This window comes from Anastrepha ludens, chromosome 3, assembly GCF_028408465.1.
Source record: "Anastrepha ludens isolate Willacy chromosome 3, idAnaLude1.1, whole genome shotgun sequence".
NCBI lineage: Eukaryota > Metazoa > Arthropoda > Insecta > Diptera > Tephritidae > Anastrepha > Anastrepha ludens.
The window spans coordinates 54293081-54437259 of record NC_071499.1 but is presented as its reverse complement, the minus strand read 5'-3'; the positions used below and the strand labels follow the sequence as shown (position 1 = coordinate 54437259).

The 144179-nt window shown below is 38.5% G+C and overlaps 2 protein-coding genes across 2 annotated transcripts; one reads left to right on the top strand and one right to left on the bottom strand.

Moving 5' to 3' along the window:
• Positions 1–32997: 32997 nt before the first annotated feature.
• Positions 32998–123105, top strand: LOC128857959 (uncharacterized). The gene is made up of 8 exons (XM_054093820.1): positions 32998–33704; positions 45956–46046; positions 94628–94730; positions 105455–105608; positions 105676–105803; positions 110430–110577; positions 110737–110859; positions 120817–123105. The coding sequence occupies exons 3-8, from the start codon at positions 94656–94658 to the stop codon at positions 122160–122162; spliced, it is 1974 nt and encodes a 657-aa protein (XP_053949795.1). The 5' UTR covers positions 32998–33704; positions 45956–46046; positions 94628–94655; the 3' UTR covers positions 122163–123105.
• An 8536-nt stretch (positions 123106–131641) lies between these two features.
• On the bottom strand, positions 131642–134810 carry LOC128857512 (uncharacterized; the record flags this gene model as incomplete). The annotated part of the gene is made up of 2 exons (XM_054093262.1): positions 131642–134558; positions 134630–134810. Coding segments are annotated over 2 exons (1725 nt in total), but the record flags the coding sequence as incomplete, so codon positions are not given.
• Positions 134811–144179: the final 9369 nt, after the last annotated feature.

Genomic DNA, 144179 nt, shown 5'->3' with positions numbered 1-144179 from the left:
AATGTTGGGAGCTTTTACAATAATTTGTTGCTCTCTTAGGTTAGATTAGATCACTGTGGATGGTGTTCTTTTTGAGATTGTAGAGTAGCCCACTATCTAATTCCCAATGTGGGGACCTTTGTCTCCTTGATAAAACATGAAATATTGTGAATCTCTGCGGATCCTATGTAGGTCTGCCAGACATCCAAAGGAGTAAGAGTTTAAGGGTTTCAATAATTTTTTTCGTAGTCAATCGCTTGATTTTACAAAAATAAAAACATAGCAATAATACGTCATGGTTCGGTTTGACTTTAGCAAAGTTTCAAAAACAAAAAATTAATAATTGTAAAAGATATTGCTGTTTGTGTGGACTCCGTTTCTCCAGAAGTCCCTTGCGGTGATCATCACAACTCCTTGGAGATTCATCTAAAATCAATCGGACAAAAGAAATTAGTGTTATTAATAGATAATCTTGTGCCTGATCGAAGCTTTTTTTACAAAATTAACAATAATGTGGCCTCAGGAAATATTTTTCAGATTTTCGAGAAAAAACCGAGTTTTTATGTTTTTCAAAAGCAGTATAAATTTGATTGGAATCTACCAAGCGGGTTTAAAGTTGCAGTGATCACAATTTCAAAAAACATAGTTTTCAGAAAAACGTATTTAAAGCTAGCTACCTGCTCTCGAACGCTCCGGAGCCCCCAAGCGCCCATTGTTAATTGTTGAATAACTCGAAAAGTATTTGTCGAATTCACTTCAAAGTTTCACAAAATATTTTTAATATAAGAAAATGCCAAAAAACAAAATCCAATTTTTTGAAAATTCTGACTACCCTTAACCCCTTAAATAGCGATTATTTGCTAGACTTAACATTAAATTTTCGCAAAATCACTGATGCATACTTCTTCCACAGTAATGTTAGCATAGCTAGTTATTCAATAGTCACACCTCGTACGTGTAGATTGGTATTCAGAAATTGCTTAGCCACTTAATGGCAAATATTTTGCAATAACTCTATGTTGGGGCGCATGATGCTTATTTTATATTTTTCGTCTTCTTTCTTGTTTTGGTTTTGAGGTGTGACGAATCGCTTGCGGCTGCAGGTGATGTTTAAGCGAGAGAGTAGGTTAAGATCTATCAATGTCTTCTATTTTATTTTCGTTCTATGCTTATGTATGAAACTAAAATATATGCAAAGGCGCATTCTTTGGGGGGCCTGCTTTTATGGGGGTCTGAGCGCAAGAGGAATATGCATTAAAGAAAAATTGAACAAGAACCAAGTTTTTCTTTTCTGCTACAAAATTGTAGTTTATGTAGCCGCATGAAGAAATATATCTCTGAATGTATGTTTGTAATTTTTTTAGAATTTTGTGAGCGGTTAAAAAAACTTGTAAAATATTTCTTATTTTATTAATTGCCTAAAATATTATTTATTATTTTAAAATAACAAAATAAATTTTATTAATTTTTTTTTCATCTTTTTCTCAGATCAGATTAAAAATGCATACAATATCACAGATATAACAAATATAATAAATATCTATACTATATTAAAATCATGTATCGGTTGAGCTTGTAGTCCAACATTCTCGTCATATCTTTGGAGATACAATTTTATTGATTTATATGCTACTAATTTTACGTTTTATATCGCTTGTCACTTTTTTTATAAATCTTTAAAATTATTAATTTTTTTAAATTTTGCTATTTGTTTGATATTGGGAGAAAGGTAATTTATTTTATTTTAGTGTTTAAGTTTTTAATTTTATTGTTTATTTGCTTGGAATTTCGGAAATTGTTTAAAATTACATAAATTAAGTTTACTAAGCTACAATTACACTGTGCAACAAATTCAGGTTAGCAAAAATTAGGTCCATTCTGAGAGTGGCGGATGAAAATAGAGGCGAAATTAGAAGACCCGTATCGCGCCGTTTTTTTAAGTTAGTTCGAATTTTTTTTTAATCGGTCTTCGAAGTTCGAAATCGGAGCCGATTTTCGGTATATTGTTTCATAAGTACCACAAAAATTTTCGAAATCAATTTTTTCAAAAAATGTGATTATTGCACAGGTCTCTAGCAATAATTTGGCTTTTACAGATTGAAAAAATATCAATTAGTCGACGAGTTATAGCCAAAAAACCATATAAACAATTTTGCTCCGATTTCGAACCTCGAATGCCGATTAAAAAAAAAATTCGAACCAACATAAAAAAACGGCGCGATACGGATCTTCTAATTTCGCCTTTATTTTCACCCGCCACTCTCAGAATGGACCTAATTTTTGCTAACCTGAATTTGTTCCACAGTGTTATGTTAATTTTTAATTTTATTAATATTTACTAATTTTTAGTTATTTTATTAATTTATTTATTAATTTGAGGTATAACTAATTTTGTATATTTAATTTTAAATGTTATTAACCGCTTACAATTTTATGACTTCTTTTTTTCCATTAACTTTTTTACTAATATAATTTTCACCAACTTTATTAACAAACATTTTTTTTAATATTGTCTAGAATTACTAAGTAAATTTTATTATTTGAAATATTATTAATTTATTATATAAAATTGTACAATATTTTAATATTAATAATTTATTTTATTTTATTAATTTTTAGTTGCGTTAACTTTTCATGTGTTTTTTTGTTTTTGGTTTTGTTTTGTTGTCCAAGCTAGTGCAGCACTCAGACATTAATTAAGTTCATTGTACTACACTTGGATTCCCTTTAAATTTGTCAGTGCTTTGGATGTCTTTATTTCAACGTGTGATTTGCAGAGGAGCTTACTATCGAGCATTACTCCCAGATATTTAATTTCCTTGGATAGCTGCATTGTTAATCCTTTTAGCCTTGGCAGGACGAGTCCATCAAGCTTCTTCCTGAGGGTGAAGAAGACAATACCAGTCTTGGTGGTATTTGCCGATAGCCCATTCGCACAGCACCAAGTGTCAATCAGATCCAGAGTTTTCTGCACTTTTCTGCAAATGTTCATAAGCAAAGGGCCTTTTACCAAATAGACAACGTCGCCCACATATGCTTGTGCGTAGACTCCCAAGCCATTTAAGGTGGTGAGGATAACACCAGCAGCTCTTCTTCTGCTCGCGCCGAGACGATTCTTTGGGGCAGCATCGAACGAATACAATTCCCTAGCATTCGGTCTACGCCGTGCCTGCTAGCAGAGCTACACATACTGTCAAAAGTGGCATTATCAAAAGTCCCCTCTATATCTAAAAAGATGCCCATAGCGTAGTCGATGGCCAGCTCTACCCTAGCAACAAGGTTTTGCAGTTCGACTCGCAGGATTTTCCACTTTGATAGACATGCTGAAACGGAGACAGAGGGCGAGCCTTCAGCGACTTTTGACGTATGCGCAATTCCACCAGTCCTACGAGACTTTTGCTGAGGGGTATAAAGCTTTTGGGGCTGGTGTAGTCGTCTTTTCCAACCTTTGGGATGAAGGCAGCTCTCACCATCCTCCAAGAGCGTGGTATATAGGCCAGTGCCAGGCATGCAGAGAAGATTTTCTTCAAGGCTGCTGTCACGGACTCTGCGCCCTCCTTCAGCATGACAGGATATATGCCATCTGGTCCGGGCGACTTGTAGCCTCCAAAAGCGGCCTCATTCAGCACAGATCTGGCAACATACCAGTCATGCCGAGAAGGTGTAGCAGCTCTGACAAAAACTTCTATCAATAAGGGCTGTTGCCTGCTGACGCTTATCTGATTACCAGGAAAGTGAGATACCATCGGCAAGCTGAGTGTTTCACTTTGCCGCTCCGCGAAGGAGCCATCAGATTTCCTAAGTGACCCCAGCTTTGCAGTTGGGCCCCTTTTCAGAATCCTAACCAATCTCGCCGTGTCACTCAGAGATTAAATACCGCCGCAGAATTCCCTATATGAGGCTCTTTTCGATTCCCGAATAAGTATCTTGTAGTACTTCTGAACATCACGGTATCAGCAAGCTTAGTATTGAGGGCACGGTTTAGAAGCTTTCTCGACTCACGCCTGAACATCTGGAGCTCTCGATTCCACCAAGGGACGGGAGTTCGGATAGGGAGAGGTCGAATTGGACAGGCTGACTCAAAACATTCAGTTAGGGCAGCGTTGAGTTTCTCAACAGCCGCCTTAATGGCCTGTTCTTTTCGAAGGCTTGGTGGCGTCACGTCAAGGTCGCGCAACGCTCCCCTAAACTTCTGCCAGTCTGTTTCCTCGCCACACTGAAACTCAATGTACCTGTGGTATTCATCTATTACTCTTTTAACTTTAGCTCTTTATTTTTTTAGTTTTTCAGTTTTTAACTTTTTAATTTTATTAGTTCATTAAATTTTGTAAATCACTTAGAATTAATTTTTAATTGCACTAGCTTCTAGCAAAGCATACATTTTCAAAATTTTTCTACCGCCAAAAACCCAATGAAAAGAAATTTGAGATTAAAAAAAATTTAAGAAATTAAAAAATATCTACAACTAGAAAAAATTGCGTCTAAAGCAACCCTCTCTATCATCCTTCTGGGTCTGTCTCTGTGTTCATTTATGAATTTGTCACCTGTCTTAATTGTTTGCCATTGTTCAATAAACCATTATTTTTTGTTAGGTTGACAAATTTTCGCGTTTTATTAATTTGCTGTTGACTTCTGATGCTATCGGCTTTTACTCATAAACATAGGAAAACATGAGCTGCCATATATCTAAGTGTGAGCAAGCAATAAACTTGCATTAATGGCATACATATTGAAGTGAAAGCAAAGAAATGTAAAATGACCCCTCTGCTGCCCCAAAGCATTTTTGTAAAATCTCTTTTCCTATTCCTTTACAATTAAAATAAAAGGTCGGGCTAAGAGTTTTATTTACAGGAACTCATTACCATTTTTTCTATCACTAACTTAAAGTAAACCCATTAAGCTAAGAAAATGAGTAATTAAAAGTGTGAGTTACTCAACTGTGAGTTGTAGAGAATTCATTTTAAAAATCGGCCGTATGACACGCGCCAAAGACTTCATTTCATGAATAGCAGGAAGAACGAAAATCATAAAATCCGTCGATGTTAATTAAAGCATTGCACGAATTTATCAGCAACAAACCGCATGGCAGCAATGTAACACAGTTGGTATGGGGTTAAACCGCAAAATGAAATGAAAATATAAATTCTTTAAGCAAAAACAATGGGAGAAATAGAAACGAAAACCAACTGCAACAACAACAGCAAATAATTTATTTTTCTTTCATGCAGGTGAACTATTTGGGTTGTGGTGCGGCTGCTTAAGCCCATAAACGCGTGTACGTGCCTCAAAATTCATTGGCAGCAGCCGCCGCAATAACACAATAAAAGCGAACAGCAGCACCAAAAACAACAACACCAGCAGCAGCGCCATAAATATGTTACAGTTAGCGTGGCAATCGTAAAAAGCAAAGCGTCTCAAAAATGGCAATCAGAACAAGCGTATTTGCAGATGCAGAGGCGCTGTTGGCAAATGTGATTGCTACTTATCGGGCACATATGTAAGTACATGAACGAGTATTTATGTATGTAGTTTTTGTTTTTGTTCTACACTTTTTTTAGTTTCTTCTCGTTTTTTCTTTTTTATGGCTGAACGAGTGGTGTTTGCGTTGCCAGGTAATAAATGAATTTAGTGGTAAATCGCCGACAAGGAATCAGTAAAAAAGACTCTAAAATGTTGCACGGCAATTGGCGAGGTGTTGAAAAACTAAAGACTCAGGAAACGAACTTGGGCGCTGAGAGTTGTGCATGTGAAACAAGTTCATAAAATGCAATATAAGTACTGGTATATGTGTGAGCAAATAGTATGGATTCGAGCGAGTAAATGAGTGAGTGATTAAAGGCGCGTTAGTGAGTGAGTGTTGTGTCGAGTGATAATGAATGTTAATGAAGGATTTGGAAGTGAGCGTCAAAAGCTAGATTTTGTCCCAAAGCAGGTAAGTCGAAGGGGATTATATACAATAAAATTTACAAAACGGTTATTCAATTTTATGTTTTTTTTTGTATTATGAATATAAATAGCCACTATTTTAGTGAGAGAGAGGTGGTCGTTACTGGCAATATTCGCACATTGTCGAGAAATAATCAGAAATCTGATACGCAGAGAAAAAATAGATGTGCATCGATATATTTGAGCTTAAACCAAAAATTGTATACCTGTTGTCACTTTTCTGTTATGTGTGAATAGTGATGCTTCCTCATAGAGAATTACAGAGATGGCTAACGTATAGAAATTGTGAAAATTCAATGCCGAATTGGTGGGAGTTTTGCCACATTACACCTATAAGCAGTAGAAAATCTGTGGTGAAATCCTTTTACATAATATTTATTTTTTTTATTTATTTATTTCAGAAGGTTAATGAAAACATGACCAGATAAAGAAAACTCTAGCTCGATAAGAGTTGATATCTGATTGAACTGATAAATAGCGCAAGCAATTGACGTATTCCGGTAATAATTTGTTTTGTTTTTAATTCCATAAAACGCGTAGGAATTTCTTGAAACATTAAAGTTTATTTTAAGTAGGTAGGATATGTTAGGTTAGGTTAGCCTGGTTCGCAATAAGCCACGCATTGACCTTTTGGTCCCTAGCGATAGCAGATGGAGATCGACCTCTATGAATACTGAAAGTAGACATCATGTAGAATGTCAGCGCTTTTGGTGACTCTAAGCAGAGCTGGGAGATCCGCTTTTGAGACGTCGTCCAGACCCTCAAACAATGGAGTTCTCAGGCATTTTAAAGGTGTTTTTAATAATGCAGGACAGACGCACAGAAGGTTTTCTAAAGTTTCCTCAACATCCTCTCTGCATTTCCTGCACTTGTCCGTGGTAGCAATCCCTATCTTGTACGCATGTGCAGCCAATAGATTTTGACCTGTAAGCATACCTATAATAGCTCTGCAGTCCTTTCGCGAGAGCGTAAGTACGAATTGAGTCAGTTTCTGGTCGTTAGTTCTACACATAACTTTTGCTGTTTTGCATGTGGTCAAATTAGTTCACCTATCCTATGGCCAGGCTTCATGCCTTTGTGCCATCCCTCATCTTCAATTGTAGTACGAAACCTTCTCTCCCAATTAAAGTACGAAGTCATGTAGTGCAACCTGAACTCCGTTTTCCTATTGTGCTGTGTCCAGTAAGCTCCTCGCGGATTTCGCTGCCAGGTTTAAGTAGGTAGCGCAGTCAAAACCTCCCTTTAAAACGCCATATACTTTTACAATAAAAACGTTAAAGAGAGAACAGATCTTCTATTTTCCAGAGGTTTGGGATTTATATGAAGTAAGCGAACACTATATGATGGAAGAAGCCCCATACTTAAGGTTAGAACGTACAAAAGAGGTGTACAAAAGATTAAGCTTTTCTATTATATATCTATAATTGGCGCGTACACCCCTTTTGGGTGTTTGGTCGAGCTCCTGCTCCTATTTGTGGTGTGCGCCTTGATGTTATTCCATAAATGGAGGGACCGACTCCGAACGGCAGATATTTTATGAGGAGCTTTCTCATGCAGAAATACACTCGGAGGTTTGCCATTGCCTGCCGAGGGGCGACCGCTATTAGAAATTTTTTTTTCTTTATTTTGGTGTTTCCCCGAGATTCGAACCTACGTTTTCTCTGTGAATTCCGAATGGTAGTCACGCACCAACCCATTCGGATACGGCGGCCGGCTTTTGTATCATACTTAAACAAAATATCGAAAAATGCTTTTAATCAGGTTTTGACGTTCACCTTCTATTATTGACCTCAAAATAGCGTTCGACAGCATGCATAGAGAATCCATCGCCAACACAATGCATGAATTAGGAATCCCACCAAAGCTGATTAGTTTGACGATGCTTACGCTGAAAGGCACGAAAGGAAGAGTTTCTATACAACAACTGCGGTGTAAAACAATGTGCCCTTTCAACAACCATCTTTAATCTAGTTTTACATTATGCTAATGAAGACTTCAAGAGATTGGGGCATCAATTTTCCATCTTTATCTATAGCACACGCCGACGATATAGCCATTGTAATTGTAGACGTAATTAGTAATAAGTAACGAAAAAACAGCATGCAGGACTGTACATACTACGCCAACATAAATCTCTTGAAATCAAAATCTCTCACGTAAGTGAAAACTCGGTATTTGTATATCGCCCATTCTACCCATGTTGGCCTATGGTCCAATACGCGAAAGAGATGGCGAGTTCATAATCAGGCCAAATAAGGAGCTGCTAAGGCTCTGTAATGGCGAAGATAAGACTTATCATAACGCATCATCTGAGCAGGTTACATCATACGCATGAATGACAGTAGGCCACAAAAACTTCTGCTGGACTACAAACCTTTGTGTTCAATACCCCAAGGCGGACCAAAAACAACTTCAATGCATAAAGTCACCGAGGAACTGAAAGAATTAGGCGTCAAACACCGGAAATTTCCAGCACTGGATCTTGTTGAAGGGAGGAAGATTACTGAAGCAGCTAAAGCCCACTCCGGCTGTAACGCTAATGATGATTATGATGACAGGAACGATAACTCCGAGCTATTCCGCCGCATCAAACCAAGCATCGCATTAAATTTAGAAATGATAAAAATTATGTGATTAATGAATGCAAACTTCGAATCAAAAATAACATCGAGGTATTTTATTTGATCAACAGTATGCAGGACGCGGCTAGCAATATTATAGGAGGTTTCAAAAATAAAACACGATTTTTAGTGAGATCGCGCTACGAAGAAAGATTTTCTATCTCAGCTTGAAGATTCAACATATCGAAAGCAGAATTTACAAAAGAGTAAGCTTTCAAGTCATCAACGTACAGCAGAAACTTAGCATATGAAAATGTAGAACTAATGTCATTATATAATAATATAATATATAAATATATATCTAGAGTACTGCCTGAGGGACGCCGGACACTGCAATAGCAATAGAAACAACAGCCGACCTGTTGCTTCAACTTAAGCGACTTAAGCTTTAACAAAAGAATTAAGTGAAATCCTAGGCAAGCAGTTCCAAACTGGTCAGCTCCTCAAAGAAGAGGATCGAATCTCTTGAGTGTGCAGGTCTGTGTCTCAGGGGATTCCCATGTGGTCATTGGCATTCGTCTGACTGTTGTTAAAGGGGAATTATATACATATAATTGGCGCTCACACCTTTTTTGGGTGTTTGACCGAGCTGCTTCTGCTATTTGAGCAGTGCGTCTTGACGTTGTCCCACAAATGGAGTGACCTACAGTTTTAAGCCGACTCCGCACGGCTAATATTTTGTATGAGGAGCTTTCTCGGAAGTTTGCCATTGCCTGTCGAGGGGCGACCGCTTTTAGAAAAAAAAAAACGTTTTTCCTTTTTTGTGTTTGACTGAGATTCGAAACTAAAAGGGAATTACCCAACTTATTTGTCAGGAAACCGATGGAGCTCCATTTCTTTGTGTACTATTTCGAAAACCCTGTGGCCCTAGTACAATAAACGTCGGACACGGAAAGTCCTGGGAACTCCACGCCATTGAATTTCCAAACTCGTAGCTGTATTTACCGGTCATTCGATGATTGACTCACACTTGAAAAAGCTAGGTTTACTATTTAACCCTCATTGCAAAAGCTGTGGCGACCTTTTGGAGAAGGAGACTGTAGAGCGCTTCCCTATAAACGTCCGACTTTGGCAGCTAGACGAGAAGTCGAAGGCATTAAGTGCTCCAACCTAAATCCCATAAACTTTCTCCGTTACATGAACAGCTCTGGTTGGCTACTGATATATGCCCGTTGGAGGTCTCATAGTGGCATCGAAACGGAGCTTTAGTGCTACTTTGCGAGTGCCAGATTGGTACTTTCCCCATTTCACTTACCTACCTACCTAGGCAAGCTCGTTTAAAAATCAGTATTTCATGAGAAACTTTATCGACAGCTTTGGAGAAATCGATGTAAATGCAGTCGATTTGAGATCCAGAAGAAATCGCTGATATTCAGTATTCACTAAAAACTGCAAGGTTAGAAATTGTAGAATGCCCCGTGCCAAAACCCTATTGCACAGCAGTTTAAACTGTTAATGGAGAAATAAATCGTATCCTTAACTATTAAGGAATTCCAATATAGGCCTGTAATTGCATAAACTACTCTTGTTTCACCATTGGTAAGTGAGAGTTACCGAAGAAAATCTCCAGATGCATCGCTAAACTCCCCATAGCGAAGTGAGATATTGAATAGTATATCCAGAGGTACAACTAGTGCATGGCAGCCTTTAAACAAAAGGGTCGATAGGTGGTAAAATTTCAGCGAGATTGACAATAAGAAGGAGCATGCCTTGCGTTAAACAAGGCTTGTATATGAAAGCGTTTTGAAATGGACAGCAAAGACAGGTTGAAAACAAAGCTATAATCCTTTATGCTAAGTTATAGCTTTAGCAGTAAGAACTTGCCAAATCTGCAATGGTTATCGTAAAGTTAGATATTTTCTATAGTATTTATTATATTAGGGGAACCAAGAAGCTTGGACGAAAAAATTTAGAAATATGCAAGAATGCTAAAACTATGTATTCAATGTCGACTCATTCGGAAGACTATTTCCACCAAACAAATCACGAATTTTGCGATATGCTGTTCTTAAAGATCGACCATTTTTATAATATGATTCAATAATGTGAATGAGTTGTTCTAACGCGTAAAATTGTGAATCTGTCTTCTTGATAAATGTCAAATATCAACAAAAAGCTACCGCCTAGAAATTATGCATTAGTAGCATCTAGGCGTCACTTTTGAAAGGCCCTCCCTTCAGTTAGCGCTAGGCCGAATGCAAATCACAAATGAAGTGCCTTTCTAACGTTGTGTAAACGAGCGAATGACTGATTACGCCGTAGTTACAATTGCTCTGTGCGACCGGTATATGTACGTATCTACGCACTAAATAATTATCATATATACATATACATATTTACGTGCGTAAGTAACAGTTTTTCAGTTTTTGCGTAGAAGACGTCCTAAATACAAATGAGCAACTAATTTGTGTCGACCAAAAATTAATCTCGTATAGGAACGAGGCATAGCATACAAAGTGTTTCAGTATATGGAAGAAGCTACATTGTTTACTACATGTGTATTTACATGTATATATGTATTTGTGCAAATGCGAAAAATTAACATAGTAGAACAAGTTTTTGATATGCTCAGTTACACCGGCTTTTACGTGCACATCTGGTAATGGTTTTAAAGTAAAATGTTAACCTTCCACTTTTAAGTTTCATCATCATCTTTTGACCCTACATCTCTTTGTAAGCCTCGGCCCGCTGCACGTGGGACCTGAATATATCTCGAACGCTTGCGACTTTTTTCCGATTCCTTATCCTAAGTTTATTGATGTCCTCCGCTAGTTCGTCGGCCCATCTTGTTCTCTAACGTTGAACGCTCTGGCTTCTACAATTTTCTTCTGCGCCCTCATACCGTCCATTTTTGTTATGTGACCCAGCCATCTTAATCGGTGCGCTTAGATAAAACGCATCATATTTTCGCCATTCGCGGTGATTGAAACTGTATTCAATATCAAGCATCACCAAACCATGAGACTACGCATGAAAACCCCTTACTTGGAGGATATAAACTAAAAAAGCTAAAGCAATATGTAAGCCTCCCTTTAATCAAACTGAAAATAGTTACAAGCATCCTCACTGGTAACTGCCGACTGCGAAGTGATTTACATTTCCTCGGGATATGATAGGCTGGTTCTTGCCTATTTTGAAACTCCTCCGTAGAGACATCGTCCCACTTGCTTCTTCGAAAACGATGACATATAGAGTAAGCATCTTCGCCTAGCTTTTTTTTAAAGGAATTTGGTTTGGATGTTTAGGATATCAAAGACGGCTGCGAATGATGGAAAAATACGGCATCTCCATTTTAAACAGAACAGAAGTGGAAGATAGAAACCAGATCAGGTAAATCGAACTATATCTTCGACGTTCAGTTCCGTCACGTAAGTTATTGGGAATCGAAAACATGCTAAACTTTGGACAGATTCCATCTTCATAGATAATAAACTTAAATAAACCATGCGTAAATTCCTGGCAATACTTCTAAAGTATTCTTCTAGCCGAAGTCTATGTATGATAGTTAGGGTAAAGGCAACGTAGGCAAGCATTACGAACCTCGTTTTGTCTAAAATAGACTTCTTTGTAGACATCAAGACTGACATGTGCTTAAAAATGTCGAAGATGCCTACGAACTCTTTGCAGAAGTGCACGAAGAGAAGGTGGGAAAAAAGACGTGTCCAAACATAAAAGGAAGTGAGAATATACCGCACTGTGAAGAGTAAGAGTTTAAGGTTTCTGGAGAATTACTTCTTCCAAGGTCTCAAGGCTCTTTAGAACCAGTACGGCTGGATGGGCTTATTGGAATCACCAAGAGAACAGAATGACTTAAAAATATTTGGGGATGGGGCTGCATAAATCTTTCTGAGACACCACAACTATTTCTAAAATCAGCTTGTGAAGAGGTATAAAAGAGCACCCTTGTGTGAAACTTATGATGACAATGAACAGGGGGACTGGCTAGCAAAATTAGGTGAACTTCCAAATTAGATGAAACAAAACCTTTTTGTGGGGCCATCAAAGCCCACACAACGATAGTTATCGAAAACTGGGAAGACAGGAGCTTGACCTCCCTCCAGAAGAGCATCAAATGAGCTTCTAAACTTAGATAGAAATTACTTACGCACTTGCACTGGATACTATACAGAACTTTGCAATCTGCGTTATCATTTCATGAAACTAGAATGAGTGGAAATAAATGTCTTTTGCTTTTGCGAACTGCGAAATGAAACTCTCGGCGAATATGCAGCTCTCGAAAGACGAAGATTCGTACACCTAAGTGGCGCCACTTTAAATCCATGGATATGGAATAGAAAGCCTGAGGAGATACTCAAATTCTTCAGAGGTTTTCAATTAAAGGCTTGCGGTCAAGCGCGGTGGCAGTGCCTTATGGCTCAACAACAGTAATAGTGATAACAACAACAGCGAAACAACTACATCTCAAAGAGCATTGAACTGGGGTCGTGTTTACACTCAAACACAGTTACACAGTACATCATCTCTTTGAAGATGTCTAAACATTTGAAAGTTTGTCTGTTACAAATTAAATAGCATTAAATCGAAATCGTCTGGAAATATGAAAATTTATCTGCGATGGATAAACATCAACATCCACAAAAGTGCCGATCTTCTACAAAGTAAAGTACTTTATGAGACAGCTATTCTCGTTTCAAAGGGTTATTTGCGTACAGTGGACCTCCACAAAGTCGATGAATCTATCATGGATGCATATGTATGTATGTGCTCGTATGCCCGTTGGCACATATCCATTGTTAGTTGCTGCGAAGTTCTAAATGAACGAATTTCGTATGAAAGCAACACTTATTTGCTAACTACTTGCCACAGATATGGATACTTCTACAAGCTGCACGCTTCCTAAATACGCCATTCGAAAATTTCGCACAAACAACCTTTCAAACGGCGACAGCTGTGATGGTTGGATAAACAAATAAATGTCCAAGCACTTAAGTGTCTACTGACTGCTGTTGCACTGAGACAGAAAGCTGTGCCATGTTCCGCTTGTTTTGCAAATTTACTTTTGCTGCTTGCACTATGGCGACATACATACATACATATATATGAACGAGTAGGTATAAATATATTTACATGCCTCCCATGGGCGCTTTGAATGTAACAGTTGACTAGACAAACGAAATGTGTACATATGTACGCCTGTATGTATGGAATACAACCCGAAGTAGAGGAAGCTGTGACTACACTTCCAGCTGTCGTTGCTGATAACAACAATTGTCACCACTGTTCGCTTGTGCAGACATCCTTCCCCGACTGCGCGAACATTTTCCATAGCTGTTTACTTTTAAAACAACTTACTGCGATTTCAGCTTTTCGTAAAGTTGTTCTATAAGTCGGTGCCCGCCTTTTGGTGCATCCTTCCACAAGCAGTTGACTGCTGCAGCTACCATTCACCAACGCTGGTCAAAGCGTTTACACTCTGATAAGGCAGCAGTGTTTTCCGGTGCTACGTCTGCTGGCTAGTGAAGTATTTGTGCGCATTTGTGTGTGTGTGCTTTTATGTACACACCTCTTCTTTTACTATTACATTTTCGTCTTCTTTGAGTAGTCCGAATGTGTTCATCTGCATTTGTCTTTTCGTTTTTTTTTTATTTTTTTATTTGTTTGCAAGTCTAGGCTTCTAGCATTTTGTCTATTTGGCTGCACTTGTCGTCCTCTACTATGTCCGCTACTTAGTTTGTTCAACTGCTTGCAGGTTTTTACGTTTAACCAACCAACCCGCCCGTTGCTCGATTCTGTGGCGGCATTCGTAAATGCATTAAGAAGTCTTCAACACTTTGTCGAGATGCGTTGATATGCAAATTAGCTTCATTCATTCACCCAAACTCCAAATGCGGAAATGTTCAATGGGTTTGGATTATTGTGCGTGAAGTAAAGCATTCCGCTTCGCATTTTCATTCGCAGACAAGTTTGCTACGGACTGCTCTAAGTGGAGTGGGTAGGCCGAATAATCGTTAAAATTATAATCGAAATTTAAGGAATTTGCAACCTCAGAATATACATACGTACACAAGTTTGGTTTGCTGCGTTCAAAAAACAAAGAAAATAAAAAAAAATTGAGTGCTCGTTGAATAGTAATTATGTAAAAATAATTAGTTAAAGGGTTGCTGGTGTCTAATTTCAGTGAGCTTAAATTTGAAACTTTGTATTAGAAAATGGTTATATACGTGACATAAATACGACCATGGACAGATAAATATCACAAATGTGAACCTTATATGTTAAGTTAAGTTTTTAGTACGAACTCTGCTTTGATCAAATAAATTTGTTTGTTTACATTTATTAACATTACTAAGCTTCCATTCATGCGAGGAGTTTACGGTATTTTATGTAATTTTTTGCGTTCTATTTTATTTATGCTTGTTGCTGTTTTGAAGTGAGCACAAAAATCGTACATTTTAACTTGTGCAGCGGAGAGTAAAGCTTTAATATTGTTTCAGCGATTTTCAGTATAACTTTTTGTTTCTTAAATAAAATTTTAAAGTAATTACTAAAAATGGTACGTGGAACACATAGCACGCCGGAGAAAAGAGCTTTTATATACCGTATGAGTCAAAACGGAAAAAGCTATGCAGAAATAGCTGAAATTATGATGTGCTCTCGGAAAATGGTTTATAATGCTCTTTTATTTAGTTAGGAAATATGCATCCTATCTAAGCAAAAAAAAAAAACGAAAAGAAAACCAAAGCTGCGAAAAACTGATGTTAATGTGGATAGAGCTATAATACGCAAGAGCAAAGCAGATCCTTTGAAGTCGGCACGGCTAATAATGCTTGAAATAAACCAAGAATCTGGTCGACAGGTATCCAGAAATCTTGTAGGAAGGTGACCTAACGAAGCCCAGCTGTTTAGCTGCATAAGCAGAAAAAAACCACTCCTCTCAGAAAGCCATATAAAACACCGACTTGCCTTTGCAAAAGCCCACAAAGACAAATCTACTCAGTTTTGGAAAAACGTACTTTGGACCGACGAAACCAAAATAAAAATGGGATGTACGTCGTCCAAAAAATTAAGCGCTAAATCCTAGGTTCACAAAAAAGACGATTAAACACGGCGGCGGAAGCATCATGGTTTGGGGGGGTTTTTCCTGGCATGGTGTTGGCCGATTGTTCGCGTGGTTGGTAAAAGGGATAGATTTCAGTATCTGGATATATTCCAGAATAAAATAGAGCCATTTGTGTTTGAGTTTACGCCATTGAATTGGACATTTATGCAGGACAATGAACCAAAGCATACTGCAAAGACAGTGAAGCAATGGCTCACAAGAGAAAAATTAATGTACTGGATTGACGGCGCAGAGCCCTGATCTCAATCCAATAGAAAATTTGTGCGATGACGTGAAGGTCAAAATCGCTAACAAAATTTTTTAACATTCTAATGGTTTGTGGGCCGTAGTTGAGGAGGCTTGGTACTTGATTTCAAAGGAAAGATGCCACATAGAACGCATGAAGCGACGGCTTGAAGAAGTAATCAAAAACGATGGATATAGTACAAAATACTAATCTGGTAAAACAATATTATTACTTAACTATTTGATTTGTTTACTATTTTTGCTTTTATTTGGAATTTTTTAGAATGTGCTATTTATGTATCCAGGAGGTTTCGTGAGTTATCAACGTTCTCGTAAATTAAATCAGAACTGAAATTCTTTTTGACCATTTTTTTGATTTAAAGTGGAAGTAAATAAGTTTTTTTTATTTTTTATTTTGCTTTTTTCCCAATAAAAAATAATTATTTAAAGGCATATTCAACTCTTTGCTTTCAAAGTCTAAATGTGCTATTTATATGACCATGGCTGTAAGGTCGCCATAGCCGAATGGGTGGATGCAAGACTAATATTCGTTAGCGCACGGGTTCCAAACGTTAGACACGACAAATGATGTTCTGTTTCTGGGTTTTCTATTCTTATATTTATTCTATATATTTTTTTGGAAAAATATTACGACCCAAGCCACAAATAGGAGGAGTAACACCCAAATGTTATGTAGATAATAAATATATCTACAGGGTTCATACGGTATTTGAGGACATGCATATATGTAGCTGTAACTTGCTGAAATCATTATTTTTGCTTTCCGTTTTTTTCATATAAGACATGGGGAACTACTTATACAACTTAACTCAATAAATGAAGAGACAAATAGTTATGGTGGCTATATATATAATACGAATGTTAGAAAACTCCAATTTTCTTAAGTGCGTCCGTTCATTCATTTATAAAGTTCGCCATGAATAGAAAACGTCAAGCGGCGATGTAGAATCTGTCCGATATGCAGAATTTATTCAACAAGTCCAAGCGATCATTGACAAGAACCTTTTAAAATCAATGATCTCACTGCTTCTGAAGATGAAGATCTCCGGTACGTAATGCGCAGAAGACAGTTTTTTTTCTGCTGACGACAAATATATTCACCAAGACTAATTGACCAACCGCAGAAATGATATATGGCTATGTTCCTATCCTGCATAGGTTCCCGTTCTCATGTACATGAAGTTTCCATCCACAGTTATGGTTATAGGTGTTGTGAGCAACCAAGTACGTGTTCTGCCACCACACTTCTTTGCCCAAGGATTTCGAGTAAATTCGATTGCATAACATATAGCGAGGTTCAAGTGAACAGTAGTGAGACACGGTGAGAGTCCATTCATCTTTCAGCAAGACTCTGCTCCTTCACACAAAGCAATGGCGACAAAATATTGGATAGCTGAAATCTTCCATAATCGCATACCACCAAACTTATGGCCACCTAAGTGGAGTAGTTGGGCGTGAACCAAAAAATAGCCTCCAAATTATTCAGAGGTAATTAAGTAGACAAACTTCATTATTTATGGTTATTAAATAAACTCGTAATAAGTATGATCTGGCAACGCGTAACTTGTTTTTGGTCATCAGCATTCTGCAACTAAATAAAAGGCTAAATTAAGTGCGAAGAGAAAGATGAAGTAAAAATTTAGGTAGCATAAATCTAAATATAAAAAAATATAAAACAACACCTCATTGAAACAACAGACAAATTTTCATAAATTCTGTTTTAAGAATATCCTAAGTTTGAGGTCGCACAACCAAGAGTGAAATGGTCGGACATGAAATTTTTGGTTACGGTTAGAATCACTGACGACGGTTAGTTGGGAAGCAATACCTGGTTGACCTCGTTTTATTTTGCTGGTGACGACACAGGTCCACTGCCGTTGCCGCTTATAAGAAAGCTTGTTGCAGACTGCGAAGCAAACAACCGTGAAATCGGCCTATGAGGTGACTCCCAATGTGTATCATTCCGTATGGCCAGTATGATGTACCAGCGACGAACGCGATGAGTCTCTCTTAAATTATACAATAGGAAGTAAGCTTTTACTGTGCAACAAAGGCAATGAACACACCTTTATTATACGTAATAAACAAGAAGTCCTCGATATTACGCTGGTCTATCATAGCATTTACGAAAAGATGACACAGTGAACAGATTTAAATTAACATTTACACTCCGATCATCGTTATTTTGAAATAATATTTGAACGAAGCAGCTCCGCCCCCTCCCCTAAATAAAGCCTGTCCAACCGTTAAGTATAAGGGAAAGAAAAAAACGCACTGGTGGTCAGAAGACCTAACAACCTCGAGGATTGATTGCAGAAGACAGTTTAATAAAGCGAAAGCAACACGAGAGCGTAAAGACTGACGCTGCTACTATTTTAAACTAAGAATATATAAAAAGGAAATTAGAAAAGCGAAAAGGCCTGGTTGGAGAACTTTCACGGAGAAATCGAAGGAAACACTGGAGCACCTAGACTGCATAAAATCCCAACAAAAAGTCATTATTCCTCCGGATACCTCCAAAAACCGAATAAGTTGGACTATCCCGACCGAAGAGACATTAAAGTTGTTCGTGGACACACACTTTCCAAGCAACGCATCACCTAAACTATTAGTTAAACATCGAATAGAAATATCTAATTGTGCCATTGATGATATAGTCACTGAAACTGGGATAACCTGGGCAGTGAACACTCTCAAACCATTTAAATCACTAGGTCCAGACGGATTCTTCTCGGCTCAAATATGAAATTCTCTCAGCTATATTATGGAGTCGTTAACTGTTATATTCTAGGCTACTTTAAAGCTCACATCCTTTCCATCTTTATGGGGAGAAGTAAAAGTTGAATTTATTCCTAAGGCAGAAAAAAGCTCACTAGAGAAAAAACGTATGCTCATGCAAGCACAAAGTTGCGACAAACTCAGTTAGCCTCGGAGAGGAATGGCTACATGGTCCCGACGGTAACTTTCAATAGGAATTTTGCCAATTTTTTCCATCTAAGGAAGAATGGAATAAGGGATTCTCTATAAAAAGTTTCGACACTACAGTCTATACAGATGCCAGTAAAATTGATTGTGGTCTTGGAGCTGGTGTATATTCTCACAGATTTAAAATTAAAAAATCTGTGCGTATCTCTAATACCAGCAGTGTCTTCCAGGTGGAAGTACTGGCAATTGGGGAAGCCTGTAGGCTACTAGTCGCATATTTCTTTTTTAAGGGCAATATCGCTATTCTTTCGAATAGCCAAGCTGCAGTCTAGGCACTGGGTTCGGCTACAATAACATCTGAACTTGTGGATCAAAGTAGGAATATCCTTACCACCTTGAGTGAAGACCATAAAATCACCTTAATCAGGGTCCCGGGACATCGGAACATTGAAGGTAACGCAGAAGAACTGGCATTAAACTTAACGGCGTCCCACCAAAAAGACTAACAAAATACAATCTGATTGAATCTGAAATTACTGGCATATTATTTTAGCTATCTTTATAAAATATACACAATTCTGGATAAGATCGTTTTGCATTGATTTGGGGAAGTGGCATGGATTGTAGAGAGTTCGTAAAGCCAAATATGGCTAAAGGCCTGAATGTCCAATCTATTTGAAACTCTCATCCATAGATTCTGTGGTCAGTATTATATCAGCATACAGTAGAATGCGTAAATGTGGTGGGAGGATTTTGCTACCTTTGACTTTTGCGCCATCTACTGCGATCAGGAGGAAGTTACGAGCATTGAACCGGGCCTTCATCACGTCTTCAGTAATGAGATGCAATTTCAGTATAATAATTTTCCTCATTTGAAAATAATATCCGTTCAGAGCTAAAGCGCGGCTCAACTCTGTGATGGGTCAACTTTAAAACACCATCATTTATCGACATCAAATCTCACTCTCTTAACACGCTAAACTATGAAATGCGCCGTTTTGTTACACCCTGTATGAATATAAGTATGTATTTATGTACTTAAACACTGTAGATGATAAGTATTTTATAATCGGCATTTTGGTCATCTCATAGTCTGTTCTTAAATTTTGAGCTTCGACTCAATCGCATAAGTATTTACTTTCTTCTTTCAAGTACCTACATAAATATATATTTATTTATGTACAATATATTATTTTGTACACATACATATGTACATACAAACATTTTACAATTAAGATTAAACATTTCTGATTGCCTGCGAAACTGCAGTCAAAACCGAAAGAACAGCCCATGAAAAAGTATCTCAACAGCAAAAGAGCATTGGCTGACCGGTCGCCCGGTAGGTATTCTCACCATTGCGGCATTCGCAAAATCACAATCGCTGCCTTGCGATTTCAGTTCTCAGTTCCCAACGCGAATAAGTGAATAATTACATGAATTAGCAGCGAAAGGCATCGGATGGCGCAATAAAGAAAAACCAAACTGTGAAACGACGCGAAAGATGCAACCAAAGTCAACGGATGTTGGCTGCAAAAGAATAAAAAAGAAAAAATAAACAAGAAACAAATAAAGCAAAGCAAAAACACAACAAACAAGTGCGGCAACAAACGGAATGCACTGACCTGTCCCCTTCAAACATTATTTAATCGCGCGGCAAACAAAAAAGATCAGAGCTCGCAATCATTCGCCAAGGCAATGGCACATTGCAAACTACTCTTACCCAACGTTGGGCGATTATACAACAACAAAATACAGCAAATAAAATAACAATAGGTTGCAGTGATGATACGAGTACTGACCAGGACAGGCTGGTCGATACCGGTCGGTCTACACGATTGGTAGGTGGGGGTATGAAAAAGCCAAGAATTCGATCGCGGCTATGTCGAATGATCAGTTCCAAGAAATGAAAACGTCTGCCGTCTATCGTCTACCAACAACAATAACCAGCTGCCTTAGCCGTTATCGCTGCCACCACTACCACCACCACCACCACCAGCGACAACTTGTTGGCCGGAACTGTAAAGGAAAACAAGAAAACGGCCATGAGGCATTTGGTGAGGAGGAGAAAACCGAAGGTATGAAATGGTTGATGCGTGAAGAGCATGTGGTAGGGGGACATGCCCAAATCATTGGCTGGGCCACTTGAACGGAAATTCATACGGTTAATAGTGTTGTTAACATAGCAGCGCTCAATGCAACAAGAGGCGAATGCAATTATGGCACGTAGTATAGAGTAGCCCTGGAATTTCATAGTTGGTCCAAGAGAGTAGACGCGAGCGCGAAAAGGTGAACGAGAGAGTGAGAGAAAATACGTGTAAAAATTGCTTCCAATGCGAAAAATTAAAAAGAAAAAACAACTGATTCAGAGTAACTGACAATTCCCGCATGCTTCAAACCACTAAGTACTTTCCAGCAGATGCAAAATAACAGTAAGCTCACCAACGCAGAGCTGGGTCAAGAAGAATGCAGTGACGCGCATCTGGAAGCGCAACGCTGGTCAATGGCGAACGGAGCACTCGTGCATGGAATGATCGTAAAGAAGTCACTTTCACGTGAACAATGAATAGTAAAGTGACAATGCAAAGTCATGCCGCACGAGACGCTTCTTAGGAGAACTTATGAACTTACTTTGAAACTCGTGGCCAATCATTGCAGAAAGCACTGGAAATTCACAGCAATAACGAGAGAGAGAGAGAGAGAGAGAGCGAGAGAAAGCTTTATGTGCAAAACGAGCAGTGCTTGTACAGTATTTCATAATTAGAACACCAACAAATTTAATATCCATTCAATGAGCGAAAGAGAGTGCAACTTTTCGCAAATCAGCTACTCCATACTAAACAAATTACCATTTGAGTTTGAGTTTTCTCAAGGGTATGAACAATTTTCGACTCAATGCGAAAGCACTCAACTACCGTAGAGTTTACCTTCGGTCTGAAGAGAGGCCGTCAAAGGCCAATCCTTTAGTAAATTAAAAGTTTATTACTGATGCTGAAAAATGTATTACAAATAACATTAACGATTGAAAACGAGCGGGACGAAGCTTAAGAATTGACAAACGTGTGAAACTGGAAAATATCAAGGGATTTTCAACAATTCATGAGATTTAAGCAGTAATTCAGTAGAAAGCGTTGAAAAGGCGTTATACTTTTTCATAACATTGCCAGGTCATAATTTATTTATAGGCCAGATTTATTTTCGATGATAAAAAACTAACGACTGTGGAACAAGAAAAAAAAACAACAAAACAGAATAGAGGAGTAAGGACATTATTCCAGCAGGGTTGGACATTTTGTACTACCATTAATTTTTTAGTTTGTCAGTGTATTCCATTAATTATTTAGTGCCCTATGCCCAGCCATGTACTCCAGCTACCCTTCAGTTGAAGATCATTTTACTTTTTATCGTAGTGGTAAATATTTCGCCGAAAGAGCTGTAGTAGAGAAGATAATTCCCAACTAAAGAAATATGGGGAATTTAATCACAGTTTCTTAGATGGACTTCAAAAAATGTATTACAAACATAAGAAAGACTTCTGAGTGAAATGCGTGTAAAAGATGGATAAAATACGTGGATCAACATATCCTATTAAAAAGTATTCTATAGCTATGCGAAATATGAAGTATGCAAAGAAAATGGTTTCATTAGTTTTAGAAAAGCAGTCAGCACTTGCTATGCCAGTACTAGTCTAGGCTTGGCGGACGCCGTAGCCGAAAGACGCACGGTACAAATAGGAGGAGCAGCTCCGCGAACCAAACTGGCTAGGGAGGAGTCCTGAACAAAAACCGAAAAGGTAATGGAAAACGATGGATTAATTACTCCAGGTGGAATCCACACAAGTGGCAATCCACCCGCTTCGGCGGCAGGGGCATGGATTCTGGAGGCCCCAACCATTACCCAAGTCTCTCAGCTCTACGAGCGAGAGCGCATCCTGGAGGAGACGGAGGTTGCTATCGCAATCTCCTCTCCTTCAGAGTCTGAAAAACGTTTAACTGCCTCTGAGGGCCTGAGTTGTGAGGGCTCTTCGGTGGCTGCACGACCTCCCAAAGAAGCAGGGAAATCGAAGAGCGCGGCAAGGAGGAAGAGAAGAAAGCGCCGGGCAGGGCTCATGCGGGAGAAATCCTCATGTGGCTCTGCCGGCCCTTCTGCGTCTGTGTCTTCCAAACGACCTCGGTCAGCGGAAGTGACACCCACGGAAGCTACTGAGTCTTCGGTAGGCACAGGCACTCCCAAGTTGTCTCGCTCTCGAGGCAAGCGGAGAAAGACGGCGGCTGAAAGCAGCACACCTCCCTGCCCTGCGGTTGCCCCCAATGACCGAGCCACGACCCCCCAAGGTACGAGCGCGGTCTTGGCGCCAGTCAATGTGGCGGGATAAGGTTCTGCTGAGCCACGTCCCTATTGGCGCCTCGACAAAATGTCCAGCACAGCTGTCTGCCCGGCGAAATCTTCGTCAGTGGAGGATCGGGAGCTGGACCTTCGCCCAAGCACATCCAAGGGTGCGGCCAAGCCATCCTACAGCGAGAAGGCAGCCGGCCCGCGACCTGTGGCTGTGATTGGAAAACTGGGGCCTGACCATCAGCTGACGGATGCAGAAATCAAATACTGCAAAAGCCAGCTGATGCGTCGGGTTATTGCCTCCGGTCCGGAAGCCAACGCGAAGGGCTATGAGACAAAGGACGGCACCATAAAGGTGACGTGCGCGTCTCTGGCCAACTTCGAGTGGATCAGGACCGTGGTCAATAACGTGCCCCCCATGGGGACCACTCGCTTCGCAGTCTACAGCGAGGAGAGTGTACCCCTCAGGAAGGCCATCTGCTGGATTCCGGATCCAGACCTGTCTACGGCGGATGTCTTATCCTGTCTACGTGCCCAGAATCCGGGCATCAACACGAGGCTTTGGCGAGTCGTCTCGTACACCAAGGGCAACAACCGGGAAGGGAAGGAAGGGGCTGCTCTTGTGGTGCGAGTGGACGAGGCCAGTGTTGATGTCATGGGCTCACGGTACGGGAACCGTCTGAGTCTCTTCTTTGGGACGGTCAGCTTCCGTGTCTTTCCCAGATGACTGACTCGGACGATTCCTGTAGCTATCGTCCCTTGACGGTGACGCAAATTAACTTGCAGCATTCCAAAGCCGCTACTGCACTACTAAGTAGAAGGCTTTCCCAGCTGCACACATTACCCCACATAACAGCTGTGCAAGAGCCCTGGGTCTTTAGGGGCCGCCTCTGTGGCTTAAGTGCGCTGAAAGGGACCACGTTATTATATGACAGGAGTTCTAGCAGACCTAGGACCGGTCTTATAGTATCATCCCATCTCACTGTGACGGGTTTTGAGCAATTCTGTTGCCAAGACCTGGTAGCGGCTGAGGTGGGTTATAGAGATAGACGCGGATGGTCGAAGTTTGTGATTGCATCTGCTTACTTTCCTTACGATGCTCTGGAAGGGCCGCCACCCGGGAAGGCCACTAGTCTCGTGAGGTTCTGTGAGCGGCGCAGTCTGGGCCTCATCCTATGTTGCGATGCTAACGCCCAGCATACAATCTGGGGCAGCAGCAAGTGCAATGGACGGGGCTCTCGACTATTCGAATTTATCGCCACCTCCTGCCTAGACATACATAACAAGGGCTCACAGCCAACGTTTGTAACGGCTAGAAGGCAGGAGGTGATTGATCTAACCCTATCAAACTCAAAACTTGGGTGGTCAATCAAGAACTAGAGGGTCCTTGCCGAAGATTCGTGCTCGGACCACTGGTACATTGAGTTTCAGTGTGGCGAGGAGGCACAAATGCCATTGCCCTCTAGAAACCCAAGAAAAACAGACTGGCAGAAGTGTAGGGAGGCGTTGCGGGACCTTGGCGTTGCGCCACCAAGACTTCGAAAAGAACAGGCCATTGAGGCGGCTGTTGAGAAACTCAATGCTGCCCTAACCGAATGTTTTGAGTCAGCCTGTCCAATTCGACCTCTCCCCAGCCGGACTCCCGTTCCTTGGTGTAATCGAGAGCTCCAGATGCTGAGGCGCGAGTCGAGAAAATTTCTAAACCGGGCCCTCAAGACTAACCTTGCAGAGGACTGGGAGCGATATCGTGATGTTCAGAAGAACTACAAGAGGCTTATTCGGGAATCGAAAAGAGCCTCATTTAGGGAATTCTGCAGCGGTATTGAATCTCTGAGTGACACGGCGAAATTGGTTAGGATCCTGAAAAGGGACCCAACGGCAAAGCTGGGGTCACTTAGGAAATCTGATGGCTCCTTCACGGAGCGGAAAAGTGAGACACTCAGCTTGCTGATGGAGTCTCACTTTCCTGGTAATCAGATAAGCATCAGCCGGCAACAGCCCTTATTGATAGAGGCAGTTGTCAGAGCTGCTACACCTTCTCGGCATGACTGGTATGTTGCCAGATCTGTGGTGAATGAGGCCGCCATTCGATTTGCCATCAAATCTTTTGGCGACTACAAGTCGCCCGGACCAGATGGCATATATCCTGTCATGCTGAAGGAGGGTGCAGAGTTCGTGACAGCAGCCCTGAAGAAAATCTTCTCGGCATGCCTGGCACTGGCTTACATACCACGCTCTTGGAGGATGGTGAGGGTCGCTTTCATCCCAAAGGTTGGAAAAGACGACTACACCAGCCCCAAAAGCTTTAGACCCATCAGCATGACCTCTTTCATGCTGAAAAGTCTCGAATGACTGGTGGAACTGCGCATACGTCAGAAGTCGCTGAAGGCTCACCCTCTGTCTCTATTTCAGCATGCCTATCAGAGTGGAAAATCCTGCGAGTCGGCACTGCAAAACCTTGTTGCTAGGGTAGAACTGGCCATCGCCAGGAGGGACTACGCTATGGGTATCTTTTTAGACATAGAGGGGGCGTTTGATAATGCCACTTTTGATAGTATGGGTGACTCTGCTAGTAGGCACGGCGTAGACCGGGTGCTAGTAAATTGGATTCGTTCGGTGCTGGCTCAAAGAATCATTTCGGTGCGAGCAGAGGAAGATCTGCTGGTGTCATCTGGGGTTAACAGAGGCTGCCCCCAAGGCGGTGTGCTGTCTCCGTTGCTCTGGTGCATGGTATTCGATCCTCTACTCACCACCTTAAACGATTCGGGAGTCTACGCACAAGCATATGCGGACGATGTTGCTTGTTTGGAAACAGGCTCTTCGCTTATGAACATCTGCAGGAAAGTGCAGAAAACTCTGGATCGGATTGACACTTGGTGCTATGCGAACGGGCTGTCGGCAAATCCCGCCAAGACTGGTATTGTCCTCTTCACCAGAAGGAGGAAGCTTGATGGACTCGTTCTGCCAAAGCTAAAAGGAGTCACAATCCAGCTATCCAAGGAAATCAAATATCTTGGAGTAATCCTCGATAGCAAGCTCCTATGGAAATCACACGTTGAAACAAAGGCATCCAAAGCGCTGACAGCTTTCTGGCAGTGCAAAGGTGTCTTTGGGAAAACGTGGGGTCTCTCTCCTAGCAAGGTCCTATGGATCTACACGGCTATGATAATACCCATTATCACCTATGCATCAGTGGTCTGGATGAGCAGACTCTCCCTAGTGGGAGTCAGGAGGACCTTATCGAGACTACAACACACTGTGGCCATCTGTTGCACCGGAGCTTTTCCGACTACTTCAGGCCCGGCACTAGATGCTCTGATTGGTTTACCACCCCTTGATGCTTTCATCCGAGGAGAGGCCTTGAAGGCCATCTGCAGACTGAAACACAGTGGGAACTGGTACGGCCCTTGTCCGGCATTGGAACACAGAGAAGGCATGGACATCGATCCAACGATTCTCTCCATGCCCCTTGACTCCATGCCATCAAGGGTCGTACTTGAAAAGAGATACAATGTAGTGCTACCAGAGGCTCAGTTGTGGGGAGACTCAGAAAATGAGCCCGGCAAACACTGTTTTCGCATTTTTACGGATGGCTCCAGGACCGAGCATGGCTCCGGCTCTGGGGTCTACGTGGAATCCAGCGGGACAAAACTGCACTTTGCTCTTGGAATGCATGCATCTGTGTTTCAAGCGGAGGTGTATGCAATTCAAGAAGCGATAAACTTTGTTGTGGAAAAACGATGGAGAGGCAGATCTATATGTGTCTGCAGCGACAGCCAAGCAGCGCCTATGGCCTTAGACAGCCCTCAAACCACATCAGGGGTAGTGAAGTCCTGTAAATCCAGGCTGAACTATGTCGGCAGACATAATAGCCTGATGCTAACATGGGTCCCGGGACACGTGGGTATCGCGGGTAACGAGACATCTGACTCCTTAGCTAAGATGGGCTCTGAGGCCAACTTCTTTGGCCCAGAGCCCGCTTTGCCACTCCCCTCTGCGCCATCACGGCCACGGTTAGCAAATGGGTAACTACTACCCACAAGCGAGCTTGGCAGGCTGAGAGAGGCTGCAGATGGACAAAACTGATGTTACCTGTCATGTCCGATCGACTGTCGCAAACCCTTCTGTCATTAAGCAGAGGGGAGTGCAGACGGCTGGTTGGACTGATGACGGGCCACTTTCTGTGGGCAAAGCACATGGAAAGGTTGGGCATCTCAGACAGTGTATTCTGCCCAGCTTGTGAAGAGGAGGATGAGACGGCGGACCACTTCCTGTGTGTCTGCCCCGCCTTCGCTCGAATCAGGTTTGAGGTCTTTGGCACTGATGTGTTAAGAAGCGACCATCTTGGCTCCTTGGCACCACAAGATCTACTCAGATTTCTTCGGAGATCGGGTAGATTTAAAGAAAATTAAAAGGGAATCCAAGTGTAGTACAACGGACTCAATTAATGCCTGAGTGCTGCACTTGCTAGTTGCCCCGACAAAAAAAAAAAAAAAAAAGCTCTGCGAAACACTGAACAGAAGTGTACGCGCCAATTATTTATTTTATTTAATTTTTTTACTAGCCTTTTCGTTCTTTTTCTGGATTTCTTTTGCTCTAATTCTTTTTCAATAACGAGTTATCCCAGAGTTGAAGACTCTAATTTAAAAGACTCTATAATATTACTTTATGCTTCCAAGCTTCGAATCAACTGCCAAAGTAAGCGGTATTACCAAGGCTAAGTTTTCCAAGCAAGTTTAAGCTAAATTAAGTTAAGTAATTTTAAAGCACAGATCGACCGGTTGACCAGAAAACTTGTACACATTTTCTGAAATGAATTCCACATAGAGTGACGGAGGATCTTTTCGAGCAGTTAATAGAATTGTTTAATTAATATAAATAAAAACTAAGTGCTCTTATTTGCGCTAAAATTTTTTCTTATAAATATTGTTAATTTTTTCTACACTTATCATAAATTGGCTTTTATACATTTTTCAAAAAAAAAAAAAATATTAACTAGCCGAAAACATTTTTTTTTTTAATTTAGTTAGTTTTTTTAATTTCTTGACAACAAAAAAAAAATGCGCTTTATTCCGAAAAATTTTGTTTTTTAAGAAATTGGGTTAACATTTTTAATACATTTTATAAATGATTTTATTTGTGTAAAAGTTTTTTTTTTATAAATTGTAGGTAATTGTTTTTATATATTTGTCTTTACAATAAAAAAATTAAAGTGCCCTTAGTTCCGCCAACAATTTTTTTTAAGGAATTTAGCCAATTTTTTTTTATAAATTTCTTAATTGGCTTTATAAATTGTTTGACAAAAAAAAATGTATGTGCTCTTATTTGAGCTAAAATTGTTTGCCATAAGTAAATTTAATTTTTTGTTAACTTTTTTATAAGCTAGTTTTTGTAAATTTTTTCCAAAAAACAAAACATTTAACTAGCTGTAAAATTGTTTTTTAATTTAGCTAGTTTTTTTGTAATTTCTCGACAAAAAAAAAATTAAAGTGCTTTTTATTCTACAAAATTTGTTCTTTTAAGAAATATAGTTTTATTTTGAATAAATTTTATAATTTTCGATTTTTGCTTTCATATTCGTTAAATTTTTACTTATAAATTGTAGTTAAGTGTTTTACAAAAATTAAAGTGTTCTTATTTCCGGAACATTTTGTTTTCGGAAATTCTTTAATTTATTTTTTAATTTTATAAATTGGTTGTTTTAAAATTTAAGCCAAAAAATTAGAGTACGGTTATTTGTGTTAAACTTTTTCTTTTTAATAAAATTAATTTTTTTTGTTACATACATTTTTTTTATAATACACAAAAATCATGGCAATCGGTTGTGAAATAACGAAACTGTCAAATCTCCTCCGTAAATATTCTGTAAATCCCTCAATTTTGCTCTGATTGGCCTGAATTTGGCAGTGCTATAACTCGCTCAGCTTTGCTCTGATTGGCTCGAAATTTCGGGACGGAATTGTGGAAGCGTTAGCCTTTCTAAATATGCAAGAATCATGAAGATCGGTTGTGAACTAACCAACTGTCAAATCTCCCCGGTAAAGATGCTGCAACTCCTTCAATTTTGCTCTGACTGGACTGAAACGTTGGCAAGTAACCTTTCAGTGGCAGTGCTATAACTCGCTCAGCTGTCAAATCTCCACTGTAAAGATGCTGTAGTTCCCTCAATTTTGCTCTGATTGGTCTGACCTGTAACCTTTTGGTAAAAGCGCTAACACGGGATAAAACCTTCTTCTCAACGGAAGACACAGCTCGAAAACAAAGTTAATAAAAAAGGAATGTTCAGATGTGTGCTTTTCCTCCTTAACAGAAATGGTATAAATTAAATACTTCAATTTCAGCAACTGCCGCTGCAACTAGCTTCTACTGCAAGCCAAAACCAAAGTGACACACAAACAAAGTGAAACAAGCCTCTTTCAAAGCCGCTTACATATTTACGCATACACTTACATTTAATTTCCGCACAAATCTTTCTCTATAAATTAATAAAATACGCAAATAATTAGAGAAGTGTTAATAAATGTTAAATAGTTAATGAAATAATTATTTGATTTATACATATTATTTTGTTGTTGCAACCTGTTGCACGAGCAACTCATATTTCTGCACTTGTCCGCAAATTCTCTGCGCTCAACGAGCAGACGCAGAAAAAATCAAACAAAAAAAAACGAAAGAAATTTTCTACCTATCATTAGTGGAGCCATGCAGCTGCATTTGAGCTACACTAGCACCAAAAACCACAACAACAACAACACACTTGTGTACAAATGGCATCATTGCATGCAGCAGGGAAAAGTTGTCAATCGAGACTTTTTGCTTTCAGCCATTCGCAGCGCGTGCGCGTCGCAGATCATCCGAACGGACAACGCTGGTGGACTTTACTGTGCCACTGTACCGCTTAACTGAATGCGGCTTGGCTTGTCTTGGCTCTTCTTAGCTTGCGCGCTTGGACTTTTGCGATTGGAATCGATTTGTCTTTTGGTGCTGGTTGTTGGTCGCCTTGATCTTGGCCTAGCGTTCGCCTCGTTTAGTCGTCATTGATACCCGCTTAACTGTTTCGCCATTTTTCCTTGCATTCCGAATCCGGTTAAATATTATATTATATGAACAAACGAATGAACGGACTTGATTCGTTCACTTCAACTTACTATTCAACGTAATTGAATTGTGGATTAGGCTGCTGCTGCTGCGGCGGTTGCCGTTACCGTAGCTGTGGCTGTGGCGATGCCGCAAACAAGTGCGCAAATGTGTGGACCAGTTTTTGCCGTTTTCTTTTTACATTGTTTAATTTTTTTATTTATATATAGATACAAACATATATACATATACATATATATATATATATGTATTTATATATAGGTATTCTCGCTTATAACGCTCGGTGCAGTTTAAATTTAATCTCCTTTGACGAGTTATATGTCAAATACAAAAACTATAAAGGAGTCGAGCTGAATGTGAACAGGATTTGTTGGCCAGCAATTGGGCATGATATATGTATGGATGTGCATAAATGTAAATGATGAAGTATTATTGCTTAGTTTGGATACTTGAACACTTGCATGCCATCGGAGGAGCGGAAAGGACACATTGTTTTCTATAATTTTATAATTTTATTGTACTCATGAAAAATTTAAATTAAAGTCGCATTTACACAAATGTCCACAAATATGAATCAAAGTTTATTAAAAAAGGTGTAAATTATTCAAAATATTATTTCTAATAATATAAAAAAACGCATAGCAAAAATATTACCATCTTGATCACCTTCTTCCTGGAACAACCGCCACATGCCGCTCTAAGTACTAATTTGAGTTTTTTTCCCTATTACGTTGCCACATCTGTTATTAACATTCTTATCAAAATTTTATTGCCATTGCTTGACGTTTGTAAAAGTTACACCGTTCTACCCTGAACGCGTTTTCCATTTTTAATTTTTTTTACAGTTTTAAAAATGGCTTTGAATTTGCAACAACGAATTTGTATTAGATTTTGCATTCAAAATGGATTCGATGATGACAAAACCTTTGAAATGTTGGGAAAGTGCCGCGGTAATGATAATCTAAAGCAAACCACCATTTACGAGTGGTATGAACCCTTCAAAAGAGATCGTAAGTCTATCGGGGATAACGAAGTTAGTGGCAGGCCGCAAATTAACCAACAGAGAGCTGTCAGAGGACTTGAGCATTGCCTATGGATTCGTTCAGCACATTGCAGTTAATGACTTGGTCTCAAAGGACCTGAATTTCATGCGAAAAAGCGACCGAGTATAAAATCGATAAAAGGATGGTGCGTACTTTCCTTCATGGTAATAAATTTACCAGTAGCTATTCTTTCCATCAGAAGCTGGTGTTATGAGGTTCAATCTGTGCGATGTCTGTAGGCCTTTCTCACAAAACGACCTATCTTTTCTTAAAATAGGAATACAAATAAAAATAAATAATTGGCGCGTACATTTCTGTTAGGTGTTTGGTGGCGAGCTCCTCCTCCTTTTATCCCACAAATTGAGGGACTTTCAGTTTTAAGTCGACTCCGAACGGCAGATGGTTTTTATGAGGAGCTTTTACATGGCAAAAATACACTCGGAGGTTCTGCCGAGGAGCGACCGGTATTAAAAAAAAAAAGGTTTGCCATTGCCTGCCGAGCGACGACGGCTGTTAAAAAAAAACGTTTTTTTTTCATTTTGGGAGAAATAACTTGTTCTATTATTTGGTGTTTCATGCACGGAGTTTCAAACCTACGTACTCCGAATGGTAGTATCACACCAACCCATTCGGCTACACGGCATTAATTAAATGAGGCCGCCGTAGCCGAATGGTCTGGCGCAACTATCATTCGGAGGTGCACAGGTTCGAATCTACGCGCATGAAACAGCAAATAATACAGAAAGTTTTTTCTATGTAATAACGGTCGCTCCTCAGCAGAACCTCCGATTATATTATTCCATGAAAAAGCTTCTCATAAAAAACCATTTGCCGTTCGGAGTCGACTTACAACTGTAGACCTCCCATTCGTGGAACAATATCAAGGCGCATGCCACAAAGAGAAAGAGGAGCTCGGTCATATATATATAAGCCTTGTTCCACGATAATTGCTGATTCGACGGATTACAGGATCACCCATCTTGGAAAGAGTAGAGCACACTTAAATCTCAATCGAGTTCTTTTCATTGACGTACTTCGTACTCCCTTTCAGTTCTTTGGATTATACACCTTTTCTTTCCTTCCCTTTCTCAAATCACGGTGTGATTTTTGTCTGTAGTAGCGGTATTCCTCGTCCCGACAGTTTTTTTCTTTAATTTTGTCACTATTCCCCTTTATCTCCGGATATCTGCAAGAATGCAGGTATCAAGAAATGGCTCACATAGGTGATCTGTTAAAGAATACATATTTTTTTAGTATAGCCTATTAAATAGCATTTCGTCAGTACGGCAGTGGCAGCAATCAATAAATTAAAGTACTTGTATCACAGCGGTGTCACATAACTGCACAAAAAAAGTAACAACAAGGTCAACCAGCACCAGTATCGACTATCGCACAGCGACGCTGTTTAAATTAACAGCGAGAGAAGCATTCTGCTAAACACACACTGTTATGTTACTCATTCACCTGGCATTCCACTGGAAGCTGCGAGGCTGGTGAGATCGCTGAGTGAAAGCAGTAAAGTTGTGAGGCTTGTGGCACATTCTCCTCTTCAAGCGCAATAGAATCTGATGCGCCACTTACAGCTTCGCCGCACGATCGTGCTAAGTTAAGCCAGCCGAGCCGCAACAGCAGCAGCCGCCAACCAGTCCACTGCACTCCACTTCAATCCAGCAGAAGCGTCAGTCTAACGAAAGAAAGTAACGCTTTAGATCGCGTATTTCGCGTTTGTCACTCGTTGCGTGCACACGTGTTATCGGCTGCGTTTCGCCTGTTGCCGTTATTGCCACAACTGTGCCACACTGAACTACCTGAGTCTGCCAAATCTAAGCAGACCAAAGACTCAAGTGCTAAGTCAGTGCTTTGGAATAATACCAAACATAAAAGAAAGGAAAAAATAAAAAAGTGTTGAAGAGCAAGTAATGTTGAACGAACAGACCGGCTGACCGACCAACCATTCAGACAGACCAAACCAACCGAAACAGTCAAAGAGCCAAGAACAACAAAGGCGCTCCACTTCTCTGGCTAAAACAACTAAAGACTGCTCGTTGGCGCATAACTGTTTTTGGTGTGTGTCTGGTGTTGTTGTGTAGACTGATACAGAAACAGCGCAAAAAAATATTTATAAAGAAGAATTGTGAAAAAGTAAATAAAAGTTGAAAAAAAGGAGAAAAACGGTATAGGAGTATCGAGGTGGTAATAAAAGGCGGTGAAAAATAAAAGAGAACGCTTAAAAACAAAACAATAACAACATAAAAGAAACCAAGCCTAGCAAGTGAGTTTATTACCAAAAAACACAAAAAAAAAAAATAATTAAAATAAAAACAAAATAAAGATTTGCTGTCTAAGCTAACGCCATCAGCTACAAAATCGCTATCACCATCGCAGCCAAGCCAGCTTATTTTGTTGCTGTACGCCGGAAAGTGTGTTAATAAGGTGCGAATTACTGCCGCTCAGTACACCTGAGTTTTTAATGATTCTGTTTTTTATGGCTAGTAAATTTGGGGATCACGCTAAGTAGACTAAATCAAACATATAAAATATAACAGATTTCATATAAAACTCCATTGAGTATTTCAGTATGCTAAGACATTTTTAGAAATATACATAGAATGAAAAATTTTCTAAATGCAAAAATGTAAGAGTAGCAATAAAACAATAACAATAATATTTTTAGCAATAACTGCTCAAACACGAAGTTCATCTTGGCCGTATTGGCAGAGTAGAGGCGATGAATACAAAAACAGTGAAACAAGAAAAAAAAACACAATGAAAAGAAAGCAGCACACTCAGCGCATGTGCATGTACTCGTATGTGTATGAGAGTGTGTGTTTATGGGTCCGTGCTACACGTTGACCGATATTTGGCGGTTATACTTTGTGCACATCAATGGAGAGTTTAATGATCGATAATTGCGAATAAGTTACATTTGGCTAGATAAATATTTAAATGCATACACACACATACATATACATATACACATACATATGTTTAAGAATATATAGCTAGGCACATAATTGTTTTTAGCGCAATGGGGGGAGCCCATAGGCATCGTTTTCTAATTGCCGGATAAAATGAAAAAATAAAAAATAAAAAAAATTGCTTAAATCGTTTAAAGAAGCACGGCTCATGCAGAGAAATATAATTGGAGTATCAGTAAAATCAGAAAAAATTATCTTTACTATTAGAAGCAAAACAAAAAAAACTTGAGCAAAATTGAAATTGTATATTGAAGACTGTGCTTGGATTGCTGATGGTTGTTTAATTGGATTAAATATTTAGGGAAGTGTACAAATTTGGGCACAACAAGATTGTTTGAAAGGTCGAAATTTCCAATAGGTGCGCATGTAACTTTTGCAGAGCCCATTTGGAAAGGTTTTGATGTGTACTTGGATCAAAAGCCTTCACTTCGTAAATTGATCTGACTTTGACGGTAGACGCTGATACGAAACGTGTATCGAAAATGCAGCGAAAGATGCCAATCTCGTGAATAGCGTGCAGCCGTGTTTTTTTTTTAATTTTTATTTATTGTTCATTGAAGAACTTTTTCAATTCACTTATAGAGCTATCTGGCGTGAGGTTGGGTTCAATTCTACGTTTCATAAGAGCCACAAAATGGTTGAACGAAGAAAAGTAAATGGGCTTCCCATGCAGCACAGTGATATCACAATGGAGCTGTAAGGTCTAAGTGAGTTGGTCGTGCAGACCGACTACCACCATATCTAACCTTACCTAATTGAAGCATATACGGTTCCGTTATTTTTGATGCTTTCAATATATTAACTCAAATTTAGTCCCTGTGACACACACACAATACTTCATGAGAGACTCTATCAAGGTCCTTCGAAGGTACCTACTTGACAGCTAGCCTTAAAGCTATGAATAAAACAACACATGGTAAGGTTAGACACCATAGACTAGAGTTCCACTAACAAAACCGTGTTGATTCGGTTTTATAAGGCTAGAAGCAGCACAAATCTGCTTTGTCTTCACAACAGTCTCAAATCATTTCGAAATTGTTAATTTCGTAACAAAAAAAAATTAATAAATAAAAAATATTAATAAATGGGTTGTAAACTTCTGATAGGTGTTTGGCCGACAGTTTTAAACCGACGGCAATTGTTTTTTATGGGAGATTTTTTTTGGCAGAAATACAAAACACTCGTAAGTTTGTCATTGTCGACTACTGTTAGAAAAAATGTTTTCTCTCATTTTACTGCTTCATGCATGTATGGCATGAATAGTTGATAGATCTATAATTTGTGATGTCATTCTTATTCCCATAGACCATCAGCATCGGTTATGGAGATGGCTTCAGAGTTGCTTTTGGCTAAAGAACAAAGAGGAATCTGAATAGTCTTAATAACTTAGATCAGTGTTTGAATCGTCTGGTGGTATCGATACAAAATTTCGAGCAAATTTTCACTGTTTTCCAAACATTGCTTATTTGTGAAAAAATATGTAAAGAAAATTTTATTGAACTTTTTACTTAAAAAAATAAATAAATAATTGGCGCGTACACTTCTGTTAGGTGCTTGGCCGAGCTCCTCCTCCTATTTGTGGAGGCAGATATTTTTAAAAGGAGTTTTTTCATGGCAGATATACACTCGGAGGTTTGCCATTGCCTGCCGAGGGGCGACCGCTATTAGAAAAATGTTTTTATTAATTTTGCTTTCACCGAGATTCGAACCAACGTTCTCTCTGTGAATTCCGAATGGTAATCACGCACCAACCCATTCGGCTACGGCTACTCAACATTGACAAATATTAAAAATAAAATTATATTGTATATAAAATTGTTAGCCAGATTAAGTATACCACGGAGGTGTGAATGCTTTATTAGCCTTAAATTGAATGTTGACAGATTTCTTATTCTCAGCATAGTTTGAGAAAATGATTTGCATGTCCAAGTTTGAGAAAATTTATGAAAAATATTTTCTTGAATAAAAAAATGTGGTTTTTTAATTAAATAAAAATTATTTAACAATAATATAAGCGGCCGACGCGATTTTCTGATCTGGCTTCTGGTTAGTACTAACGGGTCATTGTCTCACTCCATATAGGGTGATTAATTTTGCGCCAACTTGCATATGATTTAAACTGTTTCAATGGTCTTCAAATATTTAGTTTCGTATTTTTATTTTTTGCGCTCAAGGCCGGTTTAACAATGAATAAAATAAAATAAAATTATTTGTATTTTGTATTTGCCGATATTTTGACCTCAATTTGAAGTTATCTTCGGGAGCTCTTGAGCTTACAAAATAAAAATTCTAAAACTAGATATATATCCGCTATCAATTTTATTATCAATCTCCTTTGCTAGGTACTTCGTTAAGCTTCGGTAAATCTCATAGTCCAAGAATTTGTTAATTTTTTTTTGCTGCGGAGAAAGTTGATTTTGTTTTTTGTTGAACGAATTTTAGTCTAAATTTTATCTTAAGCGGCATTCGAAGGTTCAATAGAGTTATTATGGTACATTTATTTGTACAGTGCATTCAAAAACCTGCACGGCTCAGAGCCTTGATGGCCTCGACCAAAGGAAATGCTTTTCTTCCGCAAAGTCAAATGTCATAGCCTCTATTCCATTCGGCCGCTTCTAAAGTATTCCGTAAATTCTTACAGAAGATGAATAAAATAGGAAAAAAACTAGGGCAGTGCGCAATTAATTGCAAATAAAAGTTAGTATTGGACTCAATTAGTTGCGGCGTTGCCATGGTAACTTGCAAAAGTCATGATGCCAGTTAATTTGCACTTAATTCAAAATTGGGCTCCTGAGTATTATTATCTGCAGTGAAGGACTTAAGTCTACATACAGCAGCATGCTTTCTTATTTGCAAGAAAGTATACGATAAGTCAAAACTCCAAATGAAATAATTTACTTTTTGTAAATTTATGAATAAATATGGATTCCGAAAAAAACTACATCAACAATGTTTTTCAATTATTGTATACCTTCTGCGAAATAAGAAAACATGCTGCTGTATGTAGACTTAAGACCTGCACTATACGCTTTTATTAAAGAAAAGACTCGAAAAATTTTCGTTACTCAATTTATGTATGTACAAGTGGGCGCAAAATTAATGATTCAATTTTGTTTTTGAATAACTTTTCTACTACCCCCCCATTGCAGATGCTGTAGGAACCCTTCAGAGAAGGAGACTGTAGAGCACTTTCTCTGTAAATGTCCGGGTTTGGCAGCTAGATGACTAAGATCACTGGGCGCTCTTTTCTTCGGCAGCCTGGGGCAGTGCGCTCAACAGCTCTGGCTGACTGTGGATATTTGCCTGTTGAAGGTCTCATAATGGCATCAAAACGACGCTTTAGTGTTACTTGAGGAGTGCTAGACTGACAACTATTTCAGATACCCACCTAGTTTTTTACTAAATAAAATAAATTATTTTTATTGATCGAAATCTTGATTTTCAGCTTTAAGCACTCCTTTGCTTATCTATTAGGTAAACTGCAGCTGTCTAATTTCCAAATGTCAAATATGATTGACGTACAACGCCATTTTCAAATATAATATTCCGTTAGGCTGATTAGGCTGAGCATCGTTCATAATCCGCATTCCATCACCACCTCTCCCCGCCCTCTCCCTGCACCTCATCGGTCCTTCCCTTCACCTCACTTCCTTGACAATGATATCACAAAGGACGAATCTTTCTTCGTCCAAGTGTGCTCACTCTCTGGGCAACCATACCAACCTAACCTAACTTAACCTAACCTAACCTAGGCTGATTAATTTTGCCCCACCTTGTTTGTGAGTACATGAAGTTAGGGTTTGTTTTAGTTTTTTAGGTATTTATATAATTCTTCATTGATCCTGATGCTTTTATGAAAAATGCATCCCACAACTAATTACACAGTACAACTTTTTCGAGGTCAAGGAATGTTGACTCAGTTTTGACTCCAGTTTCTAAAGGTACTTTTCGTAGTGAGCAGAATTCCAATTGATGATTTCTAGTTTAGCTGCAATTCAAATTTTATCACCTCATTAGTATTTTGATGGAAAGTTGCTTTTGAGTATTTTTTTCAATAAAATGCATTTTTTCTCACGGCTGCATCTCGTAAACCAGTTGGAATTTCGGTGTTTGCCTTCTGCATAATCATAGATGTTTAAGTAGACTTGGAGGAAAAAAAGTCCTAGAAACTGATTTATAAAAACCACTTCGAAATAAAACAAAACAAATCCGTAAATAACTGGCGCGTATACTTCTGTTAGATGTTTGGCCGTGCTTCTTATGTTGTTCCAAAAATGAAGGGACTTGATTGAAAATATGAAATGTATGGGAATTTCGAAATGATGACGATTCGTTGGTTGGACAAGATACAGGAAAACTTTACTCTTGGTAGCAGTAAGGTCCCTCTAAAACGTCAAAAAACTCACATTCGCTGGTACAGCCATGTTTTGAGAAGATCAGAGGACCTCACAGTGAGGCAAGTGTTGTGGATGGAGAAGTTAAAAATTGGGCCAGGCCGACCACCAAAAACATGGAAAATACTATAAAATACGACAGGCGTTGCAGAAGCGTAATTGAAGAGCTGACTCAGGACCGTCTGACCTGAAAATATCGCCTAAGGAGAGCCGCCCCGAAATTAGGATAAGCCTAGGCAAAAGAAGAAGATGGCCATTGAATTGTGGATGGTTTGGAAGCTATGAACCCAAAATGGGTAAAAGGTAGAAAACTGCTATTTTTCCAGTTCTAAGGCACCAGGAGAACTCAATTGGAACATTGTTTGTTGCGATAAATACCTTCAGAAACTGAAGTCAAAAGGATTTTCAACATTTTATGTGGTACACAGTACTACTAACGAATTATGAATTCCCAAATTAACAAAGATATGCAGCTAATTGTATATGTACCTGTATGCTCAAATGTACCTACATTTATACTTTTAATTTTCTCTAAATACGAATTAAGGGTGGCCCAATAACCAGTGTATTTTTTACTCAACACACATTATTAAAAAGCGAGTTCATTCAGACGGTTGCCTTTGCTAGTCCCAATACACGATTGACCTTAGCCGATGCCCTTTGCAGGCATAGAGCAAAAACAATATATGTTTCTAATACTGGTCATCTCTAGGCAGGCAATAGGAAAGTTTCAAGTGAATTTCTGCGATTCAAATATTTTCCATGAAACCATCTGCCGTTCGGAGGCTTCAAATAAATAAAAATTTAAATAAAATAAATAAATAGTCCCATACGCCACTAAAGGATGTCTAAAGAGATCAAACCGTAGCTGAGTAATTGACATCGCCAAATTGGACGCATAGCTGAACTTTGTGTAGAAAGTATCAAATATTTAGTTAGCTGTACGAAATACGTCCCACCTCTCTGAAACTATAGATCTTCCCAGCTCGTATTTTCATTTTTTGATTTACTGTCCACACAGAATTGCAGTAGCCCGGCTTTGTAGCGCTCACTCTTGATCGAAATGGCTGCATTTTGGTTAGTAGAAAAAAAAATTACCAACGCTGCCACTATTCTCATATTTCCAGCATTATCAATCTCTACCAATGCATTTATAGCTCGCTAATCACATGCGCGGTTTCTGACCCCCTCGGTGTGGACATTTTAGGTACTACCATAGCCGTTGAAATGGAAACGAGCCATATTCAAAAATGCTTCAGAATGAACGCTCAGTTTAGGCAACACAGCGCAGCAGGCAATTCCGTAATAAATTTGCAATAATTCCCAACGCACAATTCATTTCTTCCCAGATTTTTGATACTAATGGACAGTCACTTTTTAGTGGGGAAAAGCTGCCAATGTCAAAATAACGTATGACTCAACTATATACCTGCATTTGGATCACCCTGTTATACTGAAGTTAACTGTTAGCAATTGGTTGGATGACAATTTTATGCTTTCTAATTTCTAGCACCACAATTAGCTGTTACCAGTAAGTAACAACAAAAGCAGAAATAAAATAATGACAAGCCGAAAAGGCGAGAAAATCAAAGAAATTTTGGTGAATGTTGATTTTTTTGTTGTTCTTTTGGTTTATCTGTTATGGTTGCAGGCATTCTAAAAATTGACAAAAATTTGGAAAGAGATGCCGATGAAAAACAAATTTTGAAAATAAAAAGAGCTACTTAATGCCTTTAAATATGTATACCCTATGATCAGAAAGTACCGGGAATGTTTTAATAAAACAAAACAGAGTTAAATTTCAGGCAAATTGTAGAGAGATATCAAGAACTTCCTCCCAACCACTTGATGTTCCCGATGCCGGGAAGACAAAAGTTGGGGAGTTGCCCTTGTTCCAGATAAGTAAACTTCGGCTTAGTATAAAATCAAACAGAGACTCACCCCGTTCATTGATCTCGCTGCTGCCCCAAATGGTGTGTCTGGCATTCGCATCGCATCCGATCAGGATGTTCTCCTTCTTGGGTTGGAGAGTATCCACTAGATGTTGCAACTCCTCAGGAGGCGCCGATCTGTCGTGGGCCATGTAGGCAGACACCAAGCAGAAGCAACTGCCACTGGATGGTTCCACCCTGACCGCAGTCACATCCGGTGAACTGAAATTAGATAGCAAAAAGGCATTAATTGTGTTCCTTACTAGGATACAGGCTCTTGGCTTACCATAAGTTTGGACATAAAAAAGGTCATAGGATCTGGCCCTCAGTCTCATTATTTTTTGCTGCCAGATCCAAGGCTCCTGTATCAGGCAGACATCGATGTCCTGCTCCCGGAGGGTGACTCGTAGGTTATCTGTGGCTAGTTTGGAATGACGAAGGTTAATTTGTAATACTTTTAACAAACTGTTCAAAAGTGTTACTTACCTTTACGACTACTCCCTCAGTTCAGGATCTGCGTCCGTCCCAGACAGCCGCAGATCGTCGAGCAGCTTCTTGGTGTCATCCCCCAATTTCTCCAAGTCATCGTGCAGGGCGACAGAGGTGGGAAAGACCTTCACTTTGGCCAACCTGAGGCCAGAGCGAAGTTTGAACTGCTGTTTTTCGAGTGCCTCCAGCGACTCGTTGTTAATCAGCAGTAATATGGCTGAGCTATGCTGCTGAGGTTCTTCTACTTTGATGACAGACCAGTCATCCATTGGAACCTCAGGATTCTGTAGCTTGAGGCACGGGACAATTTCCGAACTGTCCAGCTCCATTTTCGGCAACCAGATTCTGGCTCGTGGTCGCCAGGGAATTTCTGACGCAAGGATGAGCTTTAGCGAAAGCCCTTCCCAGGCGTTGCTAACCGTAGCAAGGCTCTTCTCCAGAAACTCTTTCGAGTACTGATTGGCACATTTTATCACCCTACAGCCTCGACAGATTTCACACGAGTCGAAGAGAGGTGCTGGCCCTTTTTTGTCCATGAGGTGTCTGACGACCATACCCGACAGCCGTCCCTCAATGGTCTCCCAAAGGGGTAACACCGCTCTTCCACTTTTGGTTTTCGCGTCCACGAGGGCAACTTGCGGTGCTTGCACGATGGCATTTACTTGGTGTTTAGTCAAATAATCCAGCACAGTTTCGGCTCGGTGCGATGGCGCGCTATCATCATGCAAAATCTCAAATGATCTGATGGCGCTAAAAAATGGCAGATGTGTGTCTTACAGTCTTACCAACAAAAGAAAAAAATATGGACCGGTTCCCACGTTCGCGGTTCGTTTAAATTAAACATTCCCGGTACTTTTTGATCATATCTTGATGTTTGCAAGTATTAAAAATACAGCAGCTATGGAAATTCCAGAATAACATTTGAAATGGCATAAAATTGTTTAAATTTTTTATGCCGCACATAAAAATAGGTGGTTAAATAAAAGCTTTGTGTTTTTTGAGATAAAATGGTATTATTTCTATTATAAATAGAAAATTTTCCTATTACATATTTAAAACCAAGGTCCTCCAATAAGTTTTCAGTTCCATAAAAAAAAGAAAATTTTTTATTTGAATGAATTTTATATATTTGAATGAATTAGTCTCACTGAACAATCATACACTTATTCGAATAAGATTCCAATTTAAGAATTCCATCCCTGAAGTGAGAATCGGGAAGGGCTGCAAACTGCACTTGCACAGCTTTTATGACCTCATCATTTGCTGAAAACGGCTTTCCACGCATCAAGTTTTTTAAGTCTAGAAACATACGGAAGTCACTGTGAGCCAAATCTGGTGAATGCGGTGGATGCTTCAACAATTTGAACTTTAATTAATGGATTTTAGCCATTGTCAAAATGAAATGATGATGGTGAAAAATAATGTTTTTTTTTAGCAAACTGGGTTCTTTTCTGGATTTTTTTTTATTCAGCTGGTCTAAAGGCTACAATAATATTCATAATTTATTGTGTTACCAGTTTGCAAGTAATCCACAAACAAAATTTCTTTCGCATCCCAAGAAACTGCTGCTAGCATCTTCTTGGTCGATTTCTGGACACGAATCCGTTTCGGAGCCGAAGAACCAGGTGCACATCACTCTTCAGCCTCTTGTTTTGATTTAAAATCATGGTGATAGACCCAAGCCTCATTTATACTAATAAATCCACTTTAGCCTTTCGAAAACGCTCTAAATGTTGTTGGTGGCTGAGAAAGTCGCAGTCGAATGTGTTTTTGTTACATTGTTGGTGATTGCTGCAGCTTTCTAAAACCCAATACATATATATATATATATATCATATATTAGGGCGGGTCGATTTAAAAATCGCTCATTGCCGAAGGAACCATACCTCTAAAACGAATTCTGATGTCCCCCAATTTGGGTCGAACGAAAAATCCCACTTTGACCCATTTAGAGTGCTCCAATCGAGTCCAAATGTATGACCGACCCCCACTAACTTTGGACGGCCGATCCACCCATGCCAGTGGCACATCCCCTGGGGAGTTCCTCTTACAATCATTTCAAAATATCACCATTTTTGGCCTTTACATGAGAAAAAAAACTAAAAAGTTCGACCCAAATTGGGGGACATCAGAATTCGTTTTAGAGGTATGGTTCCTTCGGCAAAGTTTCTTATTTTGATCCCTAGAATATGATTTTCACAGAGCAATGGTCGATTTTTTGCCTCCCCACAAATCGACCCGGCCTAATATATATACCTATATATATAATTGGCGCGTTGGGTGTTTGGCCGAACTGCTCCTCCTATTTGTGACGTGTGTCTTGATATTGTTCCACAAATGGAGGGACCTACAATTTAAAGCCGACTCCGAACGGCAGATATTTTTTATCAGGAGCTTTTCATGGCAGAAATACACTCGAAGGTTTGTCATTGCCTGCCGAGGGGCGACCGCTATTAGAAAAAACTTTTTCGTTCTCTCTGAATACCGAATGGTGGTCACGCACCCATCCGGCTACTTCTGTCAAAATATTGCCCACGCTGCCTAATAAGATGCCTAAGGGCTTCTACTCAAACTCTTTCAGACACTCGACGACTTTCTACAACCATATCCTGTATTTTTTCTATGATTTCCGGTGTTATCGTTGGTTTTGGACCTCCTTGACGTTAATCGTCTTCAAGGTTTGAATTCAGCAACCCATATTTCTATTGTACTGATTGATGGGAAAAATCCTTATACACTTTCAACATTCCTTCATAAATTTCCGTTGCTTTTAAACTTCCAAAAATAAAAATTCAATCATTGTATATTACGATACTTGATTTTTCTACATTCTTGAAATACTGTGACATAACAATATTAAATAGCTTTTAAACAAAGAATCAATAGACAGACTGAAATGAAACTTCGCATACGTTCATATGAAGAGTGCACCAATATAACAAAAACAAAATTTAGGCTAGTAGCAACATCCTCTCTTATCGAACCGCAAAATTTGTTGAACAACCTAGTATATAATGTATATTAGTGCGCTCTGATATAAATATCATAGGGGGACTTTCACTGTCTATTGAGAAGGAAGTCGAAATTTATGAAAATAAGCGAAGTTTTGCTTAATAATTTTTTCATTGGTGAATTGGAATTAATTTATGGTCACTACTTTTCACTAAACGCTTGCCTTATTTGTTACTTGAGATAATGAATTAAAATAAATATTAATTTTTTACTCTAATCAAAACAATATACAAATAGCCTGTCTTTTCTGCAATATAAAGCTTCATATTCACTTCCTGAGCTCCACGCTATCAAATTCATTGTTAGCATTTCTGGAAATTATTATTTTTTGCAGTGCCAGCCACCTGCCACAAAGCCAATAAATTTCTCCCATGCTTTATAATACAATTTTTTTCTTTTCCATTTTTCGCTTTTACCGTTCTTTGTGTCTTTCACATTGTCTGTTAGTCTGTTGGTCTGTTGGATCTGTTGTCGATCGTGTCTGATTGTGTCTTGTGTTGTTCTGGTTTGGCTTTGCGCAAAGCTGCTAAATTACCAACTCATGAGCTGTTATGATTTTTTCCCAACCTTTCTAACTTTGTTATTTTTATTAACATTGCTGTTATTTTCGCTGCTCATTGTTGCGAGTATTTGTTGTTGTTTATATGAATGTACACACACACGTTCATGGTTATTATATTTTTTACAAATATTGTTTTTATCTTAGCAACATTTAAGTGATGAGACATGTGAGAACAAATATACGTATGTGTGTATGTGCATAGATATATTTATAGAAATATCCACGTAGCATGTGAACACTTGCCATATTTTCTTTACCGCAATGCTGTCATTTTTTTGCTTCTTAACATCGATTTTTTTCTCTCACTTTTTCTCAGTGCGCAAATTTCGAATTTTACCCGCTTGACTTGCTGCGCATGTGCGCACGTTCGCTTGTTGTTTGTTCGTTTGTCCGTATGTACGTATGTAAATACACACATCCACACTTATGTACATGTATCCGAAGCATGTGTGTCAATGTGTATTTGTGGCACGTCTCTGTTGTGCATTTTCTTATTACTATTTGAAAATTTTGCTGAAAGAAGCTCAAACGCCACTTGCGCTTCATTTTTTCTCTAGTCTTTTCTAGCTTTTATTCTTATTGTTTCTTCTATGCGCTTGCATGTATGTGCGTAAATATGTATGCATGTATTTACTGTTGTTGCATTTTCTCCCATCCATCAGTTTGGTAATGCATAGAGGTTTTAGTGCAAAGCCATATTTATATGCTAGATGTTGTTTGTGGTGTTTTTGTATCTAAATAGACGTATGAGCGTCTGTGGTGCTTTTTAACATTCTACTCCAGTCGCAGCGACGTCTACTTGACGGCTTCTCTTGCGGCCGCTATTCATGCCATTGATCCACTGATCCATATTTCTCGGTTGCAGACGCAAGCGCGCAGGCACTAATTAATAATACATATTATGGCCGTATTTGCTATTTGCCTTGTTTTTATCGGTCTGCTAGTTGCATGCTGCCAGCCAAGCCATGGCTAAGCTAAGCCAAGCCAAGCGCGAAGAAATCAGGTAAACACGTAGCCCGTTTGGTGCGCGGATAGTCAAACTGCGCCGAATCTCCTCTTTATTATACACTCATATAGAAGCATATATACACATATAAACATATATACATACAAATATAAATATATAGCATTTAGCAGTTTATTTCTTCCCCCACTTTCTTATTCAATTCTCTTCGTTTGCGTGGGAGTCTTCATTTTTGGGTACATTTCCATTCGGTGGCACAAATCAAAGCGCATTTTGCACAAGACAATTAACTAATTGAATTATTATTATTTATTTATATTATTTATTTAAATGATTCTTTGATTTTTTTTGTAGCAACTCCTAAACTAGAACACTTTGCCCAAAAGGAATACTTGGATCGTTGCTGATAAGCGATTTGGATTAATTTGATTCGCGTGTTTTTGGGGTGAGTGCATTTGTTTCCTGCTATTAACATTTTTTTGTTTCCAAAAAATTATTCGATCTGAACAGACTTATTTGTCGTTAAATGGCACTAATTTTTAAATTTTAATTTAATTCTCTAATTTTTAGAAATTAATTTGAAATGATTTCGAGTGATGGAAGTCTTCATTTTGACCTTTACGCGCTCCATTGCTTGTATGTTTTCTTGTAGTTCACAAGTTCCCCGTTTGCAAAGATTACAAATTTACCGGTAGGGTGATTAATTTTGTGCCATCTCGTTTGGTGGAAAAATAAATACAATAATTGTGATGTTTCGGAGTGTCCGGGTCATGTTGTATAATTTGTTGCCATATTAAAGGTAGCTTCATAATGCTTGTCTCATAGAAGTCTTGGTGCTTATTGGCGAAAAGCTCTAGTAATCGATTTTCACAATCTTCTCTTAATACAAATTTTTTATCACTCAGGAAATTTTGCAATGAGAGAAAAAACTGGTAATCGCTTGTGGCGAGGTCCGGACTATATGAAGGTTGCATTAAAATTTGCCAGCCAAGCTCCTGGAGTTTTTGGTGAGTCTCGACAGACGTGTGGGGCCTTGCGTTGCTCTGTTCGAACACAACACCTCAATACGGAAGTTGCAAATAATGATTGATTCCTTCCAAGTCCTATCAAATATACAGTAGAACCTTCCAGGCCGTTAGTCCTGGTTTGGCCACCGTTTGAGCTGCTTCATCACGTCTTGACTACGACCGTTTTCGGACAATATTGTCGTACGTGACCCATTTATCATCCCTAGTCACTATCTGTTAAAGAAATGGATCGATTTTATTTCGCTTGGCCAAGGCTTCGCAGATGGAAATTCGGTCGGTGTGGCACCCAAACTTCGAGCTTTTTTATGAATCCAGCTTTGCGCAAATGGTTTAAAATTGTTTTATCGTCGATCTTTTGCTTCTGGGCGATACTGCGACTACTAACATACTGGTCAACTTCGATTATTTCTGTGATTATGTCGACATTTTCGACATTATCGTCATTTTCTTTAACATCAAAAGTGCCTGAACGGAATCGTCGAAACCAAATTTACACGTAATTAGCTGGAACAGTATCGGCACCACAAACACCATTCGCAATTTCAGCGGCTTGGCTTACATTTTCGCATTTATCAAAAAAAAAACTGTGATGTGTTCTGAAATTTTTCTTTGTGGACATCCATTGTTAACACCCTGTAACTCACAACTGAATGGAACAAACCTAAAACGTGCGTAGTACACATAACAGAAATGAATCTTTGAAGGCAGACAAGAGAGAGAGAGAGAGAAGAGAAAGAATATATATCTAAATAAATTCACAACATTTGCAGAGAATACAAATAGACAAAATTTACAATAAACGGAGAAGGGTCGACAAGTGTAGGTAAACGCCGGACACAAAACGTAGTGACAGCGTGCACTACTCCGAGCGTTTATCACCCGCACAACCGCAGCGATTCCAGAACCGCAGCACAGTCACAAATTACCGCAAGGCAATACCAATAAATCCGACGCCGGAATGGATAGCACTTTATAGTACGCACAAGCCCTAGCCAGGAAACGGAAATAAGCGCCAAAAAGTAGGCACCAAAAAAAAAAAAAAATTGGGACCAAAAAACGCCCCAAAACAGTAGGGCCCCATGAAATATAACGCCAAAAAGTAAGCATCAAAAATATATTTCCTACAAGTTTGCAGCAACAAACAAGCGTCAAAAAGGAGGCAGTATTATTTCTCCCTAGAAATTAGCTACCACAAGGAAACACTCGCGAAAAATAGCCTAGAGTGTGTCTAAGATATATATAAGGTATAGCTCTCTCTCCCCTTTTCCTCTACGTTATATCTTTTTTCTCTCTCGCGGAACGAAAATGCCCAAAATGTTGCATGGCCTTGAAATTTTACTCTCCATTCTCGCTCGTCCATCGACTCCTAAGAAGTTTCACTTCAAAAACAGCAAACGAATTTTACTAGTGTAAAATGCCTCCTTGACAGCGAGCATACATTTTAAATTGTTTAATTAATACTTTACAAGATATCCATCACTACGGCCATCTACCGAGAAAATAATGGATTCCTTCAAAACAAAAAAAAAACATCAAGAAATATCTTTAAAATGTTAAAAAGAACCGGAGATGCTTCACTTTGAAAGGTTCAATAACAAATTTTTCAAAATTAATTAAGTCCCAAAATAATAAAAAAATGTTTTTTTTTTAATTTTTTCAGTTTACTTCTTATTATAGTCGAGCCCACAAATAAACCAACCAATTTTCAGACAACTTTATGACAATCTCCAAAATATTTGGATCATTTCACATGAAATCACTCAAATGTAAATAAAGTCTCACATTGCTAATTCCTATGTCACTTTTGTGCAAAACTGCAGTCGCAGAAAAATATTACTGTTGCTAGCAGTAATCCGCGAAGGAAGCATGAGTTCTCATATCCAAAAATGATTGAAAATCTCTTTCTTTAGGCTAAACATGATTTCCGATGTGAAGAAGGAAAGCCCATACATATATATACATACATTCCAATATACTAATACTAATGCACCAGTGTGCAAGTAAGTCAAGTAAGCCGAGTGAATGCCTTTCAGATAACCATAACTGCGCGCGGTACATTAACGAACTAAAGCCGACACCATAAAATCGCCATACATCTGGTAGCTTTTATGCTTTAAGTAATGAAAATGTCTTTTACGAGCAATGAAAATCAAACTTAGGAGTTATTAGGGAAAATTGACACAAGTGAAATGGTGCTCAAGTTTCCGCTTTTAATTAGTTAGAGAGAATAAGAAGCGTAATTTCACAGCCACTAAAGCACAAAGTGGTTGCGAAAAAAATAGGGAACGCAATGAAACGACAACTTTTTTTGTTTCTTTACCGATTAATAAGTGACCAAGACACCGACACGTGCAGGTGTAAAATAACGAATAAAAATAGTATGAAATTAAGAAGAAATTCGTTTGACGGGTGATCGCGACGAAATGCGAAATGTTGTGTATCAATGAATTGTGCGCAGAAATAAAAAGAAAAATTGAAAAAGTGCTAAATTGAATTGAAAACTCGAATGCGAATTGATTGGCACACAATAGTTCTCGAAAAAGCGTTAAGACAATCTGAAATAAAAAATTAAATACAAAAGAAAAAAATAACAAGCAGCGCAACAATAACAAATGCGGAAAGAGAAAACGAAAAGGTCGTTTGGGGTTTGATTGATTTGTGGTCTGCAAAAATTTCACACACCTAAATGCGTGCAGGTAGATTTTTACAGTTTAATGCGGCTTTTTGTTTTTTCTGTTCTTTGTTTTTTGTTTCTGTTTTTTTCACCTCTTGCTGCTCGAGGAGTCACGCACGCGCATCGACGAAACTCTTGACTTTCAGCCAAAGTAATGTGGTGTTGATGGACAAGTGCCTATGTACATATGTATACCTATGTGTACGTATGTGCGCTTATAAACGATAATTTATGGAGATGTTGTATGCATTACTGTGTAGGATTGATTCGATGTGGCTGCTTAAAGAGTTTACTGGGTCACAAAAAACATGTTTTTTTATTATTTTTATAATTTGGTTTTTATTACACCGAGCACTTACTGAAAGAGTTTGTTTGATGACTGATTGAATGATGCTAAAAAAATTTATAAAAAAAATGAATAAAAAAAAAAAATAAAAGTTATTTGCAGATTTTATCGGTATGCAAATTATTTGAAAAAAGTACGGAAAGTCATAAATTAAGTAAAAATACCATTAAATACATTTTGCAATTTAGGGGAATATAGTCAAGCGTTAAGGGGACAGATACCTGTAAACGGCTATATTTTCCTTGATTTTCATTAAAATTATTTAAAATGAAGAATTCAATATATTTTTCTCAAAATTGGCATACAGTTTATTTATACATTAAAAATTTATAAAAAAAAAAATTTATTTTAACCATTGAAAATGGCGGATGTACACTCAATTCTTCCAGGAAGGTCGCAGTGGGGCTTCTTAATCGGTGGGCATTGTAGCATCGCACAGTGCGGCCGATTCCCGAAAAGCTGGCCAAAACTCAAAAAATTAAGTAATTGATTCAAAATTTCTTACTCGGAGGTTGTCGGGGTCGCTGATTACGAATTTGATCTTAAAATTTTGAAAATCCACTCCCTTCCACCCCTATTGGCCACCCCCTCACGAAAGTAGAGGCTTTCACTGTTTTCTCTCATTCTCTCTTCGTATTTATTTCTTGTGCACAAAAAATAGCATAAAAGCCAAGGTAGCAAGTGGTAGCAGCTGAATCTTGTTTTATTCAGTAACCATTACTTTTTTGAGTAACCTTTAATAGGTTTCAAAGCAGCATATGACGGCGTTGTATTACTATACAGTTTGAAAACTCAAATTTTATAAAAAAAATTGCAAAAAATGTATCTACGTATTGCTGCAGCTAAAAATTTTGTGTCGAGGTATTGATATGTACTAAAGATTGCTCGTATTTTACTAACCTTCCGAAGATGATTCCATTTGGTTTTGTTCAATTTACTCCATTACAAAATCTTTCAAATGTGTACAACTTTCACTATTCATCAACAGTAATACGATGCTCATACGAAGGCCACGTTGCGACTGAAAATACAGAGAATACTTAGGGTACAGGACGTTGCTATGAACGGTTTTCACTACTCAAGGCATTACTGTTGCCAACTCAAAGACAAAAAAACTCTATCTAGAAACTTTTTTTTTCGACTTTTGGCCAGCTTTTTGAGAATCGGCCGCACTGTGCATCGGCGTCTGTGATCTGTAAACAAAAAACCAAAATTTTTTTGTTTATTAGTGTCATAATTTCTATATGAATTACAAAAAATGGAAAAAAATCGCGGAATAAACTGCTTAAAAAAAATAAAAAGGAATTTTAGGACGAATTTTCCTACTATTTGTGCTTCGAAAAAAATTTCGAAAACTTGTAAATTCACATAGAAAGTAATGTTATAAAAATATGTGTGCAAAATTTCAGGGAGATCGGTCAATAACTTTTCGAGTTACCGTGTACGCCAATTCGAAAAATATAGTTTTGAGAAAAACGCGTCTAAAGTTTGAATACAACGTAACTATACCTCTCCCAGCGCTCGAACGCAAAGAATAGAGTCAGCCGTTACGGTTGACGGTTTACAGAATTTGATTGAAAAGTTATGAGCCTTCCCGCGCGGAGCGTCTGCCAAGCGATCAACCGAATCGGCTGGTGGGGGAAAATGATCGTTGAACCTTCCTCTTCCACTAGAAATCGGTCCCAGTTCGCTGGCAACAGCGGTGCAGTCAACATCGTTCCGCGCGTGAAAGCTGTTTTAAAAGTGTGTAAGGAGTTTGTACCTCCAGGAAGCACTGTAAACGGAGCATTTTACAAAGAAGTGCTCCGTCTTGAAATTTAAGGCATTCTTCGTGATTAATTGTTCACGGCAGGTCTATGGGTGGCTTAACCAGGCTAACCTAACCTAACCTAACCCATATAAAACTTTTTCATGGCCTTTCTTTTCACATGTCTTATTGATAATTAAATAAAACTATTCCAATCGCGAAACAATTTTTTTGTCAACACTATTAATTTATGCAGTAAAGGGTTAAAATTCAAGAGTTATCCACAAGGTAGGATTCTAGTGGCCATACAAAATTACACTTTACGAAAATAACCGAATCTGTGCAACCAATAACGCAACTTAACGTAACGAGTTTTTTAAATTCACAAAAATTCATTGGCGCCATTTGTAAATGCAACGTATCTATTTTAATGGCCATATGTGTAGGTTTTGCCGTTCCAATTTCGAGTAATATGCCATCTCAAGTGAATTGTGATGATTTGAAATAAATGTCGTTTTGTTAACTGATTTCTCTTATCAAATTGATAGACTATAAAGCTTTTAGCAATGATTTACGGATGTGAAAAAAAATAAAGTTAACTTTTATGAAATTATGAAACAAAAAAGAGATAGTGAATTGATATGAATTATACTGTGCATATTAGGCTTGCATTTTTTCTCTTAATATTTTTCCCCAAACTTCCGTCAAAAAACAAGCATAAAGAAATTTTGCAGCTACATACGATTATACGCATACATTTTCTCAATTCAGACGTTTAGGCAGTTATTTCAATCATAATAGTCATTGCCATTGTCAGATTAAGTTCATGTAAATGAATTTCGATTTCTTTACTTCAAATTGAAAAGAAAATCCCATAACGGTGTTGACAAGTAAAAGTAACGCTCTTTCACGCTGCTCATTCAATTTTGGTAGGTATTTCAATAATTTATGGCAGCTTAAGTGCGGCCAAAGGTGAAATTTATATATACATATAAACAAACATTTACACGCACTCTGTGGGTTGAGCTTGTGAATACGTGTGTTTGTGTATCAGACGATAAAATTAATGAATGGAGTTTATATCAGCAAGAAAACAGCAGTGAAGCGAAGCAGCTGAACTGTGAGCGAAACAAAATTGTTAGTAAACCCAAGCAAGTCTATTTAAAAAGTTGCCGCTGCTGCTGAGGAAATGATGAATTCTACTGGCACACTATTATTTGTTGGTATAGCTTTGTTAGTGTATTTCAAGAGTGAGCAAATCAATGCCATGGTGCTAAGAATAAGAAGACGTAAATATTTAATAATTACCATTTAATCTAAATTGAGGCCAAACTAATTTAAAACAGCTTAATTTTGCTCCACTGAAATACGATTTTTATAGAAAAGGTATTAATGACAGCAAATTACTTAATTTCAACTTAAATATAGCCTTCTTCATTTCCCGATTGCTATTAGTACTCGGGTTATATTTAGATGTAATCTTTGAACTCTTTATTGGTTCAAATAAAGAACTAAAATGGAATGCAGAAAGCGTTTGAAACATATCAAGACATAAATCTTTAAAATGAAAGCAAAAGTGTTTCAACAAAAGAATTTCAATAAATTTAGTGCTTTTTACATTCAAAGGAATTGAGGAAACTCACCAAATGAACTGGGAGTTGTGGCAAACAGGTTTGACCATTTTGCACTGCTTTTTTTAGTTAAACTAAGGCTTTCAGTGCCAACAAATATTCAGTTGTTTAGTGTTTTAAATATCCGCTTATTGAGTGCTTTATACCCAAGCCTGGCGGGAAATTAAATATTTTTTTTTTGTTTATTACATCCCAATTTTGGGTTTTTATTACATCTGCCGATGGATACTTAGTAATTTTTATAGCTTAGGTGGGAGATTAATTGTTACTTGAAATCAGCATTTAAATAACATATTTCAAAGAAAAGTTACACAGCTTAAATTTAATATATTAGCAACAGTAATATACTTAGTTTTAGTTTGTCAAAATACTTTTTGTATCTGCTAATGCTGTTGGTGTCATTCGCTTTAGTCTTAATTTCTGCGATAGCTCCATGTGCGATATTTCTTGTACCTCTTTGTTTCGATTGTGCGATTTGTGCTGTATTTCTGAATTACGTTTTTTATGGGATCAATTTTTAGGTAGCGGTGTAAGTCTTCATTTGCTATATACCAGGGTGCATTTAAGATAGTCTCTAAAATTTTTGATTGAAGTCGTTGAATTATTTGTATATTTGATTTGCTTGCTGTCCCCATAGTTCTTTACCGTATCTCCAGATGGATATTATCATTGTCTTATATATTAGTAGATTGTTGTATACTGACACTTTTGAGTCCTTGTTGAGTAGCCAACAGTTGTCTGAATCTGTTTTTTACTTCGTTCCTTTTTTAGATTATGTGGTCCTTCCAGGTCAGTTTTGCGCCAATGATCATACCCAGGTATTTGGCTTTTGTGTTTTGAGTGATGACTGTGTTATTAATTGTTATCGTAGGATGGTCATGTTTGCGGTTGGTATACATTACTTGGACCGTTTTGTCTGTGTGTACTTGGATTCCCCATTTTGCAAACCAAGTCAACAAATTAAATATGAAATTATTTACCCTTTTCAATCACTTTTCTTTACAAAGACTTATGCGCTACTCAGATATCTCATAAAGTTTATTTAAATAGATATATATAATCGGTGCTTACACCCTTTGTTAAGTATTTAGCCGAGCTCGTCCTCCTAATTGTGATGGTCCACTTGATATTTTTCACCAAACAGACTCACAGTTTTATGCCACCTTCGAATGGTAAATGGTTTTTTTTATAAGCAGCTTTTTCATGTCAGAAATACACTCGTAGGCTTGCATTGCCCGCCGAGTTGCTTTCCTTTTTTTTACACTGTTTCTATTAGGTATGTGATATTTCGCTTGGTGCCCACGCACCACGATTTTTTTTGTCTAACATATTTTTTGCGATCAGTTTTATTAACCCAGAGTAATTAATCTTTTATAAACAATCGTACGGTTTATTTCACTCCATGACATTATTATAAAATTTATTATATTTTAAGACACTGACACATTTGGCAACACCTAAAACACTCAGATTAAAAAGCCCATTACATTCAAACCTCTTAAAACTAAAGGGGTAGATGGTCAAGGAGAAAAGGAGAGAAGTGACAGAGAGAAAGAGATAGGTTAGATTAGAAACAGAAACAGAGATAGCTAGTCCTGTAAGAATTTTCCAGATTCTTTGGCAAATCTGAAAATATTCCCCAGTTTTAGAAAACGAATTTTATTCCATTTTAAATCTTACTTTATTTTAAATTTTCATTCTCATGACATTTGAATCCGAAATTCGTAGCCTTCTAGCAAAGACAGAACACTCACAGAGAACATGCTCAGTGCTATCCGCCTCCTCTAAGCAATACAGGCAAATCAGGTGCTCAATGACTCCAATGGCTCCATTGGTTGTGTCCTGTTATAATGCCGACCATCAACCGAACGTATTTTCTTCCAAGTTTTAGAAAAACATTCGACGGTTTTCTGTTCGGGATTTTCACAAAACACTTTGTAGGCTGGACCATCAAGTTCTGCAGACTGCACCATCAATCTTTATGCAAAGTGCATATTCAATCGCTGATCCAATTCATGATTCCTGTAGAAATGATAGCGATTATTGGTTGTGGTTCCTGTGGGGTAACCGCTGATCTACAGTTGGTCAATTCATCGGCAATGTCGTTCCATTGAACACCGCGGTGTCCTGGAACCCATATAAGTTCAAGCGTATTACATTTTGCAACAGAATTTCGCTTCTTGTGACGTCTTTAAACAATCTTTTACATTTGCTTCGCGCTCTCTATAGTCTTCAGTGCAGCCTGGCTGTCACTAAAGACTCCAAGCCAGTTGATTTTCCTCCCGTAGCGTAATGATACTCATTACTATAGCCCCTTACAAAGTTACAAACACTTTGAAATTCAGCTATGAAAATCTAAGGAAGTTTGCAATCTGCGGTTTATTCTGCTATTTATTTCATTATCAGTTTGCCATCCGAATTGCTAAAAAAATGTACACCCTCTGAGTGTATTTGTGCCATAAAAATGCTCGTAATAAAAAACCACCTTACATACGAATATTCTTAAAAAACAATTTCAAATAAATATATTTAGGTATTTTATTCACTAAATATCGGATTATTGTTTTCGAAGCTTTCGTGTGAAAAATTTCTTAGTCTATACCTTCACAAGCACTAACGAAGAGTCTCTAGCGCCAAACTAGGCAAATGTCGCGAAAAAGTAACTCTAAAGAATTTCAAATATTTGCAAGCAAATGACAGAAAAACGTACACATAAAACAACAACAGGAGGAATATTGAAAAAACAAATGCAAAACAAGCTTTTACTTAAAACTGACCGGTTCGTGCTGTAGCAGCAGGAGCGCAACAAATATTTGACTAAAATGCAAATAAAAACAAAAGACTTTAGCAGCGAACTTGCGGCGGAAGTTATACATAGAAAAGTGTATACATACCTACATAAGTAGGCATATATTGGCAGTGAAATAACTGTATACGTTGCAGTGCTGCAATACGGGCGATATTGGGTAGTAAACGGAGACGAAAAAAATTAAATAACAGCGAAATAGTGAAAGAACCAAAACTAAAAAATTCGTATATAATAACGGGGAGGCGGAAAAGAAACTGTTGAAATCCATGCACTTAAATGTATATATATGCAAGTATATATGTATATTAACTAGTCGCTGCATTGACCATGACCACTCGCATATATACGTGCGCACTTATTAATAGGTGTGTGTACGTGTGTGCCTACCCTGAGCAGTCTGTGCAGTTCGGCCAGTTCCAAGCTGGCCACTCGCACGCATCTCAAGTGTTAGTTTTTCGCGACATTCCACGCTTCCTGCAACATAGCTATGCACATACGTCTGCCACTTTGTTATCTGCGTCGCCGTTGTCGTACATTTTTTCACAATATTTATTTTTTAATTGTTTTTCTGCGTTTCATTTGCTTTTTTTTTGGCTACATATTTTATTGCACTTTGTTTCATTCTTGTCTGCCTTCATGCTAGTTGTTTTATTTTGTCTTTTTCGTATACTATTTTGTTTGTGTGTGAGTGTGCGTGTGTGTATGTTTTAATGCTGCGGCTTGTTGGACAACTTGTCAGAACGCGCCACACAGCAACCAGCAAGCAAACAGGATGCTTTCATTGCTTTTCATGGCTGGCGCGCGCGGATTTGTACTTTGTTATCCGCAAAGCGCAACGGCTAGCAATTCGGCATCGAATAGCGCGAAATAGTATTTGTTCGCTTTGTTGTTTTCTGTTACCTTATTTGCTGTCTTGACAACATGAAAATCCTGCTGCCGCGTCGTAAATATTTAACGCATTTAATGGCTCATTTAGCCAAAGCAACGCCATGCCATACCAAGTTAGTTGGTGCTTAAGTTAGCCCAACTAAGTGCGGTTGTGTTGTCTGCTGGCCAATTGACGCATTTTGGTCTCAATTCATTTAGCTTGGCCTCCTATTTGCGTTAATCATTTTATAATTCCAGAAATTCAGCAAATTAACTGTTCACTAATACCATAACTAATTTATGGAGCGACTTGCAAACGGTCAACTAGTCAGACACACAGCCACACCAGTACTCTAGCAAGTGCGATTGCACTTGCTACTATGCCATTGCTGCTTACTTGGCTGTTATTGCAGCTTAAATCTGGTTCAGGTGCCATTTAATCGTTTTGAGCGTATTTAGTGCGCAACTCGCCACGTACGGCTGTCTGCGTCTGCGTCTGTGTCTGCGTCGTTTTCTGTGTTCTTAATTCAGCAGCGCTCGTGTCGTTCAAAGCGCATAATTTCTGTGTGTTCATATATGCGTGTATGTGTGTGTATGTATGTATGGGTATATAAGCAGTTCGAATGCCAATTTATGCTGGTAATTATAAGCGCGTTGCGCGTATCGCATTGGAGTTGATGAGTTGCGGAAAATGCAGCACGCCGCCACAAATGCTGTACTCTGTAAATGGACACTGTAGATGGTGATTCGAAGAATGCCGTTTGTTGCATGTCGCCGCCATCAGAACTAGTCCGCTCTTCGGGATTTTCATCCTAATTACATTTATGGCAGCTGCACCACTTCCTATTGGCTTTTTCTGCCTATTTTCACGCGCTTGTTAATATTCGGTTCCTTATAACGTTTATTAGTTGCACTTGTACTGTATTCGTAGATGGTTTTTTTTCTTTTTTGATGAAATTGATATTCTACATTTGCAGCTGCAATGGCCACCAATTGTTTCGATGTTGCCTTGCTTTGTTACATCAATCTATTTTGGACCGATTTCAAAATAGGGGGGTATTGGGCCCCAAATAGGCCCATTCAAAATTCATTTATATTCCCAGATCAATTTTCTTTTTTTTGGTTTTTTTTGCTAAACACGCAACACTGATTCCACTCACTTTTCTTTCTAAATCACAGGGTGGGGCATATTAGAAAAAAATATAAATTTGCTACAAGAGTGAATAAATTTTCATTACAATTATCATTATAGGAATACTAATGTTTACTGGTAAAGTTTGTCCGTATGCTCGGTATGGAGAAGGCGAGAATTTATAATTCAATAAAATATTTACATAGGCCAAAAATTAAGATTGAAAAATCCTCGAGTATGTGCCAGCTTTTCCAATGAAGCACCGTCTAATTTTGTGATAATTCAACATGGTTTAAGTGAAGAGACCTAAAAAATGCCAACATTTTGTCTTTCAACTTTCGTTTAGAAAATTTGTTTACGTGCAGAAGTGAGTGGAATTATGTATTCGAAATGGCCACCAGGTTAAAAAAACGCAAACTGGAATTCCTTTTTCTACTCTGTGGAAGTATATTTGAATAAAAGAAATACGAAATTGTGATATTTAGGCTAAGTTTTGTATAATAAAAATTTCTTATCAAACTTCAAAGCGATCGGTTAAGTAGAACTTGAGATATCATAACGACCGTCCCAAAAAAAGTAGTTTTGAGAAAATCGCGTTTGAAGTTTCAGCAGCAATTCCAATAGAATAACTTAGATCATAATATTTTCTACTCACTCTGGATTAATCGGCGATATATTTCCAGGTATACATTATAGAAGTATAAAGTATATATATATATAGGGGAAAATGGGGAGTTGTGAGACACAGGGAGTTGTGAGACATTGTTACCTTTCGGCATTATTCATTTGTTTACATTCGATTTTAAGTGTCAACAAGTGTTCTCGATGCGATCTCTCATTTCAGCTAGCAGTGGTCATATTTACACGCATTCGACGCGTCTCTCCAGTTACTGTGTTTTGGAACTTCTCTGTAAGTTTTTTTCATCATTTGTTTTGCGATACATTCGATCAGTTGTTGAAGCGAATTGCAAATGTTAATATATACAAATTATTAATTGTCCTATTAGCTTTGAATTTACACATTCACTTCGGCATGAACGTTCGATGTGTTTATGACTACGCGGCCATTTATAAAAAAAAAAACGATTTGGGGAGTTGTAAGACAACAAATGTGGGGAGTTGTGAGACACCATTTTTTTCGACGTTTTAACGCATCTTTCATAAGTACCTCGCAATATTCATGCATTGTTTGTATATATATCATGAATTTTTGGTTAAATTTGAGTTTTTATTGTTTTAAGTTAAGCAGAAACAATTCCATTCATTGCAATGTACGCGATCGAGCTGTGCACCTAATTACGCCAATTTACGAACTGGTTATTATACATGTTCTCACTGCGAATCATCAGATTGATGGCATTGCATTTTTTATACACTTTTTTATAACAATTGTCTTTTCTTTTTTATTTTTCATCTTAATAAAGAACTAACAACTAAAATAAGTCATTTTTATTGACTTAAACCATGGTGTCTCACAACTCCCCACATTTTTGTATTTTGTATTATATTTTTTATGATTATATACAATTTTAATTTTAAGGAAAATTGTAGTTTTGTTAAATAGGCCATACCAATAGCTTCCAGTATTCATTGACTAAAGATTCCATCGTTGACATATGCAGAATATTAAGATTTTGAGTAATACGGGTCCAAAAACAAAACCCGTCTCAAAACTCCCCATTCTCCCTTATAGAATAAATAAAGGTTGTGTGGGATACAAAAGATTTTTTGAAAAGAACGAGTCCTCAAGTCATCCGGTAACATCTGCCGTTCATTGTGCCATTCACTTTACTCCCCGAAAATAATTCGAATTTTGAAAAATCCGTTGAAGGGCATATTTTTGAAGGTCTAAACTTTGAAAATATGCAAAAAAAAATAGATTTTTTTCAAAGTTCTACAACAGAATACCCCCTTAAACACACAAAATTATCTTGCCTTATGTGGATCGCTCCACTGTGCGAACTGCTCGACCACGAAATACAAAGACGCGATTCCGTGCCAAGTGATCTAACTATTTTGGTATAAGAAGAAGTAAACTAAAAGGATTTTATAAAAAATTATAATTTTAGGATTTATTAATATATAGAATTGGACTTTTTAAAGTGATATATCTTAGGTTCTCTTTAATAATTGTATATATTTTTTTAATTTAAGAATAAAATATATATTTCAATAAAAATTGTTTTGGGAAAAAATCAAAACCTTTTGTACAACATTTGTGAAAAAAATTTAGTTTCATACCTTAAAAAGCAATTTTAGGATTTTTTTCTTAGTTTTTTGATGAGCTTAAGATCTTCTCAGCGATCAAGACACAAGAGGGTGCCATTAACTTTCAAACATACTGATAGGCTGTACGCGTATTGCTAAAAATAACATCTTTCGCTGAACTTATCCAAGTGCTTTCGATTGAGTTACTCGAAAATAACTAGCATTGTGCGTACTACGTACAGTATCTCGACTTTTGTCCTTCCTAGTGAGATTAATAACCTTGGCATTGTCTTTGATAACAAATTTTCTCTTAATAGCCGTATAAAATATAATACTTCAAAATCTTCTTCGGAATGCCTCTCAGTTTTCTAAATATATACCATCAAGTTACTCTATATATCATTTGTTGCATCTCATTTATTTTGTTTGGAGATCAGCGAACTATCAATAGAATCGAACGTGTACCAACATTTTTTCTCAAATATGACGTTCAGTCTGTGAACTTTATTGATCCCATACCCTCATATTTCGATCGTCTCATGCTTACAAGACTCAAATTTTTAGAAACTCGTAGCTCTATACTGTGTCTGTCATTTACTCATAATATCATTATTGGAGCGTTGATTTCCTTTTCTTCCCGGAAAGGATTCCATTTAAGGCTTCCCATTGATTTCTTAGAAACTTCTACTTTTTTTTGAGGAAAACTCTAAAACCAATAATGCCAGTAATGCTCCTATTGCTCGCGCTATACGTGACTTGAATTCTAGAAATAATAATGTTGATTTCTTGATCCATAGTCTGTAGGAATTGAAATTCATAGACTTAAATATATAAATAAATAAATAAAAATCACTGGAAATTTCAGTGTGGCTTTCGCATAAATTCCTCTTCTGCGATCGATTTGCAGATGAACGTAATGTACGAGTACGTATGTTGGCGTTACGCTAGGGCGGTACTTTGTTGTATTTTCAGTGGTTCACTGTATTGTATTTGAATATAACTCGAAAGGCTAATGTAAATCGTACTATCAAACTTTCTGGGATTACTGAGCATAGTTCCAGCTACTCCTGAAAACATTCAAAACAAAAATTGAGTGGATGTTTTTTACAAATGGCAATTTATTATATATATATTAAACTATGTTGATGTAAATTTTTATTAAAAAATATTGAAAATTGACAAATTTATGTAAATAATCGTATCGCGTTAAAAAAAAAATAACGTCATCGGTGGCAGCGATACAGCAATGAATAATCATCTGAAATCAAAAACCAAAAATTGTATTAGTCTACACAATAATGGCTATCGTTGTACTTGGCTTTTTTTTTTGACAAAATGGTGGTGAATTTAATTTCGATGTGTGTTTTTCACCATGTTTTTGATTTTCAACAGACCCAGTATTCACACCATTAGGTGCGGTCAAGAATGCAATTTACCGAAAATACCTTCGAACCGCAGATTGTAGATGGAGAGACCAGACGAAATGCAAAATTAGCAGAACGTTATGGCCCACCTACAAGCTCAAGCAATCGTCGACATTGATAAACATGAAACGTAAGGAAATAATCTTCCATTTCCTCTGTGAATGCCCTGCCTCATGGAAGGACAGAATGTTAACCCTGGGCAAACCACTGTTCGAGAATCTCGAGTAACAACCTAATAAGGTTCCTAAACCGCACAGACTATATTCAGGTCTTGCTGTAAATAACTGTTCAACAATTTGGTAACGAGGATGTGGTAACAAAATGGAGCGGAAGCGCTAGTTGGATTCTGGATGAATCACCACTCTAACCAACCAACCAAACAGGCGCAAAAAAATAGTTATTTTCAAAATTTTGAAAATCGGCTACGTACAACGATAGAATCGGGAATAAAGCGAGTTTCGCTTTAAAAGTTTTACCACATTTTCTTGAGTAGTTATACTAACAATTTATGCAAAAAACAAAATCAATTTTTTTGAATTTCCAGAGTGGCGTTCCCCCTTAATTGTCGCTTTTCAAAAATTTTAAACACAAAAAATTAAAATTTGTTTTTTGTACATTAATTTACATTTTAATAAAAAAAAAGATTAGTCTTTTTCACAAATGACAGAAAACACAAAATAAGTTCCCAAGAATTTTGAACCAAAAAATTTAATTAAAAACAATTTGTTTTTTTTTAGTATATTTCAGCTTAAAAAAACTAATAAAAGTAGTAACGACGATATTTGGTATGGGCAAAACAAATATTTCACAAAAACATTAACAAAAAAAATTAAAGTGTTCTAAAAAATTTTGTTTTTAATAATATTATAGCTTAAAACAATTATAAAAATAAGGAAAAAACAACAAAGTAATTGTCACTTCCCACAAAGGCAAAAAAAAACATTTTCCGAAACTTGAAAAAAAAAAAATTATATTAAAAAAAGCTAATTAAAAAAAAATTTGTTTAATATAAAATAATAAAATCTTTTTTTTTATAAAGTACATTTTAGCCTTAACGAGAAATAAATATTATTAAAAAAACAAAAAAAATGATTGGGAGATTGGAAAGAAAAGGCAAAACAATTTCCCAAACATTTTTAACAATAAAATTTAATTAAAAACAATTTTTTTTTTTGGAAAGTATACTTTAGCTTGAAAAAATTGTCCAAATAAAAACGACGAAATTTGATTTTGACAAAATATTAAAAAAATATTTCTCAAAAACCTTGAACAAAAAAATTGAATTTTACAAAAAAAAGGAGTGCAAAAAAATTTTTTTTTAATTATATTATAGCCTAAAACAATTATGAAAATAATGAAAAAACAAAAAAAAAACTTGTCGCTTCTCACGAATAGCAAAAAAAAAAATAAATTCTTTTAGTTTTAGAAAGTACATTTTAGTCTAAGCAAATGTTCAAAATTAAAATAAATTCAAGGATATTTGACCTAAAAAACTCCATACCAAAATGTTCAACATTAAATAAATCTCAAAACTCCATTAGTTGAAGTTGGTCTGATTTTAGATAACAAGTAAACCCATGTTATTTATGCACCCACACTAAGATAAAATTTAAAATGTTATGTTTCAAAGAGTGAGCAAAAAAACAGGTTACATAGACCCAGCCAAGAAGGATTAAACTCACGTTGTATTGGTATATAAAAAATGTTAAAAGAAAAAAATCGTTAGTTCCTTTTTTATGTGTAGCCTCGGACAGCCTCTAGAATGCGTACTGGTTAATATTATTTAGCTTTTGATTCCCAGCTCTGTCTTAATTTTAATGCATTATATCTAGTCCAAGGTACCTACAGCAGTACCCAGTGACGTACTAACCAGTTTGACTTGCTTCTAATAGTACAAACCAAAGCAATCACTTCAGCTGCACCTTTGTAAACAAGAGAAATTCTAATATCAATTCGAGTAATTTAAATTATCAACGGCATTTCCGCTACTAAGCTCAGATGTCTCATTATTTCTAAAATATAATGGGAATGTAGCCAAGTGTATCAATAAATTATCGACGATTTTATGGCTTAACAACATAATTTCAGACGTCGCATACTTGCCAAAGAAGTCGCACAACCGGAAGGAAATAGCAACGAGCAGATGCCACAAATGCCTTGGCGGAAAAATGTTAATATGTCAACAAGAATAAATGAAAACGACGTTAGCGCGTGAAAAAAGAAAATAAAGCTATATATATTGTATATTTGTATGCATATATATGTATGTGTCAGTCTATGCAATACAAACAAATACCTGGCATGCTACTGTAACTGCAGCAGTCACTCAACCTGCAAGGCAGTCAGGCAGCCAGACAAGCAACTATTCATTATTCTTTACTCATCTGGCAGCCAAACGCAACAGCGGAGAAATGAGTAGTATGAAGCGCTCGATATGTAGCACGCTTTGCTGTGCCACTGCTGGCACACAACTACACCACCACATAGCCAGAACATACCAAATAAATTCCAACGTGTCAATTCGTGGCGGTGAAATTTAGCAAAACTCAAATGGCAGACAGGCGACGCTGTGGCGCAGCTCTGATGTGCAACAGTCGACGGCGGCAGTGAGCGACGAAAATTGCATGTCTGCCTCAGCTGCCATGCTATCGCTGCTTAGTGGTCGGTTAGGATTTTCGCATGCCAATGTAACGCCAAAGGTTACTCATACGCCCAGCGGATCGAGCTGGGTTTCCTGCCTCTCTGCTTATTGCTAAAATGATTACTACTGGCTGCTTATTTTTACAATTTTTTTTATATTTTTACTTTACTAAGATTACCTGCTAACTCGCAAAATTACTCTTTCTGCTTATATTTTACAAAGTGCGCACCTCTCACCCCTCACGCATTTCTCATTCGTGGTGTGCCTTTGTTTTTTTTTTGTTTCTTTCATTCACTGCTAAATCAGCAAAGAATGTGGAGAATCTTCTGAGATGTCTGCTAAACGCAACAGCTACCTCAACGTTTTATGTTGTGCAAATAAAATGCAACGAAAATCATTGCAACTGTCTGAGCGCCAGCCAAACCCAGCAAAGAGAAGCGACTGTCGTAGTGTCCATTCAATTCGGTCAACGGCCGTCTGTTCTGGCAGTTATTGCTTAACTATTAACTATTTGCTAGCCACACACACACGCAATGTTCGAATGTCTTTTGTATGCCAATTCCCTGCAATATTTACTGCCTTCTGTTGGCATTTTGAATGTCCCCACACTCGTACATGAAAATTCCCAAATAGATGCCCCTATTCATCTTTATTGCAATTTCGTACTCACTGGCATGTCTGGTATGCCACCACTATGTGTGCGCGTCTGCCCTCTTTTGCCCTCCTGTCCATCACTCACTGGCTCACGCTGGCTGCGCGCCCGCATGAATGATTTGGCTGCGCATGCGTTTCGTTGCGTCTTCGCTTTTCTCAGCCAGCATATTTTTTTCTAGTCTTTATTTTGTTGCTGTTGTTATTGTGTCGTTGTGGTTCTTTTGCATTTTTGCTTGCGTTTTGCAGTCTGCTGCCCATCGTAAGTGGCCTCAAATGGAACTTGGTTGGTTTTGCGGTAGGTTTTGTCAGTTACGCTGCTTATTGAATTTACTGATTAAGATGGATTGCTAACGTCAACATATTTTAAGCTGCACATTTTTAACCATTATTATATTTATGTGCATACCTAGTAGGTACATATGTGGGCGTAAGTTAAGTGGAGAAAATCGTAAATCATTAGATGCTTGGGTGGCAGCAGTTTTGTGGTCAGGTCTAAGGTTAAATAACTCTTAGTATAAATTATTTTCCATCGATGAGGGCCAACAAATAATGCATTTTCACCTATCAACCAATTGACTCCCAATTGACACTGGCAATGCTGGAGTGCAGAAGAATTTGAAGAATTAGGAAAAATGTAGGCAAGCCTAGAGTTCATCTTAGCATTCAATATATCTGGGTCTCCTTGCTATGGTGACATAAGCCGACCCTTCCAAGTAATATTTTGAGGCATAAACAAGTATTTGAAAAGTCAGTACTCATAATAAGCTCTTTTAAGAATCCGCAATGAAGGTGTTTCCGGTCTTGTGAAGGGTAATTTATGTGAACTTCAATTCCAAGTGAGTCTGACTACGAGTCGTATACTTATATCTGGTATTGATTTGATATAGGACGATTTCCACTTAAGTATGCTCTCTACATTATGCTCATATTCATAATAAGGATCATGAATCAACAATCATCAATCTACACCAACTATCGCTGGATTAGTCTTCCGAATATCGCATACAAGATTCTGTAGAATGCACTAAGAGAAAGACTGCATCCCAGCATCAACCAATTCAGTGGACCTTATCAGTCTTGTCAGTGTTCACGGTTCTGACCCAGAAAATTACCTAATGACCATATATTCACAACACCTTCAGGAGAAGAATAGACACGCACCATATCTTTGTCAGTTTCAGAGGCGCTTTTAACCGTACGAAAAGGAGTTGCTCATATGCAGCCATGTCTGAATTCGGCAACTCCCACAATAGAAGCAGCTCCGTCAGAAAAAAGCAGGACCTCTCAGAGCCGCTTGATACCAAACAAGTTTTACTTTGAACTAAGTAGCCAATTGAATAGTAAAGTCTTCTCTCGACGAACAACAACCACACTTTATAAGTCTCTCATCATGTCCATCCTACTGTACGGCACAGAAGCTCGGACAATGACAGCATCCGATGAAGCGGTTTTTGGAGTATTTGAAAGAAAGATGCTACGGAAAAGTTTTGAAATTTTACGCATTGGCGACATTGAATATCGCGAATAAAGATGCGGTGGTTAGGTCATGTCATTTGAATAGGGGTACAAACGCTCCGACTCTGAAAGTATTCGCTGCGTTACCTACTAATAGTAGCACAGGGTCGTTCCACAGATTAGGTGGCTTAGGTAGGTATTGACTTGACTTGGTGGGCCTAGCTGCCAACGGTTAACACGAGAACTAAATGTCTGACACGCCTTGTTATACTCGAGCAAAGTCTCTTAAGCAGTTATTGGATCAAAATTGTATAATAGTTTTTTATTTACATGCATTTTTGTGCGTAAACTGAATTTAAATATACCATATTTTCTTGAGAATAAGGCAATAAGAGAAAGTTTAGCTGTCTGTTTTGTTTGTTCCTATGCCTATACCCACTCGTAAACTACTTATAGATAGGGAAACCATCAACAAGATAAATGCAAGTTGGCAAAACCTCACAACATACAAACTAAGCAGACAGACTTGACCGAGGTGGAACAGCGGTCAATCAAAAAGCTTATTAAGATTTAACAGAGAAGCTATTAGAAAAATGATAGGGGTATTAACGGGTAATTTCTTATTAGGCAGCCACGCTAGAAGTTTAGGACTCCCGTACTTCTATTTCTTTAGAGGCTATCTTAATACGGAAGAAGAGGAAACAGCGAGACACCTTTTATATGAATGTAAAAGCTTAGCTACAAGGAGGCTCCGCACTCTTGATACGGCATTTTTAACTGATGTGTGAACAAAGCGCTTCTAAAACTAACTATTAAAGCTACCGGATGGTTTGCAAAGAAATCCATAGGATAAGGATAAGTTCCAGTGATATCACAATGAACCTATGAAAGGTCTAAGTGTGTCATTGCGACAGGCACCACATCTACTTACCTTAGCTGTCAGTAAAGAATAATTTAAACCCCTTGCAATGATATTTTTTAACTCGTCTTTAAAAACAAATTTATAACAATTTATTAAAACGATGGTTGGAGTGTTAAAATATTAATAGAGTAGAGGCAATAATTTTTATAGAAGAAAATGGTTATTAAATCAAGCGTTTTTGATCTAGTAACACAAGGGCTTCTGATAATTCAAGCGAAAGCTGTACTTTGCTCGAAAGTAAACATGCATCAAAATGTTATTCCATCTAACGATATTTCGCGGCAGTAAAACTTCTGCAGCTGTAACACTGTGCTTGATTTATTGGTTCACTTGAATAGAGGCGCCAACCAAACAAGAAAAATTATAACAAATACTGATTTTTTTTTTTTTGTTTTTTACGTTTATTATTTTAATCTTAATTGTTGATGCTGCCAACTTGTTTATAAATTACTTCGTAAATACGTTGAAATTGGATTTGAACGAATTCTGCAGATAGCCTAATGAAATTGCAGGCCAGGCGGTTTCAATGATTCGAATTAAAGCACTTTTGTCTTAGTGTTGCCCATTCACATAACTCCTGGAGCAAGCCTTTCCTATAGATGTTGAGATCTGGAGAATATGGTGGCATTGCTAAAGTGTCAACGTTTTGGGACGCAATCCAAGTGTTGACCATACTTGAAGTGCGATCAGGTGCATTATCCTGTTAAAAAATCCAATTAGTGGTTCAAAGTTTTCACGAATAGTGGTAAAAGATGATTCCAATAGAGTTTTATAGCTGTTTCCCGTCATTATGTACCCTACAATTTTCAAATCAAATGTGCCATGGGACGATATTGCTGCTCATTCCATGACACCACTGATTTCAACTACCTTTTCTGCTTTCTTAAGTCGTGGAAATAGTACTTGTAGTTGTATCCATCTTATCTATCCAGATGGAATTTCTTTTCGTCACTAAATACTACTTTTTCCCATTCACCGGGATCGTTAGTTGTAACAGAACTCCAATCATGTGGCTTCTTGCAAAATCAAAGCGGCGTTCTTTGTAAAATTTGTTCAAAATTGTTTTTCTTTTTTGCTATGTCTTTTAGAATAGTCCTTCGTATAGTAGATTTGCTGGCTACAACATTTGTCATTTTTGCTGTTAAAAACGCATAGTTTGATGCAATCCTAAAGGTTTTGCGGGCTTCCTTCGGTGTTACAGCCATCGCAGTTTTGCCTTTGTAGTTCTCACCATTGAAGACACTTTATTTCTCGTAAAGATCCACAACGTTTGGACTTCGACTAATCTTTTTCGGAGATTTGACGTTTTGAAAGTCCCTCTGAGGTAAAAATATGGATTTATTCTTTTTCACGATCTATTAAACCTTTCTGCTTTCACATTTTATTAGAATTAAGAAGTTTCCGACCAAACACAATGAATATTTGAAAACGAACCCCTTTCACAGCTTTAATGCGCAAATAATGTAGGCTTACTGAGCGCCTCCATTCAAGTGAACTAACAACTCCAGCACAGTATTATAGCTGCTGATTTTTTACTGCTGCGAAATATCGTCAGATGGAATAATATTTTGATGCATGCTTATTTTCGAGCAAAGTACAGCTTTCACTTGACTAGTTGAAATACTGTTCCTTTAATAACCATTTTTTCCCCATAAAAATTATTGTTTTACGAAACTGCTTCACCACGCCTTCTAAGGCATTCTCCTGGTGAACTTTTTCTACGGTCTTAACCTCTTTTTCGCAGAAATGAAGAGATGTACCGCCTTTACAAGACACTCCCCAACAAAACATTACGGAGGCTGGATGGTGAGCCTTGGAACAACATTTTTTGCGTCTTCAGAAGTTTTAGCATTGATTTTGTCAATTTGCTTATTAAAAACTTATTCAACAGTGAACATTTTCTCATTTGTGAAAAAAATATTTTCATGCCCGTTGGCCACGTGCCACCGAAGAAGCTGCGATAGACATCTATCGAGTCTAATTTTCTTCAAGCGCGTTGTCAAAATATGACCAGTTGAGCGACGGAGGGCTTTCATGTGGAGATCATCCATCTCTAATTAGTCTTAAAATTGATCTGTCGATACATTCATTTCCCTGCACATGATGTTCCGCTTTCTAAGGGGATCACTGCCCATTTTTCCTCGAACGAATTTTATGGAGGTGTTCGTAAATCTCACTTGCAGTTTTGCCACACTTTTGTAAAACAATCAATGCAATGCGATTTTCCTTGGCTCCCCACTCCATTGTTAACAAGCGAAATTGCCACGAAAATACTCAGTTTAATTTATGTGTTGACAATGCATATGAACAAAAGCAAAAATAACGAAATTTTTTTCTGTGAATTTTTTCTCGCCGTATGCATTGCAAAATTTGTCACAGAATTAAAGGCAGGACTAAGTACATATCTATCTATTGATATAAAACTCAGCAGCTCCGCTGGTCACATGTGCATGAAATAGAAGGACTCTTCCGAGTTATAAATAGTAAACATAAAGAAGCATAGCTTCACGTTAGGGATCTACGAGTGCTTGACGTGAGTTCGCTCGTAAGGACAACGAAGAGTTATTCAGAATTGTATTTAGGCGGTTAATGAAACATTTAAAAAAAAGAGATAAAAAACTGCTAGCCGTTTCCCGAGAATGTCAACAAAAAAAAGCAAAAACTATACTAATCCTATTCACAAGCAATAAAACTCCAGTTATTGCCAGTTGAATGAAAAATAAATCAAAATTAAAAGATGTTCGCAACTATCGAATTACTTGGATTTGTATCTCGAAATTTACACTTTTACTTTCACGACACATTTTCTCACATACCTTACCGGCTGGCGAATGCCAATTTAAATGCTATCACTTCAATGCGCACACACACACGCAAACGCGATCATATGCGTACAAGCAAATATGTGCACCAGAGATACGGCGACTTTTATCGCTCATTCATCAGCTGGACAATCACAATCTCGTTTAATGGGTATTTGTAAAAATGTTAAAGTTTTTTTTATGATGCAAATTTAATGTATGGCTTTGTTGTGCGTGACAAATTCGTTCACATACACATTTTTATTGTATATGCCATCTATATATACATCCGCAACAAACGTTTGAAATTGCATTGAAATACTTGAGTCTATAGTAAATTTTGGTTTAATTTGAATTTGATTTTCTTTTTACCGTTTTGGTTGGCATTGTGCATGCAAGCATTTAGCGGCATTTGCTGATACTTTTTTAATCTATGTGATCTAGTTTTGAATTAAACGGATAACTGCCAATTTTCAATTTCCCAATCGTTGTTGTTACTGAAATTGTGTAAAATGCAGTAAAAATCTGCTTACCTTCACTTTTTCGCCACAACAACAACAAGATGGAAAATTATTCATACTAAAATAGCGTATGTAAGCTAAACAACAGCACTGCTCTCAGCGTATTCTTCACACCTGTCCGGACACTACTACTTCCATATACTGTCATTCCGTCAACAGCTGGTTGTGCCTACCACTGAAAGCCAGTGTACTATTGCTATGTATTTTTATTTAAATTTTATCACTTTTTTGAATATTGTTAATTGCGGTCATTGATTTTGTGATTCAGTATCGCCATTCTAACACGAATATGATTGACGCATCTGCTATTCACTTTCTTTTACAGCAATATCAATGAAATTTGTTGTAATTTTTTTGCTATCTCTCAAGTCAGTGCCAGACGTTAGCATTGAAAATATACTGGCATACAATAAATAGCGGGAAAAAAATAAAATGAGTTCTATTTCGGCTTTCGCTCTCAGGATATGTTAAGCAAATGTTAATGTTCAAAGTTCATGTTAATGTGCAAAGTTCATGTTAATGTTAAAATATACCTATGTTAATATTAACCTTAAATGTTAATAGAATATTAAGCCTATTGCAGTCGCACTGAGCATATTTGTAGGTCTCATTCACAAGGAAATAAAAGGTGCTTGATTGGAAAAGCTTGAACTTATTGAGAGGGGGCATCATACAGCATCTTCAGATCTAAGCAATGAGCAAATTTTAAATAAATGGTTTCAGGTAGTCCAGTAATGCGCAATATCTGCAAGACTTTTACTTAAACGAATTAATTGTAGTTAAGGGGTTATATACTGTTAGAAGGCCGGAAAAAAGCGAAGTTTCCAGGGAAGGCCGAAAAAAGCGAAGTTTTTTCTGGGAAAACTTTTAAATCTATTGATCTAAAATTTTTACACATATTATGTAATATTTCAACTGTATTTTAAGACTTAGTATTAGTAAAAATATTTATTTGGAAAGGAGCCACAGCTGATCTCCGGGAGCTCTTCTCAAAAAAGACGTTTTGCGGTGACCACTATATCTCTGAACTGGATCCTCTGAAATTAAAAAAACAAATAGATTTCGTTAAAGTTATGTTAAATTTAGTAATTAAGAAGCTCGTGTTAAAATTTGAGACTAGCCGGTTTAGCCGTTTTCGAGTAATGTTGGTCACCGACTTTGAGAACATTATTTTGAGAACACCATTTTGAAAAGCACTTTGCAAGAACTTTGAAACGCCTCTTCAAATTTGCGTATTACTTCAAAATATTCACATTCAAATAAAATAAAAATTGATTTTTGAAAATTCTAACTGTGTATATTCCCTTAAATTTCTTACTATGCATATTCTGTTCACATAAGACATATTTACCATGTATTTGAAGAAGCTAAAGGCAGTATGAAGCACTTTATAATTTAGCTAAATACTCAAATTTCGTGAATACTGAAGTAGAAAAATGTTAACAGAACGCTTCAACAGTGTTGAAGGTATGTAAAAAGATGGGCCAACCGCTTATGCTATGTCATTTATTTTTTATCTAATGTAGACGAGTTATCCTCGTATCTTTTTGAAAAACTGCTCTGCAATTGCCTATCCACTTTTATTAATTTTCAACAAATCCCTTGACCAGGCAGAGTTCATAGATGCCTGGAAAGTAACTACCATTAATGCCGTATTTAAAAGTAGCAATAAGAATAAAATTTCCAATTATCTACGGTTTCAAAAATGTTGAGCATATAGAGAAAGATAAAATGTAGTATGCAGTTCATCGTTTTATCTCTGTAGATCAACACGGTTTCATGAAAGTTGGATCTACTGTTTCAAATCTTGCAGTCTTTTCTGAATATTGTTAGCAGCTTTTCAAAAAAAAAAAGTTCAAGTTTCAAAAGCAGTTGACAAAGTTAACCAAATAGTTTAAATTTCCTAATTGAACGCTTTAGGATTTCATTCCCCTCTTTTAAGATGAATTAAATCCCATCTCTCCTCTCGGAAATGTGTTGTTAATATTGATGGTTCGTCGTACATTTATTTCATTATGTCCTCTGGTGTACCACAGGGAAGTATGCTGAGTACTTTACTTTTTATAATTTTTGCTAATGACATTTCTAGTTGTTTTAATACCGCAGATTTCCTTTTGTACACTGTTGATTTAAAGATATATCCGTGATTGTAAGTACAGCGGACTCTATTAAATTTGAAAAAAACCTTAAAATCTGATTTATGTAACAAAATAAAAGAGATAAGTTAAATTTAAAAGTCAAACTAAAATCTTATACCCACTTTTCACCACTTTGGTGGTTCTAGTTTATCCCATCGAAGTGAAATTTTTGATTATGGTGGCATTTCATTGTAAATTCTTTTTAGCAAAGTCATATTCTGTACTTGCTTTTATTCGACGTCTTAGTTCAGACTTTGTTGATCCATATCCGCTAAATTTGTTATATCCCCCTCTTGTGCTTTCGAATCTGGAATACGCCGTGTTGTCATATTAGTAGGCTTGAACGTGCCCAGCAAGCTTTTATGCGTTATGCTTTGCGTTCCTTCAATTTCACTGATGCAATTCCATCCTAAAAACGTCGGTGCTTGTTTATTAATCTCAAAACACTAGATAATGGAAGGACTATTCTCTCCCTCTCCAACACTTTCGTCTTGGATTTGATAAGGGGGCCATCATAAATTTGATGCAACTTAAAAAAAATATTTGAGGTCTTTCAATAATTTCCCATTAAATCGTTTCCCATGGAGTCTATGGAATTTCACCACAAACAGTAATATTGAAGTGTGTAATTGGGCGGTGAAATAATTGGATATGAGCATTATTAAATGAAAACAGCTCAAAACCACCAAGCCGCCAATGGGAATCAACGGAAATAATGTTAAACAAATACTGCTGCTACTGTAAATATAGGAGTTGCAAAAGCTGCGCTGCCGGCAGAAAGAAATAAAAATAGAAAAATAAGAAATAAAATTCTATAAAATGAAAAAAAAAGAATTAGGAAGAAAAGACTTCGTGTATACCTTCATATGTATGTAAATATTTAAATTTTGCTGAGCAGTTGTAATGGCATTGGGTAGTATGTAGTCGCATGAATGAATAAATACAGAAAATAAATAATAAAAACCAAATGGAGACGAAAAGAAGTGACTCAGAAGAAGTGAAGTAAAAAATGAAAGTGAACACACAAAAGCGCCGATACCACCGCAGACGAATTACACGAGTACTTATGTACGTGTGCGTATGTAGGTATTAACAGGTGCGTATGTATAATAGCAGATGATACGATGGAGAGACAGCAGAGCCGGCATTCAATTTGCTACTCACTAACGGTGCTTGCTAATGGCTCAACGGTCAGACAATTAATGGAATCTCAAATAAAGAATTTGTAGTTCATTTAGCGAACAGTTTGCTTGCGTTTAAAATAAATAGCAAATATTTGATAACTTTCTTTTTTGTAAGTAAATAAATGCATTTTTCTAAAGCAGCGCAGCTCCAAAAACTATGAAACGAAAGAGCGCGAACCACAGTAATGTATTAAGAACTCAATTTTTATTAACCATGCACGAAGAAACTATATGGAACTATTTCCCCCTACACCACTAATGTCGAATCGAATCGACTAACATAGTTTATAATTCGTTTGAACAGTTTTCCTCTCACTTTGACGAACGCTTTCAAATTTCGTGTAATCTCTGTTGCCGATGTTATCTTGTTGTAAGCAGTCATATCATTACGGAAATTGTTATTCTTTTGCTGTTACGAAGGTTATGTTAGACGATTCGACTAATAACTAACATTTACGTAACATACTGTCTTCCTTTTAACAGCACTTTGCTCTCGAGTTGAAGGTAAAGGCTTTTTTTTTCTTTGTGCTTTTAGTATTTCAGATCGGAAAATGAGTTTCGAAAGAACTTAACAGACGAGCAATAAAAACATGTTTGGAGAGCACAAAATTGAAATCTGCAACAATTGTTTTTAACACTAGATTTACGAAATTAACCAATTTAACTAGTTTAAAATTGAACTTCTCTATATTTATAAAACTGAAATATTATTTGTTAGATAGAAATGTTGGTTTTGAGTTACGTAATGAAATATAAGTAAATATAGGTTAAATCCCTCCGCCTGCGATCCCTGTTTTACTGACAAAACTATCCAATAAACAAATCAGCTGTTCACTAATCCGCTCAAGAACCGTTTGTCACACTACGATTTAATCTCAATTAGCTGCGCCGTCTGTCTAGGCTATAAGTGACGCATCAGTAGAGAATTTAAAAACTATTCTTTCTGATGATGAGGTGATTTTGAAGACATTCACGCTTTGCAACGAGCTTGCATTTAACAAAGAGCCAAAAAACGGATAAGAGTTGGACAGTTTGCACGAGGACGCAGGCTTCATTATACGAAAACTGCGATTGACGGCACATGTTTCCAATGAGCCTATCTTTACATTGATGGATGAAGTGTCCAGAGGAGGCTTAACCAAGCCCAGCACCAGTTTTTTTAGTACTTGTATTCAAAAGTTTTAACTGTATAACTTTTCAGCACTGTGACAGCTATTTGGAAAATACATTTCGATTAATTTCTTATATAGGTATGCAGAAAATACACAAGACCACCAACAACCAAACAAAAAAATCAACGCGATTTTCGAGCCGTGTGAAACTTGCATTTATTATACCAAAATTCAATGATGCCCTATGCTTCAATAGGATCTAAAGAGGTTAAAAATTAAAATCAACTTCATTGAGCTTTACAACTTCATGCACAAAAATGTTCTAAAGAATATGATTAAAACGTGTAAAATTTTGATGAAGATTTGTGGAATTTTTTTTTTTTGGGTGATCGTAGAAATTTAAAAAAGGCGAGCCAAGAAGAAGAGAGAATGATAACTCCTAAACCCCTATTGTACTCAAAGCTCTTGAAAGTAAATGGGAAGATACTCAAGGAGGAAAGGAGAGAAAGAGATAGGCTAGAATAAAAACAAAGAGAGCTAGTTCTGAGCTAGTAGGTTAGGTTAGGTTAGGTTGAAGCGGTTGTCCTGTGGGACACACTCAGGCTCATAGCCCATTGTGATGCCGCGTGGGGAGCTTATCCCTATCTCTCCTAAAACCAGGGTGTGTTTTTCAAACATTTTAAAATATCTCTGATTTCTAAAGAACTTAGGTCTTCTAACTCATTAAAAAATTGTCTACCCAGAATAGTAAACCTGCGTCTGGATAGAGCAGGACAGTGGCACAGTAGGTGCGAGATTGTCTCATCTAGACAACTTCTACAGAAGTCATGTGTTTGCACACCCATCCTTTCGGCGTGTCTACCTATTAGGCAGTGCCCCGTTATGACTGAGATCAATGTGCTAAGACTGTGTTTATTTTGGCTTAGCAGAGATTCTGTGCGTTTAGCATTTAGAGTCGGCCACAGTTGACGGGCGATTTTGCAGGTGGCTTCATTACGCCATCTTTCGTTTGCTTTCTTTACAATTTCTTCAAGGATGAGTAGCTTACATGTTTGTAAGGGTATCCCTATGTCATTATCTATGTGCTCGTCAGACAATTTAGTGCCGAGTCTTGCTAGTTCATCGGCTCTACAGTTACCCTCAATGTCGCGATGGCCAGGAACCCATATTATCCCTAAGCGAAATGAGATGTGTGGCATTTCATGGCTACCTTGGAGGTTGTCTACTGTTTTTTGAGGGATTTTATGGCCGCTTGGCTATCAGTGAAAATGTAGATATCATTTCCGGATATCGCATCACACTGTATCAGTGTCGCGGCTTTTATTATTGCCATCAGTTCAGCCTGAAAGGCACTACAGTAGTCGGGGAGCCGAAAACTGAAGGAGATCCGCAGATGCTCGGAATATACACCTCCGCCCACCCTGCCCTCAAGCTTTGAGCCATCTGTGTATACATGGATGGACTCGCCCTGTCTCACGTCGTCCCATTCCCACTCTTCCCTTGAGGGTAGGAGGGTCGTAAACGATGTAATGGCAAGTATAGGCGGGAATGCATAGTACACCAGTCCGGGAAGCCCCAAAGTGCCAGCCAGGATTTTACCGTGACCATAATCCGTGTTTGACCACTTGTTTAGAGTGTTCAGTCTTATTGCCGCACTGCGTGTGTTATACCTATATTGCCTAGATCTAGATCTGAGCTAGTAAGAAATCTGAAAATATTCTCCAGAGAACGAATATTACTAATTTTCATTGCATCCGAACCCAATTCATAGCAAAAAATTGCATCGCTAACTCTAGCAAAGGCAGGACAACCACAGAGAAAATGTTCAATACTATTTGCCGGCTCCTCTAAGCATGACAGGCAAATCGAGTGCTCAGTGACTCCAATAACTGCATTGGTTGTGTCCTCTAAAATAAAGCCGACCATCAACCGAACGTCTTTTCTACCAAGCTTTAAAAGAAAGTTCGACAGTTTTATGTTCGCGCTTGTCACAAAACACTTTTCAGTTCTGCAGCTTTCTAGACGGGACCATCGTTCTTTTTGTAAAGTGCATACATAAACGCCGATCCACTTCGTGATTCTTATCCAACTGATACCGATTACTGCCTCTTGCTCCTGTGGAGAGAGAGCTGATCCACAGTTAGCCAATTCAGCGGCAATTTGATTCCTTGAACACTGCAGTGTCTGGTACTCAACTCCGTCTTGCAACAGAATTAAGCTTCTTCCTACATCCTTTGCTTTGCGGTCTCCAGAGCGTTCAGTGCAGTCTGACTGTCGCTAAAGGCTCCAATCTGATTCTTGGTTCATCTCTTCTCAATTATCCATTCTGCTACTTTCATAATGGCAAAACTTTCTGTTTTGAACACAGCGTAATGATACTTTTTATAATCGCTTAAGTACCATCCGGCTTCAGAAACTATTTCATTCTTGGATCCAACGGTAAAGAAAATATCTATCTCTGGATTACTCCATTGCTCATGCAATTTGAAAGTTAAATTGAATTTTCCTTCCAAATGAAACTGTGGGCATAAGTAGATGACCGTTGCTCCTACGTTGTGCGTTTTGATGTTTTGCAAAAATCGAGGAACCAACAGTTTTATGCCGCTTCCGATGATACAGAGATGGTTTTTAATGAAGATCTTTTTCATGAAAGAAATACACCCGGAAGTTTGCCATTGTCTGCAGAAGAGCGACCGCTATTAGAAAACTTTGTTCTATCAATTGATATTTCGTGCACAGAGACTCGAACCTGCGCATTTCCGAATGGTAGTCACGCACCAACTCATTCAGCTATGGCGGCCGCATTATTTTTATCAGAAGCAACCATTTTTCCATATTTTGCTGCCGGTTTTTTTTGGTTGTTGTATTATCCGGCATATAAAATGTTTAGCTTTACATATATACGCGCTTGTACATATGTATGTACATAGTATCCATTATGTAACAATTTTGTTGCCGTTTTTCCACTTGCAGCCTATTTAAAAGTACCTCACACATATCTTTTATATTAATTTACAAAATTTAATTGCATGTAATTATTGTCTCAAATGCTGGTAATGCCTGTAATGTGAGTTTGAAAAACAAAACAACAAGCGCACTTAAAAGAAAAGTTGGAAAACTAGTTCGTTTTTAAATAGCACCAGCAAAGAAAGTAAACCATCAGCTCCATCGCTAACGGCAGCGCAACGGTAACAGCTTTGTAATTTTCTATATTATTTACAAGCACTAAAGTACCTGCCGCCGCCAGCCACACCACACCACACCATCCATCCACCTTCCACGTTCCACCTTCCCCATTGATACGCTTGTTCGCTCACACGCCTCGCTCACGCTGCCTGACACGCGGACTCAATGAGTGATTTTGATTTCTTCGTTGATGATGACGCATGCGCATGTGCAGCGTTGGAAAATGAAATGCCTGTCTTGATTAACCGTTACTAATAACACGATGTAATGCGATTCGATTCGCATCGGCGCCGCGGCCGGCGAGTAGCCGCATTTACGATGCGTTTGAAATGCATTTGTAAATTGCATTCAAGGCGATAATTTTAATTTTTGTGTTACTGTGCCAGAGTCGGGCAGGCGCAAGCTCTGAGTATGCGGACAGACAGTCTTAAGCAGGGGAAGTGGTTGGCGGAGCGGACATGGAGCGTGTAGTGACGTTTCGGATGTGTTCGATTCGAAAGTGGTTTCGATTTTATATACAAACATCTTTCTTTTCTTCTTTCTTCTGTCGCCTTTCTTCTTCCATCTACCAATCAATTGCATAGCAGCACTTGTTGTGGTCTGATAATAATTGCTTTCGTCGTTGTTACATATATTGTAAATTTTAGTTAATTTGCGATTGCGGTATATGATTGAAAGCGCGGGCAGTTATTTTTGCAATTCCTTTTTTTGGTTGTTTTTTTGTACGCCTGGCGATTTCTTCGCATCTTTTAGTAGAGTTTTACTTTGCTTTTGTTTTCATGTTGATTTTTTTTTTTTTTTTTTTTTTTGACACCAGCCAGTCTATCAAAATTGGTATGTTGCATGTCTACTTATTTTTATTAGTTTATTTTTTTTCAATTGTAGGTAAAGCTACTTTGCGGTCAACAAAAAATGTCTTGTTTTTTATAGTTTTTAAAAGAAAAAGTGAAAAGTGAAAACGCATATTTACCACTTTGGAAGTAGTGGATTTGACGCTGACCGGCTCTACTTGCCACACAGCACAAGCGCATAAAATCACCACAAAAACAGTTATTTTCAACGACGGTTAAGTAGTGCATTTATACGCGAATTTCATATAAATCAAAACCGCAAATTTGTTTACAAGAAAAGGAGATTGGCGCCGGTAAAGATTTTCAATGTAAAAATAGTTCGTGAAGGCGATAAGTGTTTGGAAGGATTATTACAATAGCATAACTGATTAATAAAAAACAAAAACGAAGCAGAACGAAAAAGTCATAGTTAGCACTGTTTTTTATAAAACATGGGCTGAAAAGTCCCGGGCCTAATAAGGAAAACACATTTTTTTAGCTTTATTCATTTAGCATAGTTTTCATCAAGAATAACGCAATCATTCCAGCACCGCTCTAACATTTCAATACCACTTTTGTAGAACGATTTATCTTTTGCCTCAAAATAGGCCTCAGTTTCAGCATAACCTCTTCGTTCAAGCGAAATTTCTTACCGGCGAGCAAATTTTTCAGGTCTACGAACCTGCTAGTAGTCGCGGGGAGCAATAGTGGTTGTGGGAGCAATTCGAAGTTCAATACTTGTTGTTTTGCCAGTGCTCATAATCATCAACACGTCTTTTGGTCAATAGTGAGCAAACGCGGCACCCACTTTGAAGAGAGCTTTTTTGTAGTCAAATGCTCATGCAATATAAAGCCAACGCTTTCTTTTGATATCTCTACGATATCAACTAACTTACGCAACTTCACTTTTCGATCGTTCAAAACGATTTTTGTGATATTTTCTGGTGTTGCCGCCTCGTTTGAACGTCCACTGCGTTGTGCGCCATCTGTGTCTCTACGACCACATTTGAAGTCAGGGAACCATAGTTTTATTGTTGTTTCTGTTGGAGCGGTGACCCCATAACACTTTTCAAGTTACTGTTTAGATTGATCGCTATTTTTCCCAATCAAGAAGCAGTGTAAAATTCAAACACGAAATTCTTTTTGATTCATTGTTTTGCAAATAACAAAAGTACCGTCAATCTTAGCCCAATAACTCGTGAATTAATAAATGTAATATCATGAAATTTCAACAGCTGTATGTGTATGGTTAGCACTAAGTGAAAAAAGGTGAATGCAGTAAAGCTAGCGGCATCTATGTGTGCGGCCCGGGACTTTTCAGCCCATGTGTTGAGTAGTATATTTATTTATACGTTAAAATATATCAATAAGATCAGTCTGGAAAAAAAAAATTTGCGGAATATATTCAGGAAATTCAAAATACAAATTTATTCTTCAGAATTGATATTATCGCCTTCAAGCTACTCCCCATCAACTGCAACGCACGTGTGCCAGCGCTTGACTCAGCTCTCGTAATAGCGTCTTCGATCTTTCCATTACTTCCTTTCGGCTGATAAAATGCGTTCCTTGTGGTGTTTTTTTTGACTCGATCAGTCGAAAAAAATCACAAGGAGCCACATCCGGTGATTTCGATGAATATTGGATGGCATTCGTTTCGTTCTTAGTCAAAAATGCACGGATGATGATGGTACTCTACGACGGTGCGTTATCATGTTCCGTGAAATTGTTGATCAAGGAGGTATTTCATTTGAATAAGTAAACACAATAAATATTTCTTTGATTGCTCCTCTATACGGAGGCTCCAAGCTGTATGCCCCTATCGATATTTACTGTCGCCAACACGCAAATATCCATAAATCTTTCGTAGCAACTCGCTCTTACGCAGTCTAAGGACCGTTTGGATGTCGCCTTTGTGCAAGTTTTTGGTCAATGGATAGGACGGACGCGTGGGGGATAGATGGGATTTTTTTTATCAAGCGATGATTTTGCAACTCAGCCTACTTCGTACAAAATAGCACTGCTGGCGAGAAAAATCTTCATTGGATTTCAAGGCTACTTTTATTATTGGTGTTAATGCCGATTCACTCCAAGTAAGCGGAGTGATCTACCACTTCAAAACTACAACTGCGAGCAGTGACGAGGGTACCGAGTTCGTGAATGGATTGATAAGTGCAGATACTAACCTGCCTTGCGGCTGTACATGCCTATTATATAATAGTAGGTGAGCAACTAAGTTCTCGCTGTTTGTCAATAGATGCCGCCAGCAGTGTGTGCTAGTCGATTCTAACATAACCCAAGCGTCATAAACTAAGCTTAGACATATGGTAAACAAACTGCTTCGGCACATTAGTGATTTTGTTTTGGTATCATATACTTTTGGTTTTGTGAAAATGTCTGATTTTGTGCCGGATAATCGTCATTTGAGGGAAGTGTTGATTTTCCTTTTTCATTCGAAAAAGCGGCCGCTGAAGCGCATCGAGAGCTACAAAAAGTTTATGGAGATGCTGCTTTAAGTGAAACAACGTGTCGAGATTGGTTCCGTCGCTTCAAAGACGGTGATTTTAATGTTGACGACCGTCCGCGTGAGGGAAGGCCAAAAACCTTCGAAGACGCTGAATTGAAGGCATTGCTCAATGAGGATCCGTGTCAAACGCAAGAAGAGCTTGCTTCAGTATTAGGAGTTACCCGCCAATTCATTTCCAAGCGATTGCATACTTTGGGAATGATTCAGAAACAGGGAACTTGGGTTCCTTGTGAGTTAAAACCAAGGGATGTTGAACGTCGTTTTTTCGCCTGTGAACAACTCCTCCAGCGGCAAAAAAGGAAGGGGTTTCGTCATTGCATCGTGACGGGTGATGAAAAATGGATTCAATACAGCAATCCAAAGAAAAGAAAGTCATGGAAACGTCATCGCCTCGGCCGAATATTCACGCTGCGAAGGTTTTGCTATGTATTTGGAGGGACCAAGTTGGTGTTATTTATTATGAACTGTTAAAACCAAGCGAAAGCATCACTGGGGATCGGTATCGACTTCAATTGATGCGATTGAGGCAAGCACTGCGTGAGAAGCGTCCGCAATACGCTGAGAGGTATGGAAAAGTGATTCTACCTGTACAGCATGACAACGCTCGGCCTCACGTTGCCAAACCCGTTAAAACCTACCTGGAAACGCTGAAATGAGAAATCCTACTCCACCCGCCATATTCTCCAGATATTGTGCCGTCCGATTATTACCTGTTCCGATCGATTGCAAATGGTCTAGCTGCCCAGCAGTTCCATTCATATGAAGACATCCAAAAATGGCTTGATCCGTGGATAGCCTCAAACGATGAACAGATTTATCGCGACATTATACGAGATCTACCAGAAAGATGGGAAAAAGTAGTAGCCAGTGATGGGCAATACTTTCATTGATTCACTTGTAACCATTTTTTCAGAATAAAGTTGTATTTTCATCAAAAAAAAAAACAGCGAGAACTTAGTTGCACACCTAATATAATTATTTTTAAATAGTATTAAATAGGTTTTTCTATAGGTAGGTAGTTAGGTAGGTAAGATGGCAAGAGTACCCCAGGTACGCTGCAAGTAGCACTTACGTGCCGTTTTGATACCATAATAAAGGAGATAAAACCGTCTACAGCCATTCAGTGCTGTTGATGTAGCGGAGGAGAGAAAAAGGATCTAGGCTGGAGAATTTCATCAAGTCATCCCCAAAGGGGACACTGAGGAATCTCAAGCGCCTAGCCGCCAAAGCCAGACATCTGCAGAGAGAGTGTTCCACAGTCTCTTTCTCTGTAGGATCCCCACAGCTTCTGCAATGGGGGTTGTACGGAATTCCAAGCTTCTCCGCGTAAGTGCCGATCTCCCAGTGGCCAGTGATCACCGCAATGAGTTTGGAAATTGAATGGCGGGGGGTTCCCATCTCCTTAAGCGTTCTGTTTATATTGTATTGAGGCCATAGTGCTTTTGAAATGGCACGCGATGAGATAGACCTCTGTGTTGCGCTTTTATTAGAAAGAAGTTGTGTAGTTTCCCTTTAACGACAGCCAAGGGGAGACCGATGTCTGAGAAGAGGGCAGCTGGATCCGGTTCTGCCGCCCCCTTCCTGGCAAGCTCATCGGCAATTTCATTTCCCTCTATATTCCTGTGCCCAGGAACCCAGATGAGGGAAATGTTTCCTGCACGTTCGAGGCGTTTAAGTTCCTCCTTACAGGAGTTCACGAGAAGAGAGCTACAATACGGCGACGACAGTGCCTTGATTGCAGCTTGGCTATAGGAAAAAATATTAATGTCTCCCTCCCAACAGCGATCCCGAAGCATTTTGCATGCCTGCAGGATCGCGAAAACCTCTGCTTGAAAGACGCTGCTTGTCTTCGGCAGTTTATAGGAGACCGAAATGCTGGCTGATTTAGAGTAGACCCCCGCTCCCACTCCAGACTCCATTTTGGATCCGTCAGTGAAAACAGAGGCATCTATATCCGCAACAACTCTCCCCTCTTTCCAATCTTGCCTGCTCGGAAAGATAGCCCTAGCACAACCCTCAAAGCACAGTTTGCGGATGGAGAGGTCGGTGCGAATATCAGAGAAGGAAGGGGAGATCTGCTTCAAGATGCTGCTATGTCCTACAGGGAGTTGTCTCCAAAGGCCAAACTCCTTCAGTCTAATAGCACTCTGAGCAGCAATGTATTTAACCTGCAGATCCACAGGAATTAAGTGGAGAATAACGTTGAGCGCAGCGGTGGGACATGTTTTACAGGCACCAGTGATGCCCACACATGCAGTTCTCTGCACTCTCTCTAATTTAGTGTAGCCCTTCTGAAGAGCTAACCACCAAACTAGGCAACCGTATGTCAAAATTGGCAGAGCCACTAAGTTGTACATCCAAAGTACGACACGTGGCTTGAGACCCCATTTTTTGCCGAACATAGATTTACAGGCGTAGAAGGCTATATTGGCCTTCTTAACTCGATTTTCTATGTGCAGCTTCCAGTGGAGCTTGGGGTCAAGTATTACACCAAGATACTTGACTTACGATGAAAGTGTAAGACACTGGTTGTTAAGTCTAGGAAGCTTAAAAGGTGGAGGCTTGTATTTTCTGGTGAATAGCATCAACTCCGGTTTGTCAGAGTTGACTCTGAGATCGCTACTGGCGGCCCATCTGCTGAGTGTAGCCAGTGCACCTTCCAAAATTTCAGCCATTAGTGATGGGAAGGGACCTGAGACCATCAGTTTTTTCTATAGTCAGCAAGAATTTTCTTCATTTGGCTAAATAAATACCATAAATAAATGTAAATACAAAATACCGCAAAAAGAAAAATCCTTAAACCACTTAGGAGTTTTGATAAAATTTGTTGCTTTAAAAACATGGCCATATTTCATTGCACGTCACCGTATTCAGCCATATTTGCATGCTTGGGAATCCGAAAACCACCTCAAACAATGAAATCAATGCTCTTGTCGGTTACCGTTATCAGTTACTGCTCACCTCAAGGGCAACTCATTAAATTTATGCCAGCAATCAGTAATCGGACAAACAACAGATCGATACACACCTAAACGTACACAAACACAAAGCCATACACATACACAAATTCACATGTACATATGTGTGCAACCGATCAACAGATCAACTGAGGTTGAAAACTGTTCTTCAATGAATTGCGGCACGTAAACTAAAACGATAAATGTGGCTGCAAAAGCAAATGAAGAACAACAACAACGGCAAAAACAAAAAAACGCCAAAATGCCCAAACTAAAGTAAAAGTACAAAAAAGCGAAAAAATGTGTATTGCTGGAAGGTAGCCAAAGATCAGTGAAGATCAAGTTTGAATTGCACCAATAACCCAAAAACAAAAGCCTGTGCAAACAAAGCGTGCATGCGAATGCGAATGCAACAGGAAGACAAGCAAATGCAAAAAATATTACACGTATACACAAAGCTAATAAATACATACATACGTACGTACTTGTAAATAAAAACAAAACGATAAGTTTGAAAGCCCACTCAAAGGTAGGCTGTTGGTAGCAGCTGAAAAAAAAACACAAAAAAAATGCACCAACGACATTCGAACTGTAGGAAAACCGAGCATAAAAGTGATGCAGAGGAAAGAAGAAAACTTAAACGAAAAATAATTCGTGACCCATAACCGAAACAATTTGTAAAGTTACAAATGCGCCGCACAAACGCAAGATCGCATAATGGCCCGTTGCGCGAACAGCTAATAAAAGGCCATAGAATGTCAAGAGTGGTGAATGCAAAGTAAAGTCGGTGCTGTTGAATAAGTATTTATGCACTGCAACGCTTAAAACTATTAAAGTACGCAATCGGCACGATCGTCATAACAATTCTTAAATGATGATGATGATCGTGTTGCTGAAAAATAAACAAATTTGAGCGCTCCAGCGCAAAAGGAGAAAGGATTCCACTACAGAATGCCGCTAAACTTGGATGGTCTTCAAAATTAAAAAAAAAAAAAACAAAAAACAAAAACCGTACAAAGCAAAGGCGGCGAGTAAAAAGCGACCGCAACAAGTGCGTTCCTGCTTGTTATTGTTGCTGTACTCGTGCTTTTTACAACAAATTGAGGGTTTAAATTTCAATCGGCGCATACTACCTGTACATTGGGCGACTGGCACAGTCATGATACTTCTTCATACACATAACATAAAGTACAAACTTGGATTGTTTTTGTTTTTGTTTATGTACTTAGCGCAAATTTTTTGGAAAATAGTAGCTTAACCGCAAGGCTGTGCAGAAATAAAGATGTCTCGTCGGTTGTACGCTTTAGGGCAACACGTAAATTCAAATTTTCGAATTGTTATGCAGACATACATATGTATATGTGTATGAGTGTATATATACAGTGAAGGACTTAAGTCTGCATATAGCATCATATTTTCATATTTTCTAGAAGGTATAGAATATTTGAAAAAATGTAGTTTGTTTTAGAATTTATAATTATTTATTCATGAATTAATAAAAATTAAATTATTTAACTTCTTTACAACAACAAAATTAACAAAACAACAAAAAGAAGCGGTGTGACAAAAGTTTACATGCAGTTCAATTAGCTTAAGAAAGCACATGAATTCATTTTAAAACTATTTCTTTCTTTTTTTTAGTCGGGACAACTAGTAAATGCAGCACTCAGACATGAATTAAGTCCATACTACTACACTTGGATTCCCTTTTAATTTTCTTTAAATCTACCCGATCTCCGAAGAAATCTGAGTAGATCTTGTGGTGCCAAGGAGCCAAGATGGTCGCTTCTAAACACATCAGTGCCGAAGACCTCAAACCTGCTTCGTGCGAAGGTCGGCAGACGCACAGAAAGTGGTTCGCCGTTTCATCCTCTTCTCCATATGCTGGGCAGAGTGCACTGTCTGAGATGCCCACCTTTTCCATGTGCTTCGCCCATAGAAAGTGGCCCGTCATCAGTCCAACCAGCTGCCTACAGTTCTTTGTGCTTAATAACAGTAAGATCTGCGACAGTCGGTCGGACATAACAGGTAACATCAGTTTTGTCCAACTGCGGCATCTCTCAACCTATCAAGCTTGCTTGTGGGTTGAAGTAACCCATTTGCTAACTGTGGCTTTGATGGCTGCAGAAAGCAGTGACAGAACGGGTTCCGGGCCAAAGAAGTTGGCCTCAGTCAGAGTCTTGTTACCCACGAGACCCACGTTAATCGGCTCCCATGTTAGCGACAGGATATTATGGCTACCGATATAATTCAGCCTGGATTTATAGGACTCAACTTCTCTTGAAGTGGGTGGAGGGCTGTCTAAGGTTCTATGGTCATGAGCGCAGCTTTGCTGTCGCTGCAGACACATACAGATCTGCTTCTCCATTGCTTCTTCATTGCTTCTTGAACAACATACACCTCCGCTTGAAACTCAGATGGCCTTCAAGGCCTTCCTTGGACGAAAACATCAAGCGGTGGTAGACTAACCGGAGCATCGAATGCCGGGAAAACTCTGGTGCAACAATGGCCACAGTGCGTTGTAGTCTCCATAAAGTCTTCCTGGCTCCCACGAGAGAGCCCATCCAGATTCATCCAGACTCCTGATGCATAGTTTATAATAGGTCTTATCATAGCTGTGTAGATATATAGATTCTTGCTAGCAGAAAGTCCCAACGTTTTCTCAAAGACAGCCTTACACTACCATTTGTATTGGTCCATAGTACCTTTCATAAAGGTCATCTTTCCAACGCCAGACGCAGCTATAGCTGCCCAAACCCTTACGCTACCTCCGCCGTACTTGATAGTAGATATCAAACTTTTCATTTCCATATCCGTATTTCTTCTTCTCCATATTTTAGTCCGACCATCATTTCGAATTATATTGAACTTTGATAACTTTAGACCAGAAATTCATTCCCTTGCCAATATGTGCTCGTGCAAACTCAAGCCGAAGGCGACGCGACGCGAATCAGAGGCCTTTTACGTGGTGTCCTGCTGAAATACCGCTATTATTAAGATATATTTTAAAAGTTCTTGAACACTTTTTCTGGATATCTTGGCGATATGTTGGACAAATTTCGGAGCACTAATTCCCTTTAATATGGAGCTTACATCTTTTGTGGACAGCTTCTTTGAGCGGCCGGTTCGCTTTTATTTTCATACGAATTATAGCATGTATGTATGTATGTAATACCAACGTCGATTTATCAACTGAAATTCTCGAATAACAGTACTTTACAGCTACTTTTTCAACGCTTGCTTTGCTTGAGTAAACCAAATCAGATGGATGTATGTGGACTTTTGGCATACCGACTTTTTGTTGTTTTTTTAATAATATATTTATAATTTAATTTTTTTATATTTATGAATAAATATGAATTCTGAAAAACTCCATTAACTGGCTTTTTCAATTATTGTATACCTTCTGGGAAATAATATTGTAAAATATGCTGCTGTATGTAGACTTTAGTCCTCTGTTTTCCGCACACCTTATCCATTTTCTTAAGCCAATAGAAGGCTGGTCATATTCAATTTGGTCCTTCCACCGGATACGACCGCTAATTACAATTTCAAACACCTTCTTCGTCGGAGCAGTTCCTTCAATACGGAGGACATGACCCAGCCACCTTAATCGCTGCAGGGTAACTCGTTTGACTATGCCAATGTCTCCGTAAATTCAGCGCGTGGTTCTGTCGAATGCAGTAACCGTCATCTATGCGAGTAGGGCCAAAAATCTTGCAAAGTACTTTCCCCACGAAAACTTCAAGTGTGGCTGCATTTGATAGTTTGACTGTCCAGGCTTCAGCGCCATAGGGAAGCACCGGTATGACGAACGTCTTATAGAGTGTTGGTTTCGTTCGTCAAGAGAGGACTTTACTACTTAATTGCTCACTAGCCCAAAGTAGCACCTCTTGGCAAGAGCTATCCTTCGCTAGATTTCAAGGCTGACATCGTTGTTGCTGGCAATGGCGGAGTCAAGATAAATTAAGTCCTTGATCACATAGGAAGTTGCTAACTTGGATCTGTGAGGCTGTAGGTGTTCGGTGTTAGCTTGGTCCTCATGGTTCTTCTCCAGGATCTGCCACAGTGTTAATATTTGGTCGACGGTGAAATAGCGCCAATTAAGGATTGGGTGTAGGGTCTCAGTTAAAGGGGAGTACCTCCCATATAAACTAAAATTTCCAAACCGTTTTTCTCCGAAACCACAAATGCTAACATAATGAAATTTTATACAGTTACACAAATTGCCAATATATATCTTATGTCCTCCTATGCAAACTGAAACCTTCACATAGCTTTTCTTTGGATAAAGCCCAACGCTTACGCTGCTTCCTTTCTTCCCAGCCTTCTTATCTCCTTATCTCCTTCACAGTGGTATCACACAGGACGAATTTTTGATTTTCGACCAAGTGTGCCCTCTCTATGGGAAACCATTTCAACCTTAACTAACCTACAGTGAGGCCTGTTATTGTAGTATTGTAGTTAGTATAGATATTTTTTAATACTTATTCAAGTATCACAAATACAAGAAATACCAAATCTTGTGCTTCAAATTCTCTATTAGAAGATTTAACAACAATTATTGTTCGGTGCAAAAAAAAAATTGCTGCAGTGATTTTTAAACTCAATCACAACTTGTAGAGGTGAATGATAATAATAATTAATTCCTAATTTTTTGATGTAATTTAATGTAACTACACTAGTGGACATTATTCACAACTGCCAGCCATGCAGCTCCATTTCATTGCCCGCCAGCATAAACCGAATTTATTGAAATTTCACGGAACACCTCAATTATTTGTAACTCAAATCGCACCACAAGTCCACCCACTAATTAGCAACAAATTTTTCAAAAATGCAGCCTGCCTGACTGCTAATGGGCCAATGCATGGCTGGTTGACCACCGGCGCTTATATGAGGACCCAAAAGACTCACACACATGCACAAGCACTTGGTAACAGTAAATTGAATTTATTTACAAATTTCAGCAGCTGACAGTATTTTAATTGCGCTCATCCATTTGGAGTCACTGCGATGTGAACTACAACAGCTACTTACTGCACCTGCTTCCCCACTTTCGCTATCTTTCCTCGGTGGCAGCCACACTGCGTGCAGCCTTGATTACTTAATTAAATGCCAACAATCACGGTGCATTAAGTGCAGTCGGCGAGTCAGTCGTCAGTCGTTGTGGAGTAAGGCACCTCTAACAGCAGGCGCAACAACAAATAACGCCTACAAGTACTTACATATTGGCGCTGTTGCTGGAAATGAGTGAGCGTTTGAACCGTTTGCCAACTAATACAAATACAAACAGCGACGCTGTGCCATTGTTGGTGGTGTTGTGCTGTGAGGTGGTGCATGGTTTTGTGGTCTGGAGTTGTGTGGCGAATCCATGTATGTGCTTCCACATACATACATACATACATGCACAACAAACCGTATCAACTTTAATCAATCAGTAACAAAACACCACGCGCCGCACGCTGCCAACAACAATGCAGTGCACCTACAAAGAGTCAAATAACAATTGCTGCCACGAGGCATTATTGCAACTATAGGCGGTGCATAACAGAGCAGAACGAAGTGTATGAATGTTTGTGTGCACACACATCTACACATAGGTTTGCTCGAGTTGCGTGGGTAACTGGATATCGCCTGGCAGCCGCAACGATCACCATTGTTGCCAACAATAAATTATGCCACAACAAGCAAGCAATTGCAACGATTTCACAGCACTTAAAGCGGCAGCCAGCTGAAACAACAACAACAATGTTAATATGTGTGGCAAACATGCAACCAAAATGCCGCCAACTGCAACTAGTTGCCGTGTGGCGTTTGGCGTGTGGTGTGTGGCATGCGGCATGCGGTATGCGGCAAACGATTGTGAAATGCGAGCAACGCGCCGCGACCATAAAAAGTTCAACGCAGTCAAAATGTAACGCCAACATCGGCACTTATGTTGCCACAGCAACGGCGACCGAGACCCTCGCCTTGGGTGTGCGTGTGTGTGTGCTTTTTTTGCCGCATGACGATAGTAATATTTATAAGCTTGCCATAAAACTACACAGTATTATTGATATGGTTGTTGTAGTTGTAGTTGTGCCCATGCCTTGCATTTGTTGCATACGCTGTTGGCAGTGGGTGCATGCAGCAAAAAGCATTATTCTGCGGCACTCAGCTACTTAAAGTACACAGAGTGCGCTTGTCTCGCCACATATGCGCACATGTGGGTGTGAGTGTGTGCGTGTGGGCGTCTGTGGAAAATTGAAATGAATCGTTTTAAATTCTATACCAAATTAAACGTATTCATTTGCCTAGTGAATGTGGCATGCAACGTGCGCGCACTGTACCCATACACACAGGCACACCTACACGAACCCATACACGCGCTCTGTGCGGAACTCTGCGCACTCTGCTTTTTCGTCACACTGCACACGTCTGCTCGCATTCACATAATCAGCACTTCGGGTGCTGGCAACCCCAACTGCTTAGTTGCTACTCCGTCTAAGTAACTTCTCATTCACTTCACTGCAGTTTCCTTCAAAGTGGGTTAAGATCATTAAAATTCGTTGCAATTTCAAGTATTCAGCTTGGTTGCTATTATTTTTGCTGTTGTGCTTTGTTGTTGCTATAAATAGTTGCTGGTTAGTAGGTGAATGTTGCAACAATGAAATGCCAGAGCTAAGGGATGGGCAGTGATGAGGGGTAAGGGTGAGTACACTTAAGTATGCACTCATTAAACTCAATGGGAATTCACTGCTAACTGTCTGCTTGGCAAATTAGCTACATAATAGTCGCTTCTGACAGCCACTTGTAGGCACATACACAAATATATATAAATACGCATCAGTGCATATTTTACGTAATTTCATGGGAAATATGTACGTACTAAGGTAAATACAATATTCAGGTTGCATTACGTGCGTCCAAGTGGCAGTTACGCCTCCCTCCAGCAACATAATACCGCACCAGTACCCTGTCCTCAAAATTTTTCTTTAAATGAACTAAATAGCATACATCCTACAGATGCCAATTCGGCATACACGAGATTTCGGTATTTTTTAAATCCCGGATATTGCGGGATTGTTTCTCAGGATTTGTATATTAGTTTCATGCGAAGCATATGAAATGTAGGCAGAAAAATACCTTTTTATAGTAAAAACAGCAACATTGATATTGACTTTTTAACAAACATGGATATGTTTCAACGATTTTGTTTTCGTTTCCGTTTTAATACAAAAAGCAATGCATACGAGTACATATTGGATTGGGGAATAAGTTCGTAGCCTTTTTACTAAAGACTTTTATTTGAACAAAAAACAATAATTATATGAATAAGTTAATCAATTAACTGCTGTTTACAACCTATTCCCACCTCTCGATTAATTTTTTGATGCCGTTCCGTCAAAAATCGCCTGGTCTGGTGTGAAGGAAGTTGTTAAGCCAGTTTTTATGTTCTTTGTTATCGAAGATAACACTCTTCAAATGGCCCGGAAGGTAGCGGAAAAAACGGTAATCGGGCGGTGCAAAGTCCGGCGAATACGGCGGATGCTGAAGGACCTCCCATTGGAGCTCTTGGAATGCGACTTTGACGACTTTAATGACTTGTGCAACATGGGGCCTGGCGTTGCCGTGACGGAGTATGGTTTGACCATGTCGATCAGGTATTTTCAGTCGAATATCATCACACACGCGATGTAGCTGGCAATGTAGAGCTCCTTGTTGACCGTGGCATTCTTTTCGAGCATTTCCCAGTGCACCATGCCCTCCCAGTCTCACCAATCACATATCATGATCTTTTTTGGCAGAAGATCCGGTTTGACTCTCGGCTTTGGTATATCTTCAGGAGCCACCCACACCTTTGAGGTATAGCCACCATTTCTCATCTCACGTGACGATTCGGTACAAAAAGTGTTGTTTGTTGTTCTGCGTGTTGCTCGATGGCGGGCGAGATGCTGAGAAGCATTTTGAAGGCGACTATCTTTGTTTTTTTTTTTGTTTTGTTGAGCTCAAGAGGCATTCAGGTTCGCAGTTTTTCGGTAAATTCCATCGACTGGAGGAGATTAAGAATCCTTTTACGATCGCAGCTCATTTTTTCCGCCAATTCACGGCTGTTTTGACGACCGTTCTCCTTCAAAAGTGATTTGAGACGTTCTTCATTGAATTCAAAAGGTATTCTGCTGCGGAACGTATCATCGACATCAAAGTCGCCTTTTTTGAACTTTGCAAACCATTTCCGTGCTGTATACTCGCCTATGACTCCTTCTCCACATACGCCGCAAATGTCTCGGACTGCTTCAGCGGCTTTTTGACCTCGATGAAGAGCAAATAAGAGCAGGTGCCAAAAATGTTTATTCTTGCCTACTGGGTATTTCATTTCTAAGCCTCAAAACTAATAAAAAATTAAATAACTCAAAAATATAAAAAACATGGTTTTGTAGAGCACAAAGAGTTCTATCCAATGAATACTTACCCTTGTGAAATAAAACAAAATATAAAATCGCTATGAACTTATTCCCAAACCCAATATTTTCACATAATTTTGCTTGAAGCTTTGTTGAATATTTTCGGTTTTAAGTTCTCTTTTGCATTTATTGTGCCATAAGTTCTTTTTCTGAGGAAAAGAAGATCAGCTAAAACTAAAAACATTTATTGACTACATAAATGATTTAATTTCCCAGTTGAGGGTACATTACATTTGGACTACCAATAAACAGTACATTTTTGACTATAAGGCAAAGCAAAAAAATATGTTTGTTGCATTTTTCCCCACTAATCAGTAAAGGTTTACTTGCAATGCAAAATAAAAATCAATATAAGTAAAAAATTACATTTACTGCATTGTTACTGCTATAGCAAAGTGCCCATCTATGGAATAAATCAAAGCCTGTTGCACATAAATTGAGAAAACATACTTTGAACGAGAAAACATACTTTGAACGAAATGTACAATGCAACGAGAGTTTTTTCTAAAACTTCCAAAAATTATGGAAGAATATTTGATGACTTCAAAACCTAGATTTTTATGGTTTTCACGGTTTTGCGAAAAAGCTCTTGAAACAATTCAACAGTCCGCTAGAAACCTAAGTGGCTCAGTTATAAAGGGTGGTTAAATTTCCAAGGCCCATGTTGAATGTAAACCACACCTAAACGTCAAGTCTTTTTCTGCATTTCATTTGACATTTTTCAATTTCAGACTAACTCAATTTGAACCATAGAAAGATGCACAATCGAACAAGGCGTTAAATTTATTTAGGTTTATTATGAAAACGGGCAGGAAATGGCAACAGTGAATGACCAATTTTCGAAGAAAATCATCTTCAGTGATGAAGCACATTTTCACCTCAGTGGATTCGGCAATTAGCAGCGGGTGGCTGTTTGGTGCGGTTTATGGACCGGCGGCATCATTGGGCCGAATTTTTTCCAAAATGAGGCCGGTCAGGCCGTTACTGTGAATTGTGTTCGCTATCGTGAGATTATAACGAATTTTTATGGCCCGAATTGGAAGTTATGGATGGGGACGATATGTGGTTTCAACAGGACGGTGCCACTTGTCACACAGCTAACGAAACAATGGCTCTTTTGCGCGAAAAATTTGATGGCCGAATAATCTCACGTCGCGACGATGTCAATTGGCCACCAAGATCATGTGATTTGACACTGTTGGACTTCTTTCTTTGGGGTTATTTGAAAGAAAAGGTGTACGTCAATAAGCCAGCAACAATTCAAGAGCTAAAGGATGAGATAGTTCGGCACATTAACGGCATAGAACCTCAATTATGCCTCAGCGTCGTCGAAAATTTGGAACATGGAATGGAGGTGTGCCGCCGAGGCCGCGGCGGCTATTTGGCCAATATTTTGTTCTATACGTAATTCAATTAAACCAATATTATCATAATAAAGACAAATAACAATAATTTTTTAAAAAGGTTGTATTTTATTCAAAATCAACACCGGCCCTTGAAACTTAACCACTCTTTACTATTGTAATTAATTTGAAATTTTGCATCTGGGCCCTTTTTACTCTTCACTGTTGGGCTTAAGCAAATTTTCAATGCATTCTGCCCAAACTGACTTATTTCGTGTATTTCATCTCTATAGATTTGTATGAAAAGTTCTTCTCTCAACTTAGATATTTTTATGTACTTTTAAATCTTCCTGATATTTCTATACCAACGAATTTATGTAAACGCACATTTTCACCTTTTCACAAATTATTATTTTTAATTATTATTATTTTTGTTTATTTTCAGATTCAACAACATAGCGCACAGCTCCAAAATGTGGAGCCCACAAAAAGGTCCTACACGATTGTGGGACCTTAGGCTTAGTCATATATTTATTTTACCTTTAATGGTGAGTCCAATATTAATACGCAAATATATTTTTATAAGCCTTGCATATTTGATTTTTAATAATAAAAAAATGGTAAAAGTAAAAAGTTAAAGAAAAACTGGCTACAAGGAGCCGCACAAAGATTCTCATTAAAAGGTTAGGGGTAGTCAGAGACACGAAAAAATTATGATTTTAGCATAAATACATAATGTTTCGACTTTAGCAAAATTTCAAAAATATGAAATATGAATAATTGTAAAAGTTGTCGCTGCTTGTGTGGAGCCCGTTTCTCCAGAAGTCTCTTGCGGTGATCATTACAAGTCCTTGGAGATGCATCTAAAATCAATCGGACAAGAGAAATTAGTTTTGTTGATCGACGATTTTTTTTACAAAATTAACAATATGGCGGCCTCAGCAAATATTTTTCACATTTTCGAGAAAAAACCGATAATTAATTAAAAAAAAAAATTGAAATTTTTTAAACGAAAATCCTTCTATCAAGCACAAGTTTTTTATGTTCTTCAAAAAAAGTATAAATTTTATTGAATTCTACTAAGCGGTATTTAAGTTACAGTGATCACCAGTTCAAAAAACATGGTTTTGAGAAAAACGCATTTAAAGTTTTGCTATCGATTTATGTAGACTTATACGAATTATTTAATTACTTACTCTGTATCATCTATTCCTAGGCCATATAATAGTTTTTCAGCCGTCACAGTAGCTTTCAAAATATCGAATACCTGTTGCCTACTTAGTATTCTACCTTCTCGAGTCTTATCGTTATCTGCCACTTTGAAACGTGCAGCATCCAGCTACTTGCTCTCGAACGCTCCGGAACACCCAAACGCCCTTTGTTAGTTGTTGAATAACTCGAAAAGTATTTGTCGGATTTACTTTAAATTTTCGCACAATATTTTTAGGGTATTATGCTTTAAAAAAATGTCAAAAAAAATTTGTTGAAAATACTGACTACCCCTAGCACGTTAAAGCCATGTAGCAGGGTATTACGGTTTAGTCAAATAACTGTCAATTATTATCTCTGCATATGTAAAGCAATGCACTAGAACCAGTGCACTAGAACTAAGTTTTTACTTAAATAAGTGGTAGTGAGCTATATGAGTCTTCACTTATCACTACAATTCTCACCAAGGGTATGAAGCGTTTGCTCTTACAAGCTTTAATATACTTGTATACTAAGGCTCTTTTCCGATCTCTATCTGGTGTTCTGCATGACTTGAGCGTAGCTATAACCAAGATGTACAGAATGCAAAGGTAGGACCCAAATCAGACCGTTAACCGGTTCTCAGCCATTTAGAGGACTCAGGTGACTTAGTGGCGTTCCCTTAAAAAATTATTGAAAAGTCTGAGCAGCAGCAATGTGCTTCGAAGCAAACCCGTATAAATGAATTATTTTCAAAGACTAATTAATTCACATTATGAATATGTAAAACATTAGCAGTTAAATAAAAAAAAAACTTGATAATTCGGAGTTTTATTTATTTTCTCTCAAAAATTTCAAACCATTTAATATTTCAAACACTCGATATTTTGCAATATTTTAAGTCCCTCGAATTTCGAATTAACGGGAGACGACTGTATACATATATATATTCTCTCCCTCACTTTCGTTTTCGATTGCATAAGTTGGGCGATTGATCCCCCGAAAACTAATTTCAATATTCCTCAGCGAAGCAGACGAAATCATGATTCTTTCTGATTAGGTAAGATTTGAACCAATTTTGTTTCCAATGCACCAATTTCTAGAACTTTCAAAGAATTTAATTTGCTTTCAAATTATATTGGCCTAGATTTTTCTTCAAAAAAGTACCACTTCAAATTGTTACTAAATGAGCTATTGAACTAAATTTTAAATATTATCTAATATTCTAAGTTCTCGCTGTTTTTTCGATGAAAATACAACTTTATTCTGAAAAAAATGGTTACAAGTGAATCAATGAAAGTATTGCCCATCGCTGGCTACTACTTTTTCCCATCTTTCTGGTAGATCTCGTATACCGTCGCGGTAAAACTGTTCATCTTTTGAGGCTATCCACGGATCAAGCCTTTTTTTGATTTCTTCATATGAATGGAACTGCTGGGCAGCTAGACCATTTGCAATCGATCGAAACAGGTGATAATCGGACGACGCAATATCTGGAGAATATGGCGGGTGGGGTAGGATTTCCCATTTCAGTGTGTCCAGGTAGATTTTAACGGGTTTGGCAACGTAAGGCCGAGCGTTGTCATCTTGTAGAATCACTTTTTCACGCCTCTCCGCGTATTGTGGCAGTGCTCGGCTCAATCGCATCAATTGAAGTCGCTATCGATCCCCAGTGCTGGCTTCGCTTGGTTTTAACAGTTCATAATAAATAACACCAACTTGGTCCCACCAAATACATAGCATAACCTTCGCAGCGTGAATATTCGGCCGAGGCGATGACGTTTCCATGACTTTCTTTTCTTTGGATTATTGTAATGAATCCATTTTTCATCACCCGCCACGATGCAATGAAGAAAACCCTTCCTTTTTTTTGCCGCTGAAGCAGTTGTTCACGTTCAGAGGCAAAAAAACGACGTTCAACATCCCTCGGTTTTAACTCATAAGGAACCCAAGTCCCCTGTTTGTGACTCATTCCCAAAGCATGCAGTCGCTTGAATGGATTGGCGGGTAACTCCTATTTTAGACTATTAATTTAGGCTAATTTAGATTAAATGAATGAGTGAATCAATAAATAAAAAAATCATGAATTTTGCGATGTGCAGTTCTTAAAGATCAGCCATACTCAAAATAAGTTTCAATAGTTCGAAAGGGTAAAGGGTACCGTTTAGGAATTATTCACTACTGACATCTAGGCGTCACTGTTGAAAGCCCCTTTATTTTATTTCTACCACATTTTATTGCATACCAAATTTGTGCGAACTAAAAACGCTACTAAGAGCTGAATTTTTCTAAGCAACTCTTTTTGGGAAGGCTTGGTAATTTTGTTCTTATCAAATCCGTTATTGAGCAATTTAAAAAGTAACGTTATAATAAGCTTCCACAATTTTGTGCGAGTGTGTATGTATTTTCCAACTGTTATGTGTGAAAATATGTAAATAAGAGCAAGAACTATCGCCTGAGAGGCGCAGAATAGGCGAAAAGTGCAGCTCAACTAATTGGTAGACATGCTGGCTCCACTTAGTCTTCTCGCAACAATTTTATGGTAATAAGTTTTGGTGGAATTTCGCAAACACACAGACGCTGCATGACAGCACGAACACACACACACGAATGCATTTCCATGCCTTAATATACTAGAAGTGTTATTAGTGCATATATATGTAGATATGTAGATATGTAGAGGCAAAATATATGGCAGCCACAAAACATAATCACAAAATATTGCTACTTTTACTACTAAACACAAATACATACACACACGCACAGACTCACACATACTAGCTTTCGAATGCGACATTCGCAAACGAACAGTAGATGAAAAAATCTCTACAGCCAGCCAGTCAGCCAAACAACCAACCAACCAACCAGCCAGTTGCACGAGGTACACTCCAGTCACTCTTCAGGTTCAATTAAGCTAACGCAGTTGAAAATACAGCAAATGATTGGCTTAATTCAGCCACCGCTCACTGGCACTGATTTCTGCTACTGGGGCCGACAATATTGTGTGTTTGTTCTATTCGTTGCGAATGCCGTTGTTGTTGCTGTTTTTGTTACTGTTGCTATTGCTGTTGCTGTTGGCTATGCAGTTCTCCATGAATTGTGTGACAAGAATGAAGTGTGGAGCAGCAGCAGTGGCTTTGAAATGGCTAAAGCCTAACTGACTGACTAGCCGGCTGGCTGACTGACTGACTGACTTCTTGGTGCATTGGCTAGTGTTCCATTCATTGCCAACACATTGGCTGCCTGGATGCCTGTTGCCTGAATACGGGAATGCCTATGAGTGCGAGTGTGGCTTATGTGTGTCCATGTGTTTACATATCCAGTATTTCCAGCTGCCAACATTTAAGTTGACATCAAATTGGCCAACATGCAAAGTGGCCAAGGCAAGTGTGTCGGGTATGTTAATTTGGCAATTTCATTATTTAGTTGCTCGTTCGCGCTCTCTCACTCGACAACTTTGCGTCAACTATGCATCTACTGTTGTTGTTATTGTTGTTGTTGCTATTATTATTGCACATATAGTATGCATGTTGCAGCAGCTGTTGCTGCATGCCATTTGCCATATGTGGATTTATTGCCGCTGCGTGTGCCCGAGTATGTGACAGCGGCAGGAAGGCAGAGGTGTAGTGGAATGAGGAGCCCAACACCAGTCAGATATGCATGTATGCGTTTTATTTCTTTATTTAGTATTATTCTAAATTATACGCACACATATACCGCGGAGAGAAGTTTTTTAAATCGAGCGGGAGTTAGTCCTATATGAGATTTAAAAAAAATTACTGTTAACAGTAGCGATCGACTGCATAATATTAATTTGGAAGGCTCTTTTCGAATCCGCAAAGATTCTAGCAGAAATAAACAGCTTTGTGCCGAGGTATTTCAATTTCTGCAAAGCCAATTGTCGTCTTCCAAAAAAGGTTTGTTAAAAGCATTGATGAATCAAGTACAAGTCCAAAAGCCTCTCTGACTTTCTAGTTTTCATAAGCTGAAGAAAACGTGAAAGCAATCACTAACAGCAGGTGGACTAATCTGGACACCTGCAGAGCAGCACTTGAACTAATACTGATTGAACAAAGAATACTGAATTTGCTGGCCGCTCTGGTTGCAGACCATAATAACGTTTCCATAGGAACCAAGGTGGTGACGAGTATCAATTAAAGAAGGTAAAATTGATTCAACACTTCTTGACTAAATGTTTCACTTTTCGCAGAAAGCGTGGTTACTGAAGAGCCAGGGTACATTTGGAAAAGTTTCGCTAGAAGTGCTGATTAGACATATCTGAAGAATGTAGGAATAAAACTGAAGTAATTTTCCAATTTAACTAAGCTTAGCATTAGAGCGCTACAGCGCCGTCAGAATTGGGAAGGACGTCTCTGAGCCGTTTGATAACATACGAAGTTTTAGTGTCACTGTCGTGTGAATTCTTTAGCCTAAACTTAATCACTCAATCACAATTTTCTATAAGAGCTTACAGTCATCGGGCTTAACAACCGCGCTGTTATCTCAAATCTTCATCAAATCTCAAGTCTTCATCTTCTCTTCAAACTGGATAATGAAGCAAAGCGAATAAATCTAGTGGTGAACGAGGACAAAACGAAGTACCTCCGGTCATCAAACAAACAGTCTGCGCACTGGCAAAACGGCAACCACATCGCTATTGAGAGTTATGATTTCGAGTTTGTAAGATACTTCGTTTAACTAGGAACCAGCATTTACACCGACAGCAATGGCAGCATTGAAATAGAAATTCCAAAATCCAAACTAGAATCTCTCTTGCCAACAAGTACTGCTTTGGATTAAGTAGGCAATTGAGTAGTAAAGTACTCTCTCGACGAACAAAACTAATACTCTATAAGGCTCTCTTCCTGCCCATCTTAACGTATGGCGCAGAAGATTCGATGATGACAACATCCGATAAAGCGTCCCTTGCAGTGTTTGAGAGAAATATTCTGTGGAATATTTTTGGACCTTTGTACGTTAGCGACGGCGAATGTCGTAATCGATGGATCAATGAACTGTATGAGCTTTACAGCGACACAGAGATAGCGCAGCGAATAAAGATCCAGCGGTTAGGGCTGAGCCATGTCGTCCGAATGGAAACAAACGCTCCCGCTCTGAAAGTATTCGATGCGATACCAGCTGGTGGTAGCAGAGGAAGAAGAAGGCCTCCTCTATGTTAGAAAAATCAGATGGAGCTGAACTTGGCTTCATTTGGTGCATCAACTGGTGCCGGTTAGCACGAGTAAGAAACAACTGGCGCGCTTTGTTGAGCTCGGCCAAAATCATGTAAGCAGTTATCGAGCCAATCAAGAAGAAAAAAGATAATTTTAACTTTAGTATAGGTACTTAAAATCAAATATGCGGATATTGCAAAGATTCCATTCCTCAATTTCTGGACATTTTGTATTAACGCTCATGAAATATTTGCAAACTTTTGAAATTATCGGATTCACTAGTTCAAAATTGTTAAATTTGATTATTCAAAATTCGAGGCATGAAGCACTTCGCCACATTATGGGCGCTAATATTTACCCTATTTATCTGGTAGGTGAATTTCGCCTGCATGCTTGCGTGCGCAGCAAATTGTGGGTGATTCGCCTTAAAAAGAAAGCCTGCCAGAGTCTTTTATTGGTATTTCCTTTGACTTTCGTGTACTGAAAACTTATACACTCTTTGAGGTTGGGGCTTGATCACTCAAGTAATGCCGCAGATCATTTCTTCACACCCTCCTCACTTCTTTTTTGAGGTGAAACCTCAATGCCCCACTGGAAGCCAGTACGGATTAACCTTTCAACTGTTCAAGAAGTTACATCCGCCTGTAATAATTTTCAAAACATTTTGAAGTTGCAAAGGACCCTGATACTTTGACCTCGGTTTAACGGTCCACAAAAAAATCAAGCTTTGAAGCGGGAAGATGCATTATGAAGCAATCATTTGTAGCAAGTCCATTATATAATAGGTATTGAATTATTTTGCGTCTCTCGAATGGAGTTTTTGAAAGCAGATATCAACTTCTGCAGCAATAAGGTAGGGATAGTGAAGAAATATTGAAGTCACAACTTGAAAACTTCCACTAAGCTTTTATAAAACAAAAGTGTATATGTGCAATTTATGTATTCGTCGTATTTTTCATCGGTGGTCCCGACCGCTGTCCTACGTTAACGGAGCGACCTAGTTTTATATCCGGTCAAGAACTGTTAGCTTAGCAGCATTCTCCGTACATATACTGGGAATGTGTATGCGGCTACAACACCAACAACAACAACTTTTGTTCATTTGTATCGGATAATTTTTTTTTAATTTCCTCTTGAAAAAATTACCTACTTTTTGAAATAATCCATGTACTGATACAATTTTGATTCGCAAAACCGGAAGCGAAGTCCTACCAAATTCTTCTGTCACAATCGGAACTTGCAATGTCTGAAAAATACGGCAGATGGGGTAGAATTTTCCATAGGAATATCTTCAAATGGCCACTCCTTGAGAAAAGAAGGAAAGCCATCTTTCTGTGCTGGGTGCCAGAATATGAAGATTATAATTCATACGGAAATTCTTCCCTACATCGAACTTTGATGGACCAGAATTTTAAAGTTATCAACAACTGGAATGATAAGGAATTCATGCAACACTGGATCGAAGGGGCCAGGACAGAGAGAGGCTAAACAGTTTCTCCTTTTCTTCTGAAGAGCTTAGGTTCCTGTGCCTGGATAGAGAGAACTTAGGAACACTCACCAGACATTATACGAGACATTATAATCTTCTTTATTGGTTCAGAAAATTAGGATTAACGGAGACAAGCTTCTGCCGTTGTTGCGTACTGGGTGATGCAACACCAGAGCACACCTTCTGCAAATGTTTAGCTCTCGCAAGAGAAAGCATAGTGTGCCTCTCTTGGTGATATAAAACAAAAAACCTTAGGAGCGCTCAAATTCATTAGAGGCCCTCAATTGTAGTCTCGCAGTCAAGCACAAATTTCAAGCAGATTAACATTTCGTTACTTGGGTATTTTCATTTGACAAAATTCTTAGCAAACCATCCGGTTTCTTTCTTTTTAAGCAGGATTTTTTCCTTAAATAACTGGTCTATTTTTGTGATACACTCAGGTCACCTAGTGGAGGACTGATTACATCATTCCATTCAATAGGAATTTTGCCACTCTCTTTCCGTCTCGGGAGAAATGAAGTGACTTTTACTAAATAACTAAATAACGCACGAATGGTTCAAAAATGGATAGTGATGCTGGTAAATAGTCTCGTAGACTTAGAATTGAAAAATCTGTGCGTCTTCTCAACGTTTGGAGTGTCTTACAAGCGGAAGCACTGGCACTAGGGGAAGCTTATATGCTACTGATCGCAGACTTTTCCTTTAAGGACAATTTCGCTATTCTTTCGGATAGCCAAGCTGCAAACCATGCACGAAATTCAGTTACAACAACCTCTAAGCTGCTGGAACAAAGCAGAAATGGCCTTAGCACCTTGAGGGTAAACCATAAAGTTACCTTAATCTTGGTCCTGAGGCATTGGAATGTTGAAGAAAATGAAAAAGCAGACGAACTGGCAAGCGGAGGATCTGCGATGAATAACATTCTAACAGAATCGGTATTCACACCACTGGGTGCAATCAAGAATGCTATTTCCTTAAAATATCTACAAACCGCAGAATGTAGATGGAGAGACCACACAACACCCAAAGTTAGCAGAACGTTATGGCCCACCTACAACCGTAAGCAAATGCCAATACTGACAAATATGGAAATTTCACGGCAGGGAAAATCGGCTTCTGGTCTAACTGTGAACGAGCCGCCAATTTGTAATCTATCACAGATGTAAAAAACCAGAAAAAAATGGAAAATGATTTTCCTTGAATACTTTGCCCTATCGAAGGGGAGAATGTCAACCCTGGACAAACCACTGTTCGAGAGTCTCAAAAAACTGGCTGGCTAAGACGACAAAAACATAATAAAGTTCTTAAAGCGCACAGAGTGGATGTATTCATGCTGTAAAAAGCCGTTAAATAAGTTGGTTTCTGAATGGTTTTGGTTTTGCGCTACTTGGATTCTGTATGACTCACCACTTCAACCAACAAACCAACGGGGTTGAATGTAGTGGAAAAATATAATATTTCTTTCATTTTTTCTAAGTAAAATTTAAATTTTTCCATAAAACAGTAAATCTGAAATTATTAATAAATTCCTCAGAAACAGTTAAGCCTATATAGAAGTGAGGTTGGTACGGTTTATGAGGAATTTTATTATCTTTAATTTCATATACCCCGTTTTAAGAGATCTCAACTTGTTCATAAGATATCCTTGATTAAGTGGAACCACCTTTTTGGCTGAATAAATTATTTACATTGCAAATATCTCAAAAACTTGTCGTTAAACAAAAATTTACTCGATTTTCGTAATTAGCTAGAGATTATGCATCAGGCACCACCATCGGGGGTCCGGGTACAGTACAATTAATTTTTTGTGTCTGCGTGCTGCACTTGCTAGTCTGTCCCGACAAAACAAAAAAGATTATGATTTGGAATAGATAATGGATCATTGATAAGGGTTTGCTGTGTGTGTTTTTTTTCTCCCGCATTCATTCCTCTAGGGAGCATAGGGCAAGACTTGTCTTGTGTTGGTTTCGTTAATCTATTTTGCTGCAAGCCAGCATTATTCGAAAAATCTACAGAAAATACCTATGATTCCATTAGTTTGCACACCACACACCTCTTCAGCATCCTTGTCGCAAGATCAAACATCCACTGCCCAGCGTGCGCTGCCATTCAACCAACAGCTCTGGCTAGTTCTGATGTAGAAGATTAAAATACCGACTGCTGCATGTTTTCTTCACCGCCAGGACCACAGCATTTCTGTAATGCACAAATACTTATTTTACAAATAGGTTTCTGGGTTATGTTTTTCTCTTGCAGCCCTACCCAAACAATATTTTTAATTGCAAAAGTAAAAGTATGCTTCCTAGCTGCACTGGCTGCAATGCAAACCAACTTTTTTTTTGCTTTATGCCACTTTAAATTAATAGCAAAAACATAAGACTCTAAAATATTTATAATCAGCGTGCGGCATAACAAAGCACAAAGTCAGCATTGCCAAGATTATCTGCAATCTTTTTGACTATCTGACATGAAAATTGCATTTGCAATTAGAAATGAATTAAACAAACACATACGCAAGCAAAGGCTTACATGCTGCCCGCGGCAATAGCGCATTGAGGAGTAATGGAGTGGTAGTAGTCGAGTAGTGAGTTGTTGTTGGTAAACAAAAACGGAAAAAAAACGACAAAAACACAGCAAGAAGTGCAGAAGTAAGTCAAGAAGCTGCTAACTGTCGACTGCACACAAATATAACAAATAAACATATATACATACATACATACATACATACAAACATACGTGCATATATACGACAGCAACTTTTTTCCAAACCATTTTCCCCATTTTCCTGACAGGCCAAATGTTTCTCTCTGTTTTTGTTTTTCTTATTTCCTTGGCTATTTTTGCTGTTGGTTTTATTGCTGCAGTACACTTTACACGCGCATAATATTCTTTTAATTTATAATCAGGCAGCAAAAATGTTGCGAAAAAATGTTGCAGCGAGTGCATTGCAAGCGGTAGGTAGCATGCGAAATTGGGTCAAGACACAGTTGCCACATTCACCAAGAATCGTACTCACTCATTCACTCGCACACCACTACTCACTCACTTAACACTCACTCACGCGGCGCAATCTGACTGAGTGCCCGTCGCTGCTGCTGCGCCGGCCTGGCAACTGCAGCTCAATTTAAGCTGACACAAAGACAATGCGGGCGCGCCTAAATGCCTGAATGTCTGTATGCGAGAATGCCAATGGGTTGAGTATTCCCGGGGCATCTTCGCGGCGTACTTTCCGCAACGGCAGTCAGTCGTGTGAATAATATTAATTAAAATTATACACATTTTTTTCCGCCACTAACATACATTTAAATGATGTTACCCCCTTATTAACCTCCTTTTAATGTTTTTGCTGATTTTTTGTTGCTGTTGTTGTTGTTGTTGTTTGTTGCTTGTTTAATTTTCCTTTTATGCCATCTCTTTGCAGTTTAGTTTAGTCTTAGCTGGTAATGAATTGTGGCCCATGGAACGGCCGGAGGGAATGCCAAACATAGTTTCTTTAGAAGTGATGTGCGGTAAGGATCACATGGATGTACATTTGACATTTTCACATCCATTCGAGGGTATCGTCAGTTCAAAAGGTAATTGTTGTTGTTACATTTGTATACTTTATCTAAAAGCTAACATAAATTATTTATCTCATCATAGGGCAGCACAGTGATCCGCGCTGTGTTTATGTGCCGCCATCGACGGGCAAAACATTCTTCTCATTTCGGATATCGTACTCACGTTGCGGCACGAAGCCTGACTTACATGGCCAGTTCTATGAGAATACGGTAAGTTATAAAGTTGAAGCAAGAACAAAAGAAATAATAATAATGAAGTAACGGACACGCTTCGGTAGAGTTGAGTTCATCGGAATTTTAATTTCGCATATTTGGGTCAGGTGTTTTAAAAGTTATCAAAGGATATACACTTAGAAAATGATATATTTTGTAAACAAGGCAAACAATTTCTGTTTGCCCTCATTAAAATACACTTGAGTTTTGTTTCAAAGAAAATTGATAACCTTTTTCCTACATTAGGCCTCTTACCAGTGTAGCCTGGTCGGTGTAGCCAAAAATCGTCATGTCTCGAATCCATACAAAAAGGATTATTTTTGCTAAACCTTTAATGTGTATAAAGGTGCATACAGGGTGTCCGTGGCAGAATAAGGCATTGAAAGCTTACTTGAAAAATAATTATTAATGATAAAAGTTCATTTCAGTAACTATAACAAATGAGACAAGTGAGGACTTTATTTTGTAAATTTATTTTCTCTAAATGTTAAATTTATTTCTAACATCAAGACGCACACCATAAACAGGAGAATGAGCCCGAAAAGGATACAATCGCCAATTATATATCAATACTTATATATAAATGTTAGCCGTTAAATAAATACGTTCCTTCGAGGTTTGTACTTCGACCTGATGGTCTTTTGTGCCCTCGGTTCATCACAGTACCTCATCCAGACCCAGTTCCCTTATGGAACTCAGAATACAGCTGAGTTGTATAGAGCGTATGTGCCTTTCTCCTGGCTACAGTTGGTCGAGATACCTCAACCTTCTGCGCGCTACATTCGAGGAGAAGGTGCTTTGGAGTCTCCTGCGATTGGTCTCAGAAACGACAAGAGTCGTGGCCCATATCTCGATCTTGTGTAGATGACTACGCAGTCTGCAGTGGCCTCTGAAAATGCCCGTGTGCATTCTCAGTTTATCTTTATGAGTATTTTAAACCTCTTTTAGTTATGCCCTCCCTTTAAGGAATTTGCCGGGTGTACCCTCATAGTCTGGTGCCAGTAAACCTCCCCTAGCCTTAGCTCTTTACTCCTAAACTTATCCTTGATGGAATGTCGGGTGCTATGCGTTCGCTACTTCCACCCCTTTGTCCTGCATCCCAAATCAAGCGGGTGCGATTGTGCGTTCCTAGTATACTCACTAGCAAAACTCCAGGAATTTCCCTTCAAATCCAGATCTACTCAGGTTTAATTTATCGTCCAGTTCAATTCTGACCTCCTTTCGAATTTGATGACTTTCGTGATATCATCTCTGGGTAGCTGGGTGAGTGGGAACTGCAGCCTCAGCAACTCTATGTTTTTAGATGACCGATGATGTTAAATGTTCCGTCGGCTACGCTCTTGGAATCTGGCCCCTGTACTCCGTGCCTCGGACTGCAAAAAGGATGTCGGGATGCCGTTAGCTCTTTCTTTTTTGTGCTGAGATGGTTGATGGGTATGTTTCATAGACTTTACATTTGAGGAGGGCCCACAGGGAAATATCCATATAGGTAAAGTCGGGCGACCTGGCTGGCCCGGATATGTCACCGAAGCGGCTTATCAATTTATTAGGAAAGAAATCACGCAATATCGCCATGGTCTCTCTGGACGTGCGTACTGAAGGAAGAATTTTCTCTCATTATTGGAAGAAAATAATAGTTCAACATGCGCCGATAAGAGACATCGTCTACAGGAATTGCTTGCCCTCTATGATTTTCAAACAAAAATAGTCCAATTATTCCACTATAAAATTAAGGATCTCTAAGGCATTAACTGAATAAATCTGATATAAAATTCCTAGTCAAGTTGCTAGACCGATAAGGTGGAAGGAATGGAAGAAACAACTTTTGACCCTATTGGCGCTCACAGATAGAGTGAAAAGGGATGAAAAAGTGAGCGCAGTTAGACAAGAAGGCCCATATATATATATATATATTGTATATATATATAATTGGCGCGTACACCCTGTTTGGGTGTTTGGCCGAGCTCCTCCTCCAATTTGTGGTGTGCGTCTTGATGTTGTTCCACAAATGGAGGGACCTACAGTTTCAAGCCGACTCCGAACGGCAGATATTTTTATGAGGAGCTTTTTCATGGCAGAAAAACACTCGGAGGTTTGCCATTGCCTGCCGAGGCGCGACCGCTATTAGAGCCTACGAGCCTATCGAGCCTACGTTCTCTTTGTGAATTCCGAATGGTAGTCACGCACCAACCCATTCGGCTACTGCGGCCGAAGGCCCATATTGGGGTGATTATTTTGTCTGCCTCAATGGATATCTTGGCAGAAGTCATTGACATATCTCCGCGGAACAAAGTGAATCGCTTTACCTAACAACGTTGGGAAATATTGAAAATTTATTTCCAAAGAAAAATAAACGCTTTTTTGTGATCGAAAATTGTACTTGGATGAGCTTTGATTACACTGTGCGACAATTTTGGGGTCATCAAAATCAAACCGCACCGGACCTTTTTTTCTGAAAATATACCTATTCAATAGCAAAACCCTCGCTGGGTTTTTAAAAGTTAGCTCGATTTTTTTTTTTATTGCGTTTTGAAGTTTTCTATTTTCATGAGATTTTGGAGTTTTACCTGTACGCTAAATTTGACTTATAAATCGACCTTTGTTTGATTTAATCGATTTATTTTGTCATAGCTTGATGCAGAAATTTCGTACATGTACAAATAAACTTATTTTGAGAAGAACCTATATCTCAATACGCAATTTTCAATACCAAAATTTCGAAAAATTGTATGTTTTTACCATTTTTTACTGTAATTATGAAAATAATTAAAATTTCTCACTATTTCTTCTATCAAAAATGTTGCAAAATGTACTAAAAAAGTCATTTATAAGATAAAAACATAAAACTGAACTTTAAGTTTGTTATTTTCTAAAAAAATAAATTTTTAACAAGATTTTTCTTCATAAAAATAATTTTTTATACTCTGTTGTGAAACGTCCACAACAATAGCAGAAAACGTTAATATTTGCAGGACAATTGTACATTTTTTATTTTCTTAATTCATAAAAAATTCACGTAAATGAAATTAATAAATTCAAATATGTTAACAAAAACCGTATTGTTCACAAAATATTTAGCGCGTCAAATGTGTTTTAGGAGTTGTTATGCACGAACCTGATCTCGCAAGACTGCTGCGATCTTAGAACAGGTAAAATCGTTGGGAACAAATTTTGGAATTTCTAAAACAAACATTTCCTGATAAGACAGACTACAACCTTCTTTATACTTTTTATTTTGGAATGTGTGCTAGCCACTTTTCTATGTACTTAACAGGCTAAAAGTCTTGTGAGACCAATCTTGCTTTTCACTACTCACGATCACATTTTGTTACATCCAATATTCATTGGAAAACCGTATCTGGAAAAAATACTAGCAAAAATAGAAAAATCTGAAAATGTGTATAACGGGTGGTTACGTATAAAATTATTTTCATAATTACAGTAAAAAATGGTAAAAACATACAATTTTTCGAAATTTTGGTATTGAAAATTGCGTATTGAGATATAGGTTCTTCTCAAAATAAGTTTATTTGTACATGTACGAAATTTCTGCATCAAACTATGAAAAATAAATCGATTAAATCAAACAAAGGTCCATTTATAAGTCAAATTTAGCGTACAGGTAAAACTCCACAATCTCATGAAAATAGAAAACTTCAAAACGCAATAAAAAAAAAAATCGAGCTAACTTTTAAAAACCCAGCGAGGGTTTTGCTATTGAATAGGTATATTTTCAGAAAAAAAAGGTCCGGTGCGGTTTGATTTTTGATGTCGCACTGTGTTATAGAAGGATGGCGAATCATGCCGTACAGCCCATGCCCAAATCAATTTTTGCCTCAGCCGTCTCACGGATGTCAATTGGTCACCTCATAGTTGGCATTTAACATTGTTACACTTTTTTTGTGGGTTGCCATAAAGATCAAATGAAATGCGAACAAGCCATTCACTATTAAAGCTCTTAAGGCGAATATCGCGCAAGCCATTCGTAAGATAGAACCAGAACCGTCTTGGAAACCAGAGCTTACAGAATGCGCTACAGCTGGTTGGCTAAATGGAGAATATTGATTATTTCTAATAAATCAATAATACATGCAAGGTGAAGTCCAAAGTAAACAAGACTGGCATTATAAATATGTTTTTGATGGTGTCATCTTTTTAATGAGATAGCTGACTTCCAGTGAAAGCTTGGTGACACTCGGTTTCTAGCGGTTTCTTTTCGGCTTTATGCGACATCCTGAAACACATTCCGGATTCCGGTCAATGACCTGAATCACTCTTTCAAAAGGCTTTAAGATCGCCCAAAGCAGTGTATCGAGGTCAGAGGGAACTATTTTCAATAAATGAACTCGAAGTTATCAGAACAAAGCTTCTGTCGCTTCAATTTCAGCTCAGTTTTGTTTATTTTGTTTTTTACCTTGTATAACGAAAAAAATATGGCGTCGCACTACAATTTCTTGTGCGTCGAGCGTATGATCTGTTGTGTTTCCGTTTGAAATTCTAGCAACTTACACTATGCCAACATAAAACTTACCTAAGGCTTGAACGGACATTCTAGATTCTAAAATTTTATTCAGTCGGATTCTACTAAGATAATGGTAACAATTTATTTTCATTTATTGCTAGGTGGTTGTGCAATACGACAAAGATTTGCTGGAAGTCTGGGATGAGGCGAAACGTTTACGCTGCGAATGGTTTAACGACTACGAAAAGACCGCATCGAAACCGCCAATGGTTATTGCCGATTTGGATGTAATACAGTTGGACTTCCGCGGTGAGTTTAAAATTAGTTTCAAATTAATTCAAAATACTATACTAAATGGCTAATAATAATAGAATTTAAATGTATGGTAGTAATTAGAAATCAACAAATAAAATCTTGCATTTTTTCCTTGTTTTTTTGCAATAAAATTTATTCCGTTCTCTCTTAAAGGTGATAATGTTGACTGCTGGATGGAGATACAGCATGGCAAAGGCCCATGGGCACCACCAGTTAGCGGTATTGTGCCACTAGGCTCTACACTTACACTTGTGGTTGCTATCAACGATTATCGCGGTAAGTTGCCATCAAATATACGATCGGATAAACAGTTAAGTAATAAGAGAGGCCGTAAATGAGCAATAAAGTGGCTTACACGAGAAAGGCTACCCACACACATATACACCTACATGCATACACAGATGTGTTTGTATGTTAAAATAGTTACGGTTTTTATTATCACCGGCACCACCCCGCTATTATGAGCGCCACAATCATAATTTAATTCCCCGTTATAACCTTCATATGTACATACAGTCCACGTCAAAAATATAACACATATCCGCTTATTTGAAAATGGAGACATGCGCTATGATCAATGCAACTAACATGCAGACGTTTTTCCTTGATCGATTGAGTAGTGCCTGACGTCCCATTTCAGTCAAATTCTTTTTGTAACACCACAGGACAGACCATCAACATATCTCGTGTTGGCTGAAGTGACTATAAAATTATCAACCCATACCGTTTGCAGGCTGAGAAGGGGAATATCTGCAATCTCCATACCAAGAACGAGGTGATTTGTGCGCCTTACAATTCCCTGGTATCTCACTATGCGCTTGCACCCACATCAAGTAGATAGATAAATATTCCGCTATCTCCCTATGATTTGTCCCACATTTGGAGCAATGATGGAATTCTTAGCAACCCCAAAAAGAGATTCAATCGCTGCTTGGCTATCAGAATGAATATATATTTCTCTAAAGTTAGTCACATTTTTGCCTAAGCAGACAGCTACCTCATTAATGGCGAGACTTTCTGCTTGAAATAAGCTCAGTGGTTAGGAAGACGAGCCTATATGCTCATACAGTAGACGCCCAAGTCAACTTTATCGTCAAGTTTTAAGCCATCAGTAAATAACCATAAGCAGTAGTTCCGATTGGGCATATTGACAGCTCAATAACGTCTAGCTGGCATTCTAGTACAAAATAACCTATTAAAATAAGAATCTTACAAACAATAGTCAACAGGATTTATTGGATCCACACCGAATGTTATGGCTGAGTGACCAACACCTAAATGCGCCATTGATTAGTTGCGGCAAGCCGAGTAGCAGAGTTGCTTACATTCCGTTTACCAATCAACTCTAGGCGAAGTAAGAAAAAAAGAGCCTTCAAAGCATCAGAGTGTGTCGTTCGTAGAGCGCCACAGATACATATAAGCACCATACTTTGTTCTTTTCTAAGGCCTATTTCTAATCGTGGACTTATTGAGAGTCCATCCGTAATCCGTCCACCCGTTTAATCCCGTAAAGGAGGATAGATTTGATAACGGTCATATACAGTCAGTGAGTGTTCTTCAGAAAAAGATCTCACTCTGTCATATGGCCTTTTTGCAAGGAAAAGTAGCTTTCCTGACTCTTCCAATACAGAGTCGAGAGTTACACCCAAATAAGTATTGGCGATATCTCCTAATTCTAGCCTTACAAATAGACAGGGAGAAAAAGAGATAATTGGAGTATATTTAGTTGTTTGGCAAAAATGGTTTACAATGCAAATTGGCAGCATGAAAGTGTAGAAGATATTCAAACTGAGCTCAAATTCGGAAAATTAAAATAACAACATAGCCACAAAGCTTTTCCCAAGCTCTACACAAGTAAATAAATTATGCTACTTCTGGGTCTTTTTTACATTGTAGTTCAGACTGTATACTTCTGGTTAAGAAGGTAGAACCCCCTTGTCAATTGAATGAAAACGTCTTAGGATGCATCCTTAAGCCTTACGTTTTCACAACAAATAACATATTCAAGTGTATGGGAAATTGGAAACCTATAGAGAACATATATATATATATATAATTGGCGCGTACTCCCTTTTTGGGTGTTTGGCCGAGCTCCTCCTCTTATTTGTGGTGTGCGTCTTGATGTTGTTCCACAAATGGAGGGACCTACAGTTTCAAGCTGACTCCGAACGGCAGATATTTTTATGAGGAGCTTTTTCATGGAAGAAATACTCTCGGAGGTTTGCCATTACCTGCCGAGGGGCGACCGCTATTAGAAAAATGTTTTTCTTAATTTTGGTGTTTTACCAAAATTCGAACCAACGTTCTCTCTGTGAATTCCGAATGGTAATCACGCACCAACCCATTCGGCTACGGCGGCCGCCAATAGAGATAGAGAGCATACGAGTGTAAATAAAAACCCTATGTTTTGATAATTCAGTTTATAAATAGGTTTCAAATAAATATATCGACCTCAGCGCCACCTACCGAGCCCATTTTCTGTAAAAAAAAAAAAATATTTTTTCTTTCGTAATCCATATACAACATAATCGGAATGTGAACCCAATCATTAATCTTTACCTTAAATGCTATTCATTGAAACTTGCGTCCAAGTGCAATCTTCGAGTCCCTTACCCATGCTATTTATATATTAATATATATAATTGGCTCCTACACCCTTTTTAGGCATTGCGCCGAGTTCCACCTCCTATTTGTGGCGTGCGTCCCACAAATGGAGGGACCTACAGTTTCAAGCCGACTCCGAAGGCAGATATTTTTTTATGAGGAGCTTTTTCATGGCAAAAATACACTCGGAGGCTTGCCATTGCCTGCCAAGAGGCGACCGCTATTAGAAACACCTTGCTGTCATTTTGGTGTTTCATGCACGGAGATTTTAACCTGAACACTTCCTAATGGTAGCCACGCACAAACCCATTCGGCTACGAGGGTCGAAATGCTAAATTCGCACTTCGCGAAAAACATTTTTGTTAAATTTAATCTCAGCTCTGTTTCTTTTTGGACTCAAACAAACACAATGAGAGTTATAACTTGTAACATCAGATGGACGGTTCGAAATTTAGCAAATTGTTATTTAGCCAAAGTCAAAATAAGATTCCATGGAAACACTCTCTTGGCAAGATCTATGCGAGATTTTAATATTTTATTCGAAAGTATCGTCATTGATTTTTCTATGACCTTAGTTAGGCTTTTTTAAATCTTCTCTACTAGGCTGTAAAAGCTATTGTTCATAGATTGAAATATAAGTGATATATCTGAAATATAAATATATATACAAAAATACTTTTTTTTTTCGGGATATCCGACCACTGCGCCAGTTATCGGATACTTCTACTTAACTCAAAAACCTTCGCAGGCATCGCAGAATAACTTGCCAATATCAACGCAATGACAACGTACAAACTACAACAAACTTTCACATTTATCTAAAAGAAAATAATAATTCATTATTTAACCGCGAGATGTGCTTTCTAAGTACCTTTGCAATCATAAAGAGTTTAGCAATTTTTTATTTAAAACCTTTAATTTTTCACACACAAGTGAAGAACGAATCGAATTAGAAACTCTGGCACTGAGTAAATTGTTTGTTTTTACACAAAACCTTTAATTACTGCAAACAAGTTGTGTGTGCTGTACTTTTGTAGCAGACTGTATACTTATAGATGGTTTCATGTTTTACCACATCAATGCTGGTGGCGCCGAACTGTCTACAATTAATGAGTAGATTTTACGGCGCTTTTATTTGGTTTTTTTCTTTTTGTTTTTGTTGTAAAATCATATTCCAGGTGATTGTTAGTGAGTGCGAAGGAAACTTATGGCTTCAAAGGAAGTGTAATCAAGTTTCAAGCTAACAGTGCAACCAATAATGGGCGTTTGCCTAAAAAAGGGAAAAGTAATGAATGATGTACTTTTACACATAAACCGTTGACGATGTGTGCAAGGAGTTTTTTATGCGAAATTATATTGTTTACTAAATAGGTATCAAATTTCACAACGTACTAGGTTGTGGAATAAGTTTTGCGGTTCGAAAAGAAAACCACAATTTTATGGTTTGGAATGAATTTATTATTTAGAATGGAGACTCCCTAAACATCAATACACTTGCTCCAACGAGATTCCAATTTATGAAGTCCATCCCTGAAGTGATAATCTGGAAGGGCTGCAAAATGCGCTTTTATGACCTCATCATTGAATGAAAAATGCTTTCCACGCATGCATTTTTTTAGGTCTGGAAATAGATCGGAGACACTAGGGCCAAATCTGGTGGATGCGGTGGATGCTCCAACAATTCGAACTTTAATTCTTGTATTTTGGCACTGTAAAAATATTCTGTGGCACGGTGCATTGTCCTGATGATAAAGAGTTGCCTTCTTTTGCAAACTGGGTTGTTTTCTCGATTTTTTTTTTTTTCAACTGCATTTCTTCAGAATTTATTGTTTTACAAGTTTGCAAGTAATCCAAAAATAAAATAACTTTCGCATCTCAAAAAACTGATGCTAACACCTTATTGGCCGATTTCTAGATTTCTGGACGCGAACTCGTTTCGAAGCCGAAGAACCAGGCTTACGCCACTCTTTAGCCTCTTGTTCTGTTTTGGGATCATGATTATAAACCCAAGTCTCATCCATAGTCATGAATCGATGCACAAAGTCCAATTTTTCCTTTCGAAAAAGGTTCTAAATATTGCTGAGAAAGTCGTATTCGAATGTGTTTTTGTACCTTTGCTTGCGAATGTGGCACCTATTGTGTGAACAGCTTTCTGGAACCGAATGCTTCAGTCAACATATTACTTATTAGGTACGCAACTAAGTTCTCGCTGTTTTTTTATGAAAATACAACTTTATTCTGAAGAAATGGTTACAAGTGAATCATTGAAAGTATTGCCCATCGCTGGCTCATCCTGAAAGAGTTTTAGCAAAAGTCCTAGGCATCTCATTGGGTAATGTAAAGGGTGGTTAAGTTTCAAGGGCCAGTGTTGATTTTGAATAAAATACAATTTTTTTAGGAAACTATTGACATTTCTCTTTATTATGATAAAACTGGTATGGCTCAATTACGTATAGAATAAAATATCGGCCAAATGGGCGCCGCGTCCTCTGCGACACACCTCCATCCGATGGTCCAAATTTTCGATGACGCTGAGGCATAATTGAGATTCTATGCCGTGCCGAATTATCTCATCATTTAGCTCTTGAATTGTTGCTGGCTTATCTTTCAAATAACCCCAAAGAAAGGAGTCCAACGATGTCACCTTTTTTTTTTCAAATAACCCCAAAGAAAGAAGTCCAACGATGTCAAATCACCTGCTCTTGGCGGCCAATTGACATCGCCGCGACGTGAGATTATTCGGCCATCAAATTTTTCGCGCAAAAGAGCCATTGTTTCGTTAGCTGTGTGACAAGTGGCACCGTCCTGTTGAAACCACATATCGTCCACATCCATATCTTCCAATTCGGGCCATAAAAAGTTCGTTATCATCTCACGATAGCGAACACTATTCACATTAACTGCCTGATCGGCCTCATTTTGGAAAAAATACAGCCCAATAATGCCGCCGGCCCATAAACCGCACCAAACAGTCACTCTTTGTGGGTGCATTGGATTTTCGGCAATCACTCTTGGATTATCATTAACCAAAATGCGCCAATTCTGCTTATTGACGAATCCAATGAGGTGAAAATGTGCCTCATCACTGAAGATGAAGTGCGCGATATGCATTTTGATTTGAACGCCCGTTTTCATAATAAGCCTGAATAATTTTAACGCGTTGCTCGATTGTGTATCTTTCCATGGTTCAAATTGAGTTAGTCTAGAATTGAAAAATGTCTAATAAAATGCAGAAAGAAACTTGACATCGGCCTTTAAATTTTAACCACCCTTTATAATAGGAGGAGAAGCTCGGCTAAGTACCCAAAAGGGTAGCGAAAAGTCCTTAGGCACTTTGAACATTCGTTCATGTATTTCCTTTGCTTTTACACCTTCCAAAAATAAAAATTCAATCACTGCACGATACTTGGTTTTTTCCATTGTAGAAAATACTGTGAAGAGTGTACCAACATAACAAAAAAATTTTGGCTAGTAGTAAAGTCCTCTCTTATCGATTCTGAAATCTTATTGAACAAAGTAGTATTTAAATAAAATTTATCAGAAAAGCTCCGCCTTTCATCGTTACGGGAAATATCGAAAGCCTGAGCTTGAAAGTTTATTCCGTTAAAGCTAACCTACTACTCCCCAAAAGTAACTCATTTGAAACCACAGATGCAGCATTCCATACAAGATGGATTTGGCAATTTGCTGTACTCATTTAAGTGTGCAAGACGGAAGGCCTAAGACTCAAGATACTCTGTGTATTGTAATTAGCTGATAATTAGAGCTGAATGTCGCAGACAGCTTCCCATTTATACCTTAAATCACAGGTGAAGGTGTTCAAAATTGAATGAAAGGCTAAATATGTTGTTCTTGTTTCGAACCCATAGCAATCGAGTTTAACAAAATGACGCATCATATCATACAGTTCTTCAATTAACCAAACTTTTGTGCACTGCGTTCGGCAATCGTTGCCTTAGCTATGTAAATTGAACCCCTTGGAGATGTTATTATGCTCTTTAGTGGAATACATATTCTGTATTAAACCATTAACATGTTACTAAAAAAATGTGCTGAGAGAATCAACTGCTACAGTCTTTTGAATGAAGTTGCATTTGAAGTTTACCCCTTAAAATATCGTTATCATCATTGAAAAATGTCGTATGGTTTTTACTTTATTTTCAAAAAGAAATAACGATTTTACAATATAAGAGGCAAGTTTAATAGATTACACGTTTTGACCAGTAGAATTGTACCCGTTCATTTCACACGTATCTCAGTCACGCTCTCGCAGTCAGTCGTTGTTTAGATGGCAACGAAGTAAGATTTGTAGTAGTTACGTTGATTTTTCTTCAGCCTTGTCGTAAATAAGCACAAATGTCACATCAGCAAATCAGCTTATTCCTTCAAAATCGCTAAGAGCCGATTAACGGTCTGATGTTGGGCACACCTTCTGATTTCTCTCCACCGTATATAAGAGTGGAGTAATGCTTTATTACCCTTTAATAGATATACCTATATTAATTTATTAAACTCTGGATCTTCAGAGTGTATTTAGTTCATTTAAGTTTTAAATATTTGCGAAAGCTTATTGCTACCCTCAAGCAGATACTCTAAATCCTAAGAGACTTATTAAAGTGAGATTAATCGCTGCATCTGAATGAGAGTTTACGCATAACTACAATTCGGTAGGGTCCGGGTTAGTATACCTCTGTGGGCACGAAACTCAGTAGACAATAGTTAGTAAACTACCATGAAAAGCCTGCATACGCTGTTTGGCTGCGGCATAAAAATTTAGGCTTCTCTATTTGTAGAACAACATCCAGATTTCATCACAAATAGCTCCTCCTCCTTCTTCGGCCAAATACTCAATAAAGGAGCTTCTGCACATGGTTGAGTTCGCTTAAAAAAGTATAAAGTAATAGGTTATGTGTAGTCAGAGGCCCGAAAAAATTATGATTTTCAATAATTATTTTTTGCTTCTCAGTTGCTTTATTTTACAATTTACAATTTTACATTTCTCCAGAAGTCGCTTGCGGTGATCATCACAAGTCATTGGAGATTCATCCAAAATCAATCGGACAAGAAAAATTAGTTTTATTAACAGATAATCTTGTGCCTGATCGAAGTTTTTTTATTTTCAAAATTAACAATATAGCGGCCTCAGGCAATATTTTTCAAATTTTCAAGAAAAAAATTAAAAAAAATCCAATTTTTTGAAAATTCTAAATACCTCTAACCCCTTAAGCTAAAATTTAGAAAAATAAAAAGCTACAGCAAAAACATGATTATCGCGTCCAGGCCAATGCTGTAAGGCAATGACTTATGCTGAGAATATTTAATCGATCTTATTGTATTACTGATGTTTTAGAAGTCGTTTTTGCAACAATTTCCATACAAGTTAGCAAATAAAATAAAATTCGAAGGTTTTATCAGAGCTCCATTAAAGTATATAGAGTTCACCGTCACAGGCTACATTCATACATTTTCTTAGAAGAAATTAGTCTCAGAATTTACTCACGAAATATCCAAAGATTTAATATCCATTTTTCACTTTTCATATTTTCTATTTTTTAATGGTACCAAGCCACAATAATTTATTTTAAAAATCCTCTCCTTAAGTAAACTAGACCAAAACCAATCAATCCATGCCCATGCACTCGTACTATGTAGGTATTACCTATTCACATTTTTTCTATAACTTAATAACTTAAACCAGCCAATTTGGCACCGTTGACTCCGAGGTATGATGATTAGAAGTTCATAGCATAGACAGCAGCTGGCGGTACCGGGCGATATAGGGTGGAAGTCGATGGTGGAGTGGGGCGGTGCTTTGTGACGCTCATCGACTGTGGTGGAACCGGACGATTTGCGGAAGAACTCGATGGTTGCGGTGGTAGCGGAAAGTTCGAGCTCGTCGCAGAAATCGAATTCGATTGGTTCTGGGTATTTACGGTGAGCATCACGGACTGAGCAGGCACATTGTATGTTGAGGCGGGTGGTTTTGGTCGATTTTCATTTGAAGATAATAACGGTAATATTGGTAGTGTTGAATTTTGATTAGCTAAGCTCGAAAATTGTGGTGGAACTGGAAGATTTGCCCATAAACCTTGAGGTTGTGGTGGCTGCGGAAACTTTGAGTTCGTCGCGTTAGCTGAGTTTAATTCAATCTGGTTATTTACAGTGAGCAGCGTGGACTGACCTGAAGCATTGTTGGTTGAGGCGGGTGGTGTTGGTCGGTTATGATTTAGATTTATGGAAAATAATGTCGTTATCGGTGCTGCTGAATTCTGATTAGCTGAGCTCGAAAATTGTGGTGGAACTGGGAGATTTGTAGATGGACCCTGGAATTGTGTTAGCTGTGGCAATTTTGAGTTCGTTGTGGAAGAAGTTGAATTTTGTGAACTTAGGTTATTTTCGATGAACAGCTCGGATTGAACTGGCCCATTGTTTGGTAGAACCAGTAGTTTTACATGATTTTGGTTTGTAGTCAGCAGCGGCATCAATACCGACGAATCTTGATTAGTTGAGCTCGACGACAGCGATGAATCTGGAAGATTGTTAGATGTACTCGAAGATTGTGTTGGCTGTGGCAATTTCGAGTTCGCTTCATAACTAGAAATTAGTAAATTAGTAAATATCGGTGTTGATAAATTTTGGTTTTTATGTTCGAGCGAAGCTGAAAGCGAATCTGTTTGATTGTGTGGCTCGTTTAGGAAGTGTGCATTTTTGTTAGTATCAGTGCCTTCATTTTGATTTTCTTTCTTCTCGGCGGCCGAAGCAAATGCAGAATGCAACAGACTACTTTGCTTTGGTGGTTGCTGGAGTTCTGGGATTTGAGAGAACGACAGCACAGGAGACTTGGCATCTTCCGAATTATTCACGATGTTCGATTGGTACCCACTTTCAGTGTTGATGATAGGATTTTCTTCAAAGTTCGCTGATGGTAGTGAGTTTGCTTCATTTGTGGGCTTTAGAAGACTTTCGGCTACATTTAATTTGCTGTTATTGAGAGGAAGCTTTGAAATGTGTTCCTTGATAGCGACATTTGAAGATAAATCCGATTCGCTTATGTCTGCCAAGGCATTGCTATTGCGAGGCGTCACACTGATTCTGTAGCACTCTGCCAAGGAGATGGTGCTCAATATAAACAAAGCCGAAACTTGCATGTTACACTACGCCAACTAACCTTTGCGAGGCACCGAAAGATACTGGCGAACCAGACGTGCGCCGATCTTATAAATGTCTGCGTGTGGTTGATATGGAACCCTTGTTTCAGCAGGCAATCACAAATAATCAGCAGCACAGTACAATTCATTCGAATTTACATACACATTAAGATTGTTCGATGAACTTAACCGTTGAGACACCAATTTCCGGTGATAAGATAAAAAGTTTTAGCAGTTGTGCCATACTAACTTTTTGTTTATGTTTTGTGGGACGCGTAGGCTTAGTCATACCACAGAATGGAGATAAATGAGAAATAAAATTGTTTTTAAGAGTTCAAAACAAAATTTTTGTTTTTTAATTTATTTATTTCTTTACTAAATCACTTAGCAGTTTAGCAAAACATTTTTAAATCTTCATCACAGCCCATCAAGATTTGCCACAGATTTTCTAATCCATTATCTACCTCTCTCCTTTTTCTAGGTGAATTCGATATGCGCGTCAAGTCGTGCGTCGCTTCCGATGGTTCTGGTCATGTTATCAATCTCTCTGATGAATTCGGTTGCGTCTTGCGTCCCAAGATGATCTCACGCTTCCTGAAGGCGCGTGCTCCCGACGAGCGTGCCACTGTCATAACGTATGCCTTCTTCCATGCCTTCAAATTTCCCGATGCGCTCAGCGTACACATCAAATGCAAAGTTGAAATCTGCCGTCATGGCTGTCTTGACCATTGTCAGCTCACCGGCAGTGTTAACGAACGCAAAGATGTACTGATGAACGATGCTTTGGGAAATCAAAACGAACTAAGCCAGGAAATGGGGCATGGCATACATAGCGCACAGCAACCGGCGCTTGGCAGCATACCAATGGGCGGCGCAGGTGGCGGTGCTGGTATGGGCGGTGATGGTGCAGTCGATCACGATATCTTCTACGATGACATAATACACAATCGCAAGCAACTCTCATCGATCAATAGTGGTATTGCCAACATACTCGATCAGTTTAATATGCATGAAAAGAATGCCAATCTATCACCGCGACCGGTGCATGAAGAACCCGAAGACTCGGATCTGGATTCATTATTCGGCGAGGAGGAGTTGGCCGATCTGGATGAAGCGCAGTATATGGAATTGAAGAAGAGTGGCAAATTCCCACATGGACCCCGTCAATTTGAAGCGCAAAAACGCATTGGTGTGCCCATGGCCGGCCCACGATCGCTGGAGCCCAAAACGAACGACGACACAGCGCACCCGATTTACCGTCCCCAAGCTGAAGCACTGAAACGCACACGCGAAGATCACATTGATCTCGATGCAAGCGAAGAATTGTTGAAACAAAAGTCCAATCAATCTGGTGGTGGTGATGACAAAAAAACAGAGCGACGTCGACGACGATCGATTGTGATTGCCGATCGTAAGGTGCGCAGCGCAGATGTCGGCGTTAGCGGTCTGTACGATGTCATCTCCGAAGCTGATCTGGCTTTCTCGCCCGACTCCAAACAGGAAGCGGTCACCGTATTTCAGGGTAAAATAACCGAAGAGGTGGTCTATGGTATTTGTATGCCGGTGCCTGGATTCAGCATACTTTTCATTGTCGTTATTTCGGCAACAATTGTATCCGCGCTGATCGCCGGTTCACTGCTCTATCGCTATCAGCTGCAGAAGGAGGCGCTTGAGAAACACACACCAATGCCGGCGCCAGGCACATTCGCATCCTGGATGACTCTGCGACTCTTTCGCATGCGGCATATGCAAGAACAACAGCAACGACAACAAATTAGTGTGCCCGTAGCGACAGCGAGTGCGGTGGCGCACGAAACAGTGCAGTAGAGTGAGAGCGAGGGCAAGAGCGAGAGAAAGGGCAAGAGAGCGGGGGCGACATAAATGCAGTAGAGAAAATTAAGTTGACTAAATGAATGACGCATTTGAAGTTAAATTTTAGTAATGAAACTATATATTTTGAAGAAAAATTTGAAAGGGGCGTGTGCTGATGACCCTAAATGGTATCAATGTGTCAATGACTGAAAGCACACACAAGCAAGAAATTGTAGAGACACTCAAAGGGGATTGCCTATTTTGGGATATATATTTGTATTTTTCCTATTTTTTTTAATTTTTATTTTTATTTTATTTCTTTTTTTTTTTGCTTTTTGCCTTTTCCTACGTGGTTGAAGACGAAGTTAATGTTGTTACAAAACATTTTCGGGCAGCACTGCAATAGCAAATCACTGAACTACCACACATACACACACATAAACACACACACATCAGTAAACGCAATTAAACACATTTCACGTTGGATTTTGAGTAGCTCTTCTTCTATTTGTGTACTTTCACTCAGCAGAAGACAAAGAACCTACTCGCACTGAGCTTTTTCCGCAAAATACATTTAATTGCATACTTCGGTGCTTTTAGGTGCATTTAGTTACTAGTAAAATTATCTACAAATATCATTTAATATAAAACTCAATATAACTCCTAGTTATTTATTTATTTATCTATTATTTCATAGCTAAAGTAATTTTCTTCTACAAAATACAACTTTCTTAAATGAATTCTTACAAAATTCATTAGTAATTGTAAGTTCATTATTCTGCATAGTTGGCAAGTTAAGAAACTTGCATGCAATATTTCTTTTGTTTTTCATTAAATTCAAAATCTCAATTTAGTTTAGCATCTACATACATACATATAATGAAGAGTGTGAATTGAAAAGTCAAAATTGAGTTTGTTTTATTTAATCGACACTAATGAAAGTTCAACACAAACGAAAATTCAAATTTACTCTTAAGTCAGTTTATATTATTTATTTAAAATTATTTTAGTTGTAATTGAACACTACGATTATGATGAGAATGGACAAATTAATTAAATTAAGTTACAAATAAAGTAAAAATAATAAAAAAAAAATATTTCCTTTTTATTGCTTAAATATGGAAAACGATAATTTACGAGGGGAGGATGAAAAGGGCCCCATGAAGGGGTTGGAGAAATTAGAGGTGATTTTTTTACTTAGCACAACTTGCATACTCAAATCCATGGGTGAGGAGTCTCTCTAAGTTCGAAAACTGTCGACGAAGGCTGAAACGTAAAACTTCAACTGACCTTGAAATTAAAATTGGAAAAAGACGAGCCAAGAAGCACCAGGAGAATGATAACTCCTAAAACACTCAGACTAACACGCCTATTGTACTCAAAGCTCTTGAAAAAAAGGACGGAAGTGACAGAGAGAAAAAGATAGGAAAGAATAGAGACAGAGACAGAGATAGCTAGCCCTGTGAGAATTTTCCAGATTCTTTGGCAAATTTGAAAATATCCTCCAGTTTAAGAGAAGGAATATTACGCATTCTCATGACCTCCGGCCCCCCTTAGAAAGACAGGAAAATCAGGGGAAGCATCAAAAGCCTATGGTCGACGCCGCGGTGTGAGCTTTTAACTCAACAAAAAAACACTCTACATGTCAGTTTCCAGTTTTCCTCGTTTTCGCACATATGCGGGATAAGATTTGTCTCACTTATGTTTTCACCAAACGCTCTCTCAAGCATATTTCGCTCATTAATGAACCGCGTGCATTGGAACAAGATATGCCTCGCCGTTTCTTGCTCTTCGGAGCACTGTGGGCAGTACGGGTCGTTCTCAAGATGGAACCTGTGTAGGTATGCTTTGAAGCAACCGTCCCCGTGTTTTTGTTTCAATCCTCCTCGCAATGCTTGGAATCAGTTTAAAGGTCCACCTACCTTTCTCGGATGGCTCCTAGCGTATCTGCCATTCTTCAATTGTTTGAAGCCTTTCTTCTTTCTTAGCCGCGCTCGAAGGTTCTGCCCAATGGTGTTATATAGCCTACACATCTAAACCGCGAGAAGGTCGATAGGAATCAATCCCAATATTATATGGATTGAGTCATCTGAGGCAGTGCAATAGGCACTGTCTACTCTCAAGGGGCCAAATCTGTATGTGGCTCGTATGTGTCGGAGGTACGATGGCTTTGTGTTTACCCAGATGGGTGCTGTGTACATAATCACTGAGCTTGTCAATGTTAACAGAAGTTTCCGTATGCTTGCGCGAGGGCTGCCAATATTAGGCATTGGTCTATTCTTACGACTTTTTCACTGACTGACTGTAAATGATGCTTAAAAGCAATTTTCGAGTCATTAAGTACTCCCAGATATTTGATATATGGCTACGACTTTGTATCATGGTCAGCTACCATAATCACTAACTCTTCACGAACCCGCCGCGTTGTAAGTAATACGACTCCAATTTTCTGAGCTGCAAGCTCTAACTTCACATTTCCAAGCCATCTTCTGAGTCTTACATAAGAAGTCTGATTTGCATAACGCTTTTCTACCAAGTTTCAGAAGAAAGTTCAACATATTTAGGTTCAGGGTTGTCACAAAACACTTTGCAGTTCTGCAGACTGGACCATCAATTTTTATGTAAATTGCAAACATAAATGCTGATCCAGATCATGATTCCTGTAGAACTGATTCCGATTCTTCGGCCAATTCATCGGCAATTTCATTCCCTTGAACACCGCGGTGTCTGGGAACCCATATAAGTACAAGCGTATTCCGTCTTGCAGCGGAATTAATCTTCTTCTTACATCCTTGAACAATCTTTAAGATTTGCCATTCTGAAGGGAGCAGAATGGATAATTGAGAGGAGATGGAGTAGACACCAGGTTGAAGTCTTTAGTGACAGGCATGACTGCACTGAATTATCCATTCTGCTCCCTTCAGAATGGCAAAAATTTCCATTTGGAAAACATTTGCCGTTCCTCCCTTATCGTAGTGATACTTATTTCTGTCGCTTCAGAACCTATTTCATTCTCGGTGAAGAAAATATGCCTAAAATTTCTTTAAATGTACTATGGACTACGTCATTGCTTACCCAAATGAAATTATGGGTAAAAGGTCGCCCTTAGGTGCCAAAAACAGTAGATACTGCTCAGATAACATCTTAAAGATTTTTTTGTGTCCTGAAGTTCCGTTTTCGTGGCAGAAACCATTTTTAGGGAGCCTACAGATTGCTTTTATTGCTTCCTATTGTATCTGAAGAACCAACTATAACATTTAGGGCATCATCCGACGATGGCACCTCATGGCATGATCATACACTTCTTTACAGTCTGTGGTATAAGTGATGATTAGTCTGAGAAGTGCTGTGTATATCTACAGGACTACAGTAGGTTTCCGACCACAGGTTTTACCAAAGGCTCTGCGGCATTGTTGAAAAATCTTTAATGCACGATCTACCTTCAGCGAATCATATGTCTTCCAAGTCAGTTTCTTATCCTAGATTACTCCTAGATATTTAACTTCATCAGCAAGACTGAATGTCACACCTTTCAGTACTGGAAGACTAAGTCAATCCAATTTCTATTTTCTCGTGATCAAGACTAAGATAGTTTGGTTCGGATTGACGGAAAGACCTTGTCCCGTGCACCAGTCATCGATTTTATCCAGCATTCTCTGCACTTTCATACAAAACCTTCTTAGGTATTTATCCGATGTTAGCGCAGAGCCATCGTCCGCATATGCTTGGACGTGAAATCCGAGCTCCTGCATCTCTGTTAGGAGAGAATTTGCGACGAAACACCACAACGGCGGAGAAGGAACACCCTCTTGAGGGCATCCTTGCTTGGCCCTGATGGCAATGAGTTAGTCACTGTTCTCACTAGGGGTTAGCAGCCTCTCATAGAGCATAGAATAACATATTTGTAGCCATTAAAAAAAGCCTCCGGTCCCGCCGGTCAAAATTGCACCAACTGTTATGGAGCTCAGTGTTTAGTAACTCCACAATAACAAACAATTGCATTGCTTTGAATTTATGTCTTGATTTCTTAGGCTAGGTTCCGCTGAAAGACATTGAGATTGAAAATCTCAAAAATCTATATATCTGACATCTGAGTAGATACTTACAGGGTCCGGCACTCGAAGTGTAACCAACTTTAGATGCACGGGCATCAACTGTCTGTTAGTTGGCTAAATGACAGTCCAGAGTATTGTTTACAAGCGCGGGGAAGCATTCTGCCGAGAGTAAACGCGAAATGAGAAAACCAGCAATGGATTTCTATCGTAATAGTGTGATTGCATTATATTTGGCTATAAAATCACAACCACCGATCGTTCGTGAGCTCGATCACCTTAAAGTAAACTTTTGGGCTATCGCACCATTACTTGGTACAATGATACTGGTAGCATCGCGAAACTTCATGGAGGTGGTCATCAAAAGACTGCAACGTCGCGTCAAATCGTTCAAAAAGTGAAGAAGCGACTTGAGCGAAATCCCCGACAAAGTGCCACCCAACTCGTGAATGAACCGAAAATATCTGACCGTAACATCCGCCGCATACTGAAAAATGATCTCAAAATCAAGCCTTACAAGATGCAAAGGTGCATGATCTCACACCAAAACAGCAACAAATCATAATTGAGAGAGCGAAGGAGTTGCTTCACTTGGCCGAAAGCGGTCAATTTCCGAACATTGTATTTTATGACGAGAAAATTTTTCAAATTGAGCAATTCGTAAGCTCTCAAAACGATAGGGTTTATTTGACTGATCGTTCATACGAGAATTTGAGTCATTGATTGTCCACCAGGAGGCAGCACCCGCCACAGGTAATGGTTTGCGCCTCTGTAACCGAGCCAGGCGCCAGGTGAATGTGAAATATTATCGGGAAAGTATTCTGGAGGTTGCTTTGAAGTCGTGGGCAAACAAACATTTCCATGTCACACGATGGACATTTCCACAGGACTCGCACCGTCTCACAAAGCTCGAGTGAACCAGGAAGGGCGAAAAAAGAACGCTCCGAACTTCATAACGTCCTCACAATGGGTCTCATATTCCCCAAACGCTAATCCGATGAATTATTCTCTTTGGACCATTTTGGAGTTCAAGGTCCGTATTAAAAGATTCACTAGGCTCGAGGCGCTGAAAAAAAGCCATTGTCCGCGAGTGGGCCAAAATACATGCAATTCAGATTCAGGCAGCTTGCGATTCGTTTCTGGGCCGTCTCAAGGCCATCAGCGCAAAAGGTGGTCATATCGAGCAAAAGTAAGTTGATTCTTAATTTAGTATTATTTTCACTAATTTTTTACTTTGAATTGAATAAAAGTAATTTTCCAAACTAAATCTATGGGCCTTTTTAATTCGTTACACTTCGAGCGCCGGAGCCTGTATGTTCAACTATCCAAAAAATTGAAAACTTCTACTGACGATGAAGGCGATAGCGAAACTGTAAACTGTGCTCTTGACATTTTTTTTATAAACTTTATTTTGTTTTTTGATTAACAAACCTTTTTGAACATCTCAGTTGAACTCTTTCCATTCCCTTCTCGATTGCCAATTTTGAACATTTTGCTTTGGACGTCAATAGGTATATGTAAAAATACGTGTAAAGGTGACGAAAATATTTTTTGTTTTTTACTTTACACTGTTTTGAAAGGAAACTTTATTATAAAAATAATTTATATGCATATTCACATGTGTTTTATTTGAGCAGACTAGTTTAGATTGAAAAAAATTAGCAACTCATCCAACGCGCGCCTAAAACCTTGCTACGTTTTACTTGCCTTATTATTTGCATATTGCTTATCTTATTCACACACTTTTGCTTGCCGTTAAAGCAGTGCGACGACTGTTCGTTTTCATCAGTTTTCACCTCAGTGCATTTAAAAACACAGTAGGCAATTTTCGTTTTCTACTTTCACTTTTTGACGTGATAACGTCTTATAATTTAGCCGGCTGCACGCACGAAAAAATGTGTCGTTATCTTGCTCATTCGTCGTTACCTAGCTTGAACTGCAAGTACTTGAGTGAGCATATATATGTATGTATATGCGCATATGTATATAAATTCACATATTTTTATTTGCATATGCCTGTGCATAGTAATGAACCATTTCTCTGTTGAGAATACGACGATGATAGGAAAAGTAGGAAATGAAAGGGAGTGTTTCGAGTGTAAAGTGTCTTGAAAAAGGCAAATCGATGATGGTGCCTCTTAGTGTTGTTGACTTATTAACGTCTGATGCACAATCGAAATTGAAGATATCTTTCATGAATTTGATAAATGTCTCGCCATTTTTCACGTTTGTGTAAATGTAACTTGACCTATTCCATTGCAATTCCATTTACCTCCTCCTCTGTATCCATACAAAATATCTATCAAACAAATAAAATTAAAATTTTGTTTTTTAAATTGCAACCATTACATCAGTATTTTCTTATGACATTGTCACGTTAAACTATCGTCAGTAAACCGACTTTACAGACAACTGCTTTTTTCTGTTTCGCCTGAGGTCAATACAGTAAGGAAATTTTTTGTTTGTTTTTATTTTAGTAGTAAAAGTATGGCGACCTATGGTGAACTACGAGATTCAAGCCTAGCATTAGATATTCTGCAAAGTTCGCAGCTCAAAAAATGCAATTTTGCGTTATTTTTTACGAATATGTCCAAATTTTTTTTAATTTCTATAAATCGTGCTAAGTATCAGGTGTATCTGTTTATAAACTGTGAGTCTACGAATAATTGTATGACCACTGTTCCTAAATAGTAGTGCAGTTATTTTAAAAGTGAAAAATTCGCCGTAAACGGCGTTAAATTTATTCCTTGCTTTCAAATGAAAATAAACTGCTTTAACGACAACTGAAAAGTACGTCGATAGGACTGCGCTCACATACATAAAATATAGCATGGTTTTAGGCGCTTTATTTTCCCAGACCAGTTAAATCGCCTTTTAAGTTTAAGCATAAATTGCCTTATCACTTGAGTGTCCGAATTCTCTATTGAGCCACTGTATATAGGTAGTTATTTCATTTTTATTTTCAATAGTGCCGTTATCCCAATCTTCTTTTTAAGGAAACATTGTGATAAAGGATTCATTTATTATATGCTAGACAACAAACAAATCGTTTTTGAATAAAAAAAATTATAAAAACGCTGTGAACTTATTCCCCAACCCAATAGCGTTAAGCCGTTTGCGCAAAATAAAAAATAAAAGTAATGGCCTTCTTTTCCCCGAAACTATTGGGCACGAAAATAAATTTTCGTCCTTTCATAGCCAAAGTTACGAACTATTTAAGCAGTTAATTTATAAATGATATTATGTGAAGTATGTGCCATTGGAAGCTACAACTTTACTCCATCTTTCAGGCAGCATACGGATTCCTCTGGCGAAAAATTCGAGCTCCTTTGACTTGATCCATGCATTCAGCCAGTTTGCGATGCTCTCGCAAGAAGCGAACCGCCCTCCAATAAAAGCTGACTGCATTGATCGGAACAGATCCGAACAGGTAATCCGAAGGTGCAATGTCTGGGAAATACGGCGGGTGGGCTAAAATTTCCCAATTCAGTCCCTCTAAATATTTCTGGACCGATTTAGCAACCTGTGGCCTGGCGTTGTCATGCAGCAAAATCAGTTTGTCATGTCTACCGTCCCATTCCGGCCTTTTCCGTTTTTCTTTGAGAGCTCGATTCAAACGCATTAGCTCCAGTCCGTAACGATCGCCTGTGATGGTTTCAGATGGTTTAAGGAGTTCATAATAGAAGACACCCTTCTGATCTCACCAGATGCGCAACATAACCATTAATAAAAATGGAACGAAACACGCCTAAACAACGCATTGAAATTATTAAAATTCACTATAAAAATGGTGAAAATTTGGCAGAGACGGTTCGTAAAACTCGAACATTTTTGGGTCATCGTAAAGCACCTTGGAAATTGGTGAAAAAATTCGAGCTGTTGGGACAAGTTAGTGATGTGAAGAATAAAACCCGTGCACGTCACTCAAGAACAGCAGAAAATATTGCTGTTGTAGCCAAAAGTGTTGAAGAAACCCCAGGTTTGCCCATTCGTCGTCATTCTTTGCATAAAGATTTGGGTCTTAAGGCTTATAAAGTCTAGTTAACACAAAAACTCAAGCCGGACGATCATCAACAACGTCGTGTCTTTGCTGATTGGGTCGTTGAAATGCATGAAAATGATCCGGAATTCCATCATCTGAGTGATGAGGCCCACAAGCAAAATAGTCGGATCTGGGGCTCAGAAAATCCAATAGTTATTCTTGAAAACTCTCTCTATCCTCAACCTGTGACTGTTTGGTGCGGTTTATGGTCCGGTGGAGTCATTGGACCTTACTTTTTCGAAAATGAAGCTGGAGCAACAGTTACCGTGAATGGATTGCGCTATCGAGAGCTGATTAATGATTTTTTATGGCCGGAATTGGATGGTATTGATCTGGACAACGCTTATTTTCAACAAGACGGCGCTACGTGCCACACAAGCAACGAAACCATTAATCTTTTACGGGAATAACACTTCTTATTGGAACACCCTTTATATATAATTGGCGCGTATACCCTTTTTGGGTATTTGGCCGAGCTCCTCCTCTTATTTGTGGCGTGCGTCCCACAAATTAAGGGACCTACAGCTTGACACCGACTCCGAACGGCAGATATTTCTTATGAGGAGCTTTTTCATGGCAGAAATACACTCGGAGGTTTGCCATTGTCTGCCGAGGGGCGACCGCTATTAGAAAAAACTTTTTTTCTTCATTTTTGGTCTGTCACCGAGATTCAAACCTACGTTCTCTCTGAATTCCGAATGGTAGTCACGCACCAACCCATTTAACTACGGCGCCCGAAACTTATTCCTTTTCCTTTAACTTCAAGTGGTGCATAGGGCATCAATCAGCAAAAGATTAACAAAAACAAAAAGAGATTAAATACTCGCGCATTTTTATAGGGAAAATATTTATTGAATTTCTTTCAAGAATACAAATAAATAAGTAAATAAAAATTTCGTTTATGGTAAACATTGTACATTCAAGATTTCATGCGCATGAACTTGCGTTAATAAATAAATAAATAAATAAATTATGCAATTAAATAAGTTATTAAATATTTATAAAATAAATTAACTAAGTTGTTGTGGATAAATAACGTTTGCAAAAGGTTTTTCAGTCAAAGAAACTACAGCGAAACAAAAAATAGAAAACTTTATTTTAGTTAATTGATAAATACAAATACAAATATATATATATATATTTTTTTCTTTATTTGTAGTCTATTTTCTTTATGACATAATATTTTTATTTGTTTGTGTTTTCTTTTTTATTTAATTTTAACATTTCTACAACTAATGAACGCACTTAAAATATTTAGTGACTAATTCAAGCTTTTAAGTGTAGTTATGTATAGCAATATTTCATAGCTTTGTATTTGTCGTTTGTGTGCTATTTATTTTTTATTGTTTCTATTTGTTTCTTGTTTCTTGTTTAACAATTTTTTGATTTATTTTGTAGAGTCTACAAAAATCTTAATACATTTAAGCTTTGTAAAAAAATGTAGGCAAAGTAAAGCATTATTTAAAAGAGGTAAATGGCGTTGTACGAGTACCGAGTACAAAACAGAATCGAGCTGAATGAAAAAGTGCCTTTCCTAGATTTTAATAAATGTTCCTTTAAATTGAGTCAATAAAAGCGTGCTGAATAAACCCAAACTGAATAGGATCTATTTAATTATCAATCAAGTAAGTAAAAAATTAAATTTGCCTTAAACTTGTGCTGAATAACGTAGAGCTCTAGCTGAATTAAAGCAAACTGGCTGAATTTAAAAAAAAAGCAGCTGAATGAACAGCTGAAGAAATATGGTTTAAATTAAATGGTTAACGGTTGAATTTCGACTACGCTTTATTGGAATTCTGTCAAACACAGATTTTTTATTTGATAACACAAGAGCTGAATACACTCTCAAGGCGTCGTAAAGAATAAGATTGAGCTGAATGCGCAATTTCATGCGTCAAAATTGCGCTGAATTCATTTGCACCAGCTGAATTTGCGCTAAATTGAACTTATCTAAAAAAACGTATGCATCGAAGTGAAAATCCACTGAAAATTAACTCAACCAAGATAAATTTTTCCAAATTCAATATCACTCATTTATTGTTGCTTACAATTTTTCATTTAGCAATAATAGATTTTTACTGAACTCACTCAACTGTTTCCAATAGACACATCTAAATACCTCGTTGAACTAAGTAAATCGAACCATAGGCTATACCGAGTCAATGTAGACTTTGTACAAAGGTCGCTTGGATGCATTTGAACTTTGAATATGGCTTAGCACCGGGTTTAACTGTATACACCTTTAGATTGTTCATCTATTTAAATATTATAAACTTAGCAACTAAACTTCCTTTGTATATTTTCGTTTAACTATAACTAACATTGTAAGCGCTAAACTGCCACCAATACAGAAGGCCCAAACAGACTCGAAAGGCTCGTCCAAAAAATTCTCAATTTTAACAACATACAAATATTCTGATTCCTTACTTTTGAACCGTCGAATAAATACATGAGTACATTATTTCGTAAAAGTGATGAAATACAGTAATTACAAGCTAAAATTACACTACTCTACATGCAGTCCTCAGACCCCATGCTCATACCTTAACTAGCCGCTTGCCCTAAGGGCGTTTCCAAACAACAGAGAAGACCAATGTGAATGTGTGTTGTAGCGACAATTCCAGTACCCGTCCAATGCGGCATGCATTCATTTCGCATCGGAACGGCGTATTCGCTATATGCCGTTGGCGCTCATTGCATTTATATGAAAGTAACCTCGTCATACCGAGTCCAATTTGTATCCGTAGTAGGGTTTCTATGCACCACTTGTTGTTCATGTGTGCGTTCGTGATTTGGTGAGCGTACCCTGGGCAATGGCTGACGAGGGTCCCGGTATTTGAATGACAGGCATAGCACCGGCTAGTTGTGGATTCGTATAGGCTACGGCACGTTCCTTCTCCGAGTGAGCGAATGTGGAGAACGGCCGCAAACGTACATAGAGCACGGCTGATAGTAGGCAGGAAGTTATTAGGATGCCGAGTAGAATAATCAATGTAATCGCAAAGCCGGGCGTCGTCATGCAGATGAGTCCGTCTTCGCGCGCAGGAAAGACCATTGTTTGTGGTGCAGCCGATACTGTGCCATTCGCCTGGTCGTCAATGGCAAAAGTGAGATCCCCGGAAGAGACTACCTTGATAATACGATTGAGGCCCACTTCCTGTTCGGGATCAACGGCACGTGTACGACGCTGTACGCGTCGCTCATCACGCCGCTTGCCAATGCCGCTGCTCACATGGTAGGTGTCGACGTGCAATTGTGGTGGTGGTGGTCCATACTGTGACTCCGGGCCGACTTGTAAGTGATGCACCTCTTGCAGGTTGGGCTCAGAACACTGATCGGGGCATTGATAGCGACAGATTTGTATTGTACATTGGAAGTGTACTTCCATCGAGTCGGGAAACTTGAATGCTTGGAAGTGCGCATATGAGAGCACAGAAGCCGATGCACCAAAGTTCTTAATTTTCGTGAAACGTGACATTAATTTCGGTCGTGTGACGCAACCGCGTTGATCCACCAATTGTATGGGTGCGCGCTTGCCATCATGTGCCACACAATTCCGTACCAGCATATCGAACTTAGAGTCATCATCCTTGATAGCTAACACCATGGTCATCGTTTGGCCGATCTTCACCAGCCCAGACACCTCAGAGGCCCATGGTCCTTTGCCAACTTGTATTTGCATCCAACAACCAACATTGTCACCAGCGAAGTCTGCACGCACCACATCCAACATATCGACGGGGAATGGACGGAATGTCACACTCTTCTCGTATTGATCGTGCCAAGTGCAACGCAGCTTACGCGCTTGATCCCACACCTCTTGCACTTGTGGGTCATATTGTATGACTATGATATTCTCGAAATAAGTGCCCGAACCAGACTCATGTCCATAGCCATACAATCCATTCTCGGTATTTCCCGAAGTGCCGCACTCATGCAAACCAATATCGAAAGTGGCCGATGTACGTCCCAGCCCTGAAGGTAAATGCACACAATTCATGTTACTGTAGTGTCCCTTTGAGAAGACAATACCGTAGAAGGGTTTATCGAATTTCACAAACACTTTCATGCCATTCTTCTCGCATTTCACATCCAATGAGATAATCTTGGGCATGTCCTGCACGGGGGAAGACCAAATTTCATTGTTGCTTGAGGCACCAACCGTCAAATCGGGCAGCACTTGAGGCGCATGCACTTGCGGTGGTGGCGGTCGTTGTGGTGGTAATGGTGGTGGTGGGCCTTGATAAGCCAGCTGTGCAGGTGGCGGTGGTGGGCCAAAAGGCTGTCCAAGGCTCAACGGTATGCTCTGATGGTTGCCTAAAGAGGAAGATAAGCGTACGAGGAACAAATTATTTACTCACTTTTTTATGTGATTAGCGTCAACTTACTTCGTGCTGGTCCCGGCTGTTGCTGTTGTATATTGTGCTGATATAGCACCTTTGGAGGTTGTTGAGGCTCAGCTTCAGATTCCAGCGCCACTTGATCTACTTCGTTGTCATGCTCGGAAATTTCTTCTGTGCCAGTGATGGCTTTGACGACGTCAACGTCATCTGCAAGCGCAATCTGTAGAAGATGAGATGCAGTTGTTTCAGTTGTTCGTTATCATTGAATTGAGTTGTCCTTAGAATTCACTAAATATTGCATACATATTTACATTATTAAAGAACGGAAAATGTATAACCAGTCAAATAGGTTTCGAAAATTCTCCTAACAACACCTCAACATCAGACAGACCAGGCTTGACCGCTCAGTTGAAGTCAGATATGAATTATGATTTTTATTAAAGTTATGTGCCTTCTATAACAGTGCCTGTGGTCAGCTGGTTTAATTTGTAAACTAAATATTTCCTCCGCTAAATAAGATGGGCATTACAAAATCAAATATCCACTGGATCCCTTCTCGTTTTCTTCCTCGGTCTTGCCGAGAAACGCCTAATCTGTGTTGAGATGACAGCAACTTTGACGTTCTCTGTGTTCAACAGGACACGTCCTCAATAAATGCAGCTACACGGTGACTCCCATCATGGAGTCAGAAGGAGAAAAGCTCTCGGTATGCGGAACCGGTTGGCAGTCGATAGTTTCTCCTGCCTCGAGGAATTCGCGGAGAACGCCAAATATAGGATGGGCCATGTAAAATTTGCTTTTTGAATCGGCTATAAAAAAAAATTAATTAATATTTTTTCAAACTTTTTTTTATTTTGAAGATTGAAAAATAATTTCGTTCAAATAACTGCCACGACTGGCTTTACAGTAGGCCATTCGATCAACCCAATTTTGAAGCACATTTTCGATTGTTTGGGCTCCAATTTCATGAATGGCAACTTCGATTTCGTGTTTTAAAGCATCAATCGTCTCTGGATGGTTCGCATATCATTGTCCCTAACGGCTCCCCACAAAAAATAGTCCAACGGGCTTAAATCACAGCTCCGAGGCGGCCAATTGATATCGGAATTCAAAAACGGTAGCCAAAAGTTCGAGTGAAACTTTGGCAGTGTGACAAGTTGCACCTTCCTGTTGAAACCAAATGTAGTTCATGTCATCCTCTTCAATTTTTGGAAACAAAAAACAAAAAACCGCGGAAGAAGAAGAAGACTCACCACTTTGGAAATAGGTTTTCAATATTTCCCAATTTTGTTCAAGCGTATAGTGTCCCATTTCGTAAATGTCAAACCTTTAAGTAAATTATGAACACTTTTGACATGTCATTTGTGTTACCATTCTCAAAAAAATAGGTGGTTCAAAAAGCAAACGCTATATGGCCCACCCTGTACTTATATATTGTAGCAGATTTTTTTTAAGTTAACGTTTTTTTAAACTTTTCTTAAATATTTGTTTATAAAACAAAAATGTTTTCCTAAAAAATAAAACAAAATTATAAAAATGTTAAAACTAACCGAAGACTTTTTACTTAAAAAAAACCCTACAACAATATTTTCCACATTGAATAAATTTAAAAATGATGAATTTACTCAAGCCTGGAAATAAAGTACCTATAATAAATTAAAGACCATATCGAAAATACTTGGATCACATAACGAAAAATCGCTGTACTAGAAACGAAACGTCTGCATATACTGGAGACATACCTGAAGGTCTGGTTATACATATATGCATATATACCCCACTTAAAAACTTTCTTAAGGACGCTACAACCAACTAATTTAAGAGTGCGTAAACTTAGGTTTATTGAGAATGATGTCCAATCGACTCAGAACGCGAACGTAGAAAATACAAGTAAGACAGAAAGATGGATTTGTTAAAAGAAAAAACGCAAGATTTGTCCCGGCTGATAATTATTAGGATTTCACTTAGATGGGATTGGCGCTCCACTACCTGAATAAGACGACTCTCGTATATCAATTAAGCTGCTGATGAACAAAAATACTGCCAAGCCGACGAACTGATGACGCGGCTATGCGAAACATGAGCACGCGCATGCCTGCAGATAAGAACTGAAATGCGATCCACTCACTCAATCCAGAAAAAAAAATCTTTCAGGCTAAAAAAATTACTATGGACTTGATTTTCTGAATACTGGATTTAAGGTTTCACCAGCGTATTTTTTGAAAGATCGCATTGGTTGAGCCTGAGCATTTTGGCTTCAAATCTGATAATTTATATATTTATATGAGATAGATTGCTAGCCTTCCTACCCTAACTTGGGTGTTGGTCTCCGCGGATGTTTGCTTCGCGAGTGGTATTTTATTTCCCACTTACCCTAAATGATGCCGCGCCTTCCCCGATCCACCGCCTGAGGACGCGTTCGATGGGAGACAGTCAGCAATTGAGACTTGATAAATTACCCATTAAATTGATATTCGCAATATGACAAGCCTTAGGTTACATATATGTATATAGATATATAATTGGCGCGTACACCCTTTTTGGATGTTTGGCCGGGCTCCTTCTCCTATTTGTGGTGTGCGCCTTGATGTTGTTCTACAAATGGAGAGACCTACAGTTTCAAGCCGACTCCGAACGGCAGATATTTTTTATGAGGAGCTTTTTCAGGGCAGATATATACTCTGAGGTATGCCAATGTTTTTCTTTAATTTTAATGTTTCACCGAGATTTGAACCTACGTTCTCTCTGTGAATTCCGAATGGTAGTCACGCACCAAACCATTTGGCTACGGCGGCTGCCGTTAGGTTGGATTTAAATGGTTGCCCAAGGAGTGGGCATACTTGGACGAAGAAAACGAATTCGCGCTTTGTGATAAGGTGGAGGAAGACCGATGGGACGAAAGGAGGTTGGTGGTATGGATTATGAGCGATGACTGTGCTGCGGTTGCGTCTACCCTTTTATGCTGCTGATGAAGCTCATCAGATTTTTAATTTCAAGGTCTACTATATCAGTAGGCGTAGCAAAGAAGTAAGTTCTGTGAGAAGTAGTGTTCCGTGAGAAAACGCAAGAAGTTCGACAGCTGAGATTTTGGCAACTTGATGGATCCAGATAGATTTCGCGACTTTACAAGTTTGTGTACCTGCTCAGCGCTCGCTGAGTTGGCGCGAAGCCTATCTTTCCAAGAGCAGACTGCAGGGATCCAAATCCTCTCCCTTCGCGGGGACATTACCTCACATGTCCCTTGTCTGGTCACTCATTCGCCTCACAGTTCCCGCAATGTCGCTGTGACTAGGAACCCAGATGAGCCTTAAGTTAAAAAATTCGAATGCAATCGAAAGTGAAGCCATGCATTCCCTGATAAGTTTCGAATGCACCATCATTGACACGAGGGCCCTAATTGCCGCTTGGCTGTCGGAGTAAGTACTTACTTTCTTAGCTTTCTTGATTGTAAATTCGTACTTTCTTGACTATTAGTACGCTGCTTCTTCGAATGCGGTTACGTTTGCTTGGAGTGGTCCGGTGATAAAACGATCCTAAGAAAACACAACTCATCGAGCTTTTTTCCATATATGTACATTTGTAACCATGTCTGAATTTGGTATCCCCACAAAACTGAGACGTAAACTTAAGTACAACAAGACTAAATGTCTTTGGGAATTGGAAAAGGTCTCTCAAATCGCGAGGATCTTTAGAGTGTGAGTTCTCCACTCTGTAACTGATATTGTGACTTCATAACTAAATCGTTCAGAGACTCGCTTTGCATCACGAATTAGATCTAAAGCCTCTATACAATCCTGCCAAACCTAACGCAAATTTTGGTGTATGTGAGATCAGGAATGATTGGAGAAGTTAACTTAACCTCTCCTAAGCCAATTCTCTCGTTTTTGTCATTTGCTTGCAACAGCAGCTTGCATGAATAGCAACATTCAATAAAGTGATCCTTAGTGTCTGTCTTCGAAAGAAAGATTCTGCGGAAGAAGAAAGCCTTTGCGCATTGTAGCACCTGGAGACTGGAATCAAATTCACTGAAGGGTTTTATGGATACCTTTCAGACGTCTCATAAGGAGAGTTGGTTGAGCATCTTAAATAACAAGAATAGTTGCTTACGTTCAAGACCACTGGCCAGATCAGGTCGTACGGATAGATGCGCACTCTGTATCCCTGAAAATTTCAAAACGGTACCTCCTAATGGGGGCACAATGAAGTGAAGGGCCTCTTCTGCGGCAGGAAGACCAAGTGGAGATGGACTTCACCGCACTTAGGATTTGCTTACGCACGAAATGGAATAAACAACTGACGCGTTCTCTTGAATAAGGCTCAATCGCTTAGGCGATCATACCGTCAATTAAGCGGAGGAAAATTAAAATTCTCTAATTAGCTAAATAGAAGCGCATAGCGCATGCTATATCATTTTTAACTGTTGCATGGCCTTGCTAGACGAATACAATTACATTTTTGTATGTAATGAAGTCACAGTTTAGCAATTATCAATAACACATTAACAATCGGCAGAACCGCAAGCTTCCAACGGTTCTTCATTGTCCCAGTTACTAAGAACTCCACTACTGAGCAGACCAACCGACCGAATTGCATAAGTCCATTATGGGCCACTACAATAAACTAAGCGCATACCAATAAATGCATCATCAATGAACGGGATGTGCTATGCTGTTGCTTGATTTTTAGAACGCTTGGAAAAAGTGTACCAATTTCCCTTTTTCACTATAATCATCACAGGTACGTATCAGCGATGATGATGACACCTGTTCTTGCTGGCCACTCCATAGCTGACTGTGCGGACAGTTCCATGCCGGGCAAAGCGCAAATTGAGTTCAAGGCTAGAAAACTTGTCTTCGATTGGTGATATGCAGAAAAACGTTTAGCCAAGCGGTTCAAGGGGAATGAGGCAGTCGTGCAAAAGGTGTCAGCAACTCGTTGGCATATATTTCTATGTGTTTTTTTGTGCAAATCTATTTCTGGGTTTGTTGACCACTTGGTTTTTGCTTTTGTTTTTTTGCGTTGCAAAATAATTTTCTTTCATTGCTATGTATTTGGTTGCTTCCCGGCAATGATTGTTGGCAGATTTTCTTTTACTTTAATGGTGACAATAAAGCTACGGGTCAAACTTGTTGCTGGCATGGCATGGCATTGCTGGTTATTGCTGATGTATACCAATCCATCATCATCATCAACAGCAGCAATTCGTTTTTGTGAATGTGGAGATGCTTACATAGAAATGTGAGTAAATTATATGTGTATGTGTGTGTACATATGTGCACAGTAACATCAATATCACCAACCATATAAGGTACCAGCTTCTGCACTTGGATAAAAAAAACACAACAAATATGCTTGAATGGAAATCAGAGAAGATGTCTGAAGTTGCTGGCGCAGAATTATTGCCCATGCGTAGTGTATGCACTGCCGGAGCTACAATTTAATGGTTATGTCGGCCGCAGCATTCGAGTGTATGTGCATACACACAACTTACTTACGTATATACAAATTCAATAATAGCGATCGACACTTTTCTCCATTACCCATTTGGGAAATTTCCGTCTGCTCTGAGCGATTGCGGCTGAAGGTAACAATTATGCTGTTTGTGGCTCGTTTACTGCGAAAGACAGTCACTCACATGCACGTAGTCACACATTTGCGCATGCGCACTTGCACGACATCAATGCATCACTTGCTCATCAACACATCGAGTCTGTAGCAAAACACACACACACTCATATATGCGATCAGTTGCTGGCGGTAGGTGACGGCTTGAAGTGCATTGGATTTGGATTGGCGCAAGTGCTTAATGGAAAATTATATGGCTAGCATTTGTATTGAGTTGTTGTTGTTGGGCAGTGCTTTCTATTAACAGCAAATGGTAAAATTGTCAATGACAACTCTAAACTCCTGCCAATACCACAAATCTAGAAACTATATAATTATCTTATCGCCCTGATCAAAAACAGAACCTCTATTCCTGCCTTTTTCCAAGGTGGGTTATTAAAAAATTAATTTCTTTCTTAACTCTTATATAAGCAACTTGTCATTCAATTATTAATTCAGTAAGGCTAGAAAAACAAAATTTCTCATAGACTACAAAGAACTTAGTAACAAGCACCTGCTTTGGTGGTATTGGATGATAAAATTGCAAATATACCTACCGAAGCAGCTGACTTATTTGCAGATTTTTGTATTTCAAATTATGTCTCGGCTGATGAGGGGCGCCACTTGACCTTTCACCTGAGGTATTTTCATTTCTAAATAATTGGCAACTTGCACTTCTGATCTGATGGCATTTTTAAGGTAATGCTTTCTCTTAAACCTTCGTCACATACAGATGCTGACGGTTTTTCAGCTATTTTGCACAAGAATCATCCAGCGTTGGTAATTCCTATTGAGATTATTTTTAACAAATCTTTATATACGGGCACTTTTCACATTAATGGACATTTACAACCATCACGCCTTATTTTAAAAGCGAAAGCTTTTAAAGCAATCAAGCAACTCTAAACTATTGGAATGCATTGTAAAGGACAACATTTATTTCTCCGCTTTATTTTTGCTACGCTCAATGAGTGCCCATGGCGATCCTGAGGGTAGTTGGTGTTAGTATCGTGTGCTGCCATCTATTAAACGACGATAAGTTAGTTTGGATTTGGCAGCTATTCGAGTACGACGTATTTCGTGATTTTCGCTAAGACGGAAAAAGAGCATCATCGATGGGAAAAAATGCAAGGACATAAAAGCAAAGTTCGAAGCTGTTTATAAAGACGCTTCGCCATCTATGACCACAGTTAGATATTGGTTCAACGAATTTAAACGTGGGCGAAGGTCCGTTTTTGGTGGGGAGCGCGCAGGACATTCGACAGATGTGGTTACCGAGGAGATCATTCAAAAAGTCCACAACAAAATTCTCGCTGATCACGAACGAAAGTGCGCGAAGTAGAGACCATAGGTATGCCGACCGGAACGGCAAATAATATTTTACATGATGAATTGGCGATGAAAAAATTGTCAACAAGCGGATGCGGTTGTTAACTTCGAAGCAGAGTTTGGGACAATTTAAGCGAGATCCGAAGGAATTTTTGCATCGAGTTGTCATCGGTGGACTCATCATTACACACCAGAAACTAAGCAACAATCAAAACAATGGAATTCTCACGGTGAATCTGCTCCAAAGAAGGCGAAGACAGTCTTATTGGCCAAAATGGCCATGGCGATGATTTTTTGGGATGCGAACGACGTCATCTTCATGGATTTTTTAAAAAAAGGAAGAACGATCTACAGTGGCAAAAAAGAAGGTGCTGTTCCACCACGACAACGCACGAACACATTCGTCCGATGTTGTCGTCGCTAACTGCATGAATTGCGTTACGAATTGCTGCCGCAGCCCCCGTATTAAGCCGATCTGGTTCCCTTCGACTTTTTCTTGTTCCCTAACATAAAAAAATGGCTCGCAGCAAAAAAAATTTAGTTCAAACGCGGAAGTCATCGCCGAGACAGAGACGTGTTTTAGAGAATTCGGCAAATTTATTTTTTGCAGGGGTTCAAAAAATGGTCGGAGCTTTGGGGGAAGTGTATCTTTTTAAAAAGGAGCTATGTTGAAAAATAAAAAAAAAATTTTTTTTTTTTAAATGTTGACTTCATTTGTAACGCGGGTACTTATTGAACCCCCCTCGTATGCCATCGTTTCCCAAATGACTTCAAGTTGTGTGCATTTACACAGACGTCTAGGCATTTGACATAGTGTCCCCCGAGATTCTAATAAACAAGTTAGCTTGCTTAGGCTTTCACTCCAACTTTCCGCAATGGCTTAAGTCATATTTGACGAACAGTTGGTGTTTTCGCCTTTGCCAATTTTTTGCTCTTCGCGGAAAATGTAAAGATTTGATCTGTTAAGCACTCAGTGGATGCTCAGAAACTTCAACTCGACTTGAACAATCTTCATCAATGGTTCATGACGTCGCGTTTGTGTTTGAATATTAAAAAAAAGAATTTAATTTAACATTTTCGAGGCGTCAGTACATTTTTAACACATCCTACACCATTTCTCATAATGTATACTACTAAAAAATGTATAGGGGATTAAAAGATCTTGGAGTTTTACTCGATACGAAATTCTCCTTCAGTGTCACATTAATTTTATTATTTGAAAATTATAATCGGTTTGAGACCCAACGGCATATATACGCAGAGATACAAATGGTCTCTCAAAATTTTCTTTTTATGTATTTATATATTTTTATTTATTAAATCGATGAATATAATAAATTCATATAGGCTAAATAGACATATTTTAAGGTTAACAATAAAAAAAGGTACAAGTAAGCATGAAACATGAATTTAAAGGTTTTATTAAATAGATCTAGTAATAGAAGCGTTCGAGCAGAGATTTCAAGAGATCAACATAAAAGAACTCCGAACTACGCAGAACTCGAAACGGAATATTAAATAAAATCCTCTCACGAAGCACCGGACAGTCTACAGCAACTCTGATAAAATCAAAAATGAAAGACAAAGGTAGGTTTATTCTTCTGTTCTGCAATGACTTTAAATAAATACCATAGCAGTTATTAGAATAAATTTTAAAGTGTGCTAATAAAACAAAAAATATGAATTATATATGTACATATTTTTTTTCCTTGTTCACTCCTCTCGAAAGCATAGGGCCTCGACAAGACTGGTCTTGCGTTGGTTTCGTTAATCTATTTGATTTCTGACAGGGTAGATGATTAGCCTACCGCTATTAGTCTTAAGTAACAGGAATACCCACCTGTCGGTGCTTAGAATCAACGCCAAAAAAAAATGGCATTAGAAGTTATAGTTATTTCTAAAATTTTTGAGTGTGCGGTCAATACAAAACTGAGCTTTGCGATTAAAACTTTAATTTGCCCAAATCAGCATTTGACCAAGTCTTATTTCATCAAGTCTCAAGAGGAAGCCATTAATATTCAAACCTCCATTGTTGGGCTGTACTTGTGAAGTTATCTGATCGAGGAAGTTATTGAAACTAATGGAAATTTTATTCATTGATTTTTTAGATATGTAATAAGTTAATATTGTTTAACAATTCGTGAAATTTCATTGAATTTGGTCCAAATGAAAGCTAATTATGTCTTTATTTGGAGACCATGCGGTCATTAAAAGAATCGAACGCGCGCCAAAACATTTTCTCGAGGAGACTGTCCAGCTCTTCTCTCTGTGGGAAATCGTTGCAAATCGTGAATTTCTTTAAAATCACCTCAACATAGAAAATAACGTTTTTTTAAACTCTCCACTGATGTGTCACTTAGACGAAGGCCACTCAGTTTCATCAGTTTGCACGTTACCAAAGGTTTGCACGTTACCATGGCAAGCAATATTTGGCCCAAAGAAATACTCCATGATATCCTGAGTGAAACTGGGGCTGGGCATACCGCACCCCTGAGCAAGTTCGTGCTTGTAAGCGCATCCGAAGTTAGGTATCCGAATTTACGTTTCGTGGAGTTATACTTGACTCCAAACTCCATTGGAAGCTACACATTGAAAATCGGGTAACGAAGGCCAGTTTAGCTTTCTACTCCTGCAAATCTTGATTTGGTGAGAAGTTCTTCGA

What these genes read in the sequence shown, in the direction of transcription:
- LOC128857959 (XM_054093820.1), top strand. Translation starts at nt 94,656, where the DNA reads ATGTGGAGCCCACAAAAAGGTCCTACACGATTGTGGGACCTTAGGCTT. An exon ending in GCCAGTTCTATGAGAATACG is followed by an intron (nt 105,804 to 110,429) that starts GTAAGTTATAAA and finishes ATTTATTGCTAG; the next exon opens with GTGGTTGTGCAATACGACAA. An exon ending in TGCTATCAACGATTATCGCG is followed by an intron (nt 110,860 to 120,816) that starts GTAAGTTGCCAT and finishes TCCTTTTTCTAG; the next exon opens with GTGAATTCGATATGCGCGTC.